Below are 144,179 nucleotides of genomic sequence, written 5' to 3'. Positions count from 1 at the left end.
CATCACCCCATAGTTGATATTTGGTAAAAATGATTGGTAAGATTTGTAATGGTGTTTTATAGTTAACAAAACGCATTTGTGTCCTACCGGATCGCATCCTCAAAATGTCCTGCGATGTGCAGTTTTACCAACTTTTCAGAAAAGGAGATGGGTTGCTTAAGAAATGTCCCTAAAGTGGCACCGGTGTGGCTCAGTCGGTTGAGCGTCCGACTTCGGCTCAGGTCATGATCTCACAGTTCATAACTCCGAGCCCCGCAACAGACTCCGTGCTAACAGCTCAGAGCCTGGAGCCTGCTTCAGATTCTCTGTCTCCCTCTCTCTCTGCTCCTCCCCCACTCATGCTCTGTCTCTCTCTCTCCTCCAAAAATAAACAAAAACATTAAAAAAAATTTTTTTTAATGTCCCTAAAGTCATATAACAGCTGGCAATAACAAACTCTTGTCTTAAACCCAGGCCATAACAAATTCTCATCACATTCTGATACTCTGAGAAAATCGTATTTAACACTCACGTTTTCAAAATTTCTTATCACCTTGGGAAACCAAATGAAAATCTTTTGATCGAAATTACTATACTTCTCTTACCTTTCCCAAGACACAGACTAGGATTCTGAGAAGAAGCTAATAAGGTCTAAAGAAAGAAGGGGGAAATTAGCTGGAATAGTAACAGAACATCTGTGTCTCATCAACATAGCTTGTAAAATTAAGACACTGGTAGTGTCTTAATTTCAAGGTATAAGAATTACATTTAATTTGATATCCCCATAAATACAATGCTTATTTTCAATTCACCTACCAACATAATGGTTATATTCTTTTGTAAAGATGGCATCATCACTGAACAGAAACATCAAATCTCTAAAACTTTTGTACTGGGTTGGATGAAGAAAATCTTTATTTTAGACCTTTCCTCCATGCTTGACTCTTGACTTTCAAAAAGCTACAAATACTCTGTGGGCCTGAGTTTAGCCACCAGATCCTGAGAATAAAAGACTGTATGAAGAAAGGGTTTATAACTACTTGGGGTGAGAATGTAAATTGAAAGAAACCAAGCTTGTAATATCTTAACTTTCTGATCTAAACTATGGATAATTTAAGTTTTTGTGAATTATGTACATTCATTCAGAAATTATTTTGAATGATTTGCTTATCAAGTGTCGTTCTAGGTCTTTGGGATAAAACACAACTTTTTCCCTTGTGAAGCTTATTTTTTGTTCGTGGAGACAGATAAACAAATAAATGAAACATGATATTCCAGGTGGCAGTGAGGGCTATGGAGAAAAACAAAATAGGTTAAGGAGGAAAGACCCAACGAAGATGGGCCTGGACAGACAGGCCAGGAAGAGAGAAGAGCACATATAAAGGCCCTGAGGCACCACATGCTTATCAGATCAAGGCACACCCAAAAGGCCTACATGGCTGGAGCAAACAGTGCAAAGGGGCAAGTGAGAGGAAATGAAGTCAGATAGGGTTCACTCTGCTTGATGGAGATCCTTGAAATCTTTCTTGCAGAATAATATCATCATCTGACTTGGGTTTTGAAAGGATCATTCTGCTAGTATGTGAAGCATACCCTATAAAGAGGCAAGGCCTGTTATCGGGATAACAAGAAATGACTGCAAAGGTCCAAGTGAAAATTGATGGTGAACTGAGAAAAAGTCACAGCAGAAGTTATACGTGGTGGCCAGGTTGTCCTGGTCATATGCCAAAGGGAGAACTCTCATAATTTACCGAGAGTTTGGTTGTGGGAACTGAGGCGAGTCAAGAATAACTGAGTATTTTGGCCTGAGAAACTCAAAGATAAATATGACTTTCAAACACAATGGGAGAGTGTGAGTTTATCAGACTGGGGGGTAGGGAGATGTGTACAAATCAAGAATTCGATTTTGGGGGCGCCTGGGTGGCTCAGTCTTTAAGCATCTGACTTTGGCTCAGGTCATGATCTCACAGTTCGTCCCTGTGTTGGGCTCGAGCCCCACGTTGGGCTCTGTGCTGACAGCTCAGAGTCTGGAGCCTGCTTCGGATTCTGTGTCTCCCTCTCTCTCTGCCCCTCCCCCATTCGTTCTCTCTCTTTCTCTCTCAAAAATAAATAAACATTTAAAAAAAAATTTTAGGGGCGCCTGGGTGGCTCAGTCGGTTGGGCGACCGACTTCGGCTCAGGTCATGATCTCACACTCCGTGAGTTCGAGCCCCACATCGGGCTCTGTGCTGACAGCTCAAAGCCTGGAGCCTGTTTCAGATTCTGTGTCTCCCTCTCTCTCTGACCTTCCCCCGTTCATGCTCTGTCTATGTCTCAAAAATAAATAAACGTCAAATAAAAAAAAATTTTTTTAAATAAATAAATAAATAAATAAATAAATAAATAAATAAATAAAATAAATTTTAAAGAATTCGAGTTTGGACATGCTAAATTGGGGAAGCCTATTACACATCCAGATGGAAATGTCAAATAGGCAGTTGGATATGAGAGATCCAAGATCAGAAGTCCTCCCAGGAAGAGAAAAGATAGGCACGTTAAATCCTGTGGGATGCACAAATATTGAGAACTCAAGAGCAAGAGAGACTGAAGAGAAGCAGCCAATGAGGCAGGAGGAAGAGAGAAAACTGTTCTGGAAGTCAGGTGAAGGAAATATTTTAAGAAGGACATGTATCATATCCAACACCACTTAAAGGCTACATACAATGAGAATTAAAAAACTGACCACCAGGCTGGCAGTACAAAAGTCTCGGGCAACCTCAATACAAGCTGTTTTAATCCAGTACAGAGACAAGAACCTGATTGGAGTTGGTTCAAGAGAGAAGAGTACAGGAAGTGGAGACCGTAAGTATAGGTAACGTTTTGGAGGAGATTTGCTGCAAAGAACAGAGAATCAGGGTGGCAGGTTAAGAGTCTGGGGCATCAAGGGCAGGGGCAGGTTCTTTCAAGGCGGGAGCTATTCTAACATGGTTGCATAGGAAAAACAGTTAATGGAAGAGTGAAGGGGAGATATTTCAAGAGAGTGATGCTAGAGCAGGTGACGGGATGGGGTACAGTGTACAAGAAGGTCTGCCTTAGGAGGACAGAGTACAGTCAGGGTGATAAGAAGGAAGAGAATATGGTAGATGGGTAGACACAGAGGAACAGTGCTGGATACAGTCATGGGAGAGCTTTTCTGACTGCTTCAGTTTCCTTAGGAAAATACATAGCAAGATCATCCATTGAGAATAACTGAGGAGGAGGTTTGGGAGTCTGGGGGAAAGCTGTGGAATAATGGCCCAATACAACAGGAGAACAAAGGAAGTGGGGAAATGTAGTATGTTTCCTGGCAACACTTAAGAGTCCACTGGGGACCTGTGGTCATTAATACATTTTTTAAGTTGTTGTGATAGTGTGCTTTCCTCCAGGCTCGGTCAAATTCTCAAGTACAAGGGCAGAGCATTCAGAGTAAGATTTAAGGAAGAGCGAGGGTTTCCTGGGATAGCACTATGCACGGGTCGAGGTCAACACGTTGGAGTTCCCCGGGAGGTCACTGAGTTGCTGGCGTCTTACACGTTTAGGGACAATGAATGGGAGAGATAAGAAGTACTGTTCAGAGGATGAGATCCTTGAAGTTAAGATTATGGAGGGGACAGAGATGTTGGTAATAACAAATTCTAGAGCGTAACCATGGAGGTGGGTGACTGAGGATGGAGAAACAGCTGGCTGGAGAGCAAGGCAATGAGGGTGAGAGGCCATCGCTCTCCAGTTACCCAAACGGCGGCCCTGAGGCTGGCAGACGGGAGAGGACACCAAGAGCAAGGGGAGCCCGTGCAACCCTTTGGCTGTCCTGCCGGTTGTGCAAGGACCCACAGAAAGTGTTGCATGGGAAACAGGCATAACTCTGTGGGGTTCCTCTTCTGTCATGTCAGTGGCACATTCCCACACATGGAATCCTGTGGACACCTCCTGGCAGCCGTGAGAGAGGGAGTAAATCTATAGTAAAATCAGAAAAATACACTGTATCTAGTTATACGACAATTTTGTACTCTGAAGTTGGTCCAAAAGATTATCTCCTCTGACTCACTGGGAGGCCTTTGTCAGGGAAGGACCACAGTGAATTCATCATCGTCACCAAGGACATGCAGTAATATCAGGACAGGGTCAGCTTTCTCTTCTGCCTGATCAGTTACCTCCCTTGTCCTTCTTAGAAAGAAAAGAAAAGAAAAGAAAAGAAAAGAAAAGAAAAGAAAAGAGAAGAAAAGGAGAGAAAAAAAGAGAAAAGAGAAAAGGAGAGGGGAGGGAAGGGGAGGGGAGGAGAGGAGAGGAGAGGGGAGGGGAGGAGAGGAGAGGAGAGGGGAGGGGAGGGGAGGGGAGGGGAGGGGAGGGGAGGAGAGGAGAGGAGAGGAGAGGAGAGGAGAGGAGAGGAGAGGAGAGGAGAGGTAAGTGGATCTGGGTCTTTTTTTCAGTTCTATCGACCTTCATTTCCAAAACCCTAAACAGAGAGAAGGTGAAATGTGGATGAAAAGCGGTATATGGACTGCTTAGCAAAAACCATGATCTATGCATTAAGGAATAGAGGTTTAAAAAAAAGTTCCTCCTGTGCCAACTAGCTCACAGGATAGAGAACCTAGTTGCAGTTAAAACTGAGATCTTATGTAATGTCTTTCACACCCCTCCATCTTTACTTAACATTACACCATGAATTATTTTGTCAAGACAAAATAACTTGCAAGAATATAATTTTTAATATAGTATGCCATTAATTAGGACACACTGCAATGGCACAGCCAATTATCCTACTGCTGAGTGTTAAAGCTATAATTTCATAGTCATAAATGACACTAAAGAGAGAAATACTTTTATACAAGTCTGTGTCTGCATTTCTCATAATTTGCTTTAAATAAATTCTGGAAGTGAAGTATATAAAGCATTTTAATGAGCATTCTCATCTCTGACCCTCTCTGTTTCCCTCTCTCTCTCCTTCTGTCTCTCTCTCCATCTTTCTGTCTCTGTCTCTATAGAGAGAGGATGGATGGATATTCAAATTGCTCTCCAATAAGATCAGAGCTGTAGCGAAATCTCACCAGTAATATATAAGAATATCTTCTCACTATTCTGATACTCCCTCATAGAAACTAAACATTAAATTTAAAAACTGTCTCATTGTTTTAAGAGTACAGAATATTTTTAAAAAATGTGTTGGCTGAGAAGATAGAGGTTGTCAATAATTATGTACTCATTAGAAAGTGGTAAACTTACGGGAGAAAGAAAATTGTTAGAGCACATGTGGGTAGAGCTAAATGAAGGGAGAAGCAGACAATGAAGCCGAAACGGAATTAATATATAGCAGTGATGGGAAACTTCATCCATTCGGCAAGTTGACAATGACTCATTAGCTCAAAGCCGAACACCTATCAAGGTCTGACCTTGATGACATTCTTCATTGATCTCAAGTCAGAAGCAGCATGGAGGAGACTGTCATATCAGAATTAATTCTAATCAACAGGGAGAAATACATTAGCAATGGAAAAATTGCCATGAGACAAAAATAGGTAAGTCATTTCAGAGGAATGGAGAAAGCTTCCTTTGTGTAATTCTATGAGGCAGACCTCACACACAAAGGAGAGGATTTGATTCTTTGGTTCTTTCTTAAGAAAGATGGATTAATAGAGTTTGAAAGCTCTAAAAATGTAATTATCTAGGCATAACTAATTATTCCAATGAGGTACAAAACTGATGGGTAAATGAAAAAATACAGGAGTTCCACACGCTGTTCTCAGTAAATTAAGGTCGTAATGGATGCATACAACATCAGGAAGATTGAGCACACTGCCAAGGACAAAGCCATCGTACAAGCCATGTAAGATTCTGGCTTGGACAAATCAAGAAGGTAAAATCCCCAAGCTAGCTGTGGGCTTATACTATGCAGTGTTAAGAAAAAAAGAAGCACAAAAGGGATAAACCCTACTTGAGATTTGTGTTTTGAATGTTAATGGATAATGGAAAGAAATAAAAACACCTCTTGGATTTTTATTTTATTTGGTTGCTCTCTCACCTTTATAACTACCTTCAAAATGCAGAGAACAAAATATTACTAAGAAATAATCAATAATTTATTCCAGCAATGCCTGCTAAAACCATTAGGTTGCGGGATGTTGGGGAACAGGATATTTGCAAAGTGTTAAGTGCCCTCCACAGATTACTTACGTAACCTTTACATTGGAGACACAGGCAGAGCTCACACTTTAACAAAAGGGCCAGTCTTCGCATTCTGGGACATCCTGATACTACGTACCTAGTTTTACGCTTCAATATATGCCAAAAATGCCTAATCTAAATATGAAGAAGGTTTTAGAGATAATTTCCAGTTAACAGAAAATGTTAGAGTTAGAAGACCCAATTGCAGAGTTTAGGATATTTTACAAAATAAAATAAAATAAAATAAAATAACCCGATATCCCTCAAAATCAATGTTATAAAGGAATTTAAAGGTGGGGGGGTAAATGATCTCGACCAAAGGAAATAAAAATAAAATACACACACTTGATTGGACACGGGTTCAATTTTGACCATGACAAGGAACTAGAAAAAGAAAAGGAAACTACACCCAAAGTTAGCAGAAGGAAGGAAATAATAAAGATTAGAGCAGAAATAAATAAATAAAATAGAGACTAGAAAACAATAGAAAAATCAATGAACCTAAAAGGGGCTGAAGGATGGAGGGTGTGTGGAGATGCTGGCCAAAGAGTACAAAGTTCCTATTATGTGGGATGGAAAAGTTCTGGAAACATTTTAAATTTTCTGAGAGAGTAGATCTTAAGTGTTGTTAGGACAAAAAAAAAAAAAAAAAGGTAATTATGTGAAATGATGTAGATGTGAATTAGCTTCATCATGGTAACCATTTCACAATTTAGATATCAAAACATCACATTGTACATCTTAAATACACAGTTTTTAATTTGTCAATTTCATTTCAAAAAAGCTGTAAAAGAGGTTAGGAAAAAAGTAACTGAAATCTAAAACAGGTTAAGATGATACTATTCAATTTAGATGCTATAAATTATCAAGTCTTCTCATTCAAATGAATTAGACCCTATACGTTCAAGGAACAACTAGTGTACTTTGTGTAATCAAGGAAAATGGCAAGTAAAAATAAAATATATAGTTTCAATTAGCCAAAAGTGAAGGGTGAAGTAGAAGTTCAAGTCTGCAAAGTAAGCATCAGTAAGCTTGACACTCATCTTGGTCACTTCACAAAACCAGTGGTAAAGGGTAAAATACAACTACTCTAAAAAGGAAATCATGGGGCGCCTGGGTGGCGCAGTCAGTTAAGCATCTGACTTCAGCCAGGTCACGATCTCGCGGTCCGTGAGTTCCAGCCCGGCGTCAGGCTCTGGGCTGATGGCTCAGAGCCTGGAGCCTGCTTCCGATTCTGTGTCTCCCTCTCTCTCTCCCCGTTCATGCTCTGTCTCTCTCTGTCCCAAAAATAAATAAACGTTGAAAAAAAAAATTTAAAAAAAAAAAAAAAAAAGGAAATCATGATTATCAGGACTTAAGGTTTCACTACACAGAGAGGGGTCAAATCAATCATTTCTGATTTAGCAGATTAAAAGACTTGATCAAATGATCAAGGGGGTTGTGTAGACATACTATATCTGGATTTAAGCAAGACAGTTTGTAAATGTATCACTTTGAAAAATTTTTAATTCGTTTAATGTTAACATTCAGCAATCCAACAGAAGAGGAGAAGCCAGCAAAGGAATCCAAGGAGTACTGCATGAACTAAAAGAAAAACTGAAGAAAATGGTGCCATGGGATCCCAAAGAAGAGAAGGATTTCAAGCAGAAAAGAGAGAACAGTTGTGCCAAATGCTTCTCAGAAGGCTGGCAAGATGAAAATCAAGTTAAATCTACTTTAAGATTGTAGTCACTGGTGACTTTAATACAAACCATTTCACCAAGTGGTAAGGACAACTGGCCGAGGGAGTTGGGTCAAAGTGGTTCTAAAAAGAAAGATGGAAAAGTAGAGACAACAAATGTAAATAACCCTTTCAAAGCATTTACCTAAAAACACAAAGAGTTGGAGAAGGATTTTTGGAGGGGTACTGGTTTTTTTTGCAAGACTAATCTTGAAGAATGTTTGAATGTTAACAGAAATTATTGTGAGAGACAGTGAAATCAATCCTGTAACTTAAAAAGGGAATGAATTTAGCAGCAGGTTCCATATATACCAAGAGGAATGCAGATCAGAATGGAGCAGTCAATATACGTATCAAATGTATGAGAAAGAAGGCAGCGTATGAGGGAAGAGATACATGCACGTTGGTGGATTTGGGAATTTATTTTTTAGATAACCTTGAAGTTAGGTCATTAGTTTAAAATTTGGAAAGAGGGCAGAAGTAACTGAATATAAACGGAAAGAGCTGTGAAACAATCATCTGAAAGGATGAGCAAAAGGCAAATTTTAAAAATCTCAAAAACACCCAAAAGTGGGGTTTGGAGCCAAGACATGTTGTAAACAGTGGAAAGACTATCTAAAATATGGCCAACTTCTCATCAGAAGCAATGGTGGACAGAAGACAGTGGTACAACATCACTACCATGTTGAAAGCTCAAAACCACCAGCCCCAAAGTCTGGATCAAGCAATAATACCTTCAAATCCAGGGTGAAAAACAAAGCATTTAGAGATAAGCAAAAGTTGAGCACATTTGTTACCAGCCAAACTACACTACAAAATACACTAAAAGTTGTTTTTCAGGCAGAGGGAAGCTGGTACCGGAAGGAAGACTGGAACCAGACGCTGGAGAAAGGAATGAAAACCACAAGAAATGGTAAATCAGTAAGTAAATATCGATTTTTTCCCTTCTCAATCTCTCTAAAAGACAAGTCTGTTTACAACACAAGGCAGCATCTGGAGGGCAAGAAGCCAGAGGACGATAAAGATTGATGACATTAACTTCAAAGAATCCTTAGTACGAAAGAGGAAGGACAAAGATAACCAGGGATCGGCAAGAGGGTGAAAGAAAAGTAGCTCCCTCTATTCGTTTTTCCGACAGAAAGCTTTTACTGATATGGGCTGTCACTTTCACAATTATTATAAAAACATTACTATATCATAAAGCACCAAGCAAACATAATAGAATCCCCAATTTAGAACTGTTACAGATTACTCACCATACACAGTTCAATAAGACTAGGAACCTATGTAATATTTAAATAACAGACTCCAACTAAAGATTTTTAAATGATACAGGATCAGGAAAAATGGACATGAAAATAAAACACTTTTAAATTAAATATTACATAGCATACTATGGAAATTTTTTCTTCCTCAGATTCGGAAAGAATTCCTCTTAAATACCAGCCATAGAGCCATTTTGAGGGCCTTTTCCCCCTAAGTTTTCCAATTTCTTTCATAGCTGTTTATCATTTGACTCACATTTTTTGTCTTGATTCAATGTTTATAATTTATATTTTTGCTCTAAAATTATCTGTTGAATCCAGATTCTCATGTGTATTATATCCAACTTTGTCACCTTATTTTAAAATTTGTTAGTTCATTTATTTTTGTTCTTTTTAATTTACTATTGAAAACACTTAAGCTGATGGATTTATTTCTTAACAGGCCTATGATAATAATTCATCCATTTTCCTCTATAATACTGAAATCTCTATCTACTGCAAAGATGGATTGATAGGAGGTTGGGAAACAACAACAACAACAAAAAAAGGTTTTCAGGAGTTAGTTCTATAAGTGAAGACTATGGTCTCCTTTACCCCCAATTCACTTGAATGAAAGATCTACTTGGTCAAAAATATAATCTCATTTACAGCTATACTGCCAGTAGGAGTCTAATAAATATTTGTTGGAAAGTGAATGAAACAGTAGAAGAATACGATAAGATGTATTCGTGGAGGTACCAAAACAAATGAGAACCTTGAACTGATTCTTGAAAAAATTCACCATCTGTTTGGTGGGAGAGGAAGTGAATTGGAAAGGGCAAAGAAGAGAGCAATATTCCAGGGCAGAGAAAATCAGAAGGTCCAAAGGGAAGAGACAGCTGGGTGCTCTCCCCTGCAGGTACACGTGTACAGCTGATGTGCAGATGGGAAGACAGAGTCCATGGAAGACGAGTCTTCACCAGCAGGCAAGTCCTCATCCTGAGGGGCATTTAGGACACTAATGATTTGGGGTTTTAGGCAATAAGCAATAAAAATCTAATAAAGGGTTCAAAGGAGCCGTGCGGCATGAGATTCATCCCAATATATGCTCTCTTAGAGGTGTAGTATCCGTGGTGACACAAAGCTCAGACTCTGAGGTGAAACCAACCTATGTGCCAATTCCAGCCCTCGCAACTTATCCTGAGTAAGCCACTTAACTTACAGTAACTAGATTCCTCATCTAAATAATGTGGATAACAACTCTTGAGACGAACAGTGAATTCAAAGAGCTTAGCACAACGTCAGGCATACATACACTATATGTTTACAGTTTTCATCAGTGTGAGATCTCATGTCAACAAAAGCTAAAGCGCACTGGGCTTGTCCAGCAAGATTTCCCCCACCTGAATTTATTCGCAGGTTCATTCTATGCACAGACCCTTCCCAATGGTGACAACTGTCCTTCCTCCTTCAGTTCATGTCTCAACCCTTCTTTTTCTCTTACTCCTGGATCTTGAGCCACTCCCCAAACAAGGTTAAGAACTACGCTCTCATCAAAAGCCAATTCAATTCCTCCTTGAACTCCCTCTACCTGACCCACCTCTACCTTTTAGCCATTTCCACTCCGTTTTCCTTCACTCTGTTATACTGACCACAAAGGAAAATCCTTTCATTCTTAAGCTTTTGTTTACTGAAGGACAAACCTTTCTCCAGCTCATTTTTGGGAAACTTCACTTTCCCCTGTAGACTCTCCTTTTGTTTCCAAACTCTCTCAGAAGTCGCAAATGTCCCCACATCCTCCAAAGCCTCAGCACTTTTCCTTATACTGTCTGCCATTTTCAGATTCTTGTTTCAGCACGTTGAATCAATAACCCTCTTTCGGAGCGACAGTAGGTTTCTTGGGGCCTAGGACTCCTGGTTTACGGTCTTCCCTTCCTAGGATCCCTCTTGGTGATTTCTGCACCTGTGGGAATGAATCAAGCAAACCCTGGTGTGGTACTTCCCAGACATCCTCTATATCAGTTCTCATCACATCTGTGGCTCTCACACATCACGTGGTAAGCCAGGGTCGTCCTCGTCAGAACCTCCACCTACAACGGCATATTCTGGTATTACACCCTGTAAGAATAATCCCAGACACTAATTCCTGCTCCCACTAAATCTACTCTTTAAAATTTTTTTTTAATGCTTATTTATTATTGAGAGATGGAGAGACACAGAGCGTGAGCAGGGGAGGGATAAGAGAGAGGGGGAGACACAGAATCCGAAGCAGGCTCCAGGCTCTAAGCTGTCAGCACAGAGCCCAACCCGGGGCTTGAACTCTCAAACCCTGAGATCATGACCCGAGCCACAATCGGTTGCTTAACCAACTGAGCCACCCAGGCGGCCCAGCACTAAATCTACTCTTGAGCTTCCACTCTTGGATGCTTTCCTATCCTCTCAAGAGCTCAATCTCTAGTCTTCCTTCTTGCTTTAGCCTGGAAACCACAGCCCATTATTTCAAATCTACACACAAATAACTTGTGAATGAGCCATCATCTTTTGACCTGACCAAATCACCATTTCATATTATTCATCTGAATGAAATATCTTTCTTCTTCATTTGGCAAGCACCACCTTGAGTTGGTTACAACTCAAGAAAAGTATGATTTGAGTATAAGTATAGGATTTTTAAAGTTTAGTTCTAACTAAATTTTGACAAGGATGTATAAGATGTCAGGAGAAAAGGTTAAAGTAAATTGTGTGTTGCCTTTTTACTTGTCTTTCTATTTAACTTTTTTGAGAACTTTTTAGGGGCAATGTAGTATATTTGACTGTAAATATAGTCTGGCATTCTCCATTCTTTCACTGAAGAGTTCATCAGAAAAATCAGAGAACTAACAGTCAGAGGGATTTTTAAGGAATGATAAGAAATTTAACCCCACGGTTGGGTAAATTAATCTGGAATATTAAATAAAACAACTCCAGGGGCACTTGGGTGGCTCAGCCGGTTAAGTGTCTGACTTCAGCTCAGATCATGATCTCACCATCCATGAGTCTGAGCCCCGCATCGGGCTCTGTGCTGACGGCTCAGAGCCCGGAGCCTGCTTCAGATTCTGTCTCCCTTTCTCTCTGACCCTCACCCTCTCACACTGTCTCTGTCTCTCTCTCTCTCTCAAAAATAAAATAAAAACATTTAAAATTTTTTTTCTAAATAAAAAATAAAAATAAAACAACTCTAAGTGAATTCCATCTTAAACCAAAGTGTTAGCTTTTATCAGTGTTTACCGAATATGTCCTTAGGTGAAACAGAACAATTAAATCTTAATCTTGGCATATTTGTAGAGTATATCTTATATTATTCATATAAATTTATGGCATCATATTTGAGGAGGGGAGGACAGTGGGTACCCATCACACTAGATATTAAAATAAAGGACTGCATTTATTTGGGGGTACTGTAAATCAGATCAGTCACACAGAGTATTAGGTCACATGAGCAAACCTAATTTAAAGATTACAGAAAACTAATAAGGCTCTTTTTGGTAGATGCACAAAACCGCTGAAACAAATTCTGCTAAAAGGATTTGATAAATTAATTAAAGCCGATTTGAGGATTACAAAATTTCAAGGCCGCTGAATTTCACAAAGACCTCAAAACAAAATATAATCTAACCTTTAAAGCCTTAGCAATAACAGTTTTCAGCATGGTTTTGATTAATCTATCCCTTTCCCTTCTTCCATTAAATAATCAAAATTAAGAAGTGACTCACTGTAAGTCATGCAATGCCTTTTACGGATGCTTAATGTAATCAGCACTTGATCTTTGGATTTTTACATAACGTTACCACATCCAGAGGTGACGATACAGCTAGCTTAATCTGGCTCCGTGGAAATAACACAGAATTAGGTCTCTAGTCATGACTACTCAATTTGCCTTCAGAAGGGCACGTAGGCAACAGAGGGGATACAGGAGATGAGCAACTTTCATGGTGACCAAGTGGACATCAGCCATGTTAACTGACCTCTCTATGTCTCCATTTCCTCATATCTAAAACTGTTTCCAGATGACAAATTGTTTTGTGGATATAATGAGCTACTATATTATAAAGATCCTACTGGCATATAGAAAGTGCTCTATAAAGGTTAGCTGAAAGAAATGACCTTGCACAAGGAAAACTACATCAGGTCACAAACCTGAGATTTTAACCTCATTGTTAGGCACAATTGCTCTGCAGTAAAACAGTTGTATGTTCACACTGATTTTGTCATTTACAGGCTGGGTGACCTTGAACATGACATCTAATCTTTCTGGGCCTCCTTTTTCTCGTGGAACTTGGAACATAACAAATTCTTGATCCATAATAGTAACAGTAGTAATAACATCATTAACCCAAAGTCTCAGAAAGAAGCCATCAACATGACCAACTAAATTTATCAGCCACTGGAAATTTCTAAGCTTTAAAGACGTTAAGTCTGCTTTGGGTTCTAATTAAGTCCCATACCCATAAGACTTAGTCAACTGTCTGAAAACAAGACCCTGCAAAAGTGGTCTTGCTGAAAGAGTAAGAGAATATGATTACTAAGGGGAATATTAAGAAGTTATCTCGAGGCACCTGGGTGACTCAGTCGGTGACTGAGTCAGGTCGGACTTCGGCTCAGGTCACGATCTCACTGCTCGTGGGTTCGAGCCCCACATCGGGCTCTATGCTGACAGCTCAGAGACTGAAGTCGGCTTCCGATTCTGTGTCTCCCTCTCTCTCTGCCCCTCCCCCATCCGTGCTTGTTCTCTCTCTAGCTCTCTCTCTCAAAAATAAACAAACATTAAAAAATTAAAAAAAAAGGGGCGCCTGGGTGGCGCAGTCGGTTAAGCGTCCGACTTCAGCCAGGTCACGATCTCGCACTCCGTGAGTTCGAGCCCCGCGTCAGGCTCTGGGCTGATGGCTCAGAGCCTGGAGCCTGTTTCCGATTCTGTGTCTCCCTCTCTCTCTGCCCCTCGCCCGTTCATGCTCTGTCTCTCTCTGTCCCAAAAATAAATAAATGTTGAAAAAAAAAAAAAAAATTAAAAAAAAAAAAAAAGAAGTTATCTCATATAACGACCAGATTGGGGATATAGCTAGAGCACTGACAGGAAGAAAGACACAAGTCTGTCTAGCGGAGAGAAAACTGTAAAGTCTACTACAGCACAGTTGTTAGGATGGTCGCAATAGGGCTTCCGTTGTCTCCACTCTGAACGTGAAGTACAAAGATATGCGACCACTGTTCCTTCACACTACAGTAATCAGTCAATGAAATCAATTCTGCCAAAGAATAATGACCTTCATAAGGAAGTTCAATCCAAGTTTTTAACAGGGCAAGTCAGCCAAAATTGCTAAAACAATGTTCCAACTCCCTACTGCTGTAGTCACACGTGTAAATGCATAGTGTACGTGCATAGTGGGGCTACTAACTTTAATGTTTAAAGCACCTAACTTTGGACTTACACTTTTTAAGTTTATTTCTGAGAGAGAGAGGGAGAGAGAGAGAGCTGGAGGGAGCAGAGAGAGAGAGAGAGAGAGAGAGAGAGAGAGAAAGAATCCCCAAGCAGGCACACTGTCAACGTGGAGCCCGATGCAAAGCTCAAACCCACAAACCATGAGATCATGACCCGAGCTGAAGGCAAGAAGAGCCGGCCACTTAACTGACTGAGCCACCCACGTGCCCCAATCTGGACTTTCAATTAGATGCATTTCAGTGAGAAATCCAACATGTAGAAATCTTTTAAAAATCATTCTTCGATATACCAAGATTTCTGTACTACAGTATTCTAAAAATCAACACACGGACTTTAAAAATAGTAGCACTCTGCTGAGTCTGCCAAAATGTTCATGTTGCGATACATACCCTTAGGGAAACAGCTGGAACAGCCTTACGCCATTACACTAATCCACTGAATCCACTCATAATTGTTAAATAAACAACTTAGCTTTACATTAGATATGGGAGATGGGGCAAGTAATAGATACTTGGAAGGACACGGAAATTATTTTTCAGGATTATTACAACAAGAAAGGGTCTGACCTAAAGAGAAAATACAGTACGCAGGACCCATTTGAATTATAAAAATTGTGTAATTACATGAAATGGTTATTTAACGTACAGCGTTTTATATTTATATCCCTTTTCCCCTCCATGATACTTAGCACACTAACTGGGGTTTACGGTACCCCTCAGAAATATTTGAGGAGGATGTGATATCAAGAAGTGCATTCTTGTGTCCTTAGACCAAGTCCCATAGAAGAATTATATGGAATTTATTTTAATGTATTTCAATACAGAAAAAGATAAAAACCCAAACAGTCATAAACATGGAAGTTTATCCTCAGGATACCATCTGAATTTGGAGGCTTCAATAAAAGAAGCCATGCATGGAGAAGGTCATCCCCAGGCAGCAAAAACGTGGCACACGTTGTTTACAGCCACTGGACCAGTGGAGATCCAGCCTCCATACTGGCTGAAAATCACTTTGTTTTCCTGCTAGTGGAAGCTCGGCTTCCAGACAGCAGCCACTACTTTCAACTCATGTATTACAATCGACTAAGTATAGTCAATAACAAGAATTCTAATATGGCATACTGAGCTCTTACTATGCATCAGGAAATGCACTTTTCCTTAGAAGGAAGACTAAGGTCATGATTTTAAAGCAGAGGCAATAGAGTTAAACCACGCGGGTGGCCAGCCTGGCTCCATCATTTACTAGCTGTGCGACCTCTCCGTGCTTCGGTTTCTTCCTCTGTACAACGCACCTAATCACAGTACCTACCTCGTAAGTCTGTTGTGATGCAGTGCTTAGTTACGTAGGAAGCTGGATGCATAGTAAGGACCGTCTGCAGAGCCTGGAGGTGATCAAGGGGCATCAGTTTGTTGCATGGGAAAGGTATGGATGGAGCTCAGAAATGCATCTGGGCTGAAGTATCCACACCTGTGCGTGTGAGGCCTCTCGTGGTGGGGGACAGAGCCGAACATGAGAAAAGAAGTCACAAGCCAAAGGCCAGCTCCGACACCTGCCGTCCCCTTTCCAGCCCAGAACCTGGAGTGGTCCAAGAAGTTTCAACTCAGACCTGCACGGCCAAGTCATAATGAAGGTGACTTGGTTAAGATGGGAGAATAGAACATGTTTTATGTAACAGACTGTTAGCTTGGTTCATAGTTTCTAGATGTTTAGCCAAACATTATGTGGGCCTACCTGTACGCTTCTACTCCAGACCCTGCTAATGTTAGGGGGGGCTAAATAATACAGATATAAAAAATAGTAATAAATAATAAATAATAGAGCCATAGCTGAAACTAGAACTTCTCTCTTCCTCTCAAAAGAACTAAGGAGCTCAGTACCACAGAGAGAATGCAGTGACACAGTAATAGGAAAACGGCAGGGGAGACCCGCATCCTTCTTGATGGTGGGTTCAACCCAGGCAGACAGGCAGTCTCGCTCCTAAGTCTCTGTGATCACTGTGAGATGATGAACCTGAGAAAGATAATTTTTCAAAACTCTGCTTTCTGGTACGACAGCTACCATATTTACTAGAAAATAGATGTCTCCAATGCTAGGCTTTTTCCTGAGACCCATATGCAGAAAGGAGAGAAGGTTGGCCACAGAAAAAAAGAGCTCTGCTTGTCAAGGCACAGGCCCCCACGCAGAAAGCCTGTTTTCACTTTGCAGCCCAGTGAGATGTTGACTTTATCATCAGTAGAAATGCCTGTGAGCCAGGCTGCGAACTCAGAGATCCGGGGTGGAGGACGCCGGCACACAGAGGGTGTAGCTTCGTCTCCACACCAACAAGGAAATCGCCAGCGTAGACGTGGGCTGCATTGTTTTCCAGCCTGGCAGCTTCTCTTATCAGAAGCCGGCAAGCTAAAAAGCAACGTGGGAGGTCTCCGAAGGCTACCTCTGTTCAGCAAAGCAAATGCCATATCAGTTTGGTTTGTGTTATAGGGATGGGCAGTGTGAATTATAATGAAGCTGAGGGCACTCTTGCTCCTTAGGAAAAGGAAAAGGAACTGGAACTGTGGGGCCTTTGTAGGAAAGGAAACTGCCAGTGAATCCAATCGGCACAGAAATCAATTTCTCACGGCCATAATTCAAGGAAACGGGGCAGTATGTAATGACGTGAACGCTCACTTTGCTTTTTAAGATTTGAACTTTCTTCTTGGCTACCATACTATGTTTCAAAACAGCTGGGATGTTTTCCTCTCTCATCTCCATCTACGAGCACTTTTGCTAACATGGGAATCTGTGAAACCCAGACTCACAGCATGACTCATTACTATTGTCCCCTTGACTTTTCTCAGCAACTCATCCTGCATCATTTCCCTTCTCTCAAGAAGCAAAATCAGTAAGGAGAAAAATCAATGGTTTAAAACATACGCTGATCATACAATGAGAAATATACCAAGATACATTCGCTAATTTTGCTTTGACTTCCCACTAGCACATATTTGGAAATTCATACACAAAGCATGTTCAAGTACAGAACTATATTATTCATGTAATAAAGCAATTAGTAAATTTCCATTACTTCCCCGTCCCCCACCAATACAGCTAGAAAAAGAAGTCTATGGATTTTGTTTTCTGATTTGTATTTCCACCAAATGTGTGTCCTTGAGTCTTTTTGTAGATCTGCTATGAAGATAACAGTTTAATGCATTTTAAGGACCGATGGCAATGTTATTAAACATTATTAAGTATTTTTAAAAATATGTTCAGAATTTGAAGAGATGGGAAACTCCATGTAACTTTTTTATTTGACTGGACAAAGTATGACAGCTCTGACTTTGGTCGGATCAGCAGATGAAGAGCAATGCTTAGGTTAACCCTTTAAATACAGATACCAATGTTTTCATGGCACCTTTTCAGAGAAATTCAAGAGCAAAGATGTAGCACTTCACGTCATGTGATGGAAAAGAGGGGAAAACAGCATCACACTCTGGTCATCAGATCAAAATCTCTATGAGAAAGATGACACTATGACAGGATGTGGAGACACAGAGGGGATACTACAGAGGTAGGACTGAGGACTCTCTTCTAAACCAAACTCAACGCAGCAACGCAGAATAGTATGGAATCTAACCCATGGAGTGGACTTAAGAAATCAGTGATGAGACCTTCTCATGTGACAGATGAGCAAACCGAGGACCAAAGGTTTCAGTACCTTCAGCAAAATGGCACGGAGTGGAGGAAGCCTCCAGACTTTGGATTTCAAGGGCAAGAGCCCGTGCCTCCCTGTCCCACTGTCAATAGTGTTAATAACATACCATTAAGTATCCATTTTTCAGGTAACAAAATCTTAGAATGAATAACTTTATCAGCGATGCTTTTTCTTAGGGCAGAGAATTTATAAACACAAATCAGCATGACTTCCCATCCATTTATTGCCACTTCTGCGTTTCCAGGACAGAGGCAGCGTCTCGCACAAGAAAAACACCTGGACCGAGCAAGAAAGACCTCTGTACTGTCAATTAACCAGTCTTTCAGTCATGACAAAATTATTTGAACATTTTTTTTTTCATTTTAAGTTTCTTTGAGACAGAACGCAAGCAGGGAAGGGGCAGAGAGAGAGGAAGAGAGAAGGTCCCAAGCAGGCTCTGCACCATCAGCATGGAGCCCGAGGTGGGGCTCGAACTCACAAACCTGGAGACCTTGAACTGAACTGAAATCAAGAATCCCACGCTTAAGTGACTGAGCCACCCAGGCACCCATATTTGGACTTTCTGAGGTTCAGTTTTATCATGTATATAATCATGATAAAGATCACATGACCTGCAGACCTTTGTGAAAATTAAATTGGGTGACCAAAATGGAAATACCAAGCCCTGTGCCTGCCACCTAGGAGGGCCCACATGTAACACAGAAAAGGAGGACATCACATCTGACATTTAAGTGGGGATATAATAAACTTTAAAAAAATAAACACCTAGGGGCGCCTGGGTGGCGCAGTCGGTTAAGCGTCCGACTTCAGCCAGGTCACGATCTCATGGTCCGTGAGTTCGAGCCCCACGTCAGGCTCTGGGCTGATGGCTCAGAGCCTGGAGCCTGCTTCCGATTCTGTGTCTCCCTCTCTCTGACCCTCCCCCCGTTCATGCTCTGTCTCTCTCTGTCCCAAAAATAAATAAATGTTGAAAAAAAAAAATAAACACCTAGAGGAAAATTCCAAACTGTTAAACAAACACTGGCATTTTAGCAGTGCGGTAATAAAAATGAAGAAAATAGAGACTGAAGACTTTCTGGACCAACGACAACAAAAAGAATGAGCTTGGGGCAAGGCACTGAGTCCGTGGAGAAGACGTCCTCAGCTGGAGGTAGAGTATGTCGGCTGGACTTGGCGGGCAAAGCTGTCCCAGGCATGAGAGAAAGACCAGAGCTCAGAGGGGCAGACGTGGACAAGAGGAGACCGTCGCAGGCCCAGGAGGAATGAGGAGGCCAGTAGTGGCAACCTGTGGATCTGCCCCAACAATCTGCAGCCCGGTAAAGGCCTTGAGTGCCAACCTGAGTGGTCTGTACTAGATCGCAGAGCAGGACAAAACCAGCGATGCAGACACAAGCCGCCTGGCCATCAAGGCTATGATGGATTATGTTAAGAAAACAATCTTCGGGCGGGTGGAGAGCAGGGACAAAGGCAGTTCAATAATCCCAGAAGGGGCGGACGTCAGCCTAAAATAGGATGACGGTGAAGAAGTCCAGCTTCTGGCCAAAAATCTACGTGCCATCTTTCGAGCCTGACCATAAGCAGTTGCAAATAAAGGCTCTACCGGGCTGGCCTCAAGGAGAGAAGCCACCTTCCCTGCCCCAGGCTGGGGGGTGTGGCCAGTCTCCAAAGGGAGGTGCCCTCAAGGACTCGGCCCCCTGGCCAGACTTGCTTTGATGCGTATCTGTAGTGTGAGCCCAGGGCCCTCCCTACAGAGGCCTCTTCGAGCAAGGCTTGCCACTGAGGCCTTCCCCTGGCACCTCTGGGGGCAAGGGGTGTGCCTGGAGATACGTCGTTCAACGCTGACTCAGTAGCCAGAACCTTCCCCCGGGTACCCCTGCCCTCCCCACGCACCCTCCCCATCCCTCCTCTCCTGGGCCCACAAAGTGGCAGGTGTCTTTGTTCCGGAGTTAGGACACAACCCCCCCCCCCCTCCTGTCTGGGAGGGTACATCTGGTCCTCACCCAGCGCTGTTCCGTGAGGGGGAATTTTCCCAGGGCTTCTCTTACCGCAGAAAGTGATGAAAAGCTCGCCTGGTACTTTCATTTGGCTTGTTGTCTTAATTGACTACTCCAACACCTGGCAGCTCAGCTCTTGACAGGTGGCACGGGGAATTAAAAAAAAAAAAATGTTCAACCTACAAGAGACCCTAGTTCTAATTGCCATTCTTGTTTTTAAGCAAATCTCCTACATTCTCAGTCACCACAAATGTAAACTATGTTTACAAAACATTAGAGAAGGCTTATTAGAATATGAAAATTAGCTTTAAATTCTTGCAGCAATGATCAGAGCAGTATTTCAAAGGAAATATAAAATTGCTAATGTATCTGCAACGTACTAAAAACCAGTACTTCCGGTGGGGACTACTCTGAACAAAACTTTCACCTCACTGGCATCCGTGATGCAAACTGAGAAGTCCAGAGATCTCTAACCTACCGCATTTCAGAAACGTTACTGAAAAATAATAAACTATGTGGACCTAACGTCTCATACAGCTAGGACGATGATGAAGTAGCTGACATCGATTTAAGATCAGAGACGGGGGTAGAGGGTGAGAAGTGGATTTATTCCCCTGCACTGTGCCCATCGCTGGCACTGAATATTCAAGCGCATGCACAAATCAGGGCGCAGAGATACCGCGGGGCCTGTTGTGGCGTTTTGTGAAAATACTGCCCAGAGCGACTGCCAGAGAAGCTCACCGTCAGTGTTTCTGCAAGGCTAGCAGCTCCTTTGCACATCCCCCTCCCCCTGCCCCAAGCACGCCCCGCCCCTCCCCTGCTCCAACCCGCACTTTCATCCCGGCCTGGTCCCTCATCACCTGGTCCTCCGCCTGGCCTCGCTCCCCCTCGTGCCTGAGTCCCATGGCTGAGGACGCGGTCACTCCTACAGCGACCAGGTGTGAATGAAGGAGGGACAAGGCTCGTGTTCTCTTCCACTTTGTGAATTCCGATGCGTGCGTTAACATATGACATTTAGGATGGAGACTCTGAGGAACAGGTCTTTTGGGTCATGTCGGATGTACGCTTTTTACCATAAAACCGTGTATTTTCCCACTCAAACTATTGAACCGTACCGCTTTTCGGAACGTGATCAAATCGTTGCTTCGTATCACACTTTGTTGCTTTTTTCCTAATGTGATTGCTCCGGCACCTGTTTTGTCACTGTTTCCTGCTGAATACTTATTTAATATACAGACCTTAAAACTGGCTTTTTGAATTTTAGAGCTATACTCACAGCCATACTCAAATTATACTCAAAGCCAAAGAATCCGGAAGAAGTAAAACGAAGGAGATCTGGGTGAGCTTTGTTTTTCTGGTTGCAAAGGGCCCGCAGCCAGTGAGGATGTGGGTGAAGGGCAGAAGCCGGTTGCACTGATCCCCTGGGAAGCTCACCGTATCTCCATCAGGAAGGGTCACCATTTATGAGCAGAGACAGAATAGAGCATTCACAAATCACTAATCCCTATGAAAAGGACAAAGTGGGATTTAAAACCCGAAGTTTGAGAAACATCTAAGGACACGTGAGCTTTTGCATGCAATGTATGTTCTTTTACAGAAGCCATCTTTCACTTAGAAATGGGAGAAAACCTCCCTCGTGTAAATTAAGCTTGTTTGACTCTGATTTTGTAAAATCTGCCCTAATCCAACAAGCCCTATGCCGGCAACCAAGGGCTGGATATAACGAAGGCTTGCTGCTGTTGTAGGGATGATTTCGAAGCACGTTGTTAGACACACATCTGCACAAACATACACTGCCAACTGCATGACTTTTTTATTCTAAGCCACAGAATGAAACAGTAACCTCGCACTGACATCCAGGAGTGAACTGCCTTTCTCGTGCACGTACAAATTATTTTACCACAAATTTAAATTCCCTGCCTGCCTTCTGTGTTTTCTCATTTATTGCCCAGCTATACATTTTGGAAACTGTGATGGAGATTTTTTTTTTTTTAATTAAGTGAGAAAATAAAAATTCATCATTGCTTGAGTACAAAATGCCTCAAGTTCCTTGTAGGCTAATGGGGAGGATTATTATTGTTACAGTTCAACAAACTCGTCACTTTGACACAACTAGAGGTGATTTCTCCTCAGCTGGTCCTGGGCAGACGAGAGGAAGCCCAGCCCAGCTACAGACAATGACTGACACCTGCTGGATTAGAAGAGCCATGAAAAGCAAAAAGTTCAAGTATGCAAACGCTGACAGTTAACCATTCTAGAATCCATCCATGTCTACAATCTGTAACACAACAAGGCTGGTATAAATCCTCAGGAATAAAAGGGTAACACGGTGTCAGGGGAGGGAGACAACGCGTGCTTCTGTGGTGTTGCATTAGGGCAGGTCCAATCGAGGGAGACCCAGAGCAGTTAAAAAACCTCTGTAAATACTGTGTTTCTGTTGCCTGCAACTTTCTATATCTTAGTGTTGATTTCTTTAAGCTAATGGGTTCCCATCAGCTCGGCTCTGCCTGGTCTTTGCGAGCAATCAAATGATCTTTGCAAATCTAGGACCAAGAAATTAATCAGAATCAATCACTACAGGGCTCAAAGTACAGCGTGGTCCCCAGCTGGAGAAATCCCTGTCACCAGGCTTTGTTCGTCCATTGCTTCAACTGGGCTTTCAAGCGTATTTTCCATCTTAAAGACGATTTCTTAATGAAGTGAGGGGATGGCTACTGAAAGCCTACCATGTCGTTTCATTTAGGCTGCGCTACACTCCCAAGAAGTAGACATTTTTCATTTCTTTTATAGATAAGCCAAGCCAAAGATGTGAGGGAACTTGTCCAAGATGACACAGGTTGTAGGAGGAGTAATTAATGCTTCGGTTCTACCTTACCGCAAGATCTGAACTTTTCACTGTGCAGACTGGTTCAAGGGACATGATATTTTTGTATCTTCCGGTGCCGGTACCATTTCATGCCACCTTTTAACTGTGCAACTTTTATTAACGATAATAAGGATTGTCCATAAACACTAATGGCAGACCCTGATTCTTTATTCACAGTCTGGTTCTGCATTTGGACACTGTCTACGAGCAAGTACTTTGTAAAGACCCGCAGACCATTAAGACTGTATTTAACAAGGAAACGAGAGGCTGTCTTGGGTACGCCTGGGCGGCTCAGTCGGTTAAGTGTCCACCATCGGCTCAGGGCATGATCTCGTGGTTCACGAGTTCGAGACCCACATTGGGCTCTGTGCTGATGGCTCAGAGCCTGGAGCCTGCTTTGGATTCTGTCTCTCTCTCTTCCTCTCTCTCTCTCTCTTAAAAATAAATTTTAAAAGAGACACAGAGAGAGCCCTCCTCTCCTTCCTCTCCCAAGTACACACTTAACATGTACTCGGGATCTCCAGTTTCTTTGCTTGTACAATGACTGAGATGGATTAGGTAATCTCGTAAGATTCCTCCTGAATGTGTATTCGCAGCAAAGAAAAACAGGCCGAACTGTCAGGTTCCTTATTATGCTGGAATAACACACTCAGAGCATCAATAGATACTATCCTACCCCTTCAGTAATTGAAAGAAGTACTGTTTATTTTTCAGAATTTTTGTTTTTGTTTTAATGTCTTAGGACAGCTGAAGTGAAACTAAGTACTCAGAGGTAGTCTATTTTTACATACAGACGTAGCCACTCAGGATGTTTTCTCGCCTGGTATAAAACCTGGAAAATGGAGCCCCTAGTCTTTCAGTGGTTTGGAAATTGCTTATTCCACCTGTACAAGAAAATAGCTATGATCAAAACTTAACACAAGTAAAGATGACCAAAGAATTATGGGTTTTTGTTGTTTTTGTTTTTTTTAATTTTTTTTAACGTTTATTTATTTTTGAGACAGAGAGAGACAGAGCATGAACGGGGGAGGGGCAGAGAGAGAGGGAGACACAGAATTGGAAACAGGCTCCTCCAGGCTCTGAGCCATCAGCCCAGAGCCCGACGCGGGGCTCGAACTCACGGACCGCGAGATCGTGACCTGAGCTGAAGTCGGACGCTTAACCGACTGCGCCACCCAGGCGCCCCTCATCAAATTATTTTAAAATAATATACACAGTATATTACACACAAGACTCTATGCTTTGCATGGGGGATGGGATACTTCCAAAAATACGTAAGGTGCCCTTCCTGAAAGGGGCATTCAGGTCAGAAAAGGAGCTAAGAGCATGTGGAGCCAACTTCACTGCACGGCTGAGGGCAATCCCAGGACCCTAGGAACCCTCCCCCACCCCCACTCCTGATTGGTCAATGCTTGGACATGCCAGTTAATAAATATCAGAAATATCAATCCTGGCAATAAGTAGAAAGAAAGTTCTTCAAGATTTGAGAGGAGGAAGACATCACAATCAACTGGGACAATGGGGGGGGTGCTCCATAGAAGTGGCAATTGAGGGAGACTTTAAAAAAAATTTTTTTAACGTTTATTTATTTTTGGGACAGAGAGAGACAGAGCATGAACGGGGGAGGGGCAGAGAGAGAGGGAGACACAGAATCGGAAGCAGGCTCCAGGCTCCGAGCCATCAGCCCAGAGCCGACGGGGGGCTCGAACTCACGCGAGATCACTCGAGATCTCGCGAGATCGTGAACTCACGGACCGCGAGATCGTGACCTGAGCTGAAGTCGGACGCCTAACCGACTGTGCCACCCAGGCGCCCAGAATTATGTTTTACAATAAAGAGATAATTTCTATAAGTTACAATAAAAATATCAAATATAATACAAACATCCTATCAGCTCTTAAGAAGTCAACCATGTTTTCAAATTTCCAGGGGCTAAAAATTTTTATCATTTTACTTCCAAAATGGGAAACAGTGGTCTGGACATCGTTTTAAATATCAGCGTAGAAGGGAAGAGTAACACAATATAAACGTGTTCTATAATTACTCAAATTCTTGCATTAAATATACAAGGGGTTGAATCTTGAACTCAGATAGTACCATCTAGTGGAAATCAACCAAAAATGCTAGCTTTCTTTTGCTGTTCCTCCCAGTGGCTAGCAATAACTAATGCAGTGGTCAAGGATCGGAGGGGATCTCCATGCCACAGGTAACAAAAATGTTGGCCACGAAAATGTTACTTGCTTAAGAATCACTTAAACTGACTTATGAAATATGCTGAACAGAAAGTTCTAAAAACATAAAAATCTGTGAGCTTATCCTTAACAGTCTCTCATACAAGATGTTGATAAGTGTTCTCACAAGAAGTGAAATATTATGTGTGAAGTGTGTGCACACAAGTATAAATATGTTTATACACACACACACACACACATATATATGTGTGTATATTTCACCCATTCATTGGCAATCATCCTTTATTTAGAGTTTTTTTTATTCTCTATTTCTGCCACTGTACATTTATCCAGAGCAGTCTTGCACAGACCCCCTGTGCTTAGCTCAACCTTCTGTGCACTGACAGCCAACCGAGCCCAGGGTTACAACCACCTTTCTCTTTCTTGCTGCTGCTTATGTAGCTTCCTGAATCATCCAGGACACCCGGTTCACACTGCACTCGCTTCCCTATGGCTCCATTTGTGCTACCATATTAAAAAGAGGCCCCCTCTGATGCAAAGTGGCTCTCTAGCTCCCTTCGAAGCTAACTCTGGGTATTGGTAAGACCGTGTTTGGTGAAGATGAAAAATTGGCTTCTTGATAAAGTGGCACCAGAAAGAACAGCCCCTACAGGAGCGAGCAGACTCGCTCCGTATCCCCGACAGCAGCCATGGTCAAGATTAAAGAGAATATAGGTCTATGGGAGTTTCAGACCTGAAAGTTGGCTGATAACTTCATACTGTTCTGCATATATAGGTTACAAATAATTCTCCGGCTCTGATTACAGAACTCAGAGCCTCCTCTACCTCTCGGACTCTCTTGGATTATGAGTAAAAAATAAACTGGGTGTCTGGGTGGCTCAGTCAGTGAAGCATCAGACTTTGGCTCAGGTCATGATCTCACAGTTCATGAGTTTGAGTCCTGCACAGGGTAAGTTCAAGCCTCCCTTCGGATGAGCCCCATCTTTCTCTGCCCCTCATAAGATTCTCTCTCTCTCTCTCTCTCTCTCTCTGCTCCTCACTCACTTGTGCTCTCTCTCTCAAAAAAAAATTTTTTTTAATAAATGTATATTGTTATTAAGCAACTGAAATTTGGGGGTAATTTGTATTTTGGCATAATCCAGACAACCCTGAGAGAAACAAATAGTTAAATATAAAATAAATAAAGCAACTCCTAAATCTACTTCACTGGGGAAACAAATACACCTTAACATGATGCAAGCGAGGGAGCGAGGTATTACCCAGTCTCTGTGCATCAGGCAAGTCCGACCTTTCCTGAGGAAGCTGGGCATGCTGAATATGCCTGCGACTTTCGGACACAGTGACTGAACAAGGGCCCCAGAGTCCATGGATATTTAACCTCTCTGACCTCTCATTCCTGTCTTGCTTCATCATGTACCTGCAACATATTTCTGCTTGATAATAAAGATAAATATTCTCAGTCAAGAGAGTAACTTCCTCCCAACATGTGGATCCCAAAAGGGCCAGGTTCCTGTTTCAATGTTCAGTTCAATAGAACTATCTTTGTTTCTTTTGGGGATGGCGGGGGCTGGGGGATGCTTATCTCTGGAGTATTGGGCCTTTAGAGTAGAGCAGTGATGAGAAGGACAAGAAGCACCCCAGGGTCATTAGTGTAAACAGGAAAGATGGCCCCTTCTGCATTCCTAGACTCTGATGATGGCCACGAAACACAGCACCACCTGCTGGTTCCGAGTATGTATTGCATCCTATCAGAAAGTACCACCAGCTTGCAAATGTTGCAGGTCAGGTGACTCTATAAATTAGTCTTCATAAAGCCATTCCACCATTATAAATGACCAGCTATTCTGGATATGCTTATTTTATTGCACAAAAATCAGCCTTACTTCTTTTGCCCTAAAACAACTTCCTCATTCAGAAAGTGTGTCATAAATGATACTAATACTGCGAATTAGGCATTCAGAAAATTCACAGCTGGTGTCAAAAAACACCAATCTGTATTCAAAATAAGTTTCCATCCCAGCAACGGCAAATCCCTGCGTTCTTCACCTTAGAAAGGGTCCAATATAACCAAGTGACCCCTAGGCGACAGGACTGCCCCCCATTTTCCTTGGCATAACATGATATTACGGACCACCCGTTGGTCAGTGCCACTGGGACTCTGAGTAGTAAGCAGGGGTAGGAACCACTTCTCACGTGGCAAGCACGAGGCTCTTTGTGGTTGAACCCATGAAAACCCGTCATCTTTGCTAACACGGCCACTTTGTCCTGAACCCATTGAACAAGAACCAGAGGAGAGAAAAACAGAACCTAACATCTATAAGACACTTGGTCGTTAAGACCTGTCTTCAGTGAGAGCCCTTCAGTGAGCATTTACTTGAGTCACTAACGTTTTACATTCTTGGCACATTCGTGGACGTCCTTCCACACACTGTTCCCTAATCTTACCTGCCACCTACTTTCCAACTTTATTCCTTCCAGGAGCTGATCGAGCATCCAAGCCATGAGCAAGTCCCCAAGAATTGGTGTAGGTCCATACCTCTTGCACCCTCTCCATCCAGAGGAAGTACATCATGAGAGTCACTGAGATTTCCTCCTCCATCATCCCAAGGCCATCTCTGGGTACCCTAACGCTAAAAGCCTATCACTCCTAACTGATGCCAGAATGTCGTGTAGGACCATCTAGAAACCAAATCCAAAAAATTTTTCCCTCTGGTAACTCAGTATAGGTCACAGATGTGGACTGAAAAAGGGATGGATGGCAGGGAGCTTATTACTTCATCCAGAGCTTGTATGAGCCCATATAATCCCTTTGGTTTAATGTTGGACAACTGTAATGGCTTAAAGCTTCACGGATCAGAAAAAATGTATTTTATGATGTGCCTCTCAAGTCTTACAGTTACCTGGTATTTCAAAGCCTGATAGTAAGCCAGGAATTATTCTGAAAAGAGAATTTGCTTTCTGAAGAGAGCAGAGTTTTGCTCCAAAACCCCAAGGGCATTCACCCTAATTCACCTACCAGAGCCAACCACAGGCTCCACACAGCCCCCCGACCAGATGCAGACCCTCATGGCCCCACTGGATCCACCAGGACGTGTGGCGGAATTGCTTGCATAGCAAACTGGGCAAACAGAAGGATCTTCTTTTATTCTGGGCCACATTCAGAGCCATCAGCCCTGGAATTACTGGTTTATTGAGTATTTGGATTGGAGCAGCACCTAACTACGGTATATGTTGTCTCGTAAACCAAAGATGCCCAAGAAGAGAGGGTGCTTTCCCAGTGGCAGTGGATACAAGGGGCTACTATGTGCCTTTCACTTTAGAAGTGATATACTGGGGCACCTGGGTGGCTCACTTCGTTAAGTGACTGACTCTTGATCTTGGCTCAGGTCAGGATCTCATGGTTCGTGGGATCGAGCCCCGCGTGAGGCTCTGTGTCGACTGTGCAAAGCCTGCTTGGGATTCTCTCTCTCTCTCTCTCTCTCTCTCTCTCTCTCAAAATTATAAACAGAAACAAACAAAAAAACTTTAAAAATGACACATTATCATGACCCAGATTTCTGAACCCATGGACACTTCAGCATAGTGGCAGTTCCCAGAAATTTGTGGGGGAAAAGCTCCCACCCTCTGATATGCGTGTATATGAATAAGCTGGTTCACAAAATCCTATCAACATAATGTCACCAAAGTTCTAAATGGGTATTATCCATCCTGTAAGATGGTGATGTAAGGAGGCTCCCTGCTGACTAAATCATAGCAGGAAAAACAGAAAACACCGATGCCCGCAAGCAAGACAGTAAAACTTACTTTAATGTAAAAGCAAACTTCTGGCTTATTGGGCACATGAGAAAGAGAAAAATACACTTACCAGGTCAACAGCTCCATAAAAGTTGCCAAGGGCTGTTTTCATTCCAGCAAAGAGATTCCTGCAAACTTGATTTGCCACCGGGCTGAACCACATACCCTAGGAGGCTCTCCTGCCGCAGTACAACTAGATCCTACATAAAGTAAATAAATGCACTGTTTGCACTCACTGTTCATGAGTTCGAGCCCCGCGTCAGGCTCTGCGCTGACAGCTCAGAGCCCGGAGCCTGCTTTGGATTCTGGGTCTCCCTCTCTCTGTAGCTCCCCTGTTCATTTCCTCCCTCCCTATCTCCCAAAACTAAATAAACATTTAAAAAAATTAAGATTTGGAAAATACACATTTAAACAAGACATCTTCTTAAAAATTAAACAAATAAATACATGAATAGATAATGATGGACAGCAGCAGCATGTAGGTCACAAGCAGGTGAATAGCTAGTGTTCGTAGATCGCATACACCTGCCACTCTCCTAGATGCTGGGACTACAACAGTAGACAAACACCCCACCTCTCCTGGAGCTTAGGTTTTTTAGACCTTACATTCCTAAGTATTCATTTATGAATCCTAAGAATTTGTTACATATGCATGGTACTATTTCAAGGTTTACATAATTCTTTTAAAAATCAGTGAATTAGGGGTGCCTGGGTGGCTCAGTCGGTTAAGCATCCGACTTCAGCTCAGGTCACGATCTCGCAGTCCTTGAGTTCGAGTCCCGCGTCGGGCTCTGGGCTGATGGCTCAGAGCCTGGAGCCTGCTTCCGATTCTGTGTCTCCCTCTCTCTCTCTGCCCCTCCCCCGTTCATGCTCTGTCCCTCTCTGTCTCAAAAATAAATAAATGTTAAACAAAAAATCAGTGAATTAAAAAATTAGGATCACCTGGGTGGTTCAGTCGGTTAAGCATCTGACTCTTGATTTTGGCTCAGGTCATGATCTCACAGTTTGTGAGTTCGAGCCCCACGCCGGGCTCTGTGCTGACAGCTCAGAGCCTAACGCCTGCTTTGGATTCTGTGTCTCATTCTCTACCCTCCCCCAGTTGTGCTCTGTCTCTCTCTGTCTCTCAAAAATGAATAAATGTAAAAACAAAAAAAAATTTTAAAGAGATCTCTCTAAAACATCAGGACCCAAAAAGGATGAAAGTAAACTGCTTGCATGCTATTTACTGTAGGGCCACACCATCTACTGTTCTAAGTTTGTTGTTCAGACTGCCCAGAAAATACCGTGTTTTTCATACTGTTAGTGGGTCTGTTTTTACTCGGATTTTCAGTGACATCTTAAAACTTCCTTGTCTTAAAGAAGAATAAACAAAAGAAAATAAACAAAACTTCCTTGTCTTGTTTCAGCGAGAGGGGATTTAGTGGCAAGGTGCACACACATGCGATAAAAACAGATTTATTTCTGTTAGCCCCTCTGAAAGATGGATAATTCTTTTCTTTGACACTGGTTTTTGAGTCTGGGCTCAGTTCATGAGATTAGATACTGCTTTCCCTTACCTCAACACTCTCAAAGGCTTTATCAATTTCCATGTGAGGGAAAACTAAATGCATTGACAAGTGCCCTTTCTACAGGTAATTTTTCTTTACAAACTTGAGCCTTGCGCAACTGTGAACCTGACACAGATCCCATACAGCGCGCTTGCTTTCCCCAACGACACCACCAGAGGGCACCAAAGCTCCAGCAATCAGCAGAAGACCAGCCTCTGCGAACAGGACCATCGCCAAGGATTCGATTTTTCCACAGCCTTGCACCTGAACACAGCTGCGCAAGGTGAAGAACTTCCCCTTCATGAGGGTCATATGAAATGCCGGGGCATCAAGGCGCAGAGACGGCACCGAGCCCAGTGCCCTGAAGGCTCTTTGCGAAATGATCTGGCCCTACAACATTTTCCGGCAGAGAAGTTAAATTTTAAAACCAAGAAACTCGGAAAAGCGCCTTGGTGAAAATGACTTCCCTCGCCAGTGGTTTTACAGGTTCAAATGAATAAAAACCGTTTCACTTACGTAGAAAATTCTCCGCCTGTGCCGCCTCGCTTAAAGAATTCACTGAAGCCGCGAGGCAGGGATACATTGCTTCTTTCTCCCATTAAACTTCGTAGAACTTGTTGGGCCTGGGTTCCTCCCACTGCCAGTTGTGGAAGATGTTACCAGGAGGCAAACTCGGCCCCAGGGACCGTACAGGGTACCTCGTTGGGCTGGCACCCGGCCCAGTGTACTCAGTCCTCCCCAGTACATGCACACGCGGGGGGGCGGGGGGGGGGTGGGTACTTTATACATTTCGCACAGTAAGAGACTAAGGACAATAGCTAATGATCACACAGGACAACGAGAACCATCCTGTAAAAGCTATGGGACCGTGACCTCTTTCTCGCACTCTCCAGATACCTTACCGAGCTCACGCCTGCTGCAGGATAAAACACGCCAGCAAGAAGGGAGGGAGTGACGTCAGCGTTTGACGTAAGACTGACGTCCTGACGCTCGGCGAGAAGGCGGAGCCTCTGCTTTAAGACCAGGGTCCTCTCCCTCCTCCTCCCGCTGCGAAGGGGAGGGTTCAGATTTCCTAATTAGTAAGGGTGAGCACCCCGGGGGCGCTTTCACAACCTGTTAACAGTGTTGCTGCCGGTATAGGTCATTACCGATCGGAAAGGTCATCGAGGATTTTGAGTAGATACATGGCAGGTGGAGAGAAACACCATGAGGCCCTGACTTAAATAAAAATATTCAGAACCTGATGGAAAGAATGTTAATACTGGTTTCATTGAATTTGTTATTGCTGTGATATAATCCAGGGTGAAGAGCTGGTGGTTTGTGAACTGTCAATCTTTAAGTTAAAAACTGTAAATCTGGGGCGCCTGGGTGGCTCAATCAGTGAAGCGTCAGACTTCAGCTCAGGTCCTGATCTCACAGTTCGTGGGTTCGAGCCCCGTGTCGGGCTCTGTGCCGGCAGCTCGGAGTCTGGAGCCTGCTTCGGATTCTGTGTCTCCCTCTCTCTCTGCCCCTCCCCTGCTAACAGTCTGTCTCTGTCTCTCTCTCTCTCTCTCTCTCTCTCTCTCTCAAAAATAAGTAGACATTAAAGAAAATTTTTCAAGTTACAAACCATGTGGCATAGAAGTGTTTCATGCTCATCTTAGTCTCCTGATGAGGTTTGCAACGCGCTGCCTTGACGATGACCACTTCCTGGATACCGACCTATGGTGTTGGCAGAGGATTCTGCGGTTTGTGTAGCGGTCCTGGTAGCAAGGACGCTGTTAAAATTTTCTGAGCCCTGTGCTCCCAGGAGGAGGCAGTGGTTGAGACATTTCGCTACCTTGGAAGGTCCGAGAAGCAACTCACTTCCGGGGATCACCTCCCCACACACTCCGAGAACCCAAGACTGCCTCTTGATTGCCTTGTTTACCTCTATAAAATGCCAAGTCTTCTTCCTCTTTGAAACATCCTCCTGCAGAAACGAATGTTCTCCCAATCGCAATGGCCGGGAGAACCTCATCTCCTTCATTGTCTGGCATATTTTGTCTTGCACACCTCCTTCCAGCCAAAGGTTTATTTCTTGATTTTTTTTTTTAAGCTGGTCCTTCTTATTTTGCATGGTTAAAATGAGGGTACATGTTTCCATACTTTTCATGACCACTAATAAGCTAATCTGACTGAAGAAATTGGTCTTTTTCCATCTTTACTAGAAAAACACCGAAGCAAGACTCACCGTTTTGCATCAAGTGAAATAACGACATAACTTGTTCTGTAATTATATGTACGAGAGAGAGAAAAAAAAACTACGTCTTTGCTGAGAGACTTTAAAGTCTGTGAACTGTTCGATTCTGTCTGTTCAACTCCCCCACATGCCCATTTCATAGAAATACTAAAATCCTGCTATACGCTCCGAAGGCTAGAAGGTTCTTTTCCACACATAGTTATTTCTCACAGCAAGTCTGAAAGAAGGTTCGATCATTCCCATGTTTCTGAGGAAACAGCTCAGCCTTCGTGGAAGATGAATCAAGCTCTCGTGTAGATGCCAGGGTGTGAATATTGGCTCTACCACCAAAGACCCTCATGGCCTCGGGCAGGCTGCTCGCCTATCTCTCAGTTTCCTTGTCCTTAAACTGGGAACAATAATCCCTCATGGGGTTGTTGCGAGCTCATTTAATAAGAACTATATGCGAAGCACACATACTAATGCCAGGCACCTACAGCTCGGTCAATACCAAGCATTCTGCGTGGGCAAGTTGCTCTGTTACAAAATTATGACTTGCCCCAGTTCGCAGAGCTAGAAAGTGACAGAACCCAAATCCAAACCCAGATACTTCTGACTTCAAAGCTGGGAACTCTTTGTTACACGGCACTCTGCCAAAGCTGACAGAATGCTTGGAAAGAGTCTGAAGTAATAAAAGAAACACTCAAAGATCCGACTATATTAAGAATTTGTATTTATCAAGAGACACCATGCAAGGAGTGAGAGGGGAAGCCAGAGTGAAATACATGTGAGCAACAAGACTGAGATGGAGAATATCTAAAGAACTCTTTTAAGTCAATGGAGACAGACAAGAAGAGGGGTGAGGTTTGAACAGGCACTGTACAAAACACATCCAAGTGAGCAATAAATATGTGAGAAGAAATTCAAAATGATTACACTTTCATAATCAGGAAAATGGAAATTAAAACCAAAGTGAGACACCACTGGACATCCATCAGCCCGACAAGCACCGAAATCTGTAAGACCAAATGTAGGCGAAGTGTAAGCAAAGGGGTTTCACGCTTGAAAAACCATCTGGGGAAAGTTGGGGGAGAGGTAGGAGAGACGAGGATGTGAATCCCCCAAGACTGAGAACATCCCAGTCTTAGGCATATATGTTAGAGCAGTGGTCTTCAATTGGAAGGAACATGACGCTCTGCACAGGACAGACTGCTCCATGCAAATCATCAGCTTTGCACTTTTCTAACCTGACCCGGCTGACAATGGGCCTGACCTTGAGGTCCTCCTTGGCCAGCTTCCCTTCGCAGAGGAAACGTGGACTTTACCCAGAATCTTACTGTGGTGCACTGCTGCAAGGTATAAAACCCTGGGGGAAAGAGAGAGAATCTGACAACTCTTTTAATAAAAGCACCATCAATCAGGACGCCCCCATCTGAGCCGATTTCACTGAGTTATAATTATTTAGTAATGATTTATCAAAATTTCTAATATATCTACATTTTGATTGTGTACTGTTGGTAGATGGAATAGCTTTTAAACACTTAGGGGGCACCTGGATGGCTCAGTTGGTTAAGCGTCCAACTTAGGCTCAGGTCACGATCTTGTGGTTCGTGGGTTCGAGCCCCACGTTGGGCTCTGTGCTGACAGCTCAGAGCCTGGAGCCTGCTTCGGATTCTGCCTCCCTCACTCTCTGCGCCTTCCCCACTCGCGCTCTCTGTCTCTCAAAGGTGAATAAATGTTATCAGTGAATAAATCAATAAACAAACACACACTTAGAACAATGAGGTTACAGAAAATTTTATGTACATATTTTGACTACGAAGAAGCGTGGTACAGTTACCAAAGATCTTTGAAAATATTGCTATCTGTGCCGATACCCATTATGATAAATTTTATTGGGGCAAAGGATTGTAAGTATGATTTTAAGCAGAAGAAAAAAGAATAATTAAACATTTTACCATTAAGGAAGAACTTGTTCATTAGAAATAAAATAAATGTGACAATCATATTTCTATTCCATTTGATACATTTAGCTACATGTCTTACAGTCATACACGTTTGTACTTTAAAATTTTAATATTTACACGACGCCAAAAATTACAACCTTTATACTATTTTCACAAGACGAAAAATTTTAGATGTTTAATAATATTAGCAATTCTTTTTTTCACCCCATAAATCTTTGATGTGCAACCAAAAATGTCTGAAGATCTCTTTCCTAGAGAAACACAAACCCACCAGGCCACCTGTGTGAGAATACTCACAACTGTCCATCAATAGAACAGGTGAAGAAATTATGCAGACTATGGATTGCTATGCATTACTATATTACAATTATTATTACACAATGAAAATTCAGCATACACTATAGCTCCCCACAAAAACATTAATGAATCTCTCAAATTTACTGAGCCAAAGCAGCAAGACAAAAAAAAAAAAAAAAAAAAAAAAAATCCTATGATAACATTCACTTATGCTCAGAGCCAAGCAAAACTAAATTATGTCGCTTAGGGATGTGTGATAAATTATGTCATTACTCCCAAGAATCCCCTCCCCCTTCCTCTTAAGAGGATTACAAAGTGCTTCTTGAGACTTGCATTACTTCCTGATCGATTTTACATTTCCACCCTTTTGACTTTGGGTCAAAGGCTTTGCCATGTGACATGCCTGAGCTGATGAAATGAGTAGACACGAGGCTTGTCACATTCAATCAGAGGCTCCAGGAGGTACTGAGAAGTTCATGCAACGCGAGCCTGCTTGGCAAACCGAAAGATCAAGGTGGCCAATGGTGGCTGTGTGTGTAGATGTGTTACATGCTGGAGTGCTTTCAGTGAAACAACGTTTGCTTAGGCTCCTTGTATGGAAGCCATACATATGGAGTCCCAGCAGCTTTGATGGGCTCTCAAGTGTTCAAAGTTACCCGCACTTAATAGTCTGACTCCCAGGAATCTCTTCCAAGTCCTACAGGCATGGAGAACACGAGATCAAAGTTGGGCAAGAGCTGTGAACAGCATTCACTAAGAGATCTTTTGTGTATTCGAACAGCATTGAGTGATGGAAACAGCAGCAACCAGGGAAGAAGGAAATCAGTAAAAACTGGGTACCCCTTCACCGAAACTTAAAAAATAAAAATCACTCTAAGGAGGGAGTACTAGGTAGAAAGATTACATTTGTAATTCTAATGCCCAGTAAGTGTTTTAAAACCTAACTCTTAAAACCTAATATGCTCACTTTTCAGAAAACTCTGAATGCCTACACAATTTAAACAAAAAAACACAGAAAACGCTAAAACGTTATGTGACGCTTCTGGGCCAAGCTAATTAAGCAGCAAGATTTCTGCAGTTTCCCCCACCCCAGCCAGCCAGGTGGAAGGGCTGCGGGCCTCCCTCCCTCCCCCCACCCGGGATGGCCGTCATGAGACGGGACACACCTGGGCCCTTCCATCACCTGCCTGACCCCCTCACCTCCTTCCCACTTTAGCTTCCTTAAGGCAGGAAATGAACTACTCAAATTTTGAGGTTTCTCTGTGACAGCAGTTAGTGGGACCTGAATTAACGCAGAGTATTTGAGCTCTCGAATGCTGAGATCAGAGCAGGGAGCAGGTAGCCATCAGTCTCTCCCCACATCATAGCGTTGGTAAAACATTACTTAGAGGTGAACGTGATTCCCAGAGCATTTCAGGCCCTCCTGGTCTCGGCAGACAGGGTAATACAACAGCGGGGGTCTTAGCAGCAGGGGCTGCAGCAATGGGACAGGCCCCCAACTTCTCAAACAAACGTGGGGGGCTCTTCTAACGGGATGCAGTGCCCTCTACGCCCAAATGCCCTTGTTTTCGGATTCGCATCTCAGAACCCTCCTCCTCCCCACTCCCCCAACTCCCACCCTTCAGATTTGTACTCCCCTCCTCTCCCAGGCAGGTTACAGCCCTTCCGAGCCCGAGCCCGCAAGGGAGCGGGGCGAGGGGCGCAGAAGTGGTGGCCCTTAGAAGAGCAGAGCAGAGCAGAGGCTTTGTCTCACGGATCCCCTGCCAATCAGCACGCTTTGCTCCTCCCAGATGCCCGCTGCCAGCTACACTCAACAGATGCACCAGCGGGATGTGCGGGAAGCACCCACGTTCCAGAAAGGAGATGCCTCGTCGCTACTCTCACGGGGGAGGGGGAGGCCCAGCTGGGAAGCTTCTTTCAGCTCCAGGTCTCTTCAGGTAGAACAGGGCACACCTGCCAAAGCCATGCACTCACTCTTCTCTCTGCAGGAACTCAGGAATCAGGCAACGCTTTACTGAGCCCCGGACTCTTGCTTTAACCGATGACCTGGCGAGTACAACACAGATCTAAGCACTGAAGTTCCGCTGCGGGGTTGCCCAGGTTTGAAGAAAACAAAGCCAAAAGCTGGCCTGACCTCTCGTATCCTCCCAAATAACATACGCTTAGGCTTTAAACACAAGTCCCCACTGAAGTCAGCCGATTTTCTATCCTTGAGGGAGTTGCTTTGGCTGAGTTCCCTGGGAAACGTTCTGTTTTCTTCGAAACTCCTCTCTCTTCTGACATAGATAAAGCATAGATAAAAGGTGGAATTTTCTGGAAATGCATCGGTTCAGTGCAGCCCCGTGAGCCAGACGTGTGAGGGCTGGGGGCCAAACCTGTGCAAGGCTCGGCAAACCAGACCTTGACACGGAGGCACCCGCATTTCCCGGCAATTTCTTCAGGAGCTAAGCACGCATCTTGCAGATTCTGAGTCGGGTCTAGGTTGTGGTTTTCTCGTACTAGAGTAAAGCACTTTCCAGATCACTCCTCCTTCACTCACTACCCCTTGGCTCGCTCACGATCAAAAGTGAGGGCTGGGAGAACACTGGTCACAGAGGCAGGAGCAGCAGCATCCTGGCCTCCACTCAGCAGCCTAACGGGCCTGCAAGGAAACAAGACTCACCCCACGTCACCGGGAGCTCAAGAACGGGAGCCCGGCACTCACCAGGCAGGGAGAGCGTCGGCAACAAAGCGGCCCCCGCGGTTTGGCCACAAAGACAAAGGACTTCATTCATCATCCGTATTTATTAGGCGCCTGTTCCGTGCAAGGCACTGTGCTGGGCGCGGGGAAAGATACAAAGACAAATCCCACAGGACTGCCCTCAAAGAGCTTACAGTCTAGGAAAGGAGCATACAGTGTCTGGAGAAGATATTTTAGATGTAAATAACCTCCCCCCACCACCCACCCCACAAAAAGAAAAAAAAAAAGAAAGAAGTTTACTCGACTTGGCTTCATTTTCTTCCAGTTCAGCAGCTTGACATAAAAAGCATGTATCTGAAAGTCTTTTAAAATGCACACTTTTACTCGTAAACAAAATTCATCTTCATTAGAAAAAAAGGCTGTTTATTGCAATTACGAAAATCCTCAGACACATCTTCAGCATTTTCATGGATTTTTTTCTTACGAATCTGTTACTTGTAAACAATTTCCTAAATCGCTTCAAAACGTGCAACTTTTGGAAGAGACCTCTTTAAACCCACTGGCAGTCGTCACACAGAACACACACGGGCTCTCTACTGAAAGCAAAGTGTCTGAAACAAATAGGCGTTGTTTTACTACCAAAGTTCACAGCTTACGGTTTTTCTCCCTACACTCCTCTCACGTCAATTCAAAATATTATGAAATAGCACCTCCAGTAACCTCTACCTCAAAGACCCGAAGCTTTCAATCACCAAGCTTTGGAGAGAATATTGGGGGGGAAATGTCTGATACAACCTTAACGACCCACCTTCGTGCTATTCCTAAGCCGGCCAGACCCACCAAAGAACTGTAAAACAATTCCAAAAGAGGAAATTTACGATCGCCCGCTTTCCCATTACACCCTCAGGGATTTCTGAAGGGTCGGTTTTCTGTTACTTTCCTTTAAGCATCAAGAAACCAAATGCAATCAACTGGGGAAATAAAAAAGCACTGACAGGGCTTCTCCAGGCTAACCTGCTACAGAAAAGGACGATGTGCGCCAACTGCAAATTACTTGGCTTCTAACCAGAATTCTTTTAGGTACGTTTCTTGCAATCGTTCTCCTTTCCCAAGATCCTCTCTGGACGCAGACATTTCTAACACTTAGGTTTCTGTTCAATCTGAAGCCTTGGACTTCGTAAGACTTCTTGAAAACACAGACACTAAGGCAGATGATATGCCGATCACACTGAACACAAGGCCATCTGTTTTCACGAGGAATCACGGTCAACCAACAAAGCCGTGCGACCCAAAAATGAGTTCCTGAGACAGAGGTTTCTTATTCCCACGTTGGAACATTCTTGTCCTGAGCAGTTGCCCGAAGCTCAGTAAAAACCAAAACCTAACCATTGTGCTACTGGGATCTTTCTGCTCCTCTTCCTCACCCAACTCCAAAGAAGCGGGCGAACTGGTCAAATAAACTTCAACTCAAGTGAACTTCAACATTCATCTCCGGCAACCTAACACATGCGCCATCACAGAGGCGTAGGGAACCACCACACGGGCGCCTGCACCTGGTTGGAACCGCAGGCTTATTGCGGTGCCCGCCTTCACGGATGCACCCTGGGGTTCAGCCGAGACACCCACGGATACTACGCTTCCACGTGTAATATCTGTACAAATTATGGAAAGTTAAAATTTTCTGGGTATAAAATCTAACAGAAATAAAGTCAAATCAGGAGGAACAGTTGTGTGTTAGGTCTTCTGGTCGCCTTCTCGTCGTCACATTACTAAAGGGCTTTTCTGTTCAGTCTCTGCTGAACAGATGCCACGCATTTCAGACTCCTGTGGTTATAAAAGAACCACTGTTTAAGTTAAGGACTCTCCAACTCCGTCTTACAGATAAAGAAACCGAGACCCTGAACAGCTGAATGAAGAAGCTGGGGGCCACACCCACTCTGGTATTGGTGATCAGACACCTGCAACCTTTGACACAAACCACGGGATCACACACAGTGACCGCTAAAACCAATGTAAGGAAACGGGGAGGTGTTTCATAGGAGGTAAATGGAACAACTGTTAGCTTAAACCTGTTCTTAGAAAACATTAGCCCTTTTTGGTTACTGCTGAGAGTGTAACTACAGTGTCTGGTCTTGCTTTTAAGGGTAATTGATTTGTACTTGCTTCCTTGAGGACATTTATTTGTTCACAGTAAGAAAAAATCATGTTAAATATGGTCATATATTCAACCGTGTATTATTCTGCATTTAAATTATTTCTATATACATTTGGATTCTTCTACTTTTCACAAAGTAAAATTAATTTATGCAGAGAATGAAACGAGAGATCCTCTCTGTAGAAGTTGTTGGCAGCCTGAAAATTAGTCACTTCCATACAGGATGGGAAACCGCTTTAAGGAGAGGCCGAAAGAGGGTCCAGGGTCACAGAAAACATAATGAAAATTGTAAGCGAATTCTGATTAGCCGGTAATCAGAGCTACAGGAGAAAGGACAGGCTTAGAGAATTACTCTGAGGGAACTTTTAACTCCCTTCCTTGCTAGGTAACCGCAAAGCAATTCAATAAACTTCCGGGTGTCAGTTTCTTCATCTGCAAAGACCTCACATTCGAACTACTTACCTCATTAGATTATCAAGGAGAACACATAGTAAAACATATGAGAGTGCTTCTAAGTGGGAAAGCACACCAACAAATACTGATTATTATTACCGCAATAATTATTAAAATGGGGACCTACAAAAAATTTTAAATAATTACCACTCAGTGGCACGAGGCATGCTCCCGGAAACAAACTTAACTCAGAAGGTAAACCATGCAAACGTTCTCAACTTTCAATGGCAATGCTAAAAATTCACACAAAGATATAATACAAAGGAACAATTTTAGAGAAAGCACTGAGACACACATATTTGGTTGACTTAAGAGACTTTAAAGTTGAGTTAGAATGATTTCCAGCTTATAAAGAGGTATTTAGTCTTTAAGTGGAGAAGGTTGCTCGTCACCTGTAAGAAAACCAAGCATCATGGGGCATTCCTAAGACAAATGGAACAAAATCCTGTCCCTCTTGGCTGTTTTATAAACCAGGTGTCTCACAAATAACCATCTTAATGCTTCCGGTAATGAGACACACCCTCAAAGAGAATGTCCGCTTCTGAATCACATCCGATGTGAACCTGCATGAATGCAAGGCATAAAATAGCATTCTCGTAACTCCACAGGCGCCTAAAAGTTTTAACAACTCTTCATGCTCACTTTCTATTCCATAAAGAATCGTGGACATACAGGGAATATCTCCAAGATAAATTTGTTACAAATCTTTATTATGTAGTTGTCTTATTTTTATAATACTCCACTCCGGTGGCCTTCTTTTGTGTGTGTTTTGTTTGTAAAATTGAGTCTAAATAGCACATTAACCTTTCAAATATGCCTTTTGATGTTAGTCTTATGCCCCCCCCCCCAAAAAAAGTAACAACCAAAAAACAAATGAAGATACAAGGGAAGAGAAAAATGAGATATGATTAAGTATAAAAATATGTTGCTTCAAATTCAGAATAATTTAATAACTCTTCGTTATTTCATATGTATCTGGAAATGGGACAGATACATGACCTGATCCTGTCACAAGAGGTAGAATTCCAGCATTTGGTACAACGTTCCAAGACAGGGTTAGAGTGACATTCCGGTTTCCCCTATAAAAAGATATAATAATAAACGGATGTCAGCAGAAACATTTTTAGTTCAAAGAAAACATTTTAATTCAAGCACTGAGGCTCAAATACTATAGAACTAGCTATTTGTAACTGGAACCCTCTTCTATCAACAGAAGTTTTCTCGTCTTCTGAAATCCCAGGGACCCGCATTCTGTTTGCAGGCATCCCATGATGACCTACCTAAATTCACTCAGTTACAGTTATTAGAACCACCAGCCAAAAAGCTTAAATGAGTAAAACACAGAGAATATAAAGAGATTTGAGCTAGATGCCAGCAGGCAATGATTTGCAATCTAATTCTATCCTTATCTAGATTGTGAACACATCACAATTTCTCACGGCTGGCAATCTTTCGTCTGCAAAACCAGAGCTTCGGTTAAAACAGCTCTTCCCTAAAATCCTTTCCAATGTTTACTCGCAGAGCTTAAGAGCTAAAAATGACCCCAAAAGACCAGCCATTCTAATTCCTTCACTGGGTGTGAAAGGAAACTGAGGTTCGGGGGAGTTCAGAGAAGCACAGCAAGAGCCCTCAGTGTCACCTCCTGGATGAATGCACTATTTCTCCATTAAGGGTCCCCGAGAACTTCCCTCCCCATGTTCCCTAAGGAGCCCCCTGCCAACCACAGTCCTACCGCAGGTGGGACAGCCCAGGCCCCCTGCGCACTTGGGACTAGAAGCATCTGAGGGCTTTCTGAGCGCGACTGGGGTTCACATACTGCAAGAAACTGTGTGCTTTTCCTAAACCCCAGCTACTACGACAGTATTTCTACCCAATCCTCTGGTTTGGATCCGTATACGTTTCTTCTTTCTCAACTGTCCTCTTTGTTCCCTCTAATCTTTTTCTTTAAAGTAAAAAATACTTTACATCGTTCTCTCCCCCGCACAATTACAGGTAAAGAAGGACAAAGAATTGCTCACTTGAGGCCATTTCCATCGTCAAAGAAAAAATATTTTGTTTTCATATCTTTCAACAGCAGCTTTGGATTATCACCTCGCAGAACAATCTTGTCCCAAAGGACAACTTGGTTGAGAGCCTACATTAAAATGAAAATGAATTAGACAGCTCATCAGAAATTCATCTCTGTCACTTCAAATTCAAAGCAGTGCTAAGCAAATAGTTTAATTTATATTAATAACACAACTTTTCAGGGAATTGCTAAAATCTTAAAGCACACAAAACAATAACAAGAGGATACACATAAGAAGTCGAGCTTTGCTGGGACAAAAGATGATCTCCCAGGAAATCACTACTTTTGCTAAGGCAACTGTCATTTAGGGCCCCCACAGCTTACTCCGAGGGTGTAGACCTACTCGCTCTCCAGAGAGAGGCCCTTGGAGACACAGAAGGGATTATTAGAATCCCTGGAAGGAAAGCATTCTCGTAAATCACCTCTCCTGCCCAGCTCAGTGTGGACTCTGCATAGTGTCAGGGAAACTGAGGCAACTATTCCTGGTCCGTCACACTGTTAACAGGGGTCACTGTAGCCAGATTAGATCATGAGTATTTACATATCTCCAAGGTCTTTAAATTATCGAAGAGTCACTAAAGAAATGAAGCCTTCTAAATATTTTTCCCTTAAATTAACCACAGGCACATCATTGTTTCATTTATGGCAACATTCTAGAAGCCAATTCTTTGAAACCGCTATTTTGACATATCAAAAGCAAGTTCTGTTTGGAAAATGAGGGGCATAAAATGAAGACAAAACACATTTGTGATCACTACTAAATCCCAAGACATCTGTTCTTATAAAGCTATTATGCATTATTAGCCCGGGAGGCCAACTGCTAGCATGTGGGGACTGTGCTCACTAAAAAGGAATGTGGAAGTAATTTCTAAGAGGTTTCAAATCTTCACCATAAAACCGCGAAGATTAAACAGAAACATCGAGACTGAAGAACATACAAAGATATGCCGAAGTGAAATGACATCTTCTAAACATTTATTCATTCACCAAAGCAATGATGTGTCAAAGTTCCAAGTTGTATTAACTTACTAGTCACACTGGGGTAAACCAGAATTATGAATATGATTTAGGTACACCTGTCGCCAAGGTGACACAGAAATTTGGATAATTTGTTGAGACCTGTAGAATAGTATGTGTGTATACAGTCATTACTCTTACCTTCAGGGTAAGTTTTTCTAAATGACCCTTCTAACATTTTGTTGATTCTCAAGGACAAGGACCAAAACTCCTCCAACCCAATAATCCGAGTGCCTAACAAATTTTGTGGTATAAAAGGTATGCTCAAAATAAATGTTAAATGAATTGAAATACTAAAAATTGCAGTTAACTAATCAAACCAATCAACAGATAAAGTTGATTAATTTTTCATCCCTTGAAAGGAAATATAGTCCAAATAACATACAGAAGTAGACTCATCTCTAAATACGAATTACCTCCAGACTGTATGGTAAGAAACACGAGAGTGACTTAGGTGAAATAACAAAGAAGCACATTTTAATTCCACGGATTTCACTTTTGTACTTTAATTCATTTATCACAATCATTCACTTGACACTTTCAGGGGATTTCTGTTTTAGTGGCATTCCATACAAATATCTCAAACCTTACTCTTATCTGCAAAAAAAGCTCTAAATCAAAATGGACCAGTAAGTTTCAATGTACAAATTAACAATTTTAGTAGTGTCTTAACTTAATAGTTTAGTAGCTTTTCATTACAAAACTTCTGATAAAGTCTAGTTTATGATTAGAAAGACTACTTTTAAGTAAATAATTGGTGAGTCCCTTACAACTCCAAAGCAAAGGAAAATATTTCCCAGCAGACAAATGTTAACTGGAGACATACGGCTTGGTAAGACTATCAAAATAGTTCACACGAGCAGAAAAATAGAAATATTTAGATGGATTTTAAACTAATCTGACATGATTCAAACATTTGTCACCTTTACAGTTTTTAATTACATACATGGGTAATGAGAGCTGTAAATACAGCTCACAGAGTTTGCTGATTCACATACCTTTCTCCAGTCAAAGCTGTGGAAAGAAAACTTTGGCCTGAAGAGTGTGACACCCGAGCAGCAATGCCTCACCCCCATTTCCTCGTACACCCAGCATTCAGCAACATCCTTTCTGACCTTATCATTGGAAATGGTCTCCAAAGATTTTCGATCACAAATTATTTTGAGCACAAACCCCAAAAGATGCATTTTTATTTACAAACGATGTGCACAGTACACGTTACTACTTTCGGACGATATCATCACTGATGGTCAAGGCAAATTTGCATTTCAAATAGTATTCCTGACCAATGTTGAATTTTCTCAGCCAACTTTTTTATTAGATCTCAGCTCTCTCTTTTTTTAATCCACTGTGGCTAAGCAGCTCCAAAGAGAAAGAAACCCACCAGCTCTGCCCCTTTCCTGTTGCTTACATGTGGTTGAACCATTCACCTTTTCAACCTGTGATTCCTTTGCAGGAATCTTTTCAACCATTTTTTCCATTTTGTGAGGATTCGTTTATTTAAAAATTGGTAACATCAGAGGCACCTTGGCGGCTCAGGGGGTTAGGTGGCCAACTCTTGATCTTGGCTCAGGTCATGATCTCACGGTTCGTGGGCTCAAGCCCCATGTCGGGCTCTGTACTGACAGCATGGAGCTTGCTTGGGAGTCTCTCAGTCTCTCTCTCTCTCTTTCTCCCTCCCTCCGTCTTTCTGCTCCCCCCCTGCACGCTCTCTCTCAAAATAAAAGTAAACTTAAAAGAAATAGGTAATATCACCCACTTAATTGGATTATACTGCACAACCTTACAAAATGCTGAAAATGAATGAATGAAGAAATGCAGGCAGTGTGGTCAACCCCCTGCCCGCTGAATTCCTCCTCTTCCTCCAGGGACGCTGCATGTCGTAGGAGACACGTAATCACCTGACTTAGGGACTGAGTGTGAATATTAACGTCAGCCCGTATTGCAAGTATAAGTAAAGCTTCTTTCCCTTTTATTTTAAACAGAGAAACATACAGATCAACTTCTTTCCAGTATGGCGCGTGAAGAGCTTGGAAGTGGCCACTCCATCCTAACAGCCAGTAAAAAGCTAATGAACTGAAAAACTGGCAACTCTTCCTAGATCCGTAAGAGAGGAAAAAATAGCTCTGAACGGTTTTTCTTATGGATTGCCCCGTCTGCACCCCAATCAGGGGACAATACTAGAGAGCTACAGAAGCAGAAAAAAGACAGAGGCTACCAAAGGAGATGTTTTCTTAGTAGAATCACCTCTCTGGAGGCCTGTGATTTTTACCAAACTCCTCAGGCCAGATACTCTGAATATATAAAATTTATATTCTTGGAGCACCTGGGTGGCTCAGTCAGTTGGGCGTCCCACTCTTGATTTCAGCTCAGGTCATGATCTCCCTTTTCGCAGGATTCTAGGGATTCTCTCTCCTCTCTGTCCCTCTCCCATGTGCTCACGAGCACACACACTCTCTCTCTCTCTCTCTCAAACAAACATTTAAAATAAATTAATAAATAAATAAAATGAGGTTTTAATGATCTATTAACTAATAAGGTTTTAAAGACCTATTAAAACTTAGATGTGTATATATATATACTTACATTATTTTTTGTTGAATATTCTGCTGATAAATAAAGAAACAATTGCTTAACATTCCAATCAAATATGTTCTCTAGATGTAAATAAATTAAGGAATATATAAATCATGAGGCAGCATACCACTTTTAAACCACTCTTGTTCATAATTATCCACAACAATACTAATACTAAAATAGAAAAAAAGGAGAGGTGGGCCAGAAACATACTGAGACACTAATTTAGTAAAAATACATGATATATATAATATATATATATATATTATATATATATATATATATATATATATACCATAAAATCTAGCTCATTTCAAAGAAAAATATATCAGCAAGATTATTAGCATTATCACCCCATACCTCTAGGCATTACTAGCTGAGATTCTTTGGTTAATAATAACAGAGCAATACAGAATTTAGCTTTCTGTGACACCGACTAAGCCTAAAAGAAAGAGGATTTAATCCTTCAAGCACTTTCGATTCCATGGATGTTCTAAAGGATAACCAGCCCGGGCCATTTAAATTTACTGATAAGCAAACATGGACTAGCTCATGTTAATTACACGAAGTATAACAAATTGTCCACGTTGCTTTTGGACACATGCCAGCAGAGATCAAAATGTCTCAATCCATGAAGTGCTTTGGTAAGAATATGCAGTTGAATACCAATTTGATTTCATCAGCCTATCAGAGTGAAGGAAAAAAAATTCATGGGGATTCAACACAAGAGCTGTGTCACTGGGAAATGAACGGAGTTAATGTTTGCATTTTTATTTAAGTATTATATGAAAATGGTGACGTCTTTTCATTATGTGCATTTTCATACCAACAGCAACACATCTATTTCATTCCACGTTTAGACATGTGTATCTGCTAAGAATCACACTACTGCAGAAGAATGGAGAAGTCTAGGATAGCTCTTTAGAAGAAAGGGCACAATTTCAAGTTTAGCAGCAGCATTAAGAAAAGCTGACTTAACTACAAATGAGACTGAATATGTACAGTTGTTGAGAGATCAGGAAATTTCACTGTAATTCTCCAGGTACACAAAGCTACTACTTTCACAAGAGATCCAAGCTCCTTACTAGTTTTAAAATGACGTGACGACTCGGGGCGCCTGGGTGGCGCAGTCGGTTAAGCGTCCGACTTCAGCCAGGTCACGATCTCGCGGTCTGTGAGTTCGAGCCCCGCATCAGGCTCTGGGCTGATGGCTCGGAGCCTGGAGCCTGTTTCCGATTCTGTCTCTCCCTCTCTCTCTGCCCCTCACCCGTTCATGCTCTGTCTCTCTCTGTCCCAAAAATAAATAAACGTTGAAAAAAAAAAAATTTTAAATGACGTGACGACTCAAAAGCAGACATACCAAGTTTACCATGGGACTGTGGTCACGGTGCACTTTATTTCCTGAAAAAGTGTCTAGAGAGCGAATTCTTGGTCTCTTTCTAAACTCACTATTTTATTTCTAAAAAGTCCAGTTAAAGTAATTCCATGGCAGTAAAGAGCCGTATCAGGTAAACTCTCCGGGAATGTTATCTGCTTCGACAGACAGGTGCTTTACCCAAGTTCAGACAGTGCCATCACCAGAGCCAATTTTAATACCGAGGTCTTAAAGAGCCAGGTGACTGCACTGGAAGGGGCAGGGAACAATGCTACCAAGACCCTAGAAGACTGGATTGGCCAAAATGAACAGTTTCCAAAAGTAGAAACTCAAGATAAAAGAGAAAATATTAAATCATCCTCATTTTAAATTAACTCCTTTAAATATTAAGATTTTTCTGACTCCTATGATTAAAGTACTTATAAAAAAACGATAATGGCAAAATGCTCATACAGTTTACCAATGACCATTCTGATAACGATCTTCTAAACCTTAAGAGATGCCAATTCACTTTTTTAACCTAGGTTTCTCTCTGCTACCGTAAAATATGGATATTTTACTTGGGACTGTACATAAAATATTCCATCTACGTATATCTGCAATCGTAAAATATGGATCTATACTTGGGATTGTACGTGAAAGATTCCATCTACACAGGCTGAGCACTGGTAACATCTTTCTTTCTGTAATCCAAACAACCTGGTTTTTCTTTCTGAAATAGATTCAAACTCTCTTACAGCTTTCAATCTAGTTAATGTTTCTGTAAACAATTTAACGTAGGTTCATAAAATGATAACTGAAGAATCCAAAAATAATTTTTTTCAAAGTGTGAATGAAAAGGTATGACAACTCTTACTAATAGAAACATAGGTATGGAAACTAAAGGGTGCAGATGTTTATCTTGAGAAACTTAACAGAAAAAGACCATGGGGGAAGGGAAGGGGGGAAAAAAAGAGTTACAGAGAGGGAGGGAGGCAAACCATTAGAGACTCTTAAATACAGAGAACAAACTGAGGGTGGATGGGGGGTGGGGGAGAGGGGAAAGTGGGGGATGGGCATTGAGGGCACCTGTTGGGATGAGCACTGGGTGTTGTATGGGAGCCAGTGTGACAATAAATTATGCTTTTAAAAAAAGAAACTAAAGTATGGCTGATTCAGGAGATAGTCAAAAATCACTAAGCAACATGTGTATCATTATACAACTATAGAGAAAGCAATAAACATTTTCTTAAAGGATATCAGCCGTTATATCAAATGTAATGAATCCCAGATCACTTCTTTCTCTAGGTCCAGTGAAGTCTTCTACATTTTTTCTAAAAATAAAGACAAAAGTATTAGCATCCTTGAAATATAACAGCACATACAATTCACATAATTCCATAAAGCTGGACGCACAGGTGGAACAGCAATCCCAGAGAGAAACAAGTAAAAATCAGAAAAACCTGTAAGTGTGAAAACAGGATAAAAATGTTAATCTGATACAAAATGAGGTCTTTCGCCATATTCATATACCTTAACAAAGAATCCCTAGCGGGGTGTAAAAACTGCTCAAAATGTAAACACTTGCTGTAAAGCACTTTGATAGCATGGGTAGAAGGTTCCAGATGACTACAGGTGGTGTGGAAGAAGCTAAGATAAAGTGATAACCACTGTTGTTTATTGAGTGCTTATTATGTGTCTGGGCCAGGTGAAGAATGTATTTTCTTTACGATCTCAATCCTCGCGCAACAAGCCTACAAGTTGGGTATTATTTCCATTCTAGACAAAAGGAAATTGAGGTCCAGGACGGTACGAAACTTGCTCAAGATTAACACCAGCTAACAGTTCCTGTGTCTATTTGAATCTAAAACACAGTATCTAATAAACTGCAATAGAGAAAAAAAAGGGGGTGGTGGCGGGGGGTGGAGTCGGCGATTAGAGGACTGGCTTGCCTGCCACTCCGACAAAGAAATCAAGGAAACTGACGTTGAAGAACGAGAGTGAACTTGATGCAAGATAGAAGAGAAAAGAGGTGAGAACCGGGGGGGGGGGGGGGGGGGGGAAAGCAACGTATCCAAGAAAAAAAGTGCCAGAGAACCAACATTATGAAGGAAAAAAACCCAGAAGCATTCACGAAATGACAACGTCATTCTGGAATCCCATTTTCGGCATTTTCGCCGATTTATTCACGCGGCGGACTTAGACCATCTCCACCGCGCCGCATCGGGGAGCTGGGACGGCGACCGCGCTCGGCGCATCCCGACCCCTCCTGCCAACTTGAAAGCGGCAGCAGGCGTGCGCCGCCGGCAGAGGCAGGAAGGACAAAAGCGGCGGGGGGCCGGCCCCGCGAGCTCACCCGCGGCGGGGCGGACCGCACCGGAGCCCGGGCGAGCGGGCGGCGCACCGGGCGGGCTGCGCGCGGCCCGCGGCGGCGGCGCCGCCGCTCTGCTGGTGTGTTGCTCCCTCATTGGCCAGGCGTGGGCGGGGGGAAGTGAGGAACAGGAAGGAAGCGGAGGCACTGGCCTGAGTAACACTCAAAATTAAAATTTAAGAGCAAGCCCGGGAATTTGCGGCGAAGGGGTGGGAGCTCGAGGGGAAGCCGGGAAGCCCGCGACGTCCACCCGGGCGTCCGCCCTCGGCGGCGACGGCCGCTCGGCAGCGGGGAGGGTGGGGGCGGCCCCGGGGCGGCGCGGACGCCCTGCCCCGCGGCGCCCCCCCCGCCCCCGGCGCGGCGGCCCGGCCTCGACGCCCACCCCGGCCCGGTCCAGGCGCCCCGCCCCGCCGGCCGGGCCTCGGCCGCACTCACAGCATGATCCGCGAGACGTGCAGCCGCACCGGGACGCTCCGGTCTTTGAAGGCGGTGGTGATGAAGCAGCCGAAGGTGAGCGCCGCCATCACGCTCAGGGAGAAGGCGAACAGCGAGTTCGCCCGCGACAGCACCGTGTTCATCGCGACCGTCTGCCCCGAGCCCCGTTCCACACGCACACGGGGAACCCCGTTCCGGCCGCGGACCGGCTCCCTGCGATCCGCGCCGCCTGCGCCCGCGCGCGTTCCGGGAGCGCGCGCCGCCGCGGCCCCGCCTCCTTTCCGGTCCTCCGACGCGCGCGCGCGCGCGCCCGCCTCCCAGGACACACCCACCCTCGCGGCCTATGGCCTCCACCAATCAGCGACGAGCAAGGGTTTCGCCACGGAAGACCCGCCCCCTGTCCTGGCTTCCTCTCCTCTGGCCGCTAGGCTCGCCCACCTTTCTTTCCCGGTCCTTCGGTGTGGTGGTCAGAGTGCCGGTATTTCATTAATTTGCGCTTGAAACCAGCAGCAGAACAAGTTCGTTTGGAGTGTGTTCTGAGGCTGCGCGTTGGAAGCAGCACTTTACAAAACTCTTACCCTTTGTCACATCGGGTCAAAGTTACAACAGTTTTTTGGAGGGTATGGGACAGAAAGAGTGGCCGCCCGGTTCCCCAAAGCAGTGTGCCTTTACTTTACTTTCCACGTCAAACCTCAGTCCAGTTCCCAGTAATGCTTTGCCTTACAACTGCAGCTAAAGCTGTTTCTGACGGTGAAGAGCTGCTGCTACCAATTTTAAATATTTGCATTTTAACGTGACATTTCCCATAACTAAAAGAATAACCTCACGGGGTTCTTAAGATCAAAGGAGATAATTACTGTGGGATTGCCATACAGCACAATGTATAAATATTTTATTTTGCTTTTTAATTCATTTTTGAGAGAGGAGAGAGAGAGACAGAGACAGGGCACGAGCGGGGGAGGGGCAGAGGAGATAGATACAGAATCTGAAGGAGTCTCCAGGCTCCTAGCTGTCAGCACAGAGCCAGATGTGGGGCCCGAACCCACGAACTGCGGGATCATGACCTGAGCCGAAGTCTGACGCTCAACCGACTGAGCCACCCAGGCGCCCCTTAATGTGTAAATATTTTAAATTAGCAAGCCATCGATATTTAACGGCCCCGAGTCTTGGCTCTGCACTCCGGATCTTCATTCCCAGGCCCTCCTGTCTCACACTTGCTTTTTGAATCTGGCCATTCAGTCCACTGTGTTTGGTCTGCCTGTGTGCACTGGACTATATCGCTGCATGACACGTTAGCTCATTTGTTGACAGCAGCCTGCTCCTCTTGACATATCAGACTAGTTTCTTGAGTATCCTTGAGGGGCTATCAGAAATTATACCAGGGGCGCCTGGGGAGCTCAGACCTTTCAGCGTCTGACTCTTGATTTCAGCTCAGATCATGATCTCATGGTTGGTGAGTTCGAGTCCCTCGGGTTCAGTACTGATAGTCCGAGACTGTTTGAGATTCTCTCTCTTCCTCTCTCTCAGCCCCTCCCATGCACACTCACATGCACTCTCTCTCTCTCCCCCTCAAAATAAATAAATAAACTTTAAAAAAAAAAAAGGAAATTACACCACAGAACATTGGTTTCTGAGGATCCATACCCCACCCTCCCTAGGAAAATGAAGATCCAAAAGCTCATGTTCCCTAGGCAATCAAAGACATCCAAATTTGCTGGGTGTCATTGAATAGTCTATGCAATTAATATCCAACTTCTCTGCTCATGTCCCAGAGACACTACACTTTCAGGAAAGTGAGAGGCTGCTGGTGAAGCCTGTGGCATTTTCTTAGTTGAAGAACCTCATCAACTTTTCTCTCTTTCTGGCCCCCTCTGACTTCACTCAGAAATGCACTGTTGAAACTATGTCTCTTACATGCCAGGGTGTACATCTGGTCACTGGAGAACCCACACACATCCCAGGGGAGCTAGTCCCAGCTGAGCAGTCCACCTCAAGGTCGGCTTTGGGGAATTACCCTGTTAGAATATATTCAGACCCTTGAAACTCTAGAGTACATCTGAAAATTCAGACCATGCAAGGTGAGGTTCTTTAACTCATTTGAGTCACCTTTATCACAGACAGGTTTCTAGATAACCATTGGCAAACAAAGCCAGCCACATCTGGAATGGAAATAAAAGGGGGGAATGGTTATGGGAAGGGTCAATACAACAGGTCTGAGCCATCTCTCCTTAGAAGTACCGCCTGCGGGCTTGGCCCTGGGCTGGCATCGAGGAAATTGGCGGGCAAACAATTCTCCGCACTGATGTAAAACTTCCCCTAAATTATAAGTGACTCACTGCACATAAACTGTTGAAACAATGTGGCTGATGCCAAACACCTGCTTTATTCGGGGGAGTCTGGAATTTTGGGACATGCCGGGCAGAGGGTGCCTAGATGACCATCCCCACGTGAAAACCCTGGGCACTGAGTCTAATGCTTCCCTAGCTGACAACATTTCGCCCGTGCTGTCCCAACCCATTATTGGAGGAGTTAAGCACATCCTCTGTGACTCCTCTGGAAGAGGACTTCTCCCCATGCACGTTTTCCCTCTTTTGTCTCTACTGTGTGATCCTTTTACTGCAATATGGTCTTTGGCTGTGAGTATGACTATGTAAGTCCTGTGAGTCCTTATGGCAAATCAGCAAACCTGACGGGGTCGTGGACACCCCCAACACAAAGACTATCTCCTGCTTCATAAATTTCCATATGAAGAATGTTCTTAAGGATTTCTACCAAAATCCAAGAAAACTTAGCCCCATTCTATTCTGTAAGGGAAAGAGTCATAATTTTATTTATTTATTTATTTATTTATTTATTTATTATTATTATTATTATTTTTTTTTAATCCTAAGCCTTTCTAACGTGCTCCATCCTTAGTTCAGGGCGCTAAACTGCCTACGTGTTTTGACGGATTGCACCTTGCATTTATTCGGCCTGCCCTTTGGATTCCTTGCCTTCTCCCTTCTGTCCCCTCTGTCCCCAATGCTGGTGGCAGGCCCTGTTCTGTTTACTCATGTGGACACATTTCTCTGAGCTCTTGACCTTGAGTTACCCGCTTAATGTTGATTTTCGCAACCCTCTGCTTTTACACGTGTCCACAGCACCGGATGGGAAGATGTTTTCACTACTTGTTCTTAATCATTGAGCCATTCAGTGTCTTCATCAGCTCATCTGGCCTCCCTGGAAGGGGAACCAATCAGGCAAAAGCCATGATCTCAGTCAAGTATATTCTTTGTGTGAATCTGTTACTTTCATGCTCCTTATTTATGTATGTAAGCTGACAAGAATTTTAAATCAATATATAGCAGAGGTTAGAAAACTCTGAGTAATACCTAAAATTACCTTTTTTTCCCTCAGACTTTTAACTACTGAGAATACCTGATAAATTAAACATCCACATGCAACAATATTATTCCATCTTAGTAACTTACAAAAAAGGAGTAAGAAAATATCTGAATCCTTACTTTGAAAGGTCTATTCTGAAAGAAAAAAAAATTTCAAGAGAATGTACTAGATTTTAGCTCCTGAATGCTGGAATATGTTTAAATTTTTTGCACTCTTACACTTCTGTGAATCTTTCGAGTGGAAGGAAGTAAGAGGTACCATTCAAGCGATGTGAATATACTACTAAAACTGAAATGCTTGAAGCACAAATTCTGCTTCTGTGGCTTAATCATGTGTCACATTGCAGGAGTCAGTCGTAAGTGACTGGTATTCGAGAGCAGATGGGGAAGCAAAAGACTTATGACCCAGCCTCAGATCTGTTAACAAATGCTGAGAAAATCATCTTGCCATTTACCCTGATTTTACCACAGAGGCAGGCAAAACCCAGTGCCCCAAGGGTGTTCCCAGGACAGTGGTGATGCAGAAAACACCAGCATAGGAGATGTGAGTTACACATAAACTCTTAGGGGGTCTTTCTGCATTTAAGTTGCTAATTTGTTTAAGATATGCTTCACTCTAAGTTAGATAATTAACAGTCGGTAATTTTTGTGACAGTTTTCCTGGGAAAGATCCCAAGTGATTCCTGACACAAAGATCCTTAGAAGGAAGCAGTGAATAGATCGTGTCTTCCTTCTCTCGAACAAGATAAAGAGCCAAAACTTTAGCCAGGCTACAAGCTGTGTTTCTTCACTTTCTGTCTTCGTTGAGCTTCTTGATACAGATGTGGATACAGAGCCCTCTCTGTACTTGACCTTGCATTTCCCCTTCCTCCTTTCAGCTTGGGAACTTACAATACTTCTAGAATTATAAGCCTAAAATCAATGTTTTTAAAGTAAGAATTATTATGTGTGTAACATCTTGTAACAGTTATTTAACAGTTTGGGGAGAGTTGCTGGAATAAAACATAGATGACAGATATTGGGGGATCTATCTCGACCATTTACCTTAATTCTTTCAGAAATAATTCTTGGTAAATCTTTTTTCTAAAGTTGGGTTTTCTGGCCACGTAATCTTGACATATTACATGTACTCATTAGGCTTGATTCTGATTGTAAGAGAAGAACCCCCTGTTGGGGAACTTATAATAGAGGTAGAACTCAGGCGCTGGGCAGGTAAGTGGTAATTGAACAAGGTGCGTCCGTGCAGGCTATAGAATGTTCGTAGGTATTCAGGGCAAGACTCCCAGGTACTAAACTGGATAGTCAGGCTGAACTCAGAGGTAGAGACCATGGCAGACTCTCAATCCTGTCTAGGATGGGGACGAGAGTGGAAAGGGGATATTGTAATTTGAGGCTACATCTGGCTGAGAAGCCACTAAGGGGGGGGCCTAAGGAGCGAAGCTGCCATAGCTGCGTCCCAGATCCCAGTTGGGGATCTTGGATTAACTATGCCCCCCTCCAGGGCACAGGGGTATTCATACACTGATAATCTTTCTTACCGCTGTCAGGATTGTCTAAACACCTGCAGAGTTGACCCTGTAGGTTATAGGGAGGTGGGTGGGAGGGGCACGTGTCCCAGCCTCAAGGAGCTTGGAAACAGAAAACCAGGGGGAGAAGATGTGGTGAGACAGAGGGCTGATATTAAATGCCTGTTTTTATTTTCTGTTTTAAAACAAAATATCCACGATTCTGTGAGACAAATGAATCACATCTCAAAAATTTTATAGAAGGATAATTACAAATCTAAAAAATAATCCTACAGGTAAAAAGGGAGTTGTTTTGGGGGCGCCTGGGTGGCTCAGGAGATTAAGTGTCTGACTTCGGCTCAGGTCATGATCTCACAGTTTGTGGGTTCGAGCCCTGCGTCGGGTTCTGTGCTGACACCTGGGAGCCTGGAGCCTGCTTAGGATTCTGTCTCCCTCTCTCTCTGCCCCTCCCCCCTCTCAAAAGTAAGTAGACATTAAAAAGATTTTTTTTTAAATGAGCAGTGTTAGGTGCCTGGGTGATTCAGTCGGATAAGTGTTCGACCACTACTCAGGTCATGATCTCTCGGTTTATGAGTTCGAGCCCCGTGTTAGGCTCTGTGCTGACAGGCTGGAGCCTGCTCAGATTCTGTCTCCCTCTCTCTCTGCCCCTCCCCTGCTCTCTCTCTCTCTCTCTCTCTCAAAAATAAATAAACATTTAAAAAAACTTTTTTAAAAGAATTGTTTTTTAACTCAGCTATTCTGTGGACTTTATCAAATGTTTGAAACTTCAATTCATTTGCATCTGTAATAGTTGAGTTACTCATAATCATATGGTGAGTACTATCTTAATGCAAATGTTAATTCTGAAAATTCTCAAACTCAAATAATTTCCTATTATTGAACGATTCCAACTACTCATTCTGTAGAACATAGAGCAGCCTGTAGCACCAATCTTTTCCCATGGATTAAACACATGTTGCTGCTTGCATTGTATAAACTACCCGTCGTAACACCTGAATCACGTAGGCACTCCATAAAAGATAGCTACTCGCACTGGCCCTGCTAAAAGTCAATTTTCATCGAAACATCGATTTTGAAAGTAAAGACTACTTGCTTTCAGTTGTCGTGGTTACACTTTTTCCCCCGAGCTTCGGTGTAATAATCACATTTAACTAGAACAGAGCCTTGAGTTACATATTGTTTAAAAATTAATGCCACGGGTTATATGAAGAAACAATGAGGGTACGAGACAGAAAGATGTTAGACCTACATTTCCGAGTGGAATGTAAGTGACTTCAGAGATCACCTGTAAATATAAACATATCAAGGTCATTGTTGAATGTATTTGCTATTACCAGAAGTAAAAGAATGACACAAGGTTTGGGGAGGAGGGGAAGAGTAAGCAATAGAAAACTCGGCCAGAAACACGCCCTCAGGGGCAAAGCCCTGGGTCTAAGAGCTAGATGTGAATAGCCCTGCCACCTGCAGATAAGACATCCTGCCCTCCGGCGCCTGGGAAGGCATTGCTTCAAGGTTGCAATGTGCAGCGTCGGAGGTGGTTAGAAGCCCTCTGGTCCCATTTATGCACTGGAGGCTCAATATTCAAATCCGAGATCACTGCCAACCCTACAAAACAAATGTTGGCTGTAGCTGAAAAACTGGTTTATGGCAAAAAACCTAAGAATACAGGAAAGGCTGATTCCCCCACGCTGTCCTGCATCACTTCACGTGGCTCTAGCTCTCTCTACCTTTAGAAACTCTCTCTGAACGTCTCTCTGAACGAGGCTCATTAGTGTCACTATGGCACATCTATTTACAAGCCTATTGTGTGCCGAGCATTGTGCTAACCCACTTCACCTCATTTCCTAGAGCAAAACAATTCCAGTCCCATAGCTCCTGGCGTACCGCCCCGAGGAGGAGAGTGACTTTAAACAACAAATAAATGATTGGAAATTAGTGTAAGTGCCGTGAAGGCAAAGAAGAGGTTACAGAGAGAGATTGTAAAAGAGGCTGGCTGTTTAGGAAGGCCTGTAGGGAATGCTTTCAAGCTCCCTTAACTACAAGAAAGGGACCGTGAACCGGAGTGGTTTCACAGTCAGGACATCTCTCCTCGGACCCATCTAACTCCTTCGAACCCACAAAGAGTTAGAGCTTCATGCTGGGGGATTCGGTGCCCAACCGTGTCCTCAGGAGCTTGGTTCTTCTTTCTGCTCTGCTGCCCAAAGTGTCTGTTTCCTTCTAAACCCGGGTCTTCTTAGGATCATGTCTCAGACAACTTAGAAATCTATCTTTCTCTCATTTAGCGACGGTTGCAACTTGAGGATTAGTTGCATTTCCTTGACATGAGAGGAAAAGAAAAATGAGCTTAGAGACTAACTTCTGCCCTTCAGGCTGAGCCACCTTGTAGAAAGACCGCTAGTTTTCCAGCAACATCCATCATGCTCAGGTTTCGGCAGGGCACCGGGCCACCGGGAATAAAGATTACGTTTCTCATGTTCCCTTGTGACGGTGCGTGGCCTTGTGACTAGGGTTTAGCAATGGCAGGTAAATGGGGGTAATTTGTGTAATTTCTGAGATCTACTCTTCCAGGGAGGGAGTACGCCTTTCCTGGTCCCGTCTTCCTTCCTGTGGCTTCAATGTGAATATGATGGCTGAGCATCTCCAGGCACGTGTTGAAGATGACCAGGCAGGGTGCATCCTGAGTGCCTGACACCCGTGGCAGTAGCGGCCGTGACCGTCCCCCCACCCCCTCACTGTTTAGCTTGCTCAAACCACCTCTGAGCATGTTTTGTGCTGCCTGCGTGCAGCGCCCAGGGAATGCACTGTCCCTAAGTCACTGGCCAGAGAGAGCAATGCCGTGTGCTGATGGGCTCATTCAGTCAGTGCTCTTCCCTGGACTAAGGATGTGGTCGAGAGTTCCCGAGCGCAGGGGTCGCATGAGGGGGGGGCAGGATGAAATCAAAGAGTGGTTAGGAAGGAGGAAGCGGGGAAGATTGCTGAGCAACTGACCAACAGTGACCACTACCGATTAGTGACCCAGGCCAAGAGAGAAGGGCTGGAACACGCGGCGGGAAAGTAGGTGTGGGGTCTCCAAACAAGAATCGGCTTGGATGTGGATGTGTTCACAGAACTGAAAGAAAGTCAGTATGATACATGAACGGGAGAAATGACGTGAGACAAGGCAGGACCCTATTGCAAAGCCGTATCCATGTTTGCCCAGCACTGTCCTGGCTTAACCTGTCGTACTAGAAAAATTGAAATAGTATTTCCTTTCACCTTCCAAAATGTCCTGGTTTGGGTAATAAATCCCAAGAGTATGCTGTAGACACAGCCCATGTGAAAGAACTTGGACTGTATTCTAAATACAGTGGGATGTGGTCTTTATCCTTGTTCTGTCTTAGTAGAGACATCAGGCTTTCACAGCTGTCCCAAACTTTATCTTCTGGCTCCTCCCCAGGTCAAGCTGGAAAATGTTTCCCGAATTGGCTCCCAAGGTCATCTAGCCTCAGAGAACAGATAAAAGCCCCTCCCTGCCTCTTCTGAGCCACGTGACATTTCCTACAAGATTGCTTCTCTCAGCCTAGATTTCTTTTTTTTTAAATAAATTTTTAAAGTTTATTTATTTATTTTTGAAAGAGAGAGAGAGAGAGAGTGTGTGTGAACAGGGGAGGGGCAGAGAGAGAGGGAGAGAGAGAATCCCAAGAAGGCACCACACTCAGCGCAGAGCCCCATGCGGACCCCCGTCTCACGACCCTGGGATCGTGACCTGAGCCGAAACCAAGAGCCAGATGCCCAACCTACTGAGCCACCCATGCACCCTAGATTTCTAATCCAGCAATACGACTATTATATAAGGAATCTCACTGTGTTGTTGGAAAACCTATTTCTAGGTTTGAAATATTTTTGCTTATCAGAATGGCACTACCAAAACAGTCTAGCAATTCCAGCTCTAGGTATGTATCCCAAGAAAACAAAAACACCAGAATGTGCACTCCTGTGTTTATGGCAGCATTATTTACAGTAGCCAAGATCTGGACGCAACCTAAGTGCATTCAGTAAATGAAGGCATAAAGAAGGTGTGGTATGTATATACAATGGAATATTCCTCCGCCATAAAAAAGAGTGAGATCTTGCCATTTGTGACAACGAGGATGGACTGGAGGGTAGTATGCTAAGTTACATAAGTCAGACCGGAAAAGATAAATACCGTAAGATCTCACTTATATGTGGAATCTAAAAAACATAATGAGGGGCGCCTGGGTGGCTCAGTCGGTTAAGCGTCTGACTTCCGCTCAGGTCACGATCTCGTGGTTTGTGAGTTCGAGCCCCACATCAGGCTCTGTGCTGACAGCTCAGGGCCTGGACCCTGCTTTAGATTCTGTGTGTCCTTCTCTCTCTTCCCCTCCCTCATTTGCGCGCTCTCTCTCTCTCAAAAATAAACATTAAAAAATTAAAAATAAATAACATAATGATAAACAAACAAAACAGAAAACAGATTCATAGATACAGGAAACTGCTGATTACCAGAGTGGGGAGGGGTTGGGGGGCGTGCAAAAGAGGTGAAAGGGATTGAGAAGCATAAACTTGCTTTTCTGAAATGAGTAAGTCAGGGGGATGTAATGCATAGCACAGGGAATATAGTCAATAATGTTCTAATAACGTGGGGTGACAGATGGTAACTAGATTTGTCATGGGGATCATTTCATAACGTAGAAAAACATCTAATCACTCTGATGTACACCTGAAACTAGGAGGATCTTGAATGTCAACTATACTTTAACTTAAAAATAATGATAAATAAGTATTCTTGCCTCTGGCACTTCTTACCTTGAGACTGATCTTGTAGCCATCCAGTCTGCTGAAAATTCTTCTGTCTACTTTTTGACCTTGGATAGGTTATTATACATTCCCTGAGTCTCTCTTCTGTATCTGTTTCTACATTTACTTGTAAAATGGAGCTGTTACCCGATAGGGGCTGGATGAGTCCTGTAGGGTTGCCATGACAAAACTGGATTTTCTTACGGCAACTGGGTCTCTCAACCAACCAACTGGGTGGCTTCAACAACACACATTTATTTTCTCACGGTGCTGACGTCTTTACGCCCAAGATCAATGTGTAGTCAAGGTTAGTTTCTGGGAAGGCCTCTCTTCCTGGCATGTAGATAGCTGCCTTTTTTTTTTTTTTTAAATTTCTTTTTTGAGAGTGAGAGAGCACAAGCAGGGGAGGGGCAGACAGACAGGGAGAGAGAGAATCTCAAGCAGGCTCCATGCCCAATGTGGAGCCCAACACAGGGCTTGGTCTTGCAAACCATGAGATCATGACCTGAGCTGAAATCGAGAGTCAGGCACTCAACCAACGGAGTCATACAGGTGCCCCGAAGGCTGCCTCTTTGCTGTGTCCTCCCACGGCCTTTCCCTGTGTGCCGAGAGAGCGAGAGAGATCATGTCTCTTCCCCTCCTTGTAAGGACACTGTTCTTACCACATTAAGGCCTCCCCCTTGTGACCTCTATTAATCTTTATTACCTCCTCACAGGCCATATCTCTCCAAATACAGTCTATTGGGGGTTAGGGCTTTGACATATGAATTTTGAGAGAGACATAATTCAGTTCATAACAGGGTTATTATGAGTAACAAATGAGATACTGCATGAAATGAGATACTTGGAATAAGGTTTTATATTCTATATTTTGATATATTTTAGGATATAGAGAACCATAGAGATCTCTATGTATCCTAAATTTAAATTATAGTGCTCAATAAATGTTATCGGCTACCATTATGGTTATTATTTGGGTTTTCTCCCCCCAGGACTAAACTTTTTCATTTCATCCCTGCCCATCTCCTCAACTCAATCTTTGTGTCGAGCTTGTGTCCAAGCTCTTAGCCATTAGGATAATCACGTACCAAACGGACTTTGATGAGTCGTTCTTCATCCAAATCAATGATTCGGACATGTAAAATTTGGCATTGCAGGTTATGCAGTCTGGGGGAGAACAAAAACTTAGAATACGAATACGAGGTAGTTGCTTTATTGCGACCAAGGTAGAGTACAGCAATATATACAAAATTAACTGGGAAGGAAACGGTGTCTTTGACACAAGTCATACTGAGTTTTACTTGAAATAATAATCCAATACAAGCAGCAATAACACTCAGGATTATTGGCATGATCTGTAGATTCAGAAAAGGAAAAGGTCCTAACTTTGTATCTGTGACTTTGGAAGAGCTGACACAATTATGATATATGCAATTTTGCTATTTTATTATAAACTATATTCATCTTATTCATCATCTCCAGGTTTTAAATAGTAACTTCCTGCAAAGTAGTTAAATACTATTTTAATTCCCATTAAATATATTGCAGATTCATTCCAAATGCTAGAGCAGATAATCTTGTGCCTCCAATGTGAAGTATAAGAGCCAAGATATTCTAGAGCTATGGTTCCCAAATGTTGCTTCATGAATTGGCTATATAAAAGAATCATCCAAGATATCTGTTTAAATATAGTTCTCTGGGCCCCACTGAATCAAATCTCTGAGGATGATATCCCGCAGACCTCTCCCTCAAACCAGGCCTGTTGGAGGGTCCTAGCTTTGTTAACAGCTAAAGCTCATGACCCAACGTGAGGAGTTAGGTGATACCCTACCTACCATATTGAGTTGTAACTCCTGATTTTCTTGCGTTTTCTAAGTGTTTCATGGAAAATAATTTGAATCCTATCCATAATTGCAGTTTATACTTTTTTAAATATTTATTTTTGAGAGAGAGAGAGAGAGAGAGAGAGAGACAGAGCACGAGTGGGGGAGGGGCAGAGAGAGGGGGAGACACAGAATCTGAAGCAGACTCCAGGCTCCGAGCAGTCGGCACAGAGCCCGACGTGGGGCTCAAACACATGAAGCAAGAGACCATCGCCTAAGCCAAAGACGGACACTTAACCGACTGAGCCACCCAGGCACCCCAATAGTTATACTCTTTAATGAAAGCCAACCCAGTGCCTGAAACACTAAAATTGCTGGAGTTTATACCTATAGCTGGACACATGCACTAAACTTCTCTGCAAATTAGGTAGGCACTCACTCACTCAGCGTTGTGGCTCACTGAAAAATAGCCATGATCAAAGCATGTTCAGCAATGCAAAACTGTAGAATCTCCATATGGAATATTTATTTGGGATCCAAAGTACTCTGGAATGAGTAAGAGGTAGTGGGGATAGATGCTTATTCTCTAATTTGTTGCACGCTATTATCGGGCTTCTAAGAGAGTTTTTGGCTGCTTCAAATGTTTACCATTTTATGAGTCATTTTCCTGCTCACTTTCATAATGCATTTTCAGATGTGAACTAACCACTACTATTTTCACTAGAGCTATATTTAGTATAGATCTCAAAATGAGAAATACCTCTTAGTGCCTGTCATAGTTGCCTAAGTAAAATCAAAATATTTAATGATATCAAATGATGGAAGGCAACTTTTTAGATAATGTGGTATAAGAATAGCTAAATTGTCATTTTTATTTGTAGCCTACATTCAGCCTACATAATGCCTTTGTTCAGTCAATGTGTTATGAGAATTAAATAAGATAATGTGCCTTTAAATTATTTGGAAACTATTATATATGTATACATAGTTATAACATATAATATATTAATATATAAAATATATAATATCTATATATTCAAATGCAATACATATCTATCTATCTAAATGTAAGCTAACAGAATTATTATTCCTTAAACATAATTGTATATTATTAGACTGGTCAAAACAAACCATAATAATTTTTCAGTTAAACCAACCATATTAAGAGTAGGAGTCTGTTTTGTAGGCCATGAAACACTAGTTTGATGGTTGCATTGTGTGTTTTTAATATCTGACTATTATGCCAGGGAGATTTTGTCTCTATAGAAGTCTCTATAGAAGACTTGCTTTAATGCGTTATTGCTACCTAAAACAATAATGTTTGGTAACAAAGATAGCAGGCAAATTCCCCAATACAATTGAAAGGACTCACATAGAGCCTTCTACCAGAAACTATAGTAGATGGCATCCCAAAAGCTGCTTTGGAAGATACTAGAATGACTGACGCCAGTCAGTTTGCATCTGCAAATTCATATGCACAGAGAACTCTAAGAGCAAAGAAAACAGGAATCTCTAATAACAGAGATATGCCAAGCTTTCCTACTAAGGGTGGTGCCCCAACGTCCCATGAAAAATACCTCACTGTTCCTGATTTCACTAGGAGTAAATTATGTGAAGACCAGCAGAATTACAAAAGAAGCATTTCACTAAACTATCAGTCATATTTAGAGCTGACAGCCTATAAATAAATCTCTTGAGCAGAGACGCTCTCCAGTGAGCTTGAATGATCAATTATACTTTTATTGAGTGAAAGTAACTTTTTAATATATGATCTTGCCAAAAGGCAATTTATCAGCTAGTCCATTACTGAAGATAGGAGTGAAGATTCTCAAATAATCATTATTCATATGGAACATTCTATCACAAGCATCTGCAATTCTCTGGTTCCTTTTTTTTTATTATTAGTTTAGTGGTCAGTATTTATTATGCAGTGAAAGATTGAATACGTTGATGATGGAATCTTGAATGAAGATTTTGTAGTGTTAATTATGGTGGTTATCTGTCACTGATGTCTACCTAAATTTTTGTCAATGCTCTCTCCAAATGGTGATAGTTGTCCACATTGTGCATTCTGCCTCCCCAGTCCAAAACCTAAGAAACTACGTTTCCCGGCACTCCTTGTTGCCAGAGTACTGACATGTGACTTAGATTTCATTAATCAGATACGTTTTAATGAAGCTCTGATTTGACTGGCTACATAAGAAAACAGGGAACTGACATCCATGCTTTCAGGCATGAGTGTCCCTGAGTTTGAGGGTGAGTGAAGCCACTTCTGGAATCACAGCATAGACAGCGTAATTTTGGGTGGTCACTGATGGCCGCAGTACCTTCTAGATCACAGTAGAAACAGCATAGGTCTGAGGTTAGGTAAGGCAGCTGCCCCCTTGACAGTTCTTCCTGTGCTCTTTAATTTTTACTTTCTTTTATTCTATTCACTCACAAATGCTTACCTCATATAATTCCTATTTAAAGACGTCATTTTGTGGCATCAGGTTTATCAATACCCGTCTTTTTGGCTGGAATGTCAAGCCATTATTGACTTCTGGGCCTATCCTGGTATATTATAATGAACATGAGCCATGTTTTCTTACTTTTTGGTAATTCAGTTTACAATATTGAAGCTCAGCTTAGTTTCAAAGTGCCAGATGGCAACTAATTGCCAATAATTTATTAAGCAAATACCATGTAATATACAGAACTAGAATGTGGGAATCATAAACAGAACTAGAATGTGGAGATCATAATCTGGGGCCATGTTTTTAAATGTATACTGATTACATATTTCTATGGGGATAATTTTCTAAAATGATGCCCAAATATCTTGCAAGATGCTCAGCACTGGAGTTTTTTCTCAGTACTTTTTTGTTTGTTTTACACAGTTATAGCCAAGCTTCGGGAGGCAGTGTTGAATTCCGGTACCCTGAATTTCTGGTCCTGCACATCCAAAATTTTGCTTTGCTATCGCTTTGGTGTTACTTTTGGATGCCTTCTTTTCTTTCCTGACCCAGTTAATCACCAAGTTCTCTCAGTTCTACCCCCAAAAGCCTATGGCGTTCATGGACTTTTCTCAATTTTTCCTTCCACTGCCCTCGCCACGGCCAACCCCATCTCCACCGGACTGCCCTCTGGTTCCCCGCCTGCCCTGACTCTATACACACCGGCTGAAATTACCCTCCCTTGCTTTTATTAAAGCCCCTCGATCGCTTTTGTGAGCGTCCGTCATGGGAAACCGCGCTAAGACGGACTCGGGAGGTTTCGGCAGGGGGAGCTCTCAGGCCCCATCGCCCTAAGTCCACTGCAGACCCAACCGGAAGAGATGAACTTCACCTTCCACAGACGTGACCTTGCACGCGGAGGCGACTCCACTCCCTCGGAGGGATCCCCGCAGGACCACAGCTCCGCGGCCGAGAAGCCACGGCACCTCGATCCCCCCGTAGTTTCCTGCCACGGACTTGGGGAGGCACCTAACAGCCTTCCCGGTGTGCCCCCTTTCTCCCTAGAAAGGCGCGCCTCTCCTTCGTTCCCTGCGACTTGCTAGGGTTTGGCCGCAGCTGGTCTGTCCGGGAATGCGATTCTCTTTTATTCCCCAATAAACCCATCTTCTGCTGGTAAGATAAGGGGCGGTTTTTCTTTTCAGGTTAGCACTTTTCATCCAGTTCAGAATAAGCTCCGTCGCCCTAAGATGTGGCACTTGGGGCTCCTCGAGCAGGAGTCTGGGAGCAGAGGGGTGTAGGAGGGAGCTCCAGGGCAAGTGTCTGTCGGGAGGACTGACAGCTGCAGATGGTGAGCAGGCCGCGGGGTCGCCCGGAGATCCCCACGGGCAGTCGATGGCACGTGGCCGCGCCCACTGTCCGCGGCGCGGAACCAGTGGCCCTCCCACCGCCTTGGTGGCAACTCGTGCCGGACTTCCCCTCGGGCTGCAGGCACAGGTCCCAGAAGCCACAATATTCGTTGCCACAGGACCCGTCCCTTCCCGCCTGTGCCTGGAAGACTCCACGTGGCCGGCTCTCTTCCTGTCCGGGTCTCCGCTTCTATCACGCTCTCCAGCAGCTGTCCCCTCCCTTCCCTAATTATGGCTCACCCGTTATCACCGTTATTTATTTTTTGGTCGCATTTATGTCCCACATTGCACTCATCACAGTGTCTCTTAAATTATTATTCCGCTTCTCCACAGGAGTATAAGCTCCGTGACAAAAGGGACACCTGTTTTGCTCACACCTGTCTTGCTAATATGTCACATAGTGCTGGCACAGAGCAGGCACTTAATACGTTTTTATTGAATGAATGAGTATAAGTCTTCAGCGCGTTTTTGCACTAGGGAAGCTTCCTGATCGCCCAGCTCAGACTGATCAAACTGGCTGGCCGTGTCTCAGTCAGAGGCTAAAAGCTGCGGTAACAATTTTAAAACGTCAGTGACTTAAAACTGCAAAGGATTGTTTCCTGCTCGCCCTGTTGGTCCCTGCCGGGGAGATGGGAGGTCCGTTTTGTATTGTCTTCGTTCAAGTTCGCAGGCTACACGAGGCTTATTTCTTGGCTTCTGTATTCGCCCAGGCAAGAAAGAGGGAACGTGCTGAATGATGCACGGGCACCACAGGCTTTTTGCTAGAAGGGACACACATGTGCTCACATATCGCCGATCAAAGCAAGTCACACGTTCGTGTTCAGCCCAAAGACGATGGCAAAGGTCAGCTTTGGTCTTACAGGGTAAGAATGTTGCATCCACACGACTCCTGAAACAGAATGCTACGGGCACCAGTGACAGTCACAACAAAGTTTATTACAATGAGAGGCAAGGCCGACCGATCGGGACCAACACTCTTGATAAGAGTGCGGCCCCGAACAGCCGGGGTACAGAGTTTTTATAACCGATCACATCGTTTAATCATCACCTGGGAACAGAACGAAGAAACAGGTTCCAGATGAGTAAGAAACAGTTGCCTAATGAGGTGTTTACTTTAGACTTTCTGCCTCTAAGTTGCAACCAGTGGATCTCCTTGACCTTGGCTTTGATGCTCTTTTCTTTGAACTTTTGTTTCCTTCATTGGTGAAGCCTGATTTACAAGGGTATGAGGCGTAGTTTACCAGAGCAAAGCAAGGCTGTTATCTCTTAACCTTCAGTGTCAACACAAAGCTGTTATTTTTCAAGCTAAGCATTAGCCCTACACTACAATTTAACCCTTACAAGAAGATGATGTCAAAAGAAAATGTCTATTCAATCTGCTTGCAGCAATAAACTCAAGTTTTGCCCTTTGTGATGAAATTCTATTTTTATCTCTGGGAGGTCACATTACGTATGACACCTCTGGGTACATTACAGAAAATTATTAATGAGATGCCATCATGTGGCAAAAGTGAGCCTGCTTGACATAACCCATCACTGATGCTAAAATCTATGGAAAAAAATAAGGAACTTGAGAAAACCCATTGATATCTGAGAATCACTCCAACAGGAAAAAAGAAAACCTGCTTTGTGAAATACATTTGCAGGGGCGCCTGGTTGGTTCAGTGGGTTAAACATCTGACTCTTGGTTTCGGTTCAAGTCATGATCTCGCAGTTTCGTGAGTTCAAACCCCACGTCAGGCTCTGTGCTGGCAGCACGGAGCCTGCTTGGGATTCTCTCTCTCCCTCTTTCTCTGCCCTTCCCCCACTTGCACTCTGTCCCTCTCAAAAATAAGTAAACTGAAATACATTTGCAAAATTACTCCAAGAATGCCTAATTTTGTCTCAAAGCTGGATTGTAACAAACAATGATTTTTAGCATTTGGATTGCCAGAAAATGTAGTTTGTGGCATTATTTCTTTTATGCCTCAATTGAGTTTAAGGAGTTTGTGGCAAGATTCTTTTCCAAGTTATCATCCATCGACTCTGTGTGTGTGTGTGTGTGTGTGTGTGTGTGTGTGTGTGTGTGTGTGTTTGCATGTGTACTGCCAGGGATATGACATGCATTTCAGGGATGCTGTAGCGATGATTAACACTAATAATACATCAAAGCAACTTTATTAAAATTACAAGAATTATTACAGTACTGTCTTACTAGAAATGCACAATATTGTTGCCATTAATTATAACAATAAGTAAATTAACGATGGAGCTATCCCTATCAATGAGTTGTTCAAGGGCAAGACAGAAACATGAAAGAAACAGATTAAAAACAGAGTTTGATATGTAGGTGTGCAGTTACCGGAAAGCGTACTTGGCTGAAGGAAATTTAAATGATAATTACAAGGTCACCTCACACAATTATCCAAGGCCTATAACATAAATCTGATTATCACACTTCGCCAGACATTTATTGATGAAACAAATCAACACTCCACTAAAACTAAATGCATCTTGGCCCAGCGAGACATTAACTGATAAAGTCAGCATCATGACTTTATGTAGTAAAGGCCTCAAGTAAAGTAAAAGTAAAGAAGTAAAAGGCCTCAAGACTTTATATATAAGACAGTTTCTAAAATGGAGTGTTGCGGGGTAATTAATTAATGCTCAGTACAATTAAACTATTGAGTAAAGTTGCTCCCTGTTTGGCAGAGGGACTTGATTATGGTAATTCTTTGCTGTCAATCTATGAGGATGTATTTTTAGATCTACATGCAGATGTGAAAGAGAAAAATGGGTCAGCAACTGACGATGGTCTTTATGACTCATAACCAGTCAATAAATATCTTTTTTTTGGCTTTACTAATCATAGCAGTTTTAAGAATTCAAAGGCTACTCTTTATCTTCTCGACTTTCTTCAAATAATGCTCATTTTTATGTTTATCCTTAGGAAACTATAAATCAAAATTGGGGCATCATTTCCATTGAGTAGTTTGAGCCTATTGAGTGTGTTTTGTCATAAGATAGAGGAACGTAGGTTCCATGAGGGCAAAGACCATCTTATTCAGCACTGTATTCTCAGTGATTATTGAGGGAAAAAAATGCCTCAAGTATTTTTAACTAACTTTATGTCAGAGGACTTAGGCATAAATATTTTAATAAGTATTATTCGCTTACTGAGACACATAAGGCTTTTGCTTCATAGTTTCATTGTGTTTGGAGAACGCCCTTAAAAAGTAAAAAGAAAACATTGGGCATAATTTCTCTGCTATCCTGCCAATCCTTTAAGAACTCCTAAATGTTCTTAACATTTAACATTGAATCTTTGGAAGGGAATACTTCTCCTGATGCCTTTTTTCCCAGGTGCAGGGACTCAAGGGATCTCTCTCTCCAAAGCTTTACTGACTTCCCCTCTTTACCATCCCTGCACTGAGTGACTAACCCGATTGTCAAGTGTGGGGAGAAGAATCCGGACATGCTCGTCTCCATTCGATGTTCTTCTACCTCTTAGGAACCAGCCTTCTACCAGAAGGAGGCAGTCTCTGCTATTCCCCCAGGAGCAAGCTCTTCCCTGCCTCGGGAGCAGTCTGCTTCGGTCCAGAACTGCCACCAACTAGGTGGGTACATTTTCCGAGTTCTGATAGTAGAGACAAGACTCAAATGGATAGTATTCTGCAACCTAAGCTTTACTGGTAATAAAGGTAATATTTTGACCTCGTCTTTGCTATCATTTGTCGTCTTCCTGTGGGAGGGATAAAGGTGTTAATTATCGAACCCCCTCAGGACTTTATCATTGGTTACGTTAGCCAGAATCACGGAGGAGTAAGTGAAAAGGAATAAAACCTAACATGGAGTCATCAGAGTCCGGGCTTGGGGTTTGGACTTGAACATGTTTTCATTTCGTTTGAAATCTAAAGAAAATAGAGACAATCCACCTTGTCTTTATACCAATGCAGCTGTAAAATCTAATTTTTGGTATTTTAAAATATTTTTTTCTTATTTCATAGAAGGGGGTCCCAGAAGGCAAAGCGCCCAGGGCACACAAAAGGCATAATCCAGCCCAGCCTGACGGACCAGGGAAGATTTTATTAAGCTGGGCAGACGTCTCCAGTGGTGCCGTCAACTTTTCCTGCCCTGACCGAAGTCAAGCTGGCTGTGGAGAGGTTACCCCGATTGGCACATGCAGCGTATGGCCTCTCTATTCTGTCCACGGATCGGTGCCTGCCCCTAATAGGGGCAGACTTGCGAGCGTGCCAGGCTCTAATAAACAGCCCTCGCACAGCGTCTTTCTGAAGCAACAGCACAGGGCCATCGGCAAAGGTGCCATCTCAGGGTAGAGGCTGCTCCAGCTCGCCCTGGAGGTACATTTGCAGGTACATTTGTGGAGCGTGGGGCCTCGGGGGTTGCTAAGGGGCCAAGAGCTGGAATGAGGGTTCATTATAGAGAAATACATCTCACTGTGTACCGCCCTTTGATTTTATTATTTTTTCTCTTTTTAATGCTCATTTATTGTGAGAGAGAGAGAGAGAGAGAGAGAGAGAGAGAGAGAACTTGAGAGCATGTGCACAACTGGGGAAGGGGCAGAGACAGAGAGAGAAAGAATCTCAAGCAGGCTCCACACTATCAGTACTGAACCCCACGTGGGGCTGTATCTCACCAACCATGAGATCATGACCTGAGCCAAAATCAAGAGTCAGACACTTAATTGACTGAGCCACCCAGGTGCCCCTGCGTATAGACCTCTTAGATCTTAGAAGGCAGAATATATCTATTGCATTTTGAATGCAGGGTAGCTGACTGCTTTGCTTCCACAATACACTAGTAAGCTTCTAGAATTAAAATTGGGATGCCCCTAATTCTTTTTTTCCTTTTTCAGGTTTTTATTTAAATTCCATTAGTTAACATACAATGTAATATTAGTTTCAGGTGAATTTAGTGATTCAACACTTCCATACATCACCTGGTGCTCATCACAAGGGCCTCCTTAGTCCCCATCACCTATTTCACCCATCCCCCTTCCCCCCTCCCCTCCCCTCTGGTAACCATCAGTTTGTTCTTTCTAGGTAAGAGTTTGTGTCTCAGTTTCCTTTCTGTTCCCCCCATGTTCGTTTATTTTATTTCTTAAATTCCACATATGAGTGAAATCATATGGTATTTGTCTTTCTCTGACGGACTTATTTTGCTTCGCATCATGGTCTCTAGCTCCATCTATGTGGAGTGACAAAATTTCATTCTTTTTGATGGCTAAGTACTATTCCTGTGTGTGTGTGTGTGTGTGTGTGTGTGTGTGTGTGTGTGTGTACATACATACATACATACCATACCTCCTTTATCCATTCATTAGTCAGTGGACACTTGGCTTGTTTCCATAATTTGGCAATTGTTGATAATGCCGCCATAAATATCGGGGTGCATGTATCCCTTCAAATTAGTATTTTTGTACATTTGGGTAAATACCTAGTAGTGCCATTGCTGGATTCTTGGCTAGTCCATTTTTAACTTTTTGAGGACCCTCCACCATGCTTTCCAGAGTGGCTGCCCCAGTCTGTATTCTCACCAACAGTGTAAGAGGGCTCCCCTTTCTCCAGGGATGCCCCAAATTCTCCACTTCGGCGCAAGCTGGACTGTGAAAGAGTAACCTTGAATTCGTGTGGCTTGTCCACAGGATCAAGTATAAAAATATTCAAAGAATCAATGGATAAACTTCAAAATAATGTGGTAGAAATCAAAGTGGGGGAAAGAGAGTATCTGGAGAAATTTATATACACCTCCCTAAGCCTCTCAGGGAACAGGCATTAAAAATCCCCAAAGCAGCTTTCGGTTTGGGGATTTATTGATTTTCCAGTCGGAACAAAATGTAGAGAACTTGATTACTACTTTCTTTGAGATACAAGGTTCTTAAACTGTGGCGATCCTGCAAGAAAAGACAGTGACGGCAGCCTTTGAGGCGAAAGACTGAAAATACCTGCTTACGACGGAGCTTGGAGGCCCTATTAGCACAGAGAGCTCACTCAACACAGCACGTTGAGGGCCAGAAATGTGACGCTGTGAAGGGAAACGCACATTACAGTGTCCTACGAGATGGGAAGAAAAGCACCCCGAATAAGACGCGATGACTGGAGCTGTCTCCACCGCAAATTTCAAATCTTACAGAGAAACTTCAGTGTCACAGGTACCCCTCTCTGAGAGAGGAGATAGTATGCATGGGTGGACTTTCCCTGCAGATACAGTAAGTTCCCGGGTTCATGGCACCCAAGTTGAGCTGCTACTGACAAAACTCTTTAAGTTCACAGCTGTGGGTGCCGTACAATTGGTATTTTTTGATAGTCAATCTGGTGAAGATAAAACCCAGATTTTTTTTTTCATCTACTCTCCTACGCTCAAATATGATTGAGTTTCTGCCGTGGCTTTTTGGCAATACTGATACTGGATTCTAGAAACGTAATTTTTCCCGGGATAATCGCCAGGAGCAGGGAATTGGTTTGTGTTCTGCATTTGCTGGGCATGGGGCTAGAACTGTTGATGATCTTATCCGCGCCCTAACTCTTTGAACTTGTTGATCCGTGAGGAATATCAGAGACTTGGCATTGAGCTAATGGGACTTTTGATGCCCTGAAAGTATTCCAAGGGAGGACCCGGGTCAGGGCTGTCGCAGGAGTTCCAGCTGTACCCCGTTCCCGACAACTCTTCCAACTGGGCTGAGCAGAATGAGAAATTAGTAAAATCATGTTCGGATCTTAATTTATCTTGAGATCTTTCTTTCTCTTCTTTCTTTTTCTTTCTTTCCTTCTCTTTCTTTCTTTCCTTCTCTTTCCTTCCTTCCTTCCTTCCTTCCTTCCTTCCTTCCTTTGAACTGGAAAGTCACAAGAGCTAATGATTTTAATTTTGGACTCCAACTCCTTTACATGGACATGCTAACGGGTCCCTTTTTAAAACCTGTAAAGTCCAACAACGTATTGAAAACTGTGCCGAACAAATGTGCATCTTAACAAATTATTATGAAGTGGTAACCCAGATTCAAGAAACGGGACATTGCTCTTCCCATGTACATTTTTTTGTCAAGCCCCCTGCCCCAAAGCTAACTACTAACCTGGTAAACGCCGCCTGGCCATTCTTCATTACACGCTCACGACCTAAGTGTGTATCCCTAAAAACAATGGTCAATTTTGCCTGTTTGTGAACTTCCCATAAACGAAATTACACAGCGCGTTTTTGGGGGTAGAGGGAATCACTACCTCGACGTGATGTTCGGGGGAGTAATACAGGCACAGACTGCAGTTTATTTTCATAATGTACTAAAGGCCCCGTTCACTGATGATCTGACTGAGCGGAAACCAGATGGTGTCCATCGGGTGGCTGTAGCTATTCAGCCTCAGTGTGCCCATCGCAGACGCCAAAATGGATGTGGTCTCTCCACTCAGTGGGTCAATTCAATCCCACTCTTGTTGTTCCGGCCAACCCTCCCCTGGATGAGCCTCATTAGCTCCTTTATGGATTCTTGGGCCATGGCCAATGGCCTAGCCATGCGTTCTGCCACTTACAGGCCGGCATCCTGGCAAATTTGACGCTCCTCTTTGAGGCCGCAGATGATGGAAGCAAATCATGCTGGTAAATGAACCATCTGGGTCACGGATGTAGATGCCCGTTGTACGGGCTCATTCCGGTGAGCCCCACTCAGGCTGCCCGTCTCCAAACAGTGCTCCCCGGATCCGTCATCGCCCCCAACGCGGCAACACGTGGACCATAACACAGTGGGTGGAAGTGAAATACTCTTGTCTTTTGGCAGAGGCTGACCCTCCATCGGACTTGTGACTCCTGTCCGAAGTTCACTCATTTGTCCCCCAGGTGGGGAGGCTGCATGGCCTGGGGCGTGCCCCACCCCCTCCCGCCAGACTGACCACATTAGGGCTTTGACCCCCTCCTGGAGCCATCAGGGGGGCTCCACCACTGGTCACATTTTTTTTTTTTCTGTTGATGTTATTTTCTGTTTGTCTGGTCCGATCGGCTAACCACTGTGGCTCTTGAAGCTCCTCTGAGCCACGTGTTGGGCTTTCTGGGCCATTTTCAGTCAGTCTCTCAATGGTGTGCTTTTTATCACAAAAGCTACGCCACAATAGATGCGCAGTCGAAGTATTGGATGAAGCTTCCATGCCCCCCCCCCCCATCTACCCACATCTGATCCTGTTGGAACAGCTTCCTCAGAAATAAACTAATAAAGGGGCACCTGGGTGGCTGTGGTCTTAATATCGGCTCAGGTGGTGAGTTCCAGCCCCATGTCGGGCTCCATGGGGACAGCACAGAGCTGTCCCTCTCTGCCACTCCCCCACTCCTTCTCTCTCTCTCTCCCTCTGTCTCTCAAAAGAAATAAATAAACTAAAAAAATTCTGACTTTACCTGTCACACTTCTTCCTGATCCACACACCCGGGTGAGGCAGACTGGTCACACGGCATGTGGCTGTCTCCAGAAAAGGGCCATCCTCTCCCAGCTGCTTCCAGGCTAATAACCAGAATGAAAGGAGTTGGTGGTTACACAGACACATTTCCCACTGATCATTCCTAGGCATAACGCACCTTCCCCTCCACTAGCGGTCAGCCTGGTGAGGACTCTGAGAGAAGACAGGATTCAGTAGGCAGGGAGGGAAAGATTAGGGCTTGAGGTCCCTGGGTGGGGAAAAACGCCTATTTTGAAACAATGCTGGGAGTGTCTGACCACAGCAGGTCCCCTCCGGCATAAGGTTCCTCTTAAGACTGTAACAGACCCCACCCACTCCCCCCTCAGGTTCCCCTCTGGAGTTTGACAAAAGACCTAAGTACGGCCATAGACCACCCCTCATACAATGGAAACGAGCCGATCAGAATGGGCAACCCAGCACCCAGAGCTATCAAGCCGATAAGGGTAGGACGTGAGCAGGAACAAGGGGGAAGGGAAGTGGGAGGCCCGACCAGAACCTTATAGGACAGGGACCCTTGCCTGTAGCCCTCCGGCATTCACCGCATTCACTTTCGAATGCCCCCTCTCTGTAAAGAGAGCGTTCCCACTATTCTTCCTTTCTGATCTTATACTCTAATAAACTTCTGCCTGCTGCTCATTTTGTGCCCACCTCTTAATCCTTTGAAGCAGCGAGACAACGAATCCTGGCTATGGCGGTAAAAAATCCTGCAACAGTACTTCCTTCTGGTGGCAGCCCACCCAGAGTGGGCCCCTGGATATTCGAACTTAATTCCAGTTGAGCCACCCGCGTGCATTTCATTTTGTGGAGTGACAGGACCCTAGATCACGAGGACGGGGATGACTGGTTGTGGACAGTGCTCGCCACGTCCCCACTATAAGGCCCACATAGGCTGCACTTTGAGATGGAACAGGTTACTCTGTGCTTTACAAAAACTCCCTCATCCCTATTGCATCTGATGCTTCTGGACAGAAGGTCTGAGGGTAAGCAGAGGATAATTGAAAAAAAAAAAAAGGGTGTGAAGTTTCAGCTATTAGAATGGAGTCAGACCATCGGTACGGCAGGGGAGGGGGAACACCTTACACCCTGGGAAGTGCAGGAAGAGAAGGAAGTTGGTAATCTTTGCCCCAGAGCCTTCCTCACAAATAAAAATGGCCTGTTTCAACTTTCCCAAACTGTTGAAGGCACTTTCAGCTTCATGGATGGCTGGTCTGGTGCCTCCAGCCGCGTGTTTCTAAGCACAATGTGATCACCATCCCCTTAACCGTAAGTCTGCTGGAAACAGTAGGGGATGGCTTCGACTCCTGTACCTCCCTGTCAATACCTCTGATGTCTTTTGTATTCCCACGCCCCGTGGGCATCACTCAGTTTTCCATGGGGTGGGTGATTGCTAGCGGTTGTGGTACGGACAAACTGGACAGGTTTCATTGATCATTCTCAGACAGTCTCCTCAAAAGGAAGGACCAGGCTCAATTATCAAACTAAACTGGGAACCCTAAGACTTGCTAGCCGTTGGGAGGCCATGTTCAAGGCGCTGGCTACCTAAGTTCCCCTCCCCTCAAGTAATGTAGGGATCACTCGGGGGCTGCCCAACAATTAGAAACAATGATTTCTTTCCAAGGGCACCATGGGAATCCTCGGGATGGTACAATTAGCGTAGAAGCCACGCATTCACCTGGCTCCCTCCTCAAGTCAGAATGGGTCACACTTAAGGAATGAATTAGAAAACACCACCAGTAGATCACATAGCCCTCAAATTGTAAGCAGAATGGGTTAGGGGTCCCCGGAGAAAGCAAGATGACATGTAGCTTTCTTCACTTAGGAAAAGTCATTTCAGGCCTTGGCCATCTTGTGGTCTAAGTCTGACTGGCACTACATGCCCACGCCATGTCTCTCACACAACTTCCTGGGACTTGCATGGAAATTGTGGAGGAATAGATTTCAGTAGTTAATGATTTTAAGGGAACGAAAGAATATAAGAACAAACAGCCACTATCAGGCCAGGAGATAACCTAATCATACCAGGGGCAATAAATCAGTGGTAAAACTCCGACTGCTGTTTTAAAAGCAAAGATTGACCTTACGCACATTCTTGAGTTTTCTTTGAGGGATTTAAATCCCTTTGAGCACTCAAACACCAGACCAGTTGGAGCCAGAGAACTGATATTGACCCTCGCTGACCCTCACAACTCCCATCAGCTAAGACCTGGACTCTGTCACCATAGGTGATTTTTGCCCCAATTCCATGCTGAAGTCCCCATTATGTAAGCCCCTTCATGAATATGCATGCACTGTTAGCTTAAAATGTCCCCAGTTTCATTGTTTAAGGAAACACTGCTTTGGGAAATATTCCCAGTGTTCTCCTTTACTTATTACAAGTAAAACCCTTCTTTTTCCAACTCTTGGCTTGGTTGTGTCTTTTGCTTTGACAGCCACCAAGAGGCAAACCCAGTTTCGGGTAACAAGATGACTGCAGAGATCTCTCCAAAATGGGGCTACCCTTGATTACCTGGAGATGCTCCCACAAAAATGAGAGACTCCTTATTTATGCATAGTCTGAAGGTAATTTTCCCTACAACTGCTTTGAAAAAAGATGGTTCAAAATTTGTCTCTAACTTTAGCTAAAGCGATCAACAAAACTACCTCTGCACAAGAAGGCAGGCATTCATGGCTTACGGGAGTTTTTCAGCTGCTTGGGTCCGGGACTCTAGAGGGAATGGTTGACATCGGTACTGCAAGATGTTCCGCATCCCGCTGCTTGGGGTCTTGTAAATAGTAGCCTTATTTACATGTCGTGTGAGAGAAATTGGATGGATTGGGTCCCAGCCTTTGTCAAGGTTTCCGTTGAGTCTTCAGATCAGTCACAGTGGCCGAAAGAGTGACGTGCTCTTGGGAGAACCAGCCAGAAGCCAAGATGGTATAGAAATGAAGGGTGAAGATGTTGGCATACAATTTTCCATGGGTCTCTTGAGTCTGTGCTCTTCTTCCAAGCAGAGGTACTTGCTGCTTTTTCTCTAGACTCTCCTTTAAAGGACGTTTGTATAGTAAATAGCCTTGGGAAATAGAGATCAATGTCTTTTTTTGGAGCAGAGGGCAAGTTTGTGCATAGCATGATATAATGATAATAGTCTCTCTTCAGGGCGAAGTTTAGTCCGGCTTACTGCCCATCACAAAAGATTTGGACTGCTAAAGCCTGGAGTTCCTCAGCTGTGACACAAATCCACTACACGTGCGGCGCATACCTGGGCCCCTCTGTGTTGTCCCTGAGGGCCTTGGAGGCAAGAGGAATTGATGCAAATACTCTATTCTTGTCCCCTGACCTGAAATACAGTCTTTGACCCAGGAGGCTCATGTGGTGATGTCAGCAGCCAAGAAACTACGGCGGGCTTACTTATTACACGGCAAGTCGAATAATATCTCAGATCCTTCATAGTTCTGGATGAGGAGGATTTTTTGTTTTTTTCAATTAGCCTGCTTGGGAGCCATCGGGCTTCCGGAATTTGTGGATGGATACCTTTTATAAGTTTTGGGATATTCTCAGCTGTTGTCTTTCCAAATTTCGCTTCTGATCATTCTCTCTTTCCTAACACCTTGATTAAATATATGTTAGATTTTCTAATTCCATTCCTCTTGTGTTTTCTTTTGCCCCTTTCATCCTGGATGGTTTGTACTGACTTGTCTTCAGATGTGGTAACTTTCTCTTGGTTGTATCTAATCTGTTGGAACACCACCTATTGAGTTCTTAATTTCAGGTACTGTGTTTTGTAGTGCCAAGACATCTATTTTTTTCTATTTTCTTTTTAAATCTGTGATGTCCTTTTTAAAGATCCCAGTTTCTTGCTGAGATGTTGAAGTTTGACTTCTATCTCTATCAGCTTAATATAATACCTGACACATACTACGTTTCTGGAAATTTCACTCTTCGAATACCTATGGGTCTGTTGTTTGTGCTGGTTTCCATTCATATTCATAAATCTTTTCGTGGTCCCCTATTTTTGAGTGAGTGCTAGATACGTATGAAGGAAAATCTTATCTTGGCTTCACAGACCTCAGCATTAGGCATGTTCACGTTTGTTTATCTTTGAGAAATACCTACAGAGCCCCCTACTGCCTTTGGAGACATTACCGTCTAAGGCCAGGTGGGGGAGCTCGCCAAAGCACACTACGTGGAAAGGTCACCAGGCCAAGCTGAGGCAATTTCCAAGGAAAACGAAGCCAAAATGTTAGGAAAAGCTGAGGCCTGAGAATGGTCAAGACAAGGAGGGAATAGAAAACGCTGAATTAATGCTGAGGTTGGTGGTCCAATGAAGGCTTCTCTTGACTTTTTGATGATTTCACATTCTGGGCATCTGACAAAGAAAAGAACAAAACAAGTTGCATAATTTCGAGAAAATCTATTGTTAAAAACTGGATAGCTAATCGGTTTCAAGTCCAGACTGAGTCAGCTAATGTTTCACGCGTGACAGCAAGGACCTCATCTGCCCTGTTCAGCACTGTGTTCCAGTGCCCAACAGAGGCCGGTGCCCAGTGCACGCCCAGGCGGCGGGGGTTGAACAAAAGAGGCTTTTCTTGCCTTGCAAAACCCAGGAGGCGGCTGTGGATACTTAGCAGTGGGAAATTGGAATTCAGTTCTTGCCGGAGGGCGAGCTTGTTTATTATCTTAGAAAAGGCAGTGAAATCAGAGGCTCACTAGGTAAGACGTCGCCTTTCAAAGGAAATCAAAATCCTCATACACCTTGACCGGTCTGGGACGGATCTAGTGTCCTGTGTTACAGGTAAGAGGACAGGCTCGGGGGTCAAGGAACTTGCCCGAACGTGACAGCTTTCGACTAGAACCGCCGGGCCTTCCCAGACCTCGCCCTGGCACTTTGCACCCACCGCCTGGCCCGGTTTATCCCCGGACGTATACAACGTCAGCTGTTAGACACTCATCACATGACATGGCTTTCAGTTGGCCAGACAGCTTCCACTGTTTTCAAATCCCCACTTGGTCAACTTTAGTTGGTTCGTGGGGCCAGTCCAGGGTCCTAGTAACATATAACAAAATACGTTTTGCCTTTACTATTCTTAATATCATTGCCATCACATCACATCTTCAGGTAAGAGTTTACATTTCCGGTACCTTCGTTTCTTCACACAGGAACCATGGATTCCAATAGGAGATGAGCTTTATTTCTAAGACTCAAAGTACCTGCTCTCTTCCCTGTGTATCCAAAACTTTTTTTTTTTTCCTCCAACTTCCTCAGTGTAATATTAATTGTCTTGAGACGTGTTATTTTGTAACTTGAACGTCTACGTTACGCCTTGAAAACTCAAACCAAAAAATGAAATCCCACAGAAGGCCAGAAATGTCATCAGTATATCAAAACTTCGTCACGAGCCTGGGAAAATATATAAACTATTACAAAATATTTGCGATGAACATATTTCTTTGGAAGTTATAGCTATCCTTCATACCTTGAAACAAAAATGTATCCTTTATTTTGTATCTAACATTGGTTATGAATACCGGTTGTAGAAAAGGGCACACTGTCTAACACTGGGGGGAATCTGTTAGATTTATTTCGTATAAGGAGATGTCTGTTGTTGGTAGACAGGATAGTACTACTGGAAGCTGGACATTCAGTTTAAAAAGCACACAGCAAAATTTTAGTGCCTATTAAGAGCGGCCACTTCGTCTCCGCTCATCGTCTCGCGGTTCGTGAGTTCAAGCCCCACACTGGGCTCATTGCTGTCAACGCAGAGCCCGCTTTCGATCTTCTGTCTCCCTCTCTCTCTGCCCCTCCCCGCTCATGCTCCTCCCCCCCACCCCACTTTCTCTCTCGAAAACAAAGAGGTAAATAAATGAATAAAAGAAATCATAATAATGTAGTTAATATTTGCTGAGCTCTTATGCAGCATTTAAACCACACATCAAATGAGAGAGATGCTTTTATAATGGGGCTCATAACCGCAGGCAAAAAAAAAGATTTGAAAAGACAGCAGATAAGGCAGTACCTATGCAGTCAAAGAAACTGGAATCTTAGGATCCTAAGGGTGTCATCCACAGACTCCAATTTTATTAGCCAAATTGGCCACAGCCCAGAGAAATCAATACACTTGACCTCTTTGAAGAAATGATACTTATTAATTCCCAAAAGCGTGTATATAGAGAAATGCTTGAGGCAACACTGGTACCTCATCGTACTTCTAATGTATCCCATGCTTTGGCTCTTCAAAATGAGGCCACGAGGCCACGGTGAAAGGCTTCTTTTTAAGTGGTCTTGAAATAGATGGTTTGTCCACATGAGACGGGTAGAACAAAATCTTAGTACCAAAGACGTGGGTGAGGCCCATGAGCTCTAACTCGGCGAAATACGCAAGTATTTAGCCAAAGACTATTTATAACCCAAACATGGCACAAATGTGTGCTGTTAATCACAAGATGGGATAGATTGGGGGGGGGGGGGGACAGTGAGCCGATGGCACGACATGAACGTTTCAGCTCTAACCTGTGAACAGTGACGCGAGAAGAACCGTAGCAAAAACAAAACAAAACAAAACAAAACAAAACACTGTTGGAATCCCAACACTTCACTTCAAGAGGCGTAATCTCGTGCCAATGACTTAGGCTCTTCAAGTTTCTGTGTCTTCGTTTGTTGCACAAAAGGAATAATGATACCGACGCCTCATCATTCTTTGTGATGCCTCCAGAACATAGAAGTGTATCAGGACTTTTTCAGTAAAAGCGAGGGAAACCTCAACTCAAATTGGTTTAATTAACAACAACCAATTTATTTCATATTACCATCATATTCAGCGGCTTCCGGTGCAGCTGGATCCAGGTACATATTCAAATGAAGGTGCCAGGATACCACCTCTCCAAATCTGGAGAATGCTTTCCTTTGAACTGGTTTATTTCCTAGATAGGCCACTTCCTTCCCAACAAGGTGGTATCCCCTAACATCTTTAGGTTTAGATCTCGCTCTCTTGACTTACCCTGCAGAGTTTGGCTATCTCTCCCCAAACCCCTGCAGAAGTCCCAGAAACACCCTTCACTGGCTTAGTTCAGTCAAGTGTTCTTTTCTGGAAGCAGGATATTAAGTGCATGGACGGATCCTCTAAAGAATGCTGGGTTTACAAAAAACAACAAACGAACAAAACACAACAAAGAAAACTTCATTGGACTACATGAAATATCTAGAACCGTACACAGTAGGCATCAATAAGGGTACGGTACTTTAACGATAGACTACTTTTTAAGCCCTCACTATGTAGAGCTACCAGCTTCCGGCCAAGTTTTGCAGGGCCACGGACACACATGCACGACTAGAATCTGTTTGACCTAAGGCAGCCTCTAATCCGAGGTGACCACAATATGTGACCTTTACCATGACTCAATTTTTAGGATAGAGACTGTTCCAATTTTCCCCAACAAACCTGGGTAAAATCTAAGTCAATGGTAACTTGATGAGTGATATTTGGGTTTTTTTTTTTTTTTTTTTTTTTGTGGATTATCTTAATGCTAACAGAAATTACTCTTCTGTTCCATTACCCTGGAAGTATGGGTCAGGGCCAAAACCAAGAACTTATTCCTAAGTAGTACAATCAGACAGAATATAATAGGTCTCAACTAAACTGTTCCCAACTAAAAGCATAAATAATAATTAGTACACTAATTATAATCTCTATGACAGTTTATCCTTCATCGATATTTCTTTGCAAAGTGTCTATTTCCCTGAGTACAGCTTTTGGGTAACTGAAGATCAGCTAGCAGAACCTACTGAAGCGAGATAAAGCTAAAAGCAGGTATGAGTTCTCCTTAAAGATTTCAACTTGGAGTGCCTGGATGACTCAGATGGTTGAGCATTCGCTTCTCGATTTCCCCTCAGGTCATGATCCCAAGGGTCGTGGGATCGAGCCCCACGTTGGGTTCTGTGCTGAGCTTGGAGGCTGCTTAAAATTCTCCCTCTCCCTCTCTCTCTCTGTGTCCCTCTGCCCCTCCCTCTCTATGCCTCTCTCTCTCCCTCTCTCTCAAAAAAAAAAAAAACATTTCAACTTAAAGTGTAAACATTTCTGGTTTTATTTCAAATTCCCATGTATTCTAAACATGTAAAACTCCAGTGTATTCTAACATCGAAGAGATTCATTTGTCCTTACTTTTTGTCATGAGATTTCACAAAAATGAAAAAATGAAGGCTATATTTTCAATGGTATTTTAAGCACACCAGGGAGCTTTTATCTCGCCATTATCAATTTGCATACTTTGATCCTTTTGTTTTATCAGCCACCATTGACTGTCACATCTATGGACAAAAGACTTCTCAGTTTGCATGTAACGTGTACAGATGCTCATCAGAAACCCTCTCCTGGGGCTGGGAAGGTGCCTTGCTGTTGCACTGACTATTAGCAAGCTCGCTGTTTGAATTTATCCCTGTAGTTCTGTTTTTTGGAATATTAAGAATAAAAAATTTCAATCAGAGTCTTCAGATTTCTACCAGAAAATAAGGGATCCGATTTTTTTTTTACATTAATGATCACTTCAATGGGATGACTGTATTTCTTCTACATAAAAATACTTATGCTGAAGTTTATCAACTGGAAAGCACTAGGAAGAGGCTTTTTGTGTGTGCGTCCCAATGACATTTTCAATCTAATAACTTGGATCATACTGCAGCTAAGTCAAAAGACGTTAGTTCCAGAATCTCTGGAAATGAGATTGTTCTATGAGAATTTAAAGGGTAATGTGGTCACATTTGAAAGTCATTATCATATTCAGCATCCAAATGACATGAAATTGAGTCTCTGAAACACACCAAAAAAATATCAATTCACGTAGTTCCCTGAGATGCTAAGGGTTGGAGCAGGAGACATGACAGGAGAGAGGGGGGGGGGGTCCAGGGGCGGGCCACAGAGATGACTCTCCTTAGACACCTACATGGGGGAGGGGCAGAGAGCCAAGGCCTTAGAAGGGTGACAAGAGGGGGAAGCCAAGGAGCCTGCTTTGCTTTGGAAGTTGCTTTAAGGATTACTCCTTAACATGAGGTCCCCATTCCCAGCCCATTACCCTTGTTGAAACACTGAGTTCAAAGTCTCCAGTGAACTTCTTGGCCAGACCTAAGATCCTTTTTTAAGCCTCATTCTTTTCGTTCTTAGTCATTTGACCCTGTTTTGAACACTCAGTATTTCTTAAGTTTATTTACTTAGAGAGAAAGAGAGAGAGAGAGCACAGGGGAGGGGCCGAGAGTGACGAAGACAGAGAATCCCAAGCAGGCTCTGCGCTCACAGCGGGGCTCAAACCCAGGAACCGTGAGATCATGACCTGAGCTTAAATCACGAGTTGGACACTTAACCGACTGAGCCACGCAGGGGCCCCGAACACTCGATGTTTCTAATGTACTCACTCTCCACTACCCTACTCCTTGGCCTCTCTCTCTGCTACTTCTCTGTTATTTTTATTGGTTCCTGTAACCAATTCTTCACCTTGAATAATCCCCCCAATATTAGCCCAGTCATGACACATTCTCCCTTTCCTTTATTCACGTTTGTTGAGCTCACACAAGATTCTGTCTCATATAATCATCAGAACATGTATCCCCTGCCCTACTAGCTCAGGTACTAATTTAAGCACCTGATTAAATACAATCACAGACTGATCTCTCCACTGTGTGTGTGAATCCGTGTGACTTTGTCTCAATCTCTGTGTGAGTAAATCGCATTGGCTCATTTCAGATTGGAAACGCCTAAAAACAGAAAATATGAGTGGTAACTTGAGCACATAGTTTAGGGTCAGATCTATGTTCAAACTGCGCTGTTACTCATAATGAATGTGTACAGGTCACCAAAGCTCTCTGAACCCAAGTTTCTTTATCTTAAAAAACATTTTTTTTTTTTTTTAATTTTAGAGAGGAGGGGTGGGACAGAGAGGGAGGGAGACAGAATCTTAAGCAGATTCTGAGCTCAGCAAAGAGCCTGTTGTGGTGCTCAAACTCACAACTGTGAGATCATGACCTGAGCTAAAATCAAGAGTCAGGCTCTTAATCAACTTAGCCACCCAGGAGCCCTCCAATTTTCTTCATCTTTAAAATGTAGATAACAATAATAATGAGTGTGAGAGAGAATAAAATAGTAAACAAGAAGATTTATATAAAACGTGTAGCATATACTGGATTTTCAATAAATCACTTCCGCCTGCATTTTTATTATCTCTTGTATCGTCCATTCTAGAAACACAACTGTTGAGCTCAATTTTGGTTTGATTGATTGACTGAAACTAACAAGATGAAGACAGTCGGGATGTACTGGGCTAATCAACCAAATATCATCTCAATACCACATCATCTCAACATGGTCAATAGCAAAAGTATTTAGACACACAATACATTTCCTGTGTCTTCCAAAGTTATTCATGGTGTTATATAAAAGGGTCTATAATGTGAAAGACACAACATTAGTTTCTATTTGATGAGTTCACTTACTGTGAGTTATTTTTATTTAGCCTTAATTTTTATTTGGTGGTTACTTAGGGATGGTAAACATTTCCAAAGGAGAGTATATTCCAATGCAAAAAATAGAGGCAGAGATCAAGAAACTCATTAAAATAAAACCTGGCATCTTGACAACAAATCCTACATACTGGTCAGTAATATTTTTCTCCTACTAAAACCATAGGAATCTAAATTCAGTGCCCCAGTGAGGGCAGTCTTATTTAAATAAACGTATTCCTCAACCCGAAAGAATCCAGGCCCCTGATTAGCTGATGTGGAGATAATTATTTATAATAGCACTTACTGGTAAAGAGGAAGGAGTGAAACCTTAGATGCACACTTGGATGTGGCTTAGGCGGGTTTTACTTCTGATTCTAAAGCACCGCGGTGGAAGTCAGTGCAGTGACTCAGAGCATTGTGATGGCCCAGCTGTCCGGGGGCGCGTCTCTCCGGGTGCGGTCACGCATGAGTCCCCATGCCAGAGGGAAGACTAACTGGAAGGTGATCGTCATGTAATGACTTAACTGACACTGTCTTACTACCAGTGAGAGAGAGGAACGTTTGGTTCCTTTCTCTTCCATACCTCGAAGTGTATTTTCATTGATTCCCAAAGTGCACGTGCAAGGGCACACCGGGTCCAAGGAACGGCCACCCACACGGTCTAGTTCTCTGCCTGTGAAAACAATACCAGCTCATAGAGAGCTCAGTCCTTTCTTTCTAATGTGTTGACCTAATTTATTTTTCTGGGAGCCACTCGGTCACTGGGGAAAGAAGCCTGCTTCATTGGGCACCTTTATTTTACAGCAATGTCTCCTCTGTCTTAGGAATGTTTCATGGTAGTAACTCCAATCAGATAAGATAACCAGCATAAAAAGCATAGACGAAGGCAGATAAGCATGGAACTCTTACCAATATGTGCAGGCATCCGTGTGCTCCTTTATCGTATCGATCCACTTCTATTCAGTCTGTATGTTAATACGTGTTATTCTGGAGCTTCTCAGAAGGATCGGGACGCATACAACACTGAACAATGACCAAACCTGGTCATAAAAGTGTATGAATAGGGGCGCCCATATGGTTCATGCAGGTAAGCATCTGACTCTTGATTTCGGCTCGGGTCACGATCTCACCGTTCACGAGTCGGAGCCCCCAGATGGAGCCCCCAGATGGGCTACTGCTGACAGCTCAGAGCGTGCTTAGGATTCTCTCTCCCTCTCTGCCCCTTCCCAGTCGTGCTCACTCACTCTCTCTCTTTCTCTCTCTCTCAGAATAAATAATTTTTTTTAAGGATGAATAAACTCCCTGTGTAATGTGTCATTTTTTATTTTGGTGTTTTCTTTTTGACTTAGGTGTCAAAAGGTCGCCACTCTACATTATTCTTCTTAATAATTTATTCTATTTGTCTTTCAAAAATATAGCTTGCCTAAGAATGCCCTTAGAGCTACTTGCAATCATTCACAAATTAACTCAAGTTAGGGTTAAAGATTACAGGCCTAAAAAAAAAAAAAAAAAGACAGGCCTATGTGGTTTTGCTTGTTTTCGGACTATATAAAACGCTTATGTTTATCTGATAGGTCTCTTCATATGCCACCTCCTCCAAGAAGTCTCTTCTGACTCTTCCCTAGGAGGCTCAGGCCCTTCCTCTTTGGGCTCCCGTGATGTGATATTTATCCCCTACCCCTGTGCTCCTCTAGACTACTGATCCTTATGGCCCCATCATTACATTCTTCTTTGTCTCCCCAGCGTCCAGCAAAATATCTGACACCTAAGTAGGTGCTTAAAAAGTGTTCTCAAGACGAATGAACAGTCTAAAATTATGACTCGATGGCCTTCCAATCTGTCCATTTGTAAGAAAAAAATTTTTTTCTGATACAGTGAAAGCGACATGGTTAGCTAATTGATGAGGAGTCCTTGAGCTCACGCAGCCACGGCCTGGAATTCACGGACTCAATTTCATCTTCCTATGATGAAAATCGTCTACGTTAACAACGGGCACCGCACGCGCGAAGTCTTCGGAGCGTTCGTGACCATTCGACGCCGAAAAAGGAAATCATCTGCAAGCGGATTTCGGGGCCTGGGTTTTGAAATCCGGAGCAGGGCGGCGGGGGGTCGTGCCACGCGGAGCACGGAAAGTCAGGAGCCGGGCGAGCGGGCGGAGCACGTGGTGCATGCCCTGGCTTCCACCGAGCAGCGTCAGGCCAATCGCAGTGTGCGGAGGACTTTTACGGACGGTATAAATATTTTGAGCTCGGGGCATCGTGACCAGCTGACGCTTTCCTTCCCCAGGACCAGCTGTTCGGGAGCATCCGGAGGAGAGCCGGGCACGGTTGAGACTCGCAGCGCCGCGGACGGCCCCGCAGGGTTCAGGTGCGGCCATGTCGCTGTTAGAAGAGAGCCGGCCGTTTGCGCAGCAGCTCTCCAATGTCTACTTCACCATACTTTCGCTCTTCTGCTTCAAGCTCTTTGTGAAGATCAGCCTCGCCATCCTCAGCCACTTCTACATCGTCAAAGGCAACCGCAAGGAAGCGGCCAGGATAGCAGCTGAGTTTTATGGAGTCACCCAAGGCCAAGGTATGTTTACGATAACGCTCTGCCGCCTGGAGCGGAGGCTAGTTATGCTCCAGCCGCAGCCCCAAGGAAACCTCGCGTGTTTGCTTTAGGGGCCGCTTCAAAGCCCACTGTGTCGTTAACGTCCCCCCCCCCCCCCCACCCCACCCCCCGAGACCCCTTACAAAAACATTCCTTAACCTCACGGCTCCAGGAGAAAGAAAATCATTTTGCCGTGCAAAGGCCTGGGTTCATACAATCGGGGCATCCTGGCCAGAGAGATTAGTGGAAACCTACCATGGAGGATATATTTCTCTGTTAAAAAAAAAGAAAAAAGAAAAAAAACCCAACTCTTGAAAACCTTAAACATTGCATTGGCCGCGCTGTAATTCTAGAGGCTTCCATTACCGATCGTACTTCAGTTGTCCTTTAACACGTCCCCGGATTTTTAAGATTTTTAAATCAACTCTTTAGTCGATTGTGAAAAAGAGAAAGGTGAAGGTTGTATTTGTTTTTCACAGCGTTTATTTTGCCAAGATTAGAAAATAAAACACGGCCTGCGGAATACTAGGGTTTACGGCGTGTGTTTTTCTGGAAGGAGCTGTCATTGCTTTGCCCCAGGGTGTAGAAACTTGATTATAAGGGGATAGGAACATGAATTAACAAATTTTTGTGTGTGTAGCCAAGGACGTCTACCCATGTTTCTCAGGAAGAAACTGAAGTATGAGACCAGACAAGAAAGTCATTCTAACCATAGACTAAATTTAAAGGTTGTAAAACCATTTCTATTCTATTGAACTGATACCCTATACAGTAAAACAGTTGTTATGGGGAGCTTCGGGGTGACATTTTAATTTCCTTACAGCCTTTTGATTAATTTCTGGTTTGAACATCATCAAGCAAGTATGCACACTTTAGACCCCAGATACCTCTGAAGTAGCTTAAATTTTCAGATTTTCAGAATCCAAATGTACCATCAAGGAATGAGAAAACGTAGTTTTTTAAAAAAGAGCACTTAGAATGGAAAGTCTGCCTTCTTAAAATCTGCTTTTCTACCTTTTCCATTTGTGGAATACTTCATTTTAGAATCGAGGTTACTCTGTAGGTACGTGGAAAGCTGAATAAAGGTAGAAAATCTTTTTTGGTATGTGAGATGGATACGAAGTCTTTTTTTTCCCGGGAAAGAGTGTTCTTATGCAAAGTGAGAAATTTATGTACTCAGTTCAAAGTGTGGAAAATCTAAACGCCAGTATGAAACTCACACAAGAAGATGGGCTCCAGAGGGAACAGGCAGCACGTAATTCCTTGCCCAGCAGCCCAGCTTTGGACCGGCTGTAACTATTTAAATGTGGCGCACGCTGTGTTGGTAAACGGAATATTTTGTTTAGAAAGCAGCAAACATAGGAAACTAGATTTGAAAACACAAACCGCATTTTTAGATACAAGATTAAATCGATCATACACGATCGTAAGGTGATAAAAGTTCTTCTCATGGCAGCCTGTAGCCCATTACTTCCTAGTCAAATCTTGTCTACCTCTTAGGAGAATTGCCGAACATAACATAATGTGAAATATTGGCTAAACATCTACACTTTTTGTGGAGTGACAAAAAGTGTAGATGTGTAGAAAAAGCTATGGTAGCTCCTTTTTGTCCATAGTCATAAATAAGTGGAGACAATTGTCTCCTCTTTAATGCGATCTCAGTGTGCTTATGCCAGAAGGTCACAGGAATATAGGACCAGCCTTCCATGTTCCCGTCTAGTTTTATGAGCCTGCGTGAAGATCTGTTAGAACTCTAGGATCATGTCCCTAAAAAAGAAAGAAAGAGGGGCGCCTGGGTGGCTCAGTCAGTTAAGCGTCCAACTCTTGATTTCAGCTCAGGTCACAATCTCACGGTCTGTGAGTTCTGACAGCACGGAGCCTGCTTGGCATTCTCTCTGTCCTTCTTCCTTCTCTCTCTCCCTCTCTCAAAAATGAATAAACTTTTTTTAAAAAAAGAAAGAAATCAACACTCATTAATAGAAAATCTTTTCCTGGGAATATTAATTGGAAACATAAGGTTTCGAAAAATTGTGCTTTGTGTTGTTTTAATATTATGTCGATTTAACAAAATTCTTCTTTCTCATATCTTGTATTAATCTATAAACAATAGAATATATCATTATAATTTTTATTCAGTGCAAGCATAATTCGTCTCCAATTTTATTGTAATATTAGGAGGATAGGCAGGTACCTAATGAACTTTTTTTTTTTTTAACTCTTGATCTCCTACCTCTAAGAGTTAATTTTTCTTTGCCTAGGAAATTATTTATTTCTCCATTTTAAGATAGCTCTTCCTTTTATTTCCTACAATCAGACTATTTTCATTTTGTTTGTATTTTTATAATTAACTAATAAAGCTTAATTATCTTCATTTCATCTAGCAATTTCCTCCTGCCTAGGAAAGATTATCACCTTCATTCCACTTTGAATTAGGCTTCTCATTCCTACTTTCAAGACTTAGCCAGATTGTTCCCCAACATTTCTGACGGAGAGTTGCCAAATTCCATGAAACACGAGATGATGTATGTATTTTCATGTCTTTCACAACCACAGAGGACTCTGTTGACAACATTCTGGATGTCCTCCCCACGAGCCATAGTACTTTGGTATGAAGTAAAAAACTTGTGTCTTACTAGATGCTGTTGCAAATCAGCTCATTGTATTTGAGCAATGCAGGGTAGAGTTTTTTTCTTCAAGTACTTTCCAGTCAGGCTTGGGACCAGGGTATGATTACACAACGAGAATGCCGAAGGCTCAATGGCAGATGAAATAGCTTAAGATTATTTCCTTCTTGATCTCTTTGCGATGCCAATGAAATTTACAAATCTGCCTCTTCATCTTTTGTACTGAAGACTTTTATCAACTCCGCCATCGCATTGAAGGGACCTATTTATTGTACTTTTCTATATAGCCACCCCCGTATCATTGTAGCTGTTAAATGTCCTGGTTGCAATTTCTAAAATACGAGACGACTAGTCTATTTTTAAAGCTAGCCCTATACTTTGAGACTAACAGTGAGGATAACAGGAGTTGAAAGATGTTTTCAGCTATGGTATTAAACAATACAGACAGCCAATGAGGGTGTGGGGGAGCACAGTGATATTACAAAATCACTCCAAAGGCCTAGAAGAAGCCATGAACTACTAACGAATGCCCCAAGGACACGTCAAGAGACGGCATCTCTCTTCCGTTAAGGGTAATACTTTTCACATTCTATCTTAGGCTCTGAAGAAAGTTCAGAGGTTTTACCTACTAGCGGATAGGGCCAGTTCTAAGCAGCTGTTTTTGAACACCTTTGGTAGCAAGGCACTGAGAAAGCAAGATGTAAAAAAGGCAAAATGTGGGGCGCCTGGGTGGCTCAGTCAATTAAGCATCCAACTCTTACTTTTGGCTCAGGTCGTGATCTCACAGTTCGTGGGATCAAGCCCTGTGTGAGGCTCTGTGCTGACAGCATGGAGCCTTCTTGGGATTCTCTCTCCCTCTCCGCCCCTACCCCTACTTGTGTGCACACATTCTCTCTCTCTCTCTCTCAAAATAAGTAAACTTAAAAAAATGCAAGATGTATTTTCTCCACCTGCTGGTAGTTTATTCTAATTGAGGAGGCTGATGTTGAGTTGACCCCAGGAGCAAGCGGAAACATGGATTAGGGGTGCTCATAGAATATTAAGAAACAGTAGATTTAACTAGAGCCAAGGTTCATATAGTAGGAAAGTGATAATAAATTGGGCACAGATATGAAATAATTTTTTAAAAATTTTTAAAAAATTTATTTATTTGAGAGAGAGAGAGAATGGGGGGGTCAAGGGGCAGAGAGAAGGGGGGGGGAGAGAGAGAGAGAGAGAGAGAGAGAGAGAGAATCCCAAGCAGGCTCTGCACCATCAGCACAGAGCCTGATGTGGGGTTCAGACTTGCAAACCATGAGACCATGACCTGAGCAGAAATCAAGAGTCAGACCCTTAACTGACTGAGCCACCCAGGGGCCCCACAGATACAAAAGAATGTGAATGGCAGGTTAAGCAGTTCAAGCTTAACTTTGAAGGCACTAGGATTCACTGGGAGTTTCTACTATGAGTGAAAGGGGGAAATGGGAAAACACATGTATAGAACCTTAACCTCAGGTACGTGTGCATGTAGTAGCGATCTTTGGAGTTGGACAATGAGACAGGCTTGAGGGACGTAAGCCAGTTAGGCTCCTGCCTTGGGGAGATGTGGGGCCAGACTTGCCTGGTGGTGGTGGCGTGAACAGAAAAGAAGAATGATGATACAAATAAATAAGAAGAAAAAAGAAACGAATCCGATGACACCTTTAAATGGCACTGGCAGAGAGGGCAGAGGTTCCTTTAGGGTAACTGTTTGTCTCCCAGAGTTAGACATGGACACATCTAAAGGAAACGTCTGTCATTCAGCAGAGGGACTGATGAGCCACGGAGGTGAGCCTGCAGTTCCTAGCCAAAGTCACTGCAGGGGTGGGGGGTGGGGGGTGGACCCCTCGCTGCTAGGTGAGTCTGCGGGGTCACTGCTCCCTCCTGTGAGACATCAGGGTAAATCAGGAAGTGGTGGAACTGGAATCTGAATCCTGGCCTTCCATTTGAGTTACGTAAGACTTCTGTTCCATTTTTTCATCACCAAGTGACCTTGCCATTATGATCTGGCTCTTCCGGGAGGTGTGTCTACAGAAAGAGAATAAGCTGGCTTGCCCCCACGGGTGTTGTGCTCTGACACTCTGCTTCTTGTTGTAAATTAACATATTTGGATCTTGACGGCAGTCTTTAGCGTTTTGTGCTCTTTGAGTTCTAAGCCCGCCTCCGGCGTGTACATTTCCTCCAGCTTTGCTGATAGATCGGGCTGCTGAGCGTGCAAAGCCACGGACCGGATTTTGCACTGTGGAAAAATTCACGAAAGTAATGTCTCCCTGTGAGGCTGCTTGGAACACAGTCTCATGACATGCAGACTCTTCAGGGACTGCTTTGTGTTCTTATGATTTCGTGAATTTGGTTTTAGGGTGACCATTAAGCATGCAACCCCCCCCCCCTTTTTTTTTTTTGACGTATCTATTGTTGAAAATAGGCTCCAGTGTCCATGTGCTACCAAAGGCCAAATGGCAAAAGTGCCGGGAATCTTGGAGAACAACGTCAGCTGGGTAGGAAACGCAGCTAGAATTTTATGCAATGTAATGTCCTGTTTTCCTCCATCAAAAGTCCATCCCAGGTTTAAAAACAGCTTTAGGAATTTAACTATACGTCAGATGCCAACAACTCGAGCAGCAGTAATGTTCATCTTACCTGTACTCAAGGAGCAACTTGTTCTATGTAGTTTTCGGTGCTGCCGTGTGGATTGTGTGTGGGGTTAGTTATGTTAGGAACTTCCTCAGAATCTCAGCAGTGAAAAATTTCAAGAGGCAAATCTGTAGGATGACTTCTTTCATGGTGTGCATTATATAAAGGTGTAAAAATACCGTGAAGATGTGACAGCTTTGGGCACATTTTCTATACTTAGATGGAGCTCCAGGTAAGAATAACTTGAATCAATAGAACTGTTATCTGTGACAAAAGACACGACATTATAATCAAAAGTGCTACAAAAAAATTTGAAGCAATTTTCATTTTGCCCAAGCTCTACTATTTTTTGGAAATGTCAGAGCACTTTTCTGGGAAGAGACCATTATAATACTGTGAATTAAAAACGGAATCTGGGAACAAAGTTCCAGGTTCACAAAGAGTGTCGTGTTTTTAATGTTAGTATCTTTGCTCTTCCTCTGTATTTGGAGAAATGAATGGAATTTTGGAATTAAAGAACTTGGCCTACTCATAACTTCGCGAGGGGTTGGTTTTCCTAGGAATATTCTTCTCGTACCTTTTGTTTCCCTCTCCCTTCCTTAGGTCATTCGATTACTTGCTCCTTTATTACTTACCGTGTTTACTGGGCTAGGCATTAAGGACAAACTGTACGAACACACCACGGTCCCTTTCCTAAAGGTGTGTGTAGTCTACTGGGAGACGGATTGATAACCGAGTAGTTTAAAAACGTGGGATGTGCTATTTTACAAGGCTAAAGAAGAGCTTGGGGAGCAAAGAGGCAAGAGCGTAGGGATAAGAATAGTTCTGCCTGGGACACGTCAGTTACATAAAGTTGTACTAACAGCACGCATTTTCTCTCCCATAATCGTGCATGTATCCTTATTTTTAATGCTCAAAACCATCCAAATTCCCCAATTTCACTCCCCCATTCACTGTTTCATCTTTCAGTCTATTATTATTATTATTATTATTATTATTATTATTATTATTATTTCTGACTCACATGTGTCTTGCCTAAATTTTTACCTAAAAGCCCGAAGTTTTATTGTTAAAAGAATGTGTTTTTGGGGCGCCTGGGTGGCTTGGTCGGTTAAGCGTCCGACTTCGGCTCAGGTCACGATCTCACGGTCCGTGAGTTCGAGCCCCGTGTCGGGCTCTGTGCTGACAGCTCAGAGCCTGGAGCCTGTTTCAGATTCTGTGTCTCCCTCTCTGCCCCTCCCCTGTTCATGCTCGCTCTCTGTCTCAAAAATAAATGTTAAAAAAAAATTTTTTTAAATAAAAAAAAGAATGTGTTTTTAGGCAAGAATAAGTATATTTATTATTTAGCCACTAAGGCTTTTGAAAAATAACAGGTATTTTAGTAAAAAATTTCAAAATGAATTTTGCATATATTGATAGGAGGCATTGTTATAACCAGTTCTATAGTTTTTATATAATAAGGACAGTTGAAGAATAAAAAGTAGGTCTGGACCTTCTGTCTTTGAATTTACTCTGTCTTTTAGAAGATAGTAAGTTAATGAAGTAAGTTTTTTCTTGTTAATTGGCATAACTGATAACAGTTGTGAATTTAAATCAGTTCAATAAGTACTTGGACGCCTATTTCCGGCCCAGTGTCCTTGCTACACGCACATAGATGAATACATGTGTCTGTATATTACGTACGTGCACCTACAGAGATTTATGTATTTACCACATGTGCGGCATGACTTCCCTTATGAGCAGAAGGAGACTGGGTGATGTGGGGCCAAACGGCACATACAGAACAGTCAAACAGCAAGTAAGTAGAAATCCATACACTGCTAAGATAAAAACGGTTCAGTTCCGTAATGAGTGTTTTCTAAGGAAGTCCCCTGAGACTATCAGGCCCTTCATCAAGAAGGTGGGACTTGAGAGTCCATTTCAGAGGCAGACCGTATCTCGTCAGGCACGAGTGGTGATGACACCAAGCTGGAGATAAGCGCAAAGAGGACGTTTAGAATGTGGAACTAAGCAAGCCCGGTTCATCTGGGGCAAAGCTTGATGGGTAAATGTTAGATAAGGATCCATAGAGGGGCGGTTGGTGCCAGTGTGAACAGTAAAGGCACGTCTTCTCAAATCAGACAGCCACACGTAAATAGTTCTAGTAAGAGCTTTCTGCTGCCTTGACTGGATTCAGGCTACACAAAAAAGAGCCGTTCCCTAGGGATGGAAATAATTACCACCGGAAGTATTTTACAGAATCCTTGGTGTAATGAGTTAATACGTCCCTATGTGTATTTCACAAACTCCATCTCAGAGAAGACAAAATACCTCCTCCTCGTGGAATCAGCAGGACACGTCTTCGGAGTGGCTTTCTGGCGGTTCTGTGGATTCTGGCAACAATTTAGCACATTAAGCTCATTTTCCAACCTAGGGAGAAGACAGGAAGGTTTGTCCCCAGTGATAGATGAACCATGGCATTGAGAGCAGGTGGGGTATTTGGAAAGCCTCTTCATTTGAAACCACCCTCACAAAGTTGTTTTTTTTTTTTTAAAGAAGAGTTGGCTTATGGAGTCCGTAGAACTTTTGGCATTTCTTCTCTACCAGCTGCATGAAGAACAAATCATTCATTCTTTCCAGCCTTTTCTCAGCAGTGCTACAAAGGAGACCGTTGGCTTTTAAGACTGCAGATGCCCACCGGATAGCAGATCAGGGAAGGAGAGTCTCATAAATTATTAAATTGCCAACCCTTCCAGGTGGCCTGTGATTAAACCAGTCCACTCTGTGAAATTTAGGTTTGGGGACAACATCTATTAGAATGATTTTTTTTTTCTGAATCTTCTAATTCTCCATCAGTTACTGTGGGACAGATATATTAAAAAAAAAAAAAATCTGCCCTCTAAGTAGATTTAGGAGTTTTCCAGAAGAGCCTGTGGGATGGAGAGGCTGTGTCAGCGTGCAGGGACAGGGTTCCCGGGGGGGGGGCCCTTCTTCTAAACGGGACAGCCCTACTTTTATGACGTTTCAGAAGGTGGACTTTCAGAGGAATTTTTCTTTCAAGAAAGGATAAAATGGTGTTTACAAATAAACGGTATCTGCTTGTTTAAAATAGGATGTAGGTCACATTCATCTTCAGGGAACCTAACCCCCTCATAAAATGAGTCACAACTGAGCAACCTTTCAGCATTCTTTCCTAAGGATCACAACAACGGTAAACATTTTGGGCGCGTCAGGAATGTGGGCAAGCATGGGAAGTGGCAGGCAGCCATCCTGTCTCCGTGAGGGCAGCTAAAATTTCCATGCCACCATTACCTACTGAGCAAAATAGAAACATTCAGAAATACAGCCACTCTTTCCAGAAGGCTGAGAGTCTTAAACTATGGGCAGAGGACAAACAAACTGAAACGTGATACCAAAGTGCCATTCATGCTCTTAAATAGAAACGCTGGCTTAGTCTCAGTCATCAAGTGTGCAGCTTGGTTTAAATGAAGACAGACGGTGAGAGCCATGGAAGTTAAGGCCCGCGGAGCCTCTGCGCCCTCATAATGCCGCGCAATTCCTTGTCAGTTGGTAGAGTCGACTGCTACCAAAGCGTGGGAGGAAGCTATTCTAAAGAGTTCCCAACACACCACAGCAGCAGTCAATAAGGAGCACGTAAGTTGTGAGTCTGGGGGGAACGGAACCCCTTCGTAACAACCAAACACATCTCTGATGATCTACTGAGGAGACTGATGAGCTCCGTCTGTTTTCCACACCACCTCATTCACTAGAGTAATGATGATTCCTATCATCCATCAAGGGCAAGTAATACAGAACGTTCAGCACAGTGTGGAGCACCAAATGAATTTCTGAATTTGGAAGCTTTGGGTCTGACTTCCCTCTCTATCCGGAATGGGGAATTAGGAAAAGGAAAAAGTGCTAGTTCCTTCAGAGTTCAAACCCACAGGATCACACAGCTGTTGAGTCTGGGAAGGAATGAATATTTCTTCATAGTGACTGTCCAAGAAGAAAAAGGATGCTACACAAAAATGTGAGCTTTGTTCTCTCCATTCCGCCATTATGATGAAATTGCTCATCTGGCAAAATCTAGTCTAGAAGCCAAGTTTTATGGCTACTTACAGTCACTCAAAGAAAGCAACAAACTAAGAGTGATTTGGGTTGGAGAGACTATCTCCTGTATAGAGAATATTAAGTCCTGAAAAAATACTTGTATACCTAATTGGCGTGATGGTCTAGGAATGTGGAGGAAAGGGGAATCTGTCTAAATGCGCTCGATGTTTAGGGCCCATTGGAAGTAATAATATTTTTTAAAGGAATTTTGATTTATGAAAATTAATTAGATGCAATATTAGAGATTTTTATAATCATTTCAAGGTTCGTTTTAAATAGCACACACAAATGACCACAAACCTGGGTCTATAGCATTGTAACAAAATATTTTGATTATTAAAAAAAAAATAAGAGTTTTGAAGGACAAGGGATTTAACTAGAAGGAAAAGAAAAGAAGTTTGTAATTAACCTGAGGCTCAAGAGGCAAACATGATTCTTGCCAAATACTTGGATACTAAATTATAACAAGACTGCAGGGAAATACTGCTGTTATTTTGGAGAAGGCAATTATATTTCTTTATTAAGCGAAAAGTCACTTGGTCTTTGAAATAACAGCCAGTGGCATATAAGAAAAACAATGCCTTGGATATTGAAGAAACTCAGCAAAGACTAATGGAATAAAGAAAATACCTTAAATCAGGGGGAAATGGAGTTTCAAATCCCATTACAGATAACAGTGATTTAGCCATACATAAATTATTCTGTCATGGTTCTGGCACCTTCCAGCTGTGAGATCTTAGGAAAGTTGTTTAAAGTCTGCAGCCTCAGTGTCTTCATTAGTAAAACAGACAGAATGATATTTATTTCAGAGGGTTATTGTACATTTTCTATGAGATATACTTTAATTACTTAAACCATTCGTCACAGTGTTGTGGACTATAGTTACTCTGTAACAGTGAGCTCTTTGTATGCTACTTTACAGTTCTTCAAAAATGGTACAAAACTGCCCACAGTTTAGTAGCTCAGAGAGGCATCAATAAAAAAAGATAGTGAAATTATAAATTTTTTTAATGTTTATTTGTTTTTGAGAGAGAGAGAGACAGTGTGAACAGGGGAGGGGCAGAGAGAGGGGGAGACACAGAATCCGAAGCAGGCTCCAGGCTCTGAGCTGTCGGCACAGAGCCTGACGCTGGGCCTGAACTCACAGACTGTGGGTTATGACCTGAGCCGAAGTCAGATGCTTAATAACTGAGTCACCCGGGCGCCTCATGGTGAAATGATAATAAATGGTGTTTGCCGAACAGTTGCTGTAAGCACACAGTAATGCTTGGGCAATCTGCCCACCGTCGCATTAGCTCTTCAGGTAGATGGTCTCAGAAGCTTAAGTGGTTGGCTTTATTCACGTGTTTATTTAAGAACAACCAACGGAAGGGCGCCTGGGTGGCTCAGTCTGTTAAGCATCCGGGTCTTGATTTCGGCTCTGGTCACGACCTCACAGTTCATGAGTTTGAGCCCTGTATGGGACTCACTGCTGTCAGCACAGAACCCACTTTGGATCCTCTGGCCCCAGCCTCTTTCCGCCCCTCCTCCGCTCACTCGCTCACTCTCTCTCTCTTAAAAATGAATAAATATGAAAAAAATGAATTACCTGCAGACATTTCTTCTGCCATCTTCCTCTGTCAAAGGAACTCTTGTTGACAGAAATCCTTCAGACGGGAATGTTCCTGGGCCAGCCTGCTCACGGCTCTGCTGTAGGAAAACCTCACCTTTCCGGCAAAGGCATTGCTGTAAAAGCACAATGGCGTATCACAAATTTCTCTTTGTTTTTCTGGAGTGAGGGCCATGGAAGGAGCTGAAGCTGCTTCACCTCCAAAGTGTCACAGCACCAGATACTAACTTTCTCTGCCAAACTTTCTTGCCCTTTTATTTTCTTTCCTCTTAATCCCTGGCAGCTGAAAAGGGAAGACAAAAAACAATAATGACAACACTAGCCGTGAAGGGCTGAGTCAGTTCGTGGAGGGATTCGGCTTTTTTCCTTTATTTTCTGTTTCTCTCTGGCAGCCGGCCTCTCCAGGAAGCTAGCAAAACATAGGTTTTCACTGGACATTATCTTATAAAAAGCATTTGTTTTTCTTTCTCATCAGAAGGGAGAAGAATAACCCTTTTATAAAAAAAAAACGAAGCAGGGGCGCCTGGGTGGTGCAGTTGGTTAAGCGTCCGACTTCAGCCAGGTCACGATCTCGCGGTCCGTGAGTTCGAGCCCCGCGTCAGGCTCTGGGCTGATGGCTTGGAGCCTGGAGCCTGTTTCCGATTCTGTGTCTCCCTCTCTCTCTGCCCCTCCCCCATTCATGCTCTGTCTCTCTCTGTCCCCAAAAAAATAAGTAAACGTTGAAAAAAAATTTTTTTTAAAAATTAAAAAAACGAAGCAGATTATAACTGGAAATAAGGACGCAGGATTATTTCATAGACTCACTGAAAAAGCTCAGAGCCTATCAGTATTTTAAATTGTCTGGGGCCCTGTGCACAGGTTTGCAAAATATCCCTCCACGAGCTTCCTGGAACACTTGCTTCTTTATGAGGTTAGTGCAGAGGTTATCTGAAGGTGGCTATGCCTCTGTTGAGAAAATAATAAATCACAAATAATGATTTCGTCTTGCCTCTTGAGTAAGAGACCATTAAACTGTATGCGTTATAACCTGGGAACAAAGTAGTGATGTAAGCCGTAGGGATATGAAGGCTGTTAGTTGCAAGGTCTGAGGGACCAGTTGCTGTCCTGCAATATACATGGCCCGGCATGGACCTACAGTGTACATGGCCCAGTGTGGACCTCAACCTCAAATCAGAAATGAGGCCTTGCTACTGAAATTTGGCAGGAATATGATAATGGACAAAGAACTTTCTCAAAATGGAATGTCTAACCGCGATTTCCCTAACTGGAGAGCAGCGTTTTTGAGTAACAAAGCAGTGTTTGACGACCCCGACATTTTTGTGAGGTGTCTTGAGTCTAGCCTGGTTTGCCATAGGCTGTTTAAGGAATAATGACACCGCTACGATACTGGCCTTCTGTTTCATGAGACGATAGACATCAGTTCCATGTTATAATACAGAATTGTAATATTCTAACACACATGCTATTTTTCCTAATAGCCATATCCTAGGTGCTTTTGAAGCTTTAAAACTTGGTAAAATACCAATCGATATATATACACACACACACACACACACACACATATATGTGTGTGTGTGTGTATATATATATACACATATATATACCGATCAATATATATATATACTTGTGTGTGTGTGTGTGTGTGTATATATATGTATATGTATATGTATACATAAAGAGAGAGGGAGAGAGAGGGGCACAGTTGTACTTTATAAGTTGGGTACAAAACAGCTCTTAGTAAATCACTGGATTTTGTCTTACCATGTAAACTTGTCACTTAAAGGAGTTCCTTTGGAAAGAAACTATTTATTTTGTAAGTATACATGTTTCATATACCACATTTTCTTAAATTGAGATGCTTTCCTAGTAGATATTATGTGGTTAATGTTGGAGAAGGAGGAGAAGATGAGAAATGGAAAAAAAGTGAATCTCTTTTTTCTCAAATTCCCTGTAATTGGACCTAATAGGGGTGGTTAGCACGTCTCTTGACCTTTTCTGTTCCCAGCTTTGACTCTGCGTGACCTGTCTTACACCGTCTGATGATAATATGGTCTATTTTTCTTGTAATTCACCAAGTCTTTCCATACATTCTATCCCTTGTCATCCTCATAACTGTCCTCTACAAAGTCGATGGTGTTAATGCTTCTTTTGCAAAGAAGGAAACAGTTGAAAGTGTATAGGAACTCACTCAAGGTTCCTGATCTAGTTAGAGGAAAGTGAAAACACGAGCCCTGGTATTTTGATGTTGCTTCTGACATCACTCATCCTGACCATTCTGTGGGATTTTGTTTCTTTGGTTCATAGTATGAAGCAAGTAGTGTCCTTGTTCCGGAACTATCTCTGCTTCTGGTTTCAGCCTCTCTTTCAGGGTCTTTGAGATAATCCCGGCCAGACACAGAACCCCTTAGTGCCCTGTGCTGCTCCCCACCACGCCCCCGCCCTCACCGTCCATGGGATATCCTAAACAGATTCAACATTGACTTTGCCACCGGGTCGGTTCGTTACCAGCCTGTAAGCCTCTTGGAGACACAGATTCGTGTCATCCTCGGAGCCCAGAAAAGTGCCTAGCATGTGGCAGGGACCCAAATAATCAAGGAAGGAAGGAGCAAATGAAGGAGGAAAAAAGGAAGGTAGAAAGCAGGAGGATTCACAATCACTCACGTCCATGGATTTTGTTACCACTTTCCACACAGGCTTTTGCGTGTTCTTGTCAGGCCTCGCCCAGTGGTGTGGACCCATATGGACACTACGTATATGTTCGTGGAGAGGCTCTGGGAGTTAATTCTCAAGGAAAAATGAAGACAGAAAATCAATACTGTCCAGAATCGAAATCTATAGTAATGCCCTCCACTCCTTGTCCTGAATCAGACTTACTGTCCCTTTTCCCTGGTTCCTTTTTACCTCCTGGATTGCCACTAACTGTCCTCCTTGAACAAAACAAACCCTTTCCCTTGTCTCTTTTTCACTGACCCGTACAGCGTACCTGTCTTCAGGTATCTTATTCATCATCGCCTACGAACCCACACCGCGTCCCTTCTGGTGAGGGATGCTATCTCTTTACTCTTTGATTTTTCACCTTCAGGGAATGCATTTTTATTCTTAAAATTTTTAACTTTCTGAGCCAAACTTCAAATGTTACTAAATGTTCATCCTTTGTTCATTTTAAACCGGATGCTCCTTAGGGCACCGCGAAGCGTGTGTCACAAACAGAAAACACCCGAAACGCCATACGTCAGAACTATAACTGAGAGGAGATGACTCTCTTGTCTTCCTCTTGTCAAGTGTCAGAAGGTATCACGAGAAGGGGTTTGGCTGACGTAAAACTTAGATCAGTACGTGCTGCAAACCATACCTCTGGATGTTAGCTCTTCACCCTTCAGGCCTGGGCCCCAAATTCTGTCGTGTCTGTTTTAGTTACCAAAGTGGTAGGAATGATACACATAAAACTTTTTTTTTTTTTAATCTTGCTTTTGCCCATCACGCAAGTGGCTTCTTTGTACCGGGGCGGCTGAAGGATTGCAGGGGGCAGGGGGATTGGTTTATGTCAGTGTCAGGATAAGGAAGCACAAGGGTGAAACGGAGCAGTGGCCCTTACAGCCAGGGGTAGACACAGATTGGACAGACACACAAGGACAGACCGGCCCCTGGGACACCGGAGCTGGCCAGCCCGAGCGTATGTGAGGCTGCCCGCTCACACCAAGCTCGAGTTGAGGCCAGCACACCTGGGACTCCTGACTTTCTGTGCTTCCTGCTCTAAGCCCTGCTCCTCCAAGTACGTTCAACATGGCAGACACAGACGTCAGCACGCCTCTCCCTTCAATGTCAACGTAAAACCCGCAGCTGCTGCCGACGCCTGACCCTTCCGTGAACACACGGTTCGTGGGGGTAAAACCATTTGTGGCTAGAACTATGGGGAGGAGAAGGATTATGTGTAAAATTGTTCTTACGTTAAGTCCTTGTCCGTGGCGCATATCAGATTTTCTCCCCAGCAGCTGTGGGGCTCAGACTAGAGAACACGGGTTGCCCATTTCATTCCTTGTATGGGTTTGTGGACCTGTGTAAATTTCAGGCTGGCAGTCGGCAGGGACAGAACGTTGTAACCAAGCGGGGAAAGAGAAGGAAGGACGAGGAAAGTGTCGTTTTATGAGAATCTGAGAGCAAACACCAACTCTGGTCTCCGTCCGACGCCACGGGCTGTCCAGAGCCCTTGCGATCATGAGCTCATTTAGTCCTTACAGAAACCTTACGGCGTAGGGGCCAGAGATCGTTAGATCTGTTTTTGCCTTCCTGGTTTTATGCTCACCGGTTTAGTGTGTCTGCCCACGATGTCGAGGGCAGATGGAAAGAACACTGGTGGGGAGCAGACAATCCTGGCTGGTTCCGGTCTTGCTTCGCTGGTAATGTGCTGAATGACCTTGAGGACAGCACCTACCCTCTCTGAACTTCGGTTTCTGTACCTGCAAAATGAAGAAGTTAGACAAAATCAGTGGGTTTTGAAGCCTTTTTTTTTTTTTTTAAGCCACTGACTTTTTCTCTTATGCTCCAGAAGCTCAATTTAGCCGATAGAGTGGTCGCTGTGCTGTCTGAAGGCAGAGCCCCAGGCTTTGCCCGCACGCTCCGAGGTGGGTCTGCTGGCCTCACGGGGCTCCTTTGAAACCATCCGTCAATCACTGAAGTCCGTGCGATCTGAGTCCTCTCTTCACTCTGAAACACTATGATTCTTTCATGTTATTTTGCCTGTTGGTGAATCATTTTTGACCAGAGGAGTTTTCAGCACAGAGAACCCGAGTTACCTTTTGTGAATCTATCATACCCGTGACCTCACCTGCCCTATTCCAGAACATGGAGAATGTACTCAACTGAACTGCTCAGAACTGTCATGAGTCACCACAGAACACATAATGACAATTATTTTAGAACAGTCCCTGTGGTCTTGCAGACAGACATGCTTTCAATGAGTCACTTCAGGGGTCCCCCAAAGTCCCCTGAAACATATGGTTAGCGACTTTCCTCTGCAGCCACGCTGGGGTAGTGCTCTGTTCCATGGTCCCCTTCCTCTCCCTGGCTGGCATGCACACTTGCGGTTTGAAGAGAAAGCCCATGGGTCATCTCGGGCACTCTGTCCCGGAGAGGCGAACGGCTAACGTTTCTGCACAAACGGGAGAAGAGCCTTACTGGTCTCATGCACGGAGCAGACGCTCAGCAGATTCAGGCAGGCGGGTGAGCGGGGGGGGGCCCGGGTCCTGTTGCTCGGAGTGACGGCAGCCAAGTGCGACCCTTTCTCTTATTGGACTGTTAGGTTTGCTGCTAGCCCCCTCCTCTACTTAAAATCCTTTTGGCTGGCCTCCTTTTGTTGATTAGTATTTTTGTCATCATAAAATAAACTACATCAGGAAAAAAAAGAAACAGAACACATTTATAGACGTTTATAAATGACTGTAAAGCAGATGGGCACCTGAGTGGTCCAGGCAATTGAGCATCGAACTCTTGATTTCTGCTCAGGTCGTGCATGATCTCTGAGTCGTGGAATCGAGCTCCACATCAGGCTCCACACTGAGCATGGAACATGCTAGGATTCTCTCTTTCTCCAGCGCTCACAACAATTTTTTTAATAATAAAAAAGTAAAAGATTGTTTAGTAGACACCTGTTTAACCACCATCTACATCAAGAAATAGAACATCCTAGAACATCCTAGAACCTCAGAAAGCATCCAGGTGTCCCCTTTCCATTCAGAACATCCTGTTTTATTCTTACAGGGGGTGGGTGGACAGAGGGTGGGTGGACAGAAGGTGACTACTTTTCCAGTGATTGTCTTCTTGTCTTTCTTTAAGGGCTTCACTGCCCTGAATATACCTCAGGTAGAGACAGTTTGGTTTAGCCTGCTTTTAAATTGTATATAAATCGAACCATTCTCTAAATATATGTTCCTGATTTACTTTCTTCACCGAACAGCACGAGAGAAGCATTTATCTATGTGTATCTGGAGTTCATTCATTTTCAGCGCTGTAAATTCCAAATTTGGCTTAACTAGGAATCATACGGAGATGAACATCGAGTACACGCAAGTTTGTGCAGCGCTAGGAGGAGAATCGCCAGGTCATACAGCATGTATAACTTTGGCTTTTTAGTTGGTGTTACACTGTTTTCCAACGTGATTTTATCTACAGTGAAACCCGCAGTGTATGAGAATTCACAGTCCCTCCCATTACTGCTAATATGTGGTATTGTCCGTATTCTTAATTTTTGCCAATCTAGCAGGCACGCAGATCATGTATGGTCTAATGCCACCGTATGGCTTAATTTTCATTTCCCTAATAATGCCATTTTCATACGCTTATTGGCCATCTGTGCTTCCACTATTGTGACGTGTGTACCAAATATTTTGCCATCTATTCTATTGGGTCTTCTGCCCTGTATTTCTTGGATTTAGAAGTTATTTACATATTCTAACAATTAAATCAAAAATGAAAAAAACTTAAAGATACTACTTACAAATATCTTTTGTGGCTCAGCTTCCCACTTTTTATGGTTTTTCTTTTGGTGAATAGACGCTCTTTATTTAAAAATACTCAAATTTAGGGGTGCCTGGGTGGCTCAGTCGGCTGAGCATCTGACTTCAGCTCAGGTCATAATCTCGCAGTCTGTAGGTTCAAACCCCGCGTCAGGCTCCTTGCTGACAGCTCAGAGCCTGGAGCCTGCTTTAGTCTCCCTCTCTCTCTCTGCCCCTCCCCTGCTCATGTTCTGTCTCTCTCTTTCAAAAATAAACATAAAACCTTAAAAAAATTTTAAACATAGTCAAATTTATAAATATTTGCCATTTCGGTTAACACTTTTTGTGTTATTTACTTTAAAAATTCCTGCCATACTTCAAGATAATGAAAATTTTTTTCTTTTAAATTTATTTTTGAGAGAGTGCCCTCACCCATATGCACACATGCATGGGGGAGGGACAGAGAGAGAGAGGAAGAGAGAATCCAAGTAGGCTCCGAACTGTCAGTGCAGAGCCTGACGTGGGCATCCATACGGGGCTCGATCCCATGAACCATGAGATCATGACCCGAGCCGAAATCAAGAGCCCGACACTTAACCGAGCTATCCAGGCGCTCCCGTAAGTATTTTTCTGTATTTTCTTCTTAAAGCTTTCCTTTCAAATTATCCATTTGCAAATGACCTTTTGAGTGGTAAGCCCCTTTTTTCCAAGTGGATAGCCAATTATATTCCTCCCAGTTAGTAGGAAGTCAGTCACACGTTCTGTCAACCATGGTCACTGCCACAGCCCTTCTGTGTAAGTAGAGTGTCTGCTCATACAAAGGTCTGTTCATGGGCTCTCTTCCTGGGTACATCTCTCCAGATCTAAACCACACTACGTTGGTTTCTACCGCTTTCAAATACCTTGATACCTGGTTGGACAAGCCTTCCTCTCCCCCCGCCATTTTGTTCTGTTTTCTCAGTGGCTTTGGCCATCCTCAGTAATTTGTAATTCCAAATTTTAGAAGCAACTTCTGTGCTTCACAAAACACCTGTCGGGTTTTTTGTTGTGATTCATTTAACCTGTCGATCATTTATTACAAGGATATTCATATCTTTGCAGTACTTGCCCTTCCAATGACTAAACATGATATATTTCCCCATTCATTCAGGTTTTCTTTAATGTCTCTCAGTAAGGTTTTATTATTATCCCCTGAGGAGGTCTTACATATTTTTGTTGAATTCATTCCTGGGTATTAAATTGTCCTATGGTACTGTGAAAAGTGTCTTGTTAAATTGTTTCATTTTCCATCTCTATACTGTAGGCGTAGAGAAATACAATTAATTTTGATATATTAATTTTATACTCAGCGAACCTGCCTAACTTTCATTAATTCTAATAGGAGTCTGTAGGTGCTGTGGGGTTTTTTTTAGGTAGAAAATCATATTATTTGTGACTAATGCCAGTTGTGTTTCTTCCTTTCTAATTGTTACGCCATTCTTTCTTTTTCCTCAGTTATTCTGTGGATTAAAACTTTCAGTACAGTGTTTGACGGAGCGGTGATAATTAGTGTCTGTTTTTAAATTTTTCCATTCAGAGGGAAAGTTTTCAACATTTTGCCATTAAGTATAATGTTTCCTGAAGGTTTTTGTTTCTTTGGTTTTGTAGACAACCTTTACCATTTTTAAGGAAGTACCTTATTATTTCTGTTCCATTAGCTGAGTGTTGTTCTGTCTTTATTAACCCAGCAGTTTCTAACTGTGCATACATCTGGGCATCCTGTTTACTTAAGGAGCACTTACTTCTGCAAATGCATTTTTTTTTTTTTTTTAGCATTCCTCATATCATCAATGATGGAGTTCACATTTTCGCCTAATTATCAGTACACAGGGCCCAGACTCACCTCGTAAGTGACACGCTGGCATGTGTTGCCTACACTGGCATTCTGTGGTTGTGTCTGGGGCAGTCATACTGGTTTAAACTATTTGATCTTTCAAAGCATCCATTCCTTACTTCCTGGACCCATGGAATGCACCTGCCTGCTAGATGGTCTGGAGAATTATTCTTTTTTAAGATGAGTTTTTTTCAAGTTTTAAAAATCTTGTCTCAGAAAAACCTGATTTAGCAGTATCATTCTTCCTTTCTCCTATTACATCCTGGCCCATCAACTGTCTTCAAAGTGTCCATAAAAGGTTTAAATAACCATTATTAATTTTTTTTCCTTTTTCAAGTTTTCATTTAAATCCAAGTTAGTTAACACACCGTGTAATATTAGTTTCAGGTATAGAATTGAGTGATTTATCACTCACATCCAACACTCAGTGCTCGTCACAAGTGCCCTCCTTATGAAATCTATGCCAAGGTCAACTTTGGGATCTTTCTGTGTTTTATTATGTTTGCACAGTATTCTGTAATATGCCTTATTGCTTCCAGGTAATGAACTGTGGAGTAATTAAGGTGATCTGGAAACTCCTGACAAGCCAGGTTCAGAGGACAAACTATAAGGAGGGTGGTGGCTGAAGCGAGGCATGGGTCATTTTCACTGAAGTGACTGTTCAGTTCGGCTGTTTTCACTGGGTAGCAAGAGAAGGTTGAGGTGTATTAAAGAGCTAGCCAGTTTTCGGGAAAGACTTTTTCTCTGCACTGGATATGAGGTCTTGTTTCTAAAGAGAGGTTCTAGGTATGAGTCATATATAGTAATGTAGAGTGATAATTGGCAGATAATGATTAGCAATGTATGTATTTTGTGCTACAGATGTAAGTAGCTATGGATGCAGATGTGGTTTACAGCTGGTACCCCAGGGAACAAGGGAATTTGTGCTTTGGGGTATGAGACATGTGTCCCTCCAAACTTGTACTTGAAATATGTCACTTCTGCAGACAAGATTAGGTCTATAATTTTATTGCAGCTTTCTTTAGTGTTGGAGTTGGAATAAAATAATAGGCCCAGAGTTAGAAAAAAATACAGTATATAACTTTCAGAGGAGAATAGGGGAAAATGGAATTATAAAATCAATCAAACCAAAATAACTAAAGAAAGAGAACAAAGAAACGTAGAAAAGGTGGGGAAAAGACAAAGTACAGAACTAACATGGGAAAAATAAATCTAACTATAAGTAACTAAATAGATCAGTAATTTAAATAATAATTTTAAATAAATAAGTTGAGTTGTCTTGTTTAAAGATAACCATTTTCAGATTTTTTTAGGTAATAGCCAGCAATATATATATTTTTTAATGACTCGTCTAAAAAATAAGGATTCAGAAAAGTTGAGTAGACCCAAGAGAAATATTACCTGCAAGTGTATCACCATATTAATGCGGGATAAGACTTACAGGCAGGGGCACCTGGGTGGCTCAGTCGGTTAAGCGTCTGACTCTTAATTGCAACTCAGGTCATGATCTCACAGGATCTTTGTGGGATTGAGCCTTACATCAGGCTCCACACCAATAGGCTGGGATTCTCTCTCTCCATCTCTCTACCCCTCCCCTACTTGCATGCTCTCTGTATCTTTCCTCCCCCACTCTTTCTCTCCCTCTCTCTCTCTCTCAAAAATAAACTTAAACAAAAAAAAACTTCCTCCAAAACACATCCAAGAGCAGAGGATATAACCTGGGATGTCTACCAAGCATTATAGGTAGAAATATTTCTAGTAGGTGAACCATGACAGCAGAGAAAGCCAAGGACAAGTCCCCAGCTCCTTTCATGGAGTTAGTAACCATTACGTCTAGTGGCTTTGTACCACGTCAACTTAGTTATGCCAAAACTGCTTCCCAGGATTCCCTTTCTAGTGTTGGTCTGGGTTGGGATTGGGCAGAGGAGAACTTTGTAGAACATCGGATGGCAGAGTAGAGGAGCTGCCGCTTTTACAGTCCACGTTTGTGCCACCCTGCTTGTACGTGTCACTGGCCATCTGGCAATGTCAGATCTACAGCTAGTTCAGCTCCCTCCAGGTTGTCCACTTGGGTTCCGGAGTCCCAGGCCAGCTGTGTGTGCGTTCTGGGGTGAAAGGCACCAGTTCTCCTCAGGGCACCAACATCCCTGAGGAGACAGGGATGTCTACCCCAGAGACAGACAAACCCTGTTCCAGGTTTTCCTCAAGGCTTCAGGTACACCTTTGCTCTCCCCAACTTCACATTCGGCTCTTGTTACCACGGTCAGCCAGACAGCCTATGGTAACTTCAAGCCCAGCACACCTGCAAAGACAGCAGCCTCACAGAGATTCTTAACCTGCAACTACAGAGGCAGGTTAACTAACTGCTACAAAAAATTCCTCATTCTAGAACATTCCGAGTGATCAGAGTTTAATGGATACGTTACTCAAACTTGAAAAAGTCAGTAAAGGAAAGGCAAATTAGAGGAAGTCAATCTTACTCATGAACATAGCTGCAAACATCTTAAATAAAATATCAGCAAACCAAATCTAGCGTGAAGCATCAGCTTTCTAAGAAATTTTTATGATAAGGGTGCCTGTTTTAAATAACATCCTGGCCCATAGATTGAGCGGAAAGATAACACCCTGTTACGAGATACAACCTTGCTTTGGCAGAAGTACACAATCAAACCTGCAAAAATCACCCTGGGATTATTCTGAAGCAAACCCAGACATATCACTTAATCAGTAGAGATTGGACGATGCCAGAATGGATGTAGAGAGAACAGTTAGTATCTGTTACCATACAGGAATATCCAGTAGCGTGGTCTAAGCCTTTGACCCAAGGGTGATGGTATTGGAGATGAATGAATATGGACATAATCAAAGGAAACTGGGGAAGAAATTTGGCATGGTGAAGTAATGGATCAGCTTATGCATGTGAATGCCCTGGGCTAATGGCAATTAACTTTATCAAGGGATTTTCAGTGTAGACACTAAAGTGCATTATTGCACATCTAGGAATTGTCATTCATTTCTTTGTCCGTTAGACGGGCACTTACCTAGGGAAAAGAGGAAGTAAAATTCAACTGAACAAAGCTGTACTCAGGGACTGTCCAAATCATCCAGCTTCATCACCCCTGGTAAAACCTTCCAGAACCTAAGGACTGTTGATAAGGATATTTGAGAGACTTCTATGTTTCCAGAATAATGCTGCTTGCAATTACAGTAAAACCTTGGTTTGCGGGCATAATTCGTTCCAGAAACATGCTTGTAATTCAAAGCACTCTTATATCAAAGCGAATTTCAAGGACCATTGGCTCAGCTGTGATCATGTGACATTGGGCGTCACGTACTACTCGTATTGCAAGACATCGCTTGTTTATCAAGTTAAAATTTATGAGAAATGTTTGCTCATCTTGTGGAACACGTGCAGAGCAAGTTACTTGCAATCCAAGGTTTTACTGTACTTCAAAATTTGTGGCTTCTTTCCTTCTCTTTAAAAAATTTTCTCATTTCTAATATTTTAAGTATTCTCTCATTTTTTTGTAATTTTTATGTGAAAATGGCTGATCAGTTATATATCAACCAGCATTTCTTTCTTTGTGACCAGTAGACTCACCTCTGACACAGGACAGACATTTTTTGAGTCCGCAGCTGTTCTAGTCTGCATTTTTTGTTGCTTAATTTTTATTAGCTGATTTTCTTTGGTTGGTTGTTTTATTTTGTTTTGCTTACAAAGTACCAAAGTTATATCCAGTAGACCAAGAACTGTTTTGTATACACCATAGACACTGAGCAACTAGTCAACCGTGAATATTTGTGGCGTTTACCAGTAAGTGAATGCTGGAGCATTGTGAGTTTTTAATTTGCTTTTTAACTTTACTACTAAATGGAAAGGCAAGATTTGATGAAAAAGGCATGAATGATGCATTTATATGTACAATTCTACATTAGCCAGGATGATACCATAAAAACTAACATTATTTGAGGGCTAACTGTATACCAGGCATGGTTCTGATTTATATATTAATTCATTTAATTCTTACAGAAATCCTGTGAGGTAGGACTGTTATCCCATTTTCCAGATGAGGAAATTGAGGCACAAAGAAATGAGGTAACTTTCTCAAGGTAACACGTTTATCGTTTGCCCCCTCTGGGGTATGGACCCAGATTTGGTCATTTGAGGGCAGTATTGAGGCCCCTAACTACTACTCTGTGTTGGAATGCTCTATTAGAAAGTGGATCTCCTGAGATCTCTTAAGCCAAGTGTAGATACGTTGCTGATGTATGTGGAGTTGGGAAACAATAGTTACATCAGTGGGAGTTTTAAATATTTTAGTTCTGTTTATTATGGCCGAAAAACAAAATTAGAAGTGTATATACCTTCTTGCACAAATATGTTCAACAGAAGTCTGGAGAAATGTTGAATCCTGTTTTCAAAGACAGAATTGATGTCTTTGGCTAGACTCTCTGTATTTTTTTCCTTTCTCAATGGCATCTTCTACTGTAATGTCGTTTCTTCTTTATTGGGAATCACTATTTACCGCTTCCTATTTATTTAACTTCAGTGAAAATTGTATGCAAATCAGATATTTTGTGGACACTTCTTGAAGTTAAGGGGCATCACTGCAACCTAGAGATGGGAACTTCCAAGAATGTCATGATTCTAAGAGTCCCTGATTCCTGGACATACAGAGGTTTCTTAGACAGTGAGTGAGGTTCATGTAATTCTGAAATGCTATCTAGAGTTTAAGGTTCAAGCGGTTGGCGACTGTCTTTTCATCTTTGTGTACCCAGGATACAGCATCTAGTAGACACCTAGGAGATACTGAGTGAATGAATGAATGAATGAATGACATTTTATCAACTTATTCATTATGCAACTAGAAATTAATATACTTCAGTAGTTTGAGTTTATGCTAGCCTTTCATGGTTTAGAATCTTAGGGATTTTGGGGGCGCCTGGGTGGCGCAGTCAGTTAAGCGTCCGACTTCAGCCAGGTCACGATCTCGCGGTCCGTGAGTTCGAGCCCCGCGTCGGGCTCTGGGCTGATGGCTTGGAGCCTGGAGCCTGTTTCCGATTCTGTGTCTCCCTCTCTCTCTGCCCCTCCCCTGTTCATGCTCTGTCTCTCTCTGTCCCAAAAATAAATAAACGTTGAAAAAAAAAATTTTAGAATCTTAGGGATTTTGAATTTAAATTGTATTTTACTTTTTTCTCTCCACATATAGGGATTACTTGTGCCTTTAAGAAAATCCTGTACATCTTTTGGTACAGTGAAAAATATCCCAAATCCAGGGACATCTTTTATTTTATAATGTTGAAAATGATATTTTAAATATTTTGAGAAGATTTTAACTCTCAGTACTAATAAACATTTGAGTATGGTAGAAATCACCCATAAGTGACAGCTAACAGAGAATTACTCTTCACTGTTAAGTTTCCTGGACGTTGGGGACGGGTACATTTTCCTCAATAGAAGCCCCTTCCATTTTGTTTCAGGATCTACAATAAAATGTTTTGCGCAAGGGTATAATTTAACCGGATTTTATATTTACGCTTATACTTAAAAAAAAAAACCATACCAAAACAAGTTGGTAATATTGAAAACACCTCCTTCCATAATATTGATTCTCAAAGTCTTGCACACCCAGGCTGATAAAGTATCCACTGTGGTTAGGCACTGTGTTATACGTGTGGCTGTGTCACCGTCCTAACCGTATACTCTCTAATTGCGATTTTTCAGACCCCTGGGGCCTTACCTAACCACTCAGTTGCAACTAAGAGAGGAGCTGTCCTGGACCACAAGATGTCACTCTAGGTCTCCCAGCAACCTTTAGAGGAGCAGCGAATGACCCTTGGACAAAGGTTAACTGTTAGATAACAATCACTCTGCTTTTCCCCAGGACACTCATGTCAGGTTTGCCCTCAGACCTCCACTGCCCTCACTCCCCATCACTAGGCCAACAGAGTTAGGTACTCATGTTTCAGTAAAATAGAAGAGAAAACAAAATGGAGCGACAAGAGGGGGGCTCAGAGATGACGTTTTTGAGACACATGTACGTGTGGCCTGGCAAAGACACCCCTGGCAAAACAGCCTCCCAGAACTGAACGATGCCCTGTTCCTGATGAGACTTTGCAAGGGTGGAAATTTGGCAGTAACAGGTACAAGGGAATCTAACATACCTGTGTGATGATTTAAGAGGAAGATATTTTCTTGTACTTCACAAGCCATTGGTACTTTAGAGAAGACAAACATTTTCTTTTCAGGGATGGGAACCTGGACGTTTTTAAAAAGACGTTTAGAAAGCAGCGAGATCACAGACTTTTGTCCTCAGAGAAAGGATGTAAACACGATCAATTTAGGTATTATTCTAGAGGGCAATTTGTGAACCAAGTTGTTCTTCGAAAAATAAAGATTGCCAACATGTATTTGATGATATATCAGCATGACTGCGTTTTGTATGATTATGATACTGTAGTTCTGATCGCCAAGAGTCTTCATCTTTTAGAGGTGTGGACTGAAGTATTTATGGATCAAATGGTATAATGAGGTTTGCTTCAAAGTGATGCTAGGAGTGGGGTAGGATGGGTGACAGAAGGAACAAGACTAATTGTGAGTTGCTAACTGTTGAATCGGGTGGTGGAGAGCGTCCGGGTTTAAAATGCTCCATAGGGGGCGCCTGGGTGGCGCAGTCGGTTAAGCGTCCGACTTCAGCCAGGTCACGACCTCGCGGTCCGTGAGTTCGAGCCCCGCGTCAGGCTCTGGGCTGATGGCTCGGAGCCTGGAGCCTGTTTCCGATTCTGTGTCTCCCTCTCTCTCTGCCCCTCCCCCGTTCATGCTCTGTCTCTCTCTGTCCCAAAAATAAATAAAAAAACGTTGAAAAAAATAAATAAATAAAAATAAAAATAAAATATTCCATAGTCGTAAGTGGGGGAAACTGCCACCTGGATCCAAGCGGGCGTCTGTTCATCCTGACCTGTTTCCCAAGATTCAGGTGGTAGCCCAGCACTGCCTTTTGGAACCAGCGAGGTCCTGCAGTTTGTGATTGGTTGTGCGAGCCAAAAAAAGTTTCCAGTTGTGTCCCAAATATAATTTTAAACCTGTCAGAAGTTGATCCCACTATCTCGTTTTTCAGAATTTCTTGAAAAAGTTTATTCGCTCCCAACGGTGTCTTGGATGATTGTATATAGTTCTAGCATAATCCCTCTTAGATTTCAACTTCTCATTTTGAAATTTCTAAGGTACTCAGATTACTCTCCGGTAGAATTGCCTTTAGCTTTTTGATGATTTCCAGCGCTCTTTGAAATTTTTCCAATCTTCACAGCACTTTTTCACTGAGGATTGGCAACCAGCCCAAACATAGGTCCCCGACTTTTCAGACACATCAGCGTTGGTTAAAATGGGAATAGAGTGGCCCTGTTTCCTTTCCTTTATCCTTCCTGAAAGATGTAGAATTTTACGTTAGCCTTTGTGGGGAGTAGTAGTATGTCATCTCTGATCCCTAGTGAACTCACATGCTTTTTCTGAGGCATAGTAATGCAGAATCTGTTATCTTACTTGGAATGTAATTTTTATTATTTCCAGCAGCGTTGTATCGAATACTAGTTTACTTTAAAACTTCTGCCCAATGATATCCTGCAGCCTATCCAGTCCACTTTTACATTGACACAAGGAAAGATGCTAGATTCTTCTACATATCCAGATATTTCACAGTGCGCTCATGTTTATATAATGACAGACATCCAGCATTCAAGGGATTTGGTCCGAAACACATTCACTTCACTGTGCATTTTTTAAATGAAATCATACAGTTGAGCTACTCCATAGATTTAGCATTTTGTTCCTTATTTTTTCCACTAAATTAATTGTCACAACATTTTCCTTCCATTTCCTGCAGTCATTTCTTTTTTTTTCTTTTGTTTTTTTTAAATTTTTTTTAACGTTTATTTATTTTTGAGACAGAGAGAGACAGAGCATGAACAGGGGAGGGGCAGAGAGAGAGGGAGACACAGAATCGGAAACAGGCTCCAGGCTCTGAGCTCTCAGCACAGAGCCCGACATGGGGCTCAAACTCACGGACCGTGAGATCCTGACCTGAGCCGAAGTCGGACGCTTAACCGACCAAGCCACCCAGGCGCCCCTCCTGCAGTCATTTCTTAAAATTACTTTCGCTTTGGATGCACTGAAAATTTGTGAAAGAAGTGATTATTATTCCCTTAGTCCATTTGATTATATGTGTGAATTATTATATGTATTCTGCAGGCCAGCACACATCTGAGTTAACTACGTGTGTAGTTATGATGCGATCCGATGGCTTGTTTTCTCCCCACGGCACTGGAAATTTATTACCCCCCACGGACTACAGAAAGCCTTCTTGAAGTACTGATGCATTCTTGTGAATGCCATTATTCAAATCACTCTTTAACTTTTTTTGTTTGCTTTGAACGCCCACTGTTCAAGAGGTACAGTGCTAGGTCTATGAAATAACAGAGGTATGCACTCTGATCACACAACCCAGAGGGGACAGCCATGGAAATGATGACAATATCTGGTGTCCACAATTTTTCAAGAACAAAAATTATCCCAACTCTCACAGTAAAGCCTCCTATATTTATCTTGCAACAATAAAAGTACAAAGCCAAAAAGTCAAAAGCGTAAAACTGAATTTTTTTTTTTAAACAAAAAATTAGTATTTATTCTTACCGTGCGGCTTGTATAGATCAGCACACTCCCCTGTGGCCACCACCTGGGGACAAAGAACCTACAGTTAGTGACAACTGGACATGGAGAGGGAACGGACTGAATAAGCCCCTTCATCGACCACCCTTCAGCCTTCTCAGACCCCTAGGAATGTGCCCCCCATACAGACTGCCTCAGCTGAGTTGGCCCTGGGCTCATTTTCCTGGGAAGGTGTGGCCTCCTTTGTGGTAATGTAATATGCGTCCAGCTCGTATACCCTTGCCCTTTGTATGTCAGTCATAGAATCCCAATCAGAGAATCAAAGAATGTTAGAGCCAGAAGACGGTCATCGTATCCGAGTTCTTCATTTTACAGAAGAGGCATCATTAAGCTGCTTGCCTCAGATCACATAGTTCGTAGGATTAAAGCTTAATTCAAGATAAGGGAAAGATATTGGTGTTTATTAGTGATGACTTGGAGGTAATCTGGCAGCAACTATTAACGGGGTAGCGCATGGGAAATAATTTTACGCATGAAATGTTTTTGTTCTTACCCAGCTTGTTATGTGAAGGCAATACCCCAATAATTTTTTTTTCTGTATATGCCAACAGAAGGTGGAGTCTAAAAAATAGCGATAAAAAAGTAAAGGTAGGTAACAGACTCTATGACCGTTTTTCATCAAGACAGATCTCAATATATTAATACTGTGTAACATGACCGCCAGCTCAGTTAATCCCTGGAGACCAACCATGGTTCAGTCGCTGCTCTTGACTCAGTCATGGACAGCGTACCCTGTTCTAACTTACATGCCAGCAAAAAATACGAGGCACAGGTGCGGTTTTTCCTCTCTGCTCTGCTCTGCCTTTTAGGGTGAAAGATCTGTTGTACTTAAATTGACCGCTGACGCCTTTTGGCTTAGAAATGACCTCCAAAAAAATCACAATAGTGAGCTGTGCCTATATAAATAATAACAGGACTGCGATTTTGTAGGGAAGCCAATTCTAAAGTTAGATTCTTACGAAACGAACATGAGCTACGTACCAGCTGACCCTAATGCACAAACACTGTTTACTCCCGAGGATGAAGAAGAAAGGCTAACCACTCACGGATCACAACAGAGCTTTCTGACTCTACCGTTCTGTCTGTAGCTGTTTTCAAGGGACAATTTTACATGGGATTGACTTGTCAATAATTCAAATAGGCTTTCATATTTTAAACGTAGAATTCATTTCTGTTCTGTTTCCCAGTAGGAAATGCAGTTTTACACATTTTTCCTTTCTGTATCGTGCAAATAGTTAAATACTTCCGGCCGCTGCTGAGTCTCCACTTTAAAAATAGAAAATGCTACTGCGTTTCTGGCCCATCCCCCACCTGCTCCTTACTAACCCCGCTCCAAGTGTTTCTGAATAGAGCTCAGTATCCAGGCCATTCTCCAGTTAGCACACAGGAATCTTTGTGAAAGTCTCAAGGGAAGGAAAAAGTAGTTAGAAATCCAGTCGCTGGTATTTCTTCTGGCTAGAGCAATTGCACTTAGGATACCTGGTTGTCGCAGACAGAAACGTCTACGACACGATGCCCGCAGATATTGCTGTTGAAAGGGACTGCGTACAGCAGATCCTCACGAAAAGAAGGCTAGCGAGTGTAGAAGAACGTTCTACTAAACGAAAAGCTAGCTGGGCTATTCTGACCAGTCAAGGTTAGTATAGCGGCCATTGCAAATCCGTTGGTATCCTGCAGTAAACTATGTTGACCTGTTTTTCGCAAATACTAACTTTAAGCTGTGGGTGCTTTCCAGAACGCGGGTTCTGAAATGTAAATGTATGGCATGGCAGAGGACCGCACTGTTTTCACTTTTTAGTGTATGGAGAGTGCATCTGTGGACCCATTTCTATGACTGTAGATTAAACACAACGGTAAACTCTTAGCCTCTGGGTTGTTTACCTCTCTGTTTCCGCAGGTGCTTCCAAGTTGGTATGGAAACAAAGAAAGATGCTGTTAAGCAGGAAAAGACTGTTCACAAGCCATCAAAGATGAACATTTTGAATCACTTAAATTGGACCAGAACGTAGGAGGGTGATGGAGGCAAGAAAATGAATAGAATGGGTTCCTTAGAATACGCTGACACAAAGTTATTAATTTTAGGAATAAAAAAATGTGAAACGTATAAAGGAGAATGAGCACAGTACCAGAAGGGAGCTTTGTGAGGAAATTAGTTTTAAAAAGAATACTCTAAATGTAAATTTTAGTGGAACACCAGTATGGTCAATAATAGACCTAACTGTTGGGAATGCAGACTCGAAGGTGACCCTTGTTCCAGGAAACCTCTATTTCCAAAAACGCTGTAAGACTTGCATTTACTGTGTAATAGATGAAATCTGAGAATATTACTGATAAAGTACTACAAATTTTAAAAATCTAAAAGAATACTTTTAAATAGGATGAAATACTATCACTTCTTTAAAAGACTGAGAAAACTCCCTAATGCTTCCTCCCCAGCACACATTGCCTTTCAGTTATTTTTTAACTGTACAATTATCAATAAAAATTAAGTATAGATTAGCATGAATAGAAAGTAGTTGACTACAAAGAAGACAGTAGTCAGCAAGTGTTTATTGAGCGATTACTGTGTGCTAGGCATTGTGTTAGAGGTTGAAAGCAGTAATAAATAGTCTCATCATTTGCACGGTCCTTAGATCCAGGAGGAATTTAGGCAATTATTGTAGAATAATTATTGTAGAGCATTTTGTTCCTTCTTCAGTGAAGACTAAATTACCTACATATGCACTTGACCACAGGTACGAGCAGCATACAAGAGTTCGGCAAGGTGGCTAAAAACAAACAAAAAAAATTAATTCAACTGGATGAGTCTCACACATTTTCACTTAAGACAGACTCCAGAGAAGTTGAAAATAAGCTGTAAAATTATATTTTAAAATCTAATTTCGTGTAGAGAAATTCTAATTTCGTGTAGAGCTTTACACAATTTTCCTTGACATAGTTTAAATATATTAAAAATAAAAAGGAAATGTCCTATGCTTCAATAAAAAAAAAAAAGTCTTGGCAAACTTTCATTAGATTTAGCTTCAAATGTTTCCGGCACTGTGAATGAGAATGTAAACAGGCCCATTTTGCTGAAGGTAATTTGATGACATATATCAGGATCTTAAGAATTTACTCTAAGCAGATAATTAGACACATTCACAAAAATAAGAAATAATATTAATTCCTCAAAACTAAAGGCCACCTAAACATTCAGTAGGAGATTAACTAAATAAATAATGGTATACCTATACAATGACATATGCATTATAGCCATTTAAAATGTTGTAGAATTATATCTATAAATGAAAACAAAAGGTTAAAAATAATCTGAGTAGTATGGTTGCATCTTGATTAAAAAGTGTCCATTTAGAAAAACATTAGGAAGTATATACAACAAAAGGTTTGGTTATATTTGGAAAGCAGCATTGTGATTTTTGGTTTTTGATTACAATGTATTTTGCTTTTGATTGACAATGTATTTATTGTCTTATTTAATGTCCCACTTTTATAATTGAATACGAGAGTACAGCTATTGTTGCTACTATTGCAAATATACATATTATTATATGAGAATGTAGACAACAATTCCACGGTTCTTTTTCATTTTTAGAAGGTAACACTTCTTAGTGTGTTTAATTAGTTTGTTTTGTAGTATTTATTATGGATCCATTATGGATTAACAGCCTACTAAGTATACTGTATGTTCTGTGGTTGAAGAGAAAATATTATATGATAAAGTTTCACTGAACATTCAAAAGGACTGAGTTTGCTTCCTGGATTTATCAGGTACTGATTTTAACTGGAAGCAAAGCATTTAATCACTGTCTCAGTCTTCTTGGGCTGCCGTAACAAAATACTACAGGCTGGTGGCTTAAACAACAGAAATTAAGTTTCTCATAGTTCTGGAGGCTTAGAGTCTAAGCTCAAAGTGCCCATATAATCAGGTCTTGGTGAGAACTGTCTTCCTAGCTTATAGTTGGCCACCTTCTCACCATATGCTCACATGGACTTTTCTTGGTGCATGTTTGGAGAGAAAGATCTCTCTCTTTTTATAAGTCCACCAACCCTATCAGATTAGGGCCCCATCCTCATGACCTTGCCTCCCCTTAATTACTTCCTAAAAGCTCTATCTCCAAATACAGTCAGCCACATTGGGTGTTAGGGCTTCAGCGTAGGAATTTGGTGGCAGACAAAATAATCCTGTCTTAGTCCACTTGTGCTGCTATAAAAAAAAGAAATACCAGAGACTAAGTAGCTTATAATAGAATTTATTTCTCACAGCTCTGGAGTCTGGAAGTCCAAGATCAAGGTGCCCGCACAGTCATGTTACATGAGGACCCTCTTCCTGGTTCATTGCTGGCACCTTCTCACTGTGTCCTCCTGTGGTAGAAGGGCTCGGATGTCTCTGGAGCCATTTTTATAAGGGTACTAGTCCCCAATTCATGAGGGTTCCACCCTTACGGCTTAAATATTTCTCAGAGGCCCCACCTCCAAATACCATCACATTGGGCATCAGGATTTCAACATATGAATTTTAGGACGACACGATTCAGTCCATAGCACTGAACCTCAGTACAATGGAAATAAGAGTCAGAGTTCTCTTAAAGACACACTGAGGTTCAAACACTTCTCACACAGGCCCATTTAACCCTTACAACAACTGGAAAATGCAGATACCGCTGCCCCCATTTTATAGATGAGGAAACCAATTTAGCAACTTAAACTCACCGACTTGCAGTAGCAAATACATGATGGTCAGATGTCCAGTGTAGATACACCTTCCGTCCACAGCCCGGTTTGAAGCCCCCTCCACCTCTCCACCTGACCTGCCAGGGTTCTTAGGAAGGTCAACATGACTGTGTCTGAGGAAGCAGGAAGAGCCCACTGTGGAGCAGTGGCGAGGGAGACTGAGAAAATGCAAACGTGCAGAGTCGGTGCTGGGAACACAGGATGGCCACACCACTCACGCTCACTCTCAAGGAGCTGAGGTCTGTGGAAGAAGGAGGGCTTACACTCCTGCTGGAGCACTCCGAGGGTTTTCTGGACGAGAAAACTATGGGGCCAGGCTCTTCGAGGAGGTCAGGGAGAAACCAGTCTAGTTTGGCGAGATAGAACCTTACTCTGAAAATTGGCATGGTCAAAAGACGACAGCCTGCTTTAACTTCCCCATTAAACCTAGCCTCAAGCTCCCATCCCTCAGGCTGAATGGGAACTTTATCTTTTTATTTTATTTTATTTTATTTTATTTTATTTTATTTTATTTTATTTTATTTTTTATTTTATTTTATTTTATTTATTTTTATGTTTACTTATTTTTGAGAGAGAGAGAGACAGAATACGAGTTTGGGGGGGAGTGTGGGGGAGAGACAGGATCCGAAGCAGGCTCCAGTCTCTGAGCTGTGAGCACAGAGCCTGACGTGGGGCTCAAACCCACGAACTGTGAGATCATGACCTGAGTAGAGGTCAGATGCTTAATCGACTGAGCCCCCCAGGCACCCCAAGAACTTTATCATTTTAATAATGTCCCCTCCCATCCTTTTCTTCGGCTTTGTGCTGAGGTGGGAGCTGAATGCCAGTGCACTAGGGAGGTGCACTTGGCCTCCAGTCCCCAGGCTTCCTGCTGATGAGCCTGCTGGCCGAGCCATTAATCCCTTGAAACAAGTTCAGCAAATCCTAAAGCTTAAGATGTAAAGCATGCAACTTTGTCCTGAAGGTGGGGACACAAGGGCGAGGACCCCTCTCTTCCTCTGCCTGTCACCTCTCAGGGGCGTGGCCAAGGCCTGGACACTGGCATCCGGTGCCTCAGGACCAGCATTAAAAACCATCCCTGTGGCTCTCTGCCTCTCCTCTCCTCCATTCCTTTGCCTCTCCCCTCTCACACCTCCCTCCTGCCTCTCTATCCTCCTTTCTCTTGGCTATCATCTTCTCCCTCTACCCACCCTCTACCCTCTTCCCCCGCCCAGTGTCTAACTCTCCACATAAGGGAAGCTACCACTTCCGCTTTTTTAAGCCCCAAGGATCAGAGCAGGCAGACCAGCAAAGCAGACAGACAGCCACAAAAGAAGGAAAATTGAGCTGGAGGAGATGATCCAAAAAAAGAAAAAATTGGGGGAACGCGTACAAGAGTCCAGTTTAACATAAGCATGGGGCATGTGAAGGCAAGTAACAGAAGATAAAAACAGAAGGTCTAATCCACGTGGCAGATAATCTTTTATTCTAGGATGGGCATGTGAGTGGCGAGCCATTCAAGGTTTTGAGCCTGAGAGCAACACGGTCCTAAAGGTGTTTTCGGGGTCACAACAGCCGCTCGCTGTTGTGTAGCCCGACCATGTGTGCCCAGCATGGGGTGTGACTGCCATGGAAACGGGGGCCTTTTCTAATTTTCCTCAAGGCACCTTGTGGGCTGGCTGGAACTCTAGGTGCTTTTGGAAGTTTAATTCAATGACAGTATTAAGGATGGTGGGAGAGAGATGGGCATCGGGAAGACCATCCAAACTGAATTCAAAAGGAAGTGGGCCATACTTAATTCATCTTTGTGTATCTCTGGCATCTAGAAGGGTGAAAATTGCTTAGAAGAGCACCATAAACATTTAATAAATGAACAAATAGTGGGTGAATGTGAAGGGCAAGATTATTGCTTAAGGAAATACTCTTAGGACTCATTGATGGGGGGGGGAGTGGCTTGGGGCAATGGAAGAACCAATGAATTTAGGAGTCAGGGCCCCCAAGCTCTAGAGCATCATGTAATTTTGAACATTTATTCATCAACGAACATTATTAATGGGCTAAGTATTGGGGGGCATGGCAATGAATAAAATACATCAAGTCCTGCTTTCCAAGATCTTATATACTAGCGGCAATTATAAGAAGAAAAATAAAGCAGGGTAGAGAGACAGAATGAAGAACAGGACAGGGAGGACTTCTTAGAAGATGGCCAAGGAAGGGCTCTCTCAGAAGGTGACGTGCCAGGGCAGAACACAGGTCACAAAGAAAACCATGTGCAAATTTCACAAAGAGGCATGGCAGGCAGAGTGAACAGAAGTCCATGAGGTGTGCTTGAGGAAAAACAGTGAGGCCAGTGTGGCCGATGGAAGGGGTCGGAGGTAGAACCTGAGATCAGAGAGGAGCCTGGGGACACTGGTGGCTCACAACGACGACATCAGATGTTACTTTGGGCAAGAAAGGAAGCCACTGGATTCTCCGTGACTTAAGAAGAATCATTTTGGCTCCTGTGGTTACAACAGACTATTGGAAGGTCACAAGTAGAAGCACACAGACCAGTCAGCAGGCTTTTGCGGCACATCAGGTGAGGGAAATCGTGGCCGGTAGTGGAGCAGCAGCAGTGAGGGTTATAACAGCCAAAGTCTGGATTACACTGGAAGGCAAGAGGCGGGAGACTTACTGGTATCTGCCTGTGGGATGTCAGGAATAGAAACGAAGGATTACACGGAAGCTTCTGGCCTCACAGCACCTGGATGAGTGGCATTGTCAGGAAGTGGATAGGAGATCTAGGAGGAGTCTGGCACGAGTTCAGTTTTCCATGTGAAGTGGAATTGCCCACTTAAATACCCAAGTGGAGAAGTTGGAAGAGCCAGCTGGAAATTTAAGTCTGGAATTTAGAGGCGAGAGCTGGTCTGGAGATGCAAATTTGGGCTCATCAACACGCAAATAATATTTATACTGATGGGACTAGAAGAGATTCCCCCTAAGAGCGAGTGTAGGCAGATGCTAGGAGTCCACTTGGGTTGAAGAAAATTCACAAAAAAAGAAGTACTGAGCCAATAATAACTAACTCCCTCTTTGCAGAGGAGCATCTGAAACAGTGACCATGTATGAAGTTTCCTTGAAAATGGTTGTGCTTACGTTTAAGGCCATATTATTAGGGCCAGGTGATGGGGAGACAGTATTGTTTAAAACCATACAGAAGCAAAAAGAAATAACTGGTTTTGAGAGAAAGGTGACAAGTTTAGTTTTAGAAATGTATCGAGATGATTGACCTAGGTGAACATCCAGGAGTAAATTTCAGAATTGGCACAAAAATTTTTGGGAAGCCCAGGGAAGAGGCTTGGGAGATAATTGTCCCTAAATTTTGACCATTCTCTATCTATTTATAGCCCCCTACAGATATCTAAGTAAGAGGAGCTAAAGCTTCATAACCTTAAGTAAGTTAAGTTGTTCTACCCTCCTGTTTAAAACAGGTCGCAAAAAGCTCACGGGGCGGATATTTGGAAATAATTGTTGAAAAGGGAATTTGGATTGTTTTTGACAGATTTCAAATGTGTTTGCTACTATGCTAAGTAGTTCACAGTGACTCCAACCCTGTGATGTATAGAGATTTATCCTTCCCATTATGGTTGAGAAAACTGACGTTCAAGAGGTTAATTACTACCAAGTTCACAAGTAGGATCTGTGCCAGAATTTGAACTCAGATCCACCTGAAGATGTCCAGCGTGCTCTGCCCACAGCCCCAGTGACCAGTGACAAGTAATTGGAATGACTAGATAGTCTCTTCCAAGAGCAGCACTGTTACCTGAGCAAGGCCTTACAGTCTCTTTCTCTCTTGATTTTGGATATTCGTGGATATCATAGTGAAATCTCTGCCTTCACTTTGTTAGAAATCCAGTCTTTTTTTTTTAATGTTACTTATTTTTTGAGAGAGAGACAGAGCATGAGGGGCAGTGGAGGGGCAGAGAGAGAGGCAGACACAGAATCTGAAGCAGTCCCCAGGCTCTGAGCTGTCAGCACAGAGTCCGACGCGGGGCTCGAACCCACAAACCACGAGATCATGACCTGAGCTGAAGTCAGATGCTTAACAGACTGATCCACCCAGGCACCCCAAGTCTTTTTTTTTTTTTTTAATTTGAGCTCAACCCCAGCACTTTTTTCATTTACCTGTTGTCTTTTTCTGTTCGGGACCAGACACTGTCTTCTTAGGAGATAATGACGGGATCCTAGACTGTGAACAAGAAACCAATTAGAGTAAGTTGCATACCCATGCAATTCACCACTTAGACCTAAAGTTTCCAAGGCACAGCTGTGGCTGGTGGTTTTCAGATCTGGACGAGATTTTTCTGAGGAAACTTTCAGAGAGGCAACAGTGATGGAAAAAGAGGACAGTCTCAAGCTTGGGAGGGACTGGTTTTAACAGCGTAATGCTTCCCTCCTTGTCAGGCGTGTTCTCATGGGTTTATGTAGCTCTATTTATGTGGTTAAACAGAAAAGTACACCATCAAGGTCAGTAAACGCCTGGTGATTTTTTAATTATTTTGTAAACCCGTGAGGAGGGATGGGCCAGATGTTGAGCCTGAAGCTTATCTGCATTTTGGGATCTTCTTTAAACAAAATAATACAAAATTACAGACTCTTAGAAAGTGTCTGTGCAATGGAGGGGTCCTGAACTTAAGTTTGCACTGGCTTCATGGTAAATCCACTGCCATTTTGAAGAAGATAGTTGATTTAATGCTTTATAGCAAAGGGAGTTGTAAATTGCATTAACATTTGGTACCGATTCATATAGGAAGATGTCATTGCTTCCCATCTGTCCTTATAATTTCCTGTTTGAGATAAGTGTCCTGACTTTCCTATTTTGAGACCAACTGAGCAAAGTGGGAGTGACCCAAACACAGAGAGCCCTCTGCACCACTGCCAGTGCGAGGTTAGCTCTGGAATGAGGCTACGTCTTACTTCCGCACGTGGGACTAAGGAGAGCCAGGCACAGACTCTTTAAGAAGCAGATTGGTGTCATCATCGCTATGGGTAGAGCTCTCATTGTAATGCTTGGAGTTTATTGCAAGGCACACACTGTAAAGAAAAAATTAGGTAGGATAAGCAATTTGTCAAAGAGGAATGATCGGTAAGAAAAGGCAGTTTTGAAAAATAAATCCGATTTTAAAAGCCGTTTCGTTTTGGGTGGTGAAAGGTCATGTTACAAGGAGCTTAGAGGTCCTTAAGATGGCCGAACAGAGCTAGCAAACGACAAGCAAGTTTTGTTTTGTTTTTATGTTGATAAAAGAAAGATATGAGTCGGATTTACCTCAACAGTGGCTGGCTTGAAGTGCCATGGGGAGATGGCGATTTAGGTACGGTATACACTCTTACCAAACCGTATTTATCTAAGAAAGAGAATGTTTTTGCTCTAGCCATGCGATGTTTACAGAACAGGGTAGGCTCTCTCCCTGTAAATTATATACCAGATGTCTGGGGACTGGTGTTGTTTCTAAATATAGTCAAGTTACCTCCGTGTGGCACAGCGCGGCCTTCACAGAAGGCACCCGATCAGCCTGGCGAAAGTTACAGGCGTTTTGTAAAACTAATTTTCACACTAATTCCTCCTCAAGAGTTAAAGTGGACACTTAAAAAAATCTTAGCTACCCAGTTAAAGTCTGACAAGATTGTAAAGTTCCTGAACTGTTGTATATGAAGCTATGTGTAATTTTGCTTGGTTTTGAGAGAAAGTGTGTCAATCGTTCTAATGTAAAGCATGTCCATGTTGAAAGGGACGATATTTTATATGCAACACAGCTGAATGGAAATTTGCAGTTGCCGAATATCAGATTGTGAAGGCAGGAAATACGGAGGGGTGGAGGCTTAGGTCAAAACAGGAACCGGAATTTGATCTAGTACCTGTGATTCTCACACGTTATGGATTCATTTCAGAGATTCTTCTCCAGCATTACCGGGAATGAGGTGGGGTTGCTTGGGAGTTAAGCAAGCAGAGTTCAAACAAACAAGGTGCCTCGAGTCCCATGCACGTGCTATAGGTCATTCCTTCGGTAGATGGACATACCTACACTTCAAAAAAACGTAGCACGAGGTGTTGTTTGTTGGCTTAAATACATTTATAAATCATTCAGTTGCTTTAGTTTATTAAACTGATAGCACTGAAAATTATTTTAATGCTGCTGTTTATGGTTCGAGTTTCTCCAGTTTTGGAAAACAATTATTTTTCCCTAAAATTCCTACTAGAAGCCCCCCTATTTACCAGTTTGTTTAGCAAAGACCACCAGGTTATTACTTATAGAGCAGACTCTGTACTTGCTCATTCCCAGTCCCCCTCTCAACCCTGTCTGACTGTTGCTGGTGCTTGTCCCATTTTTGGTGGAAACCGAATCTTGGAAAAGTTAGATGACTTCATGGAAGCCACTGTCCTAAACTGGGATGCGAATCGTGGCCTGCCTGGCCCCTCCGTCTCTTTCCTCCTGAGCTTCTGTGCTCTAGCTTTATCTGTGTCTCATTTAATTCTCCTGCTCCCCGCCCCTCCCCCAACCTTCCACCCACTGCCCCATCCCCAACCCAGTTCTTGTAGGAATAATGGCAGACAGCAGGGGGCCCATGCTTGATCTCTGCCTGATGGGCCAAGAGATTCCTCATCCAGCATATCTCCAGTGGTTTTGTAACTGACCTCCCACCACGCTGCCTTGTAGATTACCTTTCACTCCCTTGTCATGCCTTTGGAGGTCATGTAAATAGAAACAGTACCAAAGACACATAGGGAAAACCTGGCTCAGCTTTTTCTCTCCCCACCATAATAGACCTAAGTCTTGGTGAAAAAGAAATTGAAGGTGCCACAGAAAGCTGTGTGACGGTCTGGGGGACAAGTGGTGGTTGGGGTACAGGTCGGTACCTTCAAATACTTCCATTTCTTTGTTTCTTCTGTTGCCTGTTTTCTAAATGATCCTTCTCCTTTCTTCCTCCCACCGCCTTCTTTCATGAACACCAACAAGCAATGCTGAAATTGTTCAGAAGTATAATACAACGATTTTGATGGGCAAACACATTAGTTTGCAAAAGGGGGATATCAGATTGCCGTCAGCTACAAATATTGTTCGCTTTGCTGCCCCTTAAAGGTCTTCATAAATATACTAGATAGAAATGAGCCCAAAATGAACCCAAAAGGCTATTTCTCTAAACTTTTCCCAATCTCAACATCTGGTTAATTGCCATTTAGCTAGTGACAATGAAAGAATAGGCAGCAATAATGAATCGGCATCATGTAATTCAGCATATATCTTTTAGAGGTAAATTAAGGTAACGAATTTATTGAGCCAATATACAGGAGAGAAAACATGATCATTACAATCATCATAAATACTATAAATGATTGTTTAAATTTATATATTTAAGCAAGGATTACTTAAAACTTTATTAATTTACTACTGCTCTTCTGAGCAAGCTGAACTTAGTGATTTCACATATGTGATCTCTTTGAAAAGTTGTTGTAATTTCCTTATTTAAATCTTCACAATGAAATTGATACGTGTTCTTAAGTTCTCCAGAGTTTCACTCAGCAGTCAAGTTTACTTTAATGATAAAACAAACGTGTATGACTTTTATTTTTATTTTTAAAGTTTATTTATTTTGAGCAGGGGAGCGGCAGAGGGCGAGGGAGAGAGGGAATCCCAAGCAGGCTTCTCATTGCCAGCACAGAGCCCGATACAGGGCTCGATCTAATGAACCATGAGATCATGACGTGAGCTGAAATCAAGAGTCGGATGCTTAACGGACTGAGCCACCCAGCTGCTCTGACGTGTATGATTTTTAAAGCATCAGGTTTCACCTCAGAAGCTGAAACTCAAAACATAGCTGTTCCCCCAAATAATATTATTTACGATGGCGACTTTGCACTTTGTTTAGCGAGAACATAACGTTCTAACTTCTTAGAAATGATTGCTTTGTCGCCAAATATTGTCCTATCAACAAATATTTATTGCTGTGCATTTCAATCCTACTTTTAATATATAATAGGAGTGTTGCACACGGGAAAGAAAGAATGCCCAAAAGCTAATAACGGTAAATCTTCTTTCAGTTGACAGCTCAAAGAATTGGATGTCTGGCTTGCTAATCTTCTGAATAAGCAAGAAATAATGCTGGCTGGAAAGGGAGAACAGAGCAGTGTCATAACCAACTCCAGTTAGATTATGTAGCTCTCTTTAAGTGATGTTTCTCTTGGCTCTCATTTCTCAGCTTTAAAGTAGAACTAATAGGGGTGCGTGGGTGGCTCATTCAGTTAAGCGTCTGACTCTTGGCTTCGGCTCAGGTCATGATCTCGGCGTTCATGAGATCGAGCCTTGTGTAAGGCTCTGCACTGTCAGCGCAGAGCCTGCTTGGGATTCTCGCTGTCCGTCTCTCTCTGCCCCTTCCCCACTTGCTCTCTCTCTCTCTCTCAAAAATAAATAATTAAAAGGAAAAATTTAAAAACTAGAACTAATATTTCTCTACGCCTCGGCGAGTGTGAGGAGGAAGGGGGATCATGCACACGGTGCTGGCACAGGTGTCCCATGTCCCACTGCATGTCCCACGCGGCGCAGGCTGGGCATCGGCCACCATTACCGTTACTGGTACATCAGGGGTAACGGGAAGAGAAGCTGTGCCCCCTCGCCCTCGGGGTTTGTGTCTTCCACAACATCCCATAATATCACCGGATGTAAAAAAGACTGATGATGGGCAGTTGCCTTCTGCCCTCTCTACCACGTTCACTCGGTCATTTCACGAATCCTGTGATATGTGGCCCACATTTTATTCGGTGAAATCGTTTGGGCCTCCCTTACGGTGTTCTGGCAGAGTTTTTCTGTGAGACCATAATTGAGGAAGCCTGGGTCCATGTGAGACTTCTTCAAAGGTATGAAATCATAGGAGCAATGACGTGTTTCTAAAGTACTACACCTTACCGTGTTTCCCCTAATTTCCTGACCTATTCAGAAAGCTTCAGACATGCTTTTCATAAAATGTCTGTTTCTAACAGCTAAGTGACTTTATTTAAATTGTACCAGGACTGATCAGCAGGGTTTTTAAACATTATTTTTGTTTATTGCGTCCTGGGGATCCTCGAAAGGAGGAAGAGGGAGTAGACAAGAAGACAGATACTAGCGAACATAATCCCATTACGTCAAGAAGGCTCTCCCTCTAGCTAGCAGTGCTTCAGCTTATCAGCAATGAGACCCCTTAAAGGAATGTTTTCCTGATTGGCACGGTCTGCATGTTTAATCACTGAAACACCTCCACGGGTGATCTCTCGTGTAGATTAAATAGAATCAACCATGCTGATCCTGTTTAAATTACAAGAAAATCACCGGGCACCAAGCCGGTATCATATAAAACTACCTGGGTGGACCACAAGGGTGGGAGAGAGAGGGGTGGTTGGATGCCAGATGGCTCTGGGGGAGAGAAGGACATGGGGATTTCCACACGGGAGGGCACTGATTTTCTAATGGGAGGGGCGCATAGGCATGTAAGAAGGGGGAACTTGGGGGACAAGGTGGGTCAGTGCCTTTTTCTTCAGGATGTAGGGTTGGAGGGGTTGCCGACCATTGGTATGTGGAGAATCAGCGACCCCTGAGGGAGCCCTTGGCATTATCGGTACCATTTCAAACATCAATGATAGTCTGCTCCTCCCAACCCGCGACACCCCTTTCGAGGGCCCACCGGGCTTGTTTGAGGGCGCAGGACGTAGGGGTCAGCTACTCATTGTCCTTGGCAACCTGGCATAGCCCCTTTACACCTCAGGGCAAACTGTAAGGAGAGGACAGTCTGGGGGTGCAGAGAGAGGGGGGCATGGCAGGGCGGGCGTAGAAAGTAGAGAGGTGGGGTGCTCCTGCTGCTAGCCTTCCTAAAAGTGCCCAAAAAAGATTTTTGGGGGCGGGGCACCCGGGTGGCTCAGTCTGTTAAGCGTCCAGCTTTGGCTCAGGTCACAATCTCACGGCTGGTGAGTTCAAGCCCCACATCGGGCTCTGTGCTGACAGCTCAGAGCCTGGAGCCTGCTTTGGATTCTGTGTCTCCCTCTCTGTCTTTCTCTCTCTCTTCCCCTCCTGTTTGCACTCTGTTTCTCTTTCTCAAAAATACACAAACATTAAAAAAAAAAAAGTTTTTTGGAGTTCTGAGAAACCATGAAACAGGTACTTTTGGGGCATATCTAAGGGAACTTAATCCTCCCCTTCTTTGGAAGACAGTTCAAAAGGTACAGTAGTTCTGGGATTGGTCAGTTCCAGAACATGCTTTATAGCCCTTGGCATTCTGAAACTGCCAGGCTGGATCTTTTAGACAAGAATCAGACTTCCTGGTATATGGTCAGGTGTCTCAGTCACCTTGTTGAACACAGACTCTGGGAGTGTGTATTTCCAGGAACTGAGTGTGTCTGTCAGGGTTCACTTCTACTCACAGATCTCGTCTTCTTTTCCAACAGGTTCCTGGGCAGACCGGTCACCACTACATGAAGCAGCAAGTCAAGGTCGTCTTCTTGCTCTGCGAACACTGCTATCCCAGGTGACGTATTAGCTACGGCTGGAAATATACCCCTGTCCCATGACCGTAGAACATTAACTTTCAAAAGTAATCAAAGAAAAAAGAATAAAGCTGCTTAATAAATGCTACCAGTCTTTTTTTGTTTTAACTCCTTATCAGTCAGCTCTCTACTTTGCATTTAGCTTTGAGATTTCTTTATAAATATTTTGGTATAATCCTATATCTTAATATACCGAGTTTCTCATACAGTATACTTGCTCACTGCAACATATTTCAGCAAGAAGTCACTGGACGTATGTATTATTCATTTAGCACTTCAACTATGCTTTACTCTATACAATGTGTGCAGCTAATTGCAGAGAAAGTTTGGTCACAAAATATCCAAAAAGGGGTAATCAGAGCAGATGCCCAAACAAGCTTTTTTACATTAATCTGTCCTCTGTGATGGCGAATTACCCATGAATGCTACAGAGTGATCACTTCTCTCCCTGCCCACTCCTCAGCCTCACCAGAGGAGAAATGAAAAGCATAGATTCCTTACAGAAACACAGAGCACTCTGGCTTAGCCTGTGCGTTGTTAAAATTGAACGATGTGATTCAGAAGCACACCCAGATCTGGAAGTCATTGTCCTGGTGCTTCCTGGTATCCGGGAGAAAGGGATGCTCTCGGGTGGCCGTGTGGGAAGGAAAGGCAGTGATGCCCGGGTTCCAGGACATGGCCCTGGGACTCAGGGCACCTGCATGCCAGGCGGGTTCTTGAAGTGGATCACAACCTTCCTGACCTTCCCTTCTTCATCTATAAAGGGAACATGCAGGACAAGCTGCTCCTGTAGGGCTGTCCTGTGATAACAGAGTGACCATTTTGTTTGCTCATCACTTGATGGGGGGAAAAAAACACGCACCCTCAGAAAAGTCAGTAATTTTCTAAACATAACCCACTCGGTCCCCCCAGCCACCTACAGAAACCCTCACGCAGTTCTTTGAGAGGAGAGCAGCCTCACGATATTTTTCGACATGTATCTCATACACCCACACGCCAGCCAGGAAGAGTCCGAGGCTGCCCCCAGAGCCCGATGGGAAACAGAATCCAGAGCTCTGCAGACGCTTGGCCACCTGGTCACCCCGGCGGGTGGCGGTTAGGAATTGGCTCCTTCAAGTCTGACTGCTGGCTAGACAATTCGAAATCTGTGAAAAGATAACCTAAGGGATCTAAAAAGTTGCCACCTGCTAGTGACAAAGATTGGGGGTGAATCTTTTCTTGCCTTCATTTTAAGATTCATCCCGGTATTCCAGGCCATGGCAGTGCGTCATGCTATGGGGGTTTGGCCACGAAAATCTTCCTCTTACAGTGTTTAGTATGATGGTCAATAGACAGTGAGTTACCAAAAATAGCAGGAAAGCACAGAATCTCATGTCCTAATATTTAATTAGTTTAGTCCGACATCATTAGTTTAACTGGAATAAAGTGTTTTGTTGGTTTTGATTTGATTTTTAAAGTGTGTACTTGGTTTTGATTGGATAATAAAATAAGATGGAACTCTTGCCATGTGCGGGGCCCTGTAACAATAATTGCTTTACATACGTGATGCTGTTTAATCCTCATGATGACCCTAAAACTTAGAGGTTAAGGTACTCACCCAAATTAAAATAATTACTGCATTCTGGAGCAAGGCTTCAAGCCCAAGTGTGACTGACTTGATGATCAGAGCTCTCAACCACAAGAATGGAACCTAGTCACTCCTATCCAGTGACAAAAGTTCACAACATGGCTCACTACAGTTTAGAGTATTTTCCCCCCAGTCTGGGCTAACCTGTAATTTCACAGCCCCAAATCGAAACAAGTGACCCGGCCTACCAACAGTCTCCACTTCTACAAAGTAAAAAAGAAAACAATAATAGTAATCAAACCAATTCATAAAGACCACAGAAAGTTAAGGAGGCGGAATTTTATGAAAATATTCAGAATCTACTAAACAAAACAATTTAGCTGCTACAGGGTTTAGATACGGTGGTGGTGTTACAGTATTGACGAGTTTTGACAACGGACTGCCTCTATGGTGTCTGAACTGGCCTTTCCTGCTGAACTTATACCTGCCTCCCTGAGTCTTTGGTCTTTTGTATCACTCGCTAATGACCTTTATAAAGATGATTTCATATACTTTCTTGCTCACCTTTCAAAATCATCCATGTCGTATTTAGGGTTACAACGTAAATGCAGTTACCATAGACCACATCACCCCGCTGCACGAAGCCTGCCTTGGAGACCATGTGGCATGTGCCAGAACTCTGCTGGAGGCTGGAGCTAATGTAGGTACCGGTTAAAACCATTAATCACTTCACATCTACTGACTAAGACAATCGCACAAAGTTCTCATGTGGCGTTTCTTTCCTTAGTAGTTTTCAAAAATTGCAGAATAATAAGAAATCACTTTGCTTCAGTGTTCTCAGTGAGCTCCAAGAAGGATTTCTAGTCATTGCAAAAACGGGTAGCATGCTGACCTGGGTCGAAGTCGGACACTTAACTGACTGAGCCACCCAGGCGCCCCAGGATGTTTTTCTTTAGATAAATTCTCAGAAACACAATTTCCCATTTCTCTGATTTACCACCAGCAAGGTGACCTCACCACAACGTTTGTCACCATCACATTTCTGGACTTTTTTCCTAGTTGAAAGGCACCTGACCGTTGAATTCATTTTTGTTTGACTCTTGAGCATGTGTTGATTTCCATGACTTTTACTAGCTGCATGGCCACTCTTGTGACTGACTCATCTACCACATCATATTTCTGTTTCTCTCTTGACTTTTAAAAGCTTTGCTTAATTGGTGCAGCCACTCTGGAAAACAGTGTGGAGGTTCCTCAAAAAATTAAAAATAGACCTACCCTAGGACCCAGCAGTAGCACTGGTAGGAATTTACCCAAGGGATACAGGAGTACTATGCATAGGGGCACTTGTACCCCAATGTTTATAGCAGCACTCTCAACAATAGCCAAATTATGGAAGGAACCTAAACGTCCATCAACTGATGAATGGATAAAGAAATTGTGGTTTACATACACAATGGAGTACTACGTGGCAATGAGAAAGAATCAAATATGGCCCTTTGGAGCAACATGGATGGAACTGGAGAGTGTGATGCTAAGTGAAATAAGCCATACAGAGAAAGACAGATACCATATGGTTTCACTCTTATGTGGATCCTGAGAAACTTAACAGAAACCCATGGGGGAGGGGAAGGAAAAAAAAAAAAGAGGTTAGAGTGGGAGAGAGCCAAAGCATAAGAGACTCTTAAAAACTGAGAACAAACTGAGGGTTGATGGGGGGTGGGAGGGAGGGGAGGGTGGGTGATGGGTATTGAGGAGGGCACCTTTTGGGATGAGCACTGGGTGTTGTACGGAAACCAATTTGACAATAAATTTCATATATTGAAAAAAAATACATAAAAAAAAAAGCTTTGCTTGTTGATGCGTATGAGCTAAATATCCTCTCTCATATTTACTGCACACATTATCCCAGTGATTTCCGTTGGGTCGTAGAACTGTTTGAAATGCCTAGCGTTTAATCTCGTACCGCTCTATGACTCTCGTTGCTGAACTCTGGCTTGGTTTAGGTAAACGCAATCACGATAGATGGCGTGACTCCATTATTCAATGCGTGCTCACAAGGCAGTGCCAGCTGTACAGAACTTCTTCTGGAATACGGTGCCAAACCCCAGCTGGAGTCCTGTCTTCCTTCTCCCACACATGAGGCCGCCAGCAAAGGTGACTTAGTTATGGGATTAGGTGACAAGGGGAGGAAGTCCCTTTAGCAACGTGGAGTGCTGCATTTTGCTTTCAATGAGTAACTGCAGGGAACAGCATGAGGTGAGGCGCATGGAGGTGGGCAGTGTCGAGAGTAAGCTCCTCTCTACTTTGTGTTGGCAGGCCATCACGAGTGCCTAGAGATACTGATATCCTGGGGCATAGATGTTGACCAAGACATTCCTCATCTGGGAACTCCTCTGTACGTAGCTTGTATGTCACAGCAGTTCCACTGCATCCGGAAGCTTCTTTATGCTGGTAATTTTCTTTAAAACCTCTCTCGTTCTGTCCGTACACGTAAGCAATGATTCAGATCCTTATTTATGTCTCTGAATAAACTGTGTAAAGATATCTCCCTGCTAAAAATGTTCTTATTCTAAGCATTGTTGCATGTAAGTACATAACCCATAAAAAAAGGAATTGCATTCTTGATAATTCACAAGCTTTATCTCACAAGTCCTCAAGTCCCCCTTGTAAAGATCATACAGCGTAAAACCTCAAGGTTGATATAGTGTTGCCAAATATGTATTTCTTCATGAATAAATCCATCACAAGGAATTTGAGGGGTAGTAACTGCTTAGCTACCTTGTCTTCTACCAATCATAAGAGCTCATGTGCTCACCCCGACTTTGTCCTGTCCCATTTACCTACAAAGACTTAACGGCCTTTTCTTCTAACTTGAAACAAACCTATGCCTCAGCGTTCAGTGTTAGCCTCCCGAAAACTTGTCCTAATCTTTTGAGACCATAATGGTGTCTCCCCCTATAGGAACAGGAGCTTTTTTTTAAAAAAATTTTTTTCTTAATGTTCGTTTGTTTTTGAGACAGAGACAGAGCATGAACGGGGGAGGGTCAGAGAGAGGGAGACACAGAATCGGAAACAGGCTCCAGGCTCTGAGCTGTCAGCACAGAGCCCGACGCAGGGCTCGAACTCGCAGACTGTGAGATCATGACCTGAGCTGAAGTCAGATGCTTAACTAACTGAGCCACCCAGGCACCCCAGGAACAGGAGCTTTTGAGGATGTGGATTATGTCTTCTTCCCCATCATCTCCTTTCCCTACCGCAGCGCCTCCCACGTGGTAGGTGCTGAAAATACACATAAAATGAGTAAAAGGATTTCCGTGCTTTTTACTGTTTCTGCCATCATTTGGCCTCTGATACGCTCATAATATCTCAGCTAAATTATAAGCTTCTTGCAGGCAGTTTCTACTTCGTTAGTTCACTCCCGTCATATCTGTTAAGTCTTAAATATGACTTATGCTAATAACCGTTGACACACTATTATTTTCTGGCTGTGATCGCCCACGAATTTATAGAACTAGAAGAGTTTCTTCTTTGTTGCCTTTTTTCTTCTCTTTTCTTTTCTTTTACTTTGCTAGGAATATTATTTCCACCAGACATTTTATATTGGGTAAGAAAGAGAATGCTGTTGGTAATTGTGGACTGATTGTTATTATCAGGCTCTGTCCTCCCATAAAACTAACATAACCAATAGAGTTTATGCTTTCTCCATGGAGATTTTGTTACGGACTGTCATTCTTTCACTAAACATTGTGTATTTGATGAAAGAATATGAAAACAATTACATTTATTGAAATGTGAAGGTAGCAGGAAGGCCTAAAGGGACACTTAAAATGTACTGCTTCTCGTAAACATCGTCAGCTTTATTGATAGTATCAGAAAGCAGAGTTGAAAAGGACTTACACATTTTTACCGATAGATATTTCTTGGTGTCATCACCACTTAGGTACTGGGAAATGAGATTGCTCTTTCCAGTATTACACAGTATTGATTCATTGCATATGTATTGAATGATCACCATGTGCCATGACTCGTACTCAGATAAAATAACTAAAGCAATAACTAATTTAATAGGTAGGGTGGTGTTTTTTTTTTTAATGTAAGATTTTTAAAAAATTTACTTTGCACATGGAAATACAATGTGTCTTTCTACTTAAGAGGGTCAATGCCTTTGTATATTTATTGACTTACATTGTATGAGAGAGAGGAGACAGGAAAGTCCGTGCACATTTTCCCCGAACAGCTCACACGTCTAGATTCATGAGTTTTCCAGGAAACACGAAGAGCTCTATTGCCTTAAAATAAATGAAAAGAATATGAGCAATAAACTCTTGAATAATCCTGAGGAATCTCAATCATGATGAAAACAGGTATGAGTGGGCCTCATCATGCTCTATTTGTAATACCAGTTAATATGATTACTTTGGGGGCTTTAAAGCATTTAAAAATATTTTGTATTATGGGCTCTTTCAAGCATAGGGAAAAATATTAGAGAACATAACAACGTGCACTCTCCATCTATGTGTGTCAAGTTTTAATGTGTACATTTGAAGTGTGTGTGTGTAAGGGGGGGCGGAATAACTCATTACAGACAGAGGTGAGGTCCATTTGGCATCACCCTTTTCTGCGTGCATCGAGGTAAGTGACTGGTCTAAGGGTTTTTGTTTAGATTTCTCATCATCCCTTATTTACACGTAGGTGCCGATGTACAAAAAGGCAAATACTGGGACACCCCACTGCATGCAGCTGCCCAGCAGTCCAGTACGGAAGTTGTAAACTTACTGCTGGAATTTGGAGCGGATATCAATGCTAAAAATACAGAGCTTCTTCGACCTGTAGATGTAGCGACTTCCAGCAGTTTGGTGGAAAGATTGTTGCTTCAACATGAAGGTAGGAATACTTGTGGGCACTTCAAAACACAGGGCGCCTGGGTGGCCCAGTATGTGGATCCTCTGACTCTGGATTTCAGCTCAGGCCATGATCCCAGGGTCTTGGGATAGAGCCCTGCATCGGGCTCTGTGCTGAAGGTGCAGCCTGGTTAACGTTCTCTTTCTCCCTCTGCCCCCACCCCCAGCTGGTGCTCTCTCTCTAAAAATAAAAGAAAAAACAACCAAAAAAGAAAAAAAAAACCCACAAAAATACATTTGCCTGAAATCAATGCAAAGTAAAGACTTTTTGTTGACATGTAAAATGATACTGGCATAACATTTAAAATATTTTTTTGAAGATGATTTTTTAACTTAGGTTCTATCTGTAAAGAAGATAGCACAATGATCTCAATTTTCTTTTTTTTATCTTACCTAAAGTCTGTATATGTTGGGTTAAGTTAAATGTATTCAGTTTGTTTGACAATATGCAATATGTAATTCTGTTTAATATCTGCTGATAAATATTTAGAAACATGCCCCCTTTTCTAAGGGCACATGGCTTCTATAATGTTATAGAAACAGAATCAGGAAATACTTTCATACCTAAGACTTTTGTTATTCAAAAAAATTTTTAATGGTTATTTTTTGAGAGAAAGAGAGAGATAGAATGTGAGCAGGGGAGAGGCAGAGAGAGAGAGAGAGAGAGGGGGAGACACAGAATCTGAAACAGGCTCCAGGCTCTGAGCTGTGAGCACAGAGCCCGACACGGGGCTCAAACCCGTGAGCTGTGAGATCATGTCCTGAGCCACAGTCAGATGCTTAACTAACTGACTGAGCCACCCAGGTTCCCCAAGACTTTTGGTATTTTAAAACAGAATTTCTTAAGCGTGGCTCAGACACTATAATAAAATTTGTTTTGGTTTAACTAGTAGACCTAATTTGAGAAAAAGATACAACTTAAAACTTTCCCCCTTTAGTGCCCAACATTATTGGGTCTTTTGATTTATATGTTCTTCAAAAAGCAGAATTTATTTCTGAGGCTTTACATGCAATAACAATTTCATAAGCCTCAGGATTATAATGTTTTAAAGAACCCATATGGAATATACCACAGTTACAATAAGAGCTTATAAACAAAAGCCACTGAAATGCTTATGTAAATGTCTCTAGCATAGTGGTCGCACTACCCTATTTAATTTACCTCAAAGCACTGAAGCTTATGGTTTGTTCTGTGCATCTTACAACATATAAAAATCCATTTGGATTTTAATTAACAAATGCCTTCCTGTCTTTTGTAGCTACTCCAAGCAGCCTTTGCCAACTTTGCCGACTCTGTATCAGAAACTACATAGGGAGGCCGAGATTGCACCTCATCCCCCAGCTCCAGCTGCCAACGTTGTTGCAGAATTTCTTACAGTACCGATAAGTCAGGGAAGTAATGCTAAATACTTGCGAAATCAAAACATTTCTGTCTCATCTGCATAGTGTATATTTCATAGTAAAATATGCTAAACACAGTATATAAGGGATTGTGAGGCCCTGGGGAAGAAGTGAAATGTCAATTTAAATTTTAAGTGTACTAGTGAGTACTACTGTTTTATGCATTTTTACTGGTTTTTTTTTTTTTTTGGACTATAGCATATTTAAAATATCTATACATTATTAGCTATTCCCATGTACCCTTTTTGATGTAGAAAAAAAGAAATTTTCATTTCAATGTTTCTTTTTATGAAAAAAAAATGTGAACTCTTACTGAAACTACGTACTTTAAAAGGCCTCCATTCTGCCAATAATGCATTAACTTTTAAATTTACCTGCTGTAATTGGTGATCTCTGTGGATTTTTTATATTAATGCAAAATACAAGTATGGTTTAGAAAAGAACTACTACCCTTTTTGAAATAAAGATGGCTCTCATTCACGAAACCCACCGCGTCGAATGTGCGCTTGTCATTATAATCATCAGTTCATCAAGAAAAGATAAACTGCCCCCTCCCTGCAAAGATCTCACTAGTCACTTTGCCACCTTAAATGTCCCCATTCCAGAAACGGGTTGGACTAAGGTTATGGCTCCTTCCATCTCTTCCTGGGATGGTTGGAACCTTACACCTTTGCTAAGACTATTTTAAGACTTCCTCCTTCTCCAGGGTAGCCTCATAAGGCCTCTCTACAGTGCTTTTGTACGAAGCACTCCAGCCTTCTTCCATCCAGAAACTGTCACTAGCTGGTGGTACCTGCAGACTGAAGACCATGAACTTCATACCCAGTTGCGAAAGAGGCCCTTCCTGGGCCATGCTTCAGGAATCAGGGCAGTCCAAGGCTGTGGAAAACAGAAGATAAAATCTCCTTCGATTGTGGGGTGTGCAAAGAAAAGAAAAAGGCTGCGCCACTTAGCAAACTTAGACACCTTACAAAATTTACCCTATACATACACCCTACTAGTGCTGTTTCCAATCCTTCTTCTGCAAAGCAACGGTTGAGGCTTAGACCGTGTTAGCAAGAGGGTATATAGCATTACAAAGTAGTGTCTTCGGCAAGGTTATTACTGTGTTTATTTTCTTCTGCCTTAAACATACTTTAGCGCGGTATAAAGCATAATAAAACAAACTGTGTCTTCTTTGTAATTTAGACTAAGTTTGAGTCTATTGTGGACTGAGAAATAAGATAGGATACTTACTATAGTGTAATGTAGAAAATGTTTTGATGAGTTTTATAAATTTATCAAAGTTTGATAAAGTATTTTGACCACTATTTTAATAATAAGCCCAGGGCCTATTTTTTCCTTTCTTCTCGGTTCTTGGCTGAATTTTGGATACCTATGGGAAATAAACTATTCTTGAATGTAACCCCAAAGTCACTAAGATCACATCGTTAAGTCGTGTTTAGATTTTCAAAAATAGAAATAAGGCTGTAGCATGTGTGTTAAAAAAATGTCTTCTGTGTGCCTAGAGACTTTTAAATGAGGCTATTCTACTAAATAGCTCAGCCTAACAAATTTATAATGTCCTCATGAATAATGTGCATTTAATTGTTTAATTATAGAGTAACCTCATTACATATAATTGGGTATTCAGACTGCTTTTTTAGTAAAACAGGTGTTGACTAGTATTTTCCCTGAGCTAGACATATGTAGGCTTAGGGTGTAAGGTAATATAATTCGTCCCTTTTCACTGGGCTTGTGCCAATAAGTACACATCAATATTAAAATTAAAACGGATACTTTAAAATTTTAGTATGCTGATACCTTTTATCTTTGCTTGGGTATGACTGTCTTATCGAAGAAGTATTCTAATTTAACTGTATCATGTGTTTGTTGATATGTTAAAGTGTGACTATTATCACTGGAATAAAACACTTTTTTTTTCTGTTCTAATTAGTATTTGGTTTTATAATTGAAGGTAATGGAGAATAAGATTCAGTTGCCCTAATTTTTTTCAACATTAGTTTCAAATCACTGTATTATGGGCATTAGGAGAGTAGTGCAGACTGAAACAGATACTTTGAAGGCCTTCTAATCCAAATCTTACTGTGTGCGCGCACACACACACACACACACACACACACACACACACACACACAAAGATCTAAGGACAAAATCCCACAAAGGCAAAGACCAAGCAACACCAAACTATTTGACATGAGATTAAAGTACCATGAAATTAATCACTGTAGTAAGGCACTGCTGAAACGTTTATTTTGTAGGAAAAGGTATTTAATTTCTACTCTTGTTTTAGCCACAAAGTATATTTGATGTTTCCGAAGAAGTGAACAGAGACACTATGTGAAACATGGCCCCTTTGGAAAAGAAGGTCTGAATGTACTGTGTTCATTGCTCTGTGATGGTCTTGAACCCAAGTGACTGTGGCTATCTGTTTACAAAGTAACTTTATAAATTATTCTCTCTCCCGGATTAGTTTCACTTTTTTACTCTAATTTTTCAACTTTGTTATTCTAACTATCATTTATAATTAGTTTAAGGCCTGTCTTCTCTCTTAAAAACCTAAACAATCATTATCAGATTTTTCAGTGTTGGTGGCAGGAAATTTATTCAGAAAATTCAGGTGTAGGGCACCTGGGTGGCTCAGTTGGTTAAGTGTCAGACTCCTGATTTTGGTTCAGGTCATGATCTCAACGGTTCATGGGATTGAGCCCCACATCCGGCTCTGTGCTGACAGTGCAGAGTCTGCTTAGCATTCTCTCTCTCTCTCTCTCTCTCTCTCTCTCTCTCTCTCTCTCTCCCCTACTCATGCATGCTCCCTCTTCTCAAAATAAATAAATAAACATTTTTTTAAAAAAGGAAAAAAGGGGAGCCTGGGTGGCTCAGTCGGCTGAGCAACCGACTTCAGCTCAGGTCATGATCTCACGGTTTTTGAGTTGGAGCCCCGCGTCAGGCTCTGTGCCGACAGCTCAGAGCCTGGAACCTGCTTCTGATTCTGTGTCTCCCTATCTCCCTGCCCCTCCCCCACTCATGCTGTGTCTCTGAAATACACATTAAAAAAATTTTTTTTAATAAAAAAAAGGAAAAAAAATTGAGTTACTACCCTTCCATCTGCTCTTAAACAATTCACTTCAGCTCTCGAGGTCTCAGTTTTCTCCTTTTTTAAATGATAGGTATCTTCCCATTTTGAGTAGTATGCTCAAATTCAAGGAGTCTTTTAATAAGTAACTTTTGAAATTCAGATACATTTTTTTTAATGCTTATTTATTTTTGAGAGAGAGAGTGAGGGAGACACAAGCTGCAGCAGGCTCCAGGCTCTGAGCTATCAGTACAGAGCGTGATGTGGGCTCAAACTCAGGCACTGTGAGATCATGACCTGAGCCAAAGTCAGACGCTTAACCGACTGAGCCATGTAGGCACCCCTCAGATACATTTTTCAAAACATTTTTGGTGTCTGAGAGGCTTACCTTACAGATACAAATTTTACAAAGCACATATTCAGGCGTATAAAAGCCAACTTTATTCTTCTTGTAGAACTTCACGTTTATCGCGAGCTTCCCTTTCACCCAGTGAACTCTGGCCACTTTGGGGTAAACTCATTCAATTCAGTGCTTTCTCAGTCTCTCAGCTACACTCTTCAGATGGAGCCTGTTAATGCCAGTCTTTTTTCTTCCTTCCCCATTCTTTCTGGGGTAGCATCTGAATTCCAAAAGATTCTGTGAAACCCACTTTTCGGCGGGAGTGTTCACTGGCCAGGGTGTGCCCCCCGGAACACTCCTGTGTCAGAGGAACAAGGGTTTGCGTCAGGAGACAGATCACAAAGGGCCTTTTACAGGGAAGCTCCAGAAAGCTTCCAGTGGGAAAGTCAGAAAGCACACTTGATTCTCCCTCAAGTACTCTTGCCTCCTTGCCTCTGCCCCTGCTGTTCCTCTGCCTGGAACGCTCCGCCCGCTACCTTGTCATTGCTGTATACGGGCACGCACTGGCTACAAAATTACTCCTCCCCTTTGAGTTGCAAGTAATCTCCCTGTTTGAGAACGGTTTGCTCCTTGTTCAGCAAAACATCCTTGTGAAGTAAAGCTCTCTGAATTTTCTCTCGGCAGGCGATCCATCAAAAACCACCACCGACTTTGATGGCTATCTGGCTGGTACGAAACTTTGGTAGATCTTACAGGATGACTGTGGATTAATGCAAACTTCATCAGGCAGTAACTCCAATTATAGCCACCCCCCCCCCCATTTGACATCTCTTTACTGGAATAAATCACCACAGTCCTAGCAACTGTGACGCCATTACCCATCTGGAAAGTACCTTTCCCCTCTGTCACAGTCTGCAAGAACCACCAAAAGTAGTTTGCTTTTATTTATCAGGACCCATAGTGCACGCTCATGATCTTGCCATAGGGTCAAATCCGTTTTCGTGCTTTCTGCCGGAAGATGAGCCAAGGTTTCTAAGTGTCTTCACGTTCCACGGAACATCATGTGTGCACTCTACGGATGATGCCATGCTGACTGGACCTGGATCTTGATGCCTTAGTAAGAAGCAGGTCAACTAGTGGAAAAGGGAAACCTCACTCCACCTATAAAGCAACGGATCCCTCAGCATCCAGTCGGGAAGACGGAAGTAACTACACAATTTAAACAAGAACTTAATCTAAGGAAGTGGTTAAACAGATGCCGGCAAACTGAAAAACTAAAATGGGGCCATCAAATTAACAGAAATAGACGATTCAGGAAGCAATTGCTCGTGCTAGAGAACACAGTTAAGAAGTACGGACTGTAAGAGCCGAGAACTCGAAGGGAAACTTCTATGGACTGGCTTTTTGCAGGGTGAGAGTACACAGCTGGAGCCAAGGCTTCGGAAGCTCAGAGTAAAATCCGGGACTCTTTAAGGAGGGCCGCTTCTCAGGGCTTGGTAAACGTCTGAACCATTAAGATGAAATCTGCTCCAGGAGAGCCAAAGAAAGTTGGAGATCCAACCACCTGCCCCTGCCAGGTTATGCTTTGTTGCTGCGGCAACACCCCTGCAAATTCATGTGGAAACAGCAAGCGCCTTTTCCCCTCCCTTTCCCTCCTGGCCTCCCTCTAGCTCCCCCTATTGGCAAAGTTTAATAAAGCTTTCAGCAAAGGAGAAATCACATTGTGGTAGAAAGACGGGCTAAATACAGAACGTGTTTGAAACAGAGATGTATCTGCTTATCAACTGGCACCTTTATTACGGGAAGGCTTTAACCCTTAGCAAAACTTTGCTTAATTAAGCCCCAATCTGTAGCCCTAATCTAGCTCCTTAGCCGTTACCACCTAAATCTTGGGTTAGCACTCATGCTAAAACCTAAACACTTTCTCTAACCTTAATGAGTTTGTTATTTCCCAAAACTCACAAAAAACTCACATATCGGGACGCCTGGGTGGCTCAGTCGGTTAAGCGACGGACTCTTGATTTTGGCTCAGGTCATGATCTCATGGTTTGTGGGTTTGAGCCCTGTGTTTGAGCCAGTGTGGAGCCTGCTTGGGATTCTCTCTTTCCCTCCCTCTCTCTGCCCTCCCCTGTGCTTTCTCTCTCAAAATAAATAAATAAACTTAAAAATCCTCACATATCACAGATTGTATCATCTGTACTTTTGTTCACATTAGTCATTCCGTGTGGAATTGTCCCCATCCCCCCCATCCCACAGATTTCCATGATTGTCTTAGAAACAACTTATTCTTACTGAGATCTTACTATGTACTGCACACCCTTCTAGGCTCTTTGCATATTTAACTTTATTTAATCATTAATACAACCCTGTGGGGTATAACTTATTTATTTCCACCTTTTAAACATTTTACAACTTGCCCAAAGTCACATAACTAATAAAAAAGTAGAGCTGGTCCTCCAATGCCTGTCA

General features: G+C 42.8%; 2 protein-coding genes and 1 long non-coding RNA gene across 5 annotated transcripts; 1 reads left to right on the top strand and 2 right to left on the bottom strand.

The window, feature by feature from the left end:
- Positions 1-41,119: 41,119 nt before the first annotated feature.
- On the bottom strand, positions 41,120-50,536 carry SPCS3 (signal peptidase complex subunit 3). The gene is made up of 5 exons (XM_047855823.1): positions 50,253-50,536; positions 48,707-48,780; positions 46,102-46,178; positions 42,449-42,564; positions 41,120-41,509 (listed from the first exon to the last, which is right to left on the bottom strand). The coding sequence occupies exons 1-5, from the start codon at positions 50,393-50,395 to the stop codon at positions 41,377-41,379; spliced, it is 543 nt and encodes a 180-aa protein (XP_047711779.1). The 5' UTR covers positions 50,396-50,536; the 3' UTR covers positions 41,120-41,376.
- A 36,030-nt stretch (positions 50,537-86,566) lies between these two features.
- ASB5 (ankyrin repeat and SOCS box containing 5) lies at positions 86,567-143,626 on the top strand. Of its 3 annotated transcripts, XR_007151544.1 has the most exons (9): positions 86,567-87,088; positions 130,327-130,406; positions 132,585-132,692; positions 133,996-134,146; positions 134,309-134,443; positions 136,685-136,876; positions 138,153-138,285; positions 142,395-142,439; positions 142,696-143,624. XR_007151544.1 is itself a non-coding variant. In XM_047855821.1 (8 exons), the coding sequence occupies exons 1-7, from the start codon at positions 86,893-86,895 to the stop codon at positions 138,278-138,280; spliced, it is 990 nt and encodes a 329-aa protein (XP_047711777.1). In that variant the 5' UTR covers positions 86,567-86,892; the 3' UTR covers positions 138,281-138,285; positions 142,395-143,626. The 3 variants fall into 3 exon arrangements, 2 of the variants coding, with proteins under 2 accessions (XP_047711777.1, XP_047711778.1); XM_047855821.1 differs by having other exon boundaries at positions 142,395-143,626; XM_047855822.1 differs by lacking the exons at positions 142,395-142,439; positions 142,696-143,624 and having other exon boundaries at positions 138,153-138,330.
- LOC125163703 (uncharacterized) lies at positions 124,041-125,894 on the bottom strand. The gene is made up of 3 exons (XR_007151545.1): positions 125,772-125,894; positions 124,833-124,949; positions 124,041-124,104 (listed from the first exon to the last, which is right to left on the bottom strand). It is a non-coding gene; the product is annotated as an uncharacterized LOC125163703 (long non-coding RNA).
- Positions 143,627-144,179: the final 553 nt, after the last annotated feature.

This window comes from Prionailurus viverrinus, chromosome B1, assembly GCF_022837055.1.
Source record: "Prionailurus viverrinus isolate Anna chromosome B1, UM_Priviv_1.0, whole genome shotgun sequence".
Classification (NCBI taxonomy): domain Eukaryota; kingdom Metazoa; phylum Chordata; class Mammalia; order Carnivora; family Felidae; genus Prionailurus; species Prionailurus viverrinus.
Note: the sequence above shows the minus strand (reverse complement) of the source record. Positions and strands in the feature narration are given on the sequence as shown.

What these genes read in the sequence shown, in the direction of transcription:
- SPCS3 (XM_047855823.1), bottom strand. Translation starts at nt 50,395, where the DNA reads ATGAACACGGTGCTGTCGCGGGCGAACTCGCTGTTCGCCTTCTCCCTG. An exon ending in TACATTTGATATAACGGCTG is followed by an intron (nt 46,179 to 48,706) that starts ATATCCTTTAAG and finishes TAATTTATTTAC; the next exon opens with ATCTAGAGAACATATTTGAT. An exon ending in GACGATGGAAATGGCCTCAA is followed by an intron (nt 41,510 to 42,448) that starts GTGAGCAATTCT and finishes ATCTTTTTATAG; the next exon opens with GGGAAACCGGAATGTCACTC.
- ASB5 (XM_047855821.1), top strand. Translation starts at nt 86,893, where the DNA reads ATGTCGCTGTTAGAAGAGAGCCGGCCGTTTGCGCAGCAGCTCTCCAAT. An exon ending in TGCTGGAGGCTGGAGCTAAT is followed by an intron (nt 132,693 to 133,995) that starts GTAGGTACCGGT and finishes GGCTTGGTTTAG; the next exon opens with GTAAACGCAATCACGATAGA. An exon ending in CCGGAAGCTTCTTTATGCTG is followed by an intron (nt 134,444 to 136,684) that starts GTAATTTTCTTT and finishes ATTTACACGTAG; the next exon opens with GTGCCGATGTACAAAAAGGC.